The sequence below is a fragment of the Megalopta genalis genome, chromosome 6 (genome assembly GCF_051020955.1).
Source record: "Megalopta genalis isolate 19385.01 chromosome 6, iyMegGena1_principal, whole genome shotgun sequence".
In the NCBI taxonomy this organism is placed as follows: domain Eukaryota; kingdom Metazoa; phylum Arthropoda; class Insecta; order Hymenoptera; family Halictidae; genus Megalopta; species Megalopta genalis.
This window is the reverse complement of record NC_135018.1, coordinates 7322897-7467075: the sequence shown is the minus strand read 5'-3', so window position 1 is coordinate 7467075 and position 144179 is coordinate 7322897. Positions and strand designations below refer to the sequence as shown.

The 144179-nt window shown below is 40.6% G+C and overlaps 3 protein-coding genes across 3 annotated transcripts; 2 read left to right on the top strand and 1 right to left on the bottom strand.

Moving 5' to 3' along the window:
- Positions 1-34686: 34686 nt before the first annotated feature.
- On the bottom strand, positions 34687-108436 carry LOC143259608 (uncharacterized). The gene is made up of 3 exons (XM_076522673.1): positions 107579-108436; positions 90625-91239; positions 34687-35891 (listed from the first exon to the last, which is right to left on the bottom strand). The coding sequence occupies exons 2-3, from the start codon at positions 90808-90810 to the stop codon at positions 35883-35885; spliced, it is 195 nt and encodes a 64-aa protein (XP_076378788.1). The 5' UTR covers positions 90811-91239; positions 107579-108436; the 3' UTR covers positions 34687-35882.
- Positions 108437-109053: 617 nt separating this feature from the next.
- RpS17 (ribosomal protein S17) lies at positions 109054-110123 on the top strand. The gene is made up of 3 exons (XM_033487081.2): positions 109054-109207; positions 109507-109658; positions 109806-110123. Exons 1-3 carry the CDS (start codon positions 109205-109207, stop codon positions 110044-110046), a joined length of 396 nt encoding a protein of 131 aa, XP_033342972.1. The 5' UTR covers positions 109054-109204; the 3' UTR covers positions 110047-110123.
- A 1787-nt stretch (positions 110124-111910) lies between these two features.
- Positions 111911-121059, top strand: LOC117230074 (ubiquitin carboxyl-terminal hydrolase 3). The gene is made up of 6 exons (XM_033487202.2): positions 111911-112520; positions 116743-116890; positions 117218-118010; positions 118674-118916; positions 119000-119193; positions 119484-121059. The coding sequence occupies exons 1-6, from the start codon at positions 112430-112432 to the stop codon at positions 119644-119646; spliced, it is 1632 nt and encodes a 543-aa protein (XP_033343093.1). The 5' UTR covers positions 111911-112429; the 3' UTR covers positions 119647-121059.
- Positions 121060-144179: the final 23120 nt, after the last annotated feature.

Sequence of the window (144179 nt, the reverse complement as noted above, 5' to 3'; positions counted from 1 at the left end):
CCACACCATTTATAGTTAATTGCACGATACGTGGTCGATAATGACCTCGCGCAGTTAATGGGACCATGCTAGAGCGAATAGACTTCTAACAATAATAATACCATACAATTACAGCGTAACACCAATTATTATAAGAATAATATTGAAACCAAAGACAAGTAGAAAGTACGACAATTATTTCCACATAAATAATTCCAGCAGGATTTGAAAAGAATTCTGCCGCCGCCATATTCGTTCCAACCGAACAATTGATAAAAAATGTAACTATTCCTCGTATGAATCTCCATTTCACACATACACGCACACACGCGCACAAACGAAATCGCATAAAATGTAAGCATTCCAAGTCAGATGGGGGCGTGTGCTCTCCGAAGCTCAAGCATCCGAAAGTGCAAAGTGCTATCACGTTTAGAAAGAGCTCGTGAAACTGTCTGCGTGGGAAAACTCAGGAACGTTGATAAAAGAGCGGAGGAGTCTGATCGAAGAGTGAGATCGATGCTCGATAATCCGACAAGATGGCCGGTTTAAAGCGGCGACAATTTGGATGCCGAGTTGCAGGACGGGTTGTCGCGGACTCGCTGGCCGTAGTTACGTTCCGGGGTATTTTTGTCAAGCTGTTAGGGGTGTAGACTCGTAAATTCTTTCCACTCATTAGTTCGGGGCAAGTCTCGAAACAACGAGAACGTATCCGGTGAATAATTCGCGAGAAGTAGATGACGCACTCTCGCGGCGAAAGGAAGCGGTTTGCCCGCTTGGTCCACCCGTGGATCGTAAACTCCTTTTACGAGGGGTCGTTGGGGAGCGGGTGGCGGAGAGTAAAATGGAGAGGAAGAGAGAGAGAGAGAGAGAGAGAGAGAGAGAGAGAGAGCGAGCGTAGTTCTGGTGCTTCCGCATCCGAAAACGGAGAGTTTCTGGCTTGTGGACGCGTGGAAAATCAGAAACAGGTGGCAGCCGCTTAATTCATCCGACGACGACGGCGCCGGAGTTGGGCCACTCCGGCAGCGAGACAACGAGCGGTTCACCGTGTTAACAAATGTCGCACTCGCGGTCCACTTGCCGCCGCGAATCTCGAATTCGGGTCGCGTAATTATTTTGAGCGTTCTTCGAAAGCTGGAAAGCTTAGGTCACGCTCGATGAAACGAGGGAGATTCGAGGCAGGTGAAAGACGGGAACAGGAATTCCGGCGATGGTCGCACTTAGTTTTTCTCCGAAAAGAAGCCTCCTGTCAATGAGATAACGCGACAGCGTTTGTGCCAGAGGCGGGCGAAAAATAATCCGATCAACGATTACTACTCGTTGTTATATAACTAATTTATAATAATTTATAATAACTAATTTTAACATAATAATATAATAACTATTATGATAATTTATAACAACTAATTTCAATATAATAATTAACCCTTTGCACCCCGTTGTACCCTGAGAGGGGACATCGTAATTCTAGCATATCACTCGTATGTCCCCTCTGAGGAGACATTCAAGTTTATTGTGATTTTGAAGTTTAATGTTAATGTCTTCTTTTTTTCAAATATACGTTCCTCGACGTTTACAAATGCATATAAATCAAATATCTTACTTGGTTCCGAAGGTATACTATATGTATAATATGAAGGTCGTTGCGCGGAGTGCAAAGGGTTGATTAAAAATAAGAACTGTTGTGTAATGTGTAATAAAACTAATTTTAATATAATAATTAATTCAAAATAAGAACTCGTTATTATAACTATTAACATGATTCTAAAGTTTAGAATTTCTAAACGATCTAAACAATCACTCGCGGGGGTGCCGAGCGGACGGTTATAAAGTATGGCCGGCCAAGCATCGTCTTAATTAGACGTTTCGCAATACTGCGAGCGATCGGTAGGCTGGAATCGGTAGCAAATTACACAAGCGAATCGCTTTCACTTGGCACACGTCGCTGTACGGTGCTCAACAGTGTGACGTCGCGCTCACGTGTGCACCGAACGTTTATTTGCTGCGGCGCTATTTCGGTTTCTGTCCGCCCTTCTCTCTTATTCTCGGTCCCGTTCGCCGATTTTCCCGCGCGCTGACTCTATCGGGGCCAGGACACGTGCTACGTTCTAATTTAACGTTCTAATTCGACGTAACCGCGTTAGACCTCTCGGTCGGCTGTTGCGAGCGGCATGCCTTACGTCCGCGTACCTGCGAACTACGGCCCTTGAGGCAGCCTTGGATAAAGAACATCGCGGTGCATCGGTCAACGCGGGAAACGCGAACATTAAACGCTTCGCGTTCTGCGGAAAAAGATGCGTTTTGTTGAAAAAAAAGGAAATTTTAGCCTCGAACAAAAATTAATCTATAGTTTACTTAGTACTAAGGTACTAAGATATCGGTTTACATTTTCGTCGGTTCCGTCAGCGGGCAACGACGGTGATGTAAACTGTATATAATAGATACCGCGATACATCATCACCGGTACCATTAGATACACATCGTGCCCTGACTGTTTGGGGATCCCAGCGTCACGTGTACAATGTGAAACGCGACAAATAAACGTCTCTGATTGGTGGATAAGACGAACCCAAGAAGGGTATAAAAGAAGCGTTTTTTTCTTACCGGACTCTCAGTAGAGTTTGGTCGCTCGATCGTTTTCGCCCATATACCTTCTCTCAATAAAGGAATAAAATAAAGTCTTTTTAAGAAAAGAATTAGAATCATATTCATTTTTTTTCATTCCATAATCCCAACAAATTTCATTACATAATTCCATCATTATATCACGATCACAAGTAAATAGGAAAAAAGCCAAAAGTATAAAGTAATAAAAATTTTGCCAAAAGTACGAAGAGACAGTTAATTCTTAATTAGAAGCTTCGGAAAATACAAATTTCCTCTGTCGATTGTTCGAACAGAAGTGAAGCGCTATCCTCTTGCACTTTGACCACTGCGAGCGACGCTTGTTAGAATATGGTACAGTCGGTGAAACATTTCTTACCGTGTTCGCAATCGTTATTTTATTAACCAAGAGAACCCGTCCAGTTTCTAAGTTACGTCGCTAATAAAATTGCACATGCACGCGATGCGTCGATCGAAAACCCTAAAGATGCTTCATATCAGCCATTTTGTCTTCGAGTTGGAGACGTTTCATCTGTATTGCCGTTCTCTATACGCCAGTTCAAATGATAGCAAAACATTTCTTATTGTGCGTGCAATCGTTACTTTAATTGACCAAGAAACCTTATCGTGCTTCTTGGTTATGGTTTTAATAAATCGTAAGTACATGCATACGCGGTGTGTCACTTAAAAGTCTAAGGATGCTTAATATCCTCCATTTCATCCTATAGTTAGCGTCAATTCCAATTTACACCGTCTTTTTTTGTAGCGGCCAGTTTAAATTATTAACTATTTCAGATTTAACAAAAATAATCAACGATGAACTCAGCACAGTAGGTTAAAAAGTGCGTAAAGGAATAATCGATGATCAAAGTTTTCAATAAATCCAGCCTATCGTGACTATTTTAATTTTTACACTGAATTCCAATAAATTGTATGTTTTTAAATACGATCATATTTTATTTAAATAGTTCATAAAATATATGTATTGCCACGTGTGATTTCAAAGAAATATTATATTTTAAATTATTTATATTTGATAATTGTTTTTAGTTCGATAATATTATTATTAAGAATTATATTGTTTATAATTAGTATCGCAAAATCCGAGCATCGATGACAAAGAACAGAATTCCATTTCAATCAAGATTCGTATTTAACGTCGAATTTACCGAGATCTAAAAGTGATTGGTTCGCGGTGTCTCGTAAAGATTGTCAAATTGAACGAATTTAAATTCCACACGGTTTTTATAACAGCATATGCCTGCATAAAGAATAATTATTCATACGTGCATAAAGAAATATTCAACAATTTCCAATGGAAACAGCTTCGTAATTTCAATAATCGTAAAATACAAAATGTGAAACCAGACATTTAACGAACGATAATCCTCTTCACTGTTTATACGTGTTTCTGCATGCAAAATTAATCTTTTTGTTGATCGTATCCACCTTTCCCCAAAATAAAATTCCATCGATTTGCAAATAAAATTCACTTACACGTAATTGCTTGTAATAAGATCCGCATTAAAAAGTTTAAAAATAAGAAATTTTTAAATTAAATTATATAAAAAAACTTAATGACATTTTATAAACATCTATTGTCGTTTAAACTTACTAATGCGGAGTAATTATGAAAAATTTGATTCGATCCGACGTTCATGCGATTCATAATACGAATATAATATGCGGTACGAGTAATGTAATCTGAATGACATTCATATAATACGAATATAATAACACGGTCGCAATAATAATGTAAAACGTAGATATTTCTTGTATTATTACTATTTCATTACAGTCCGCGCTGCAAGGATTAACGGTGTTTAATTATGTGCAATGAAATCGGTATTATTTTACAAGTAAGCACGCAAATTCATATTAAAATGAAAAATGCAATCGGGCACCGACCAAGCGTGATCTGCCAAAAGGTTGATTTAATTGAAAAACAGGTGGATATTTGCGTTATTTTTCCTTGAGGTTAAATTTTCCTTGAAAAAGATGAATTACTACAAAAGAATTAATTGGATTTGGAAAAATTGAATACCTACAATAGAATTAATTAATGATTTGAAAAAGAAGCGATTGTTTACGAAAGGATGAATGTTCAATGCAGACCCTGCAAATTCTGCTAGAAATCTTCGGAACGAATCAAACGACAGAATTACAACGCAAGAAGGCGAAACGAATCCGCGATTAGAAGGGAACAGTCGGGTTCACTGGTCTCAAAAAATGACAATGCTCCGAGATACGCGCGACTCGACGACAACCCTAAACGGCGCAGAGTGCATTGCACCGGGCAGCATCCACAAAACGTTTCCCGCAACTCGGGATAGCGGCTCGCGGGTAAGATCGTCGGCTGGCGTAAATCACGGCTCGGAGATCGTCGAGCATGCGATCGAGCTTGGATCTTCGGATAAGGGACGCCGCGGCGTCGCTTCCGGAATTAATATAAACGAGCGCGATATCTTATCGTCCCAGGCACGTATTGTTTCCTATAAAACTGGCGATCGCGTTTTAACCGCCAGTCGTTCTCATTTACCTGGATCGTTAAGGAAACCGTAGCCGGAAGGCAGCAGACGTTTCCCGTTCCCGCCGCAGAGAGTAGCCAGCATCATCGACCGTCTCCTGATAATGACCAGGATCACAGGGTTCGCGCGATCGGTGCTCGCATGCCGGAATTGCAACAACCATAACCGAAATGGCGGAGTCTCTACGGTCTCGAGGCGAACCGACGAACGAAACAGAAATCGTCTCGTATATTCGTTCCGAACATTGCAAGCAAATCATAGCAAGTTCAGCTGTGCGGAGAACTTGATTAAACAATTCGCGAATGTAAATGCTCACTTTTCTTGCAACTGTAGCCTTTTCTTATATCGGTGCTGTGCCAAATAATGAATGAAATAGGTTCAGAAGAGAAGATAAGCGAGATTATAGTACATACAACATAGTGTAATATAGTGTGGTGATATGCAATTTTGTGTTCAGTTTTTTCTAACTGTGTTTTAATTGTATATATGTGTATGTGTATATATATATATATATAACATATAAAATATAATAATATATATATATATCTATGTAGATACATCGTTTCTATGGACAGCAATGTGCATAGAGTTAATAACCCTGTAAGAGAGGTTTCTAGCTTAAATGAAAAAGAGAAAACATAAAAAATAGTATGGCGCAGTGTTAAGTTTCAGTTGAGTAACATCTTCAACTTAATTTTCAGTCATTTTACGTTACTATTAAGAAAAATACTAATATTTATAGAAATAAAGATTTCGAATCAAATTTCAAATAAACAACTGATTTATTCAAGTTCCAGTTTCTAGGAAATTACCGATCGGAAGTGCAGATACTTTATCAAATTATTTATTTATTTACTAAATAATAAATATTATAATTGAACGGATACAATTATCATCATTTCGATAAAGCAATTTAGCATATACCTAATCTTTGTATCACAGGAACGTTAATTTTATAAATAAATGTTCAACAATGTTCTCTATACCTTGCTAGACGACAATTCTATCAGATACGCGAATTCGATGAAAACTGCGATCGTTCCGCGAATCAACAGCGACGCGACGAATCAATTCGAACGAACCAATTATTTTTGATTTTCCCTTTTGGCCCGGATCTCGACGACGAAATCCTAGTCGGCGACTTATCGCGCGCCGAAAGACTGTGTCGCGGAACGGAGATCGCCGCCGATTGAAATTTGAACAGGCAAAAGTTCTTGGCGCGACCGATCTCCCGTGTATGTAATCGGCTGCTAAGTTCCCGGACAAGCTCCAGCCCCCCTCTCTACCGCTACTTTTCGTATTCATCATGACTCGACTTATGAAAACTAATTGCTGTCATTCGCCGGAGGCACTGTGATGCATCGTCCCGGCGAACTCTTCGGAGCCGTGTACTAATTAACTGGCGACGATGGGGGGGGGGGGGGTGTCTCCGACAACTTTTCGATAATCCCGCCGCGCCTGGCCGATAAGCGAATCCACGTAATCTTTCCAGCCGAAACGAACTTTTTGGGTCACCACATTTTTCTTTTCGTCTTATCTCCTCGAAGTTCTCGCGAGCGCGATTATTCCGGAATTCGTCGCGCTGGTTCGCTCGCTAAATTGATTTCGCGTTGGCCTGTTTCAAGAAATACAGCATTCTTCGACATACCGTCTCATTGTTTAACTATCGGATTTTTGGTTTATTTTGTGTCTGTGATCATTTGAAATTTTATTTTGTATTCGTCTTTACTTGAAATTGTATTTTGTATTCGCGTTTATTTGAAATTCTATTTTGTATTCGTGTTTATTTGAAATTGTATTTTGTATTCGTGTTTATATTTCGTATTTTATTTTATATTCGTGTTTATTTCAAATTGCATTTTGTATTCATGTTTATTTCAAATTGTATTTTGTATTTATATTTATTTGAAATTGTATTTTGTATTCGTGTTTATATTTCGTATTTTATTTTATATTCGTGTTTATTTCAAATTGCATTTTGTATTCATGTTTATTTCAAATTGTATTTTGTATTTGTATTTATTTGAGATTGTACTTTGTATTCGTGCTTATTTGAAATTGTATTTCATATTCGTGTTTATTTGAAATTCTATTTTGTATTTCTATTCACATTTGAAATTCTATTTTGTATTTCTATTCACATTTGAAATTCTATTTTGTATTCGTGTTCATTCCAAATTGTATTTGGTATAAAATCGTAGTCTCTCGTAGGGTAGATACAACGATTTGGTATAGATGTACCACAAATACCGACTGTTAATTACCAGAAATTTCAGTTCTGCTTCGCGAAGTACGCTGCAAAAATCGGTCAAGTGTGGAAAGTAGTTTAACTGACTATTACAGAAACGAAACGATCCAAGGGAAGCGTAATTCCAAGCGTTGCTAAAAGAGTGGCTAACAAGCAAAAAAATGATCCAACATTTCCTGAACGAAACTGAAATTAACGTGTAAGCGAATTCTCGGTTTTTATACGCGTGCGAAATTTACGATGACGGCAGAACCACGTGTACCAATTGGAACTTATAATTAATTTTAAACGATACTCCGTAACTTATGAGTTAAGTACTTTCTAATAAAAATGCGCGGAGAAGAGGTACAGCATTGTTAGGTACGAGGTACGTTGTGTCAAAGTGGTCAAATGTATATGTATTTGGACTCATTATCAAAAATATTATTAAAGAGCAAGTTTAAATGGAGAACACACGTCAACATTTTAAATGTATATTTTAATTTTCAAGTACCTCTTCAAAGGATGAAAATAACCGAACAAACGGTTTACTACTACTACTACTATTACTACTATTATTACTACTACTACTACTATTACTACTATTATTACTACTACTACTACTATTATTACTACTACTACTACTATTACTACTATTATTACTACTACTACTACTATTATTACTACTACTACTACTACTATTACTACTACTATTACTACTATTATTACTACTACTACTACTATTACTACTATTATTACTACTACTACTACTACTACTACTATTACTATTATTATTACTACTACTACTACTACTACAATTACTACTATTATTACTACTACTACTACTACTACTACTATTATTACTACTACTACTACTACTACTATTACTACTACTACTACTACTATTACTACTATTATTACTACTACTACTACTACTACTACTATTACTACTATTATTATTATTACTACTACTACTACTACTACTATTACTACTATTATTACTACTACTATTACTACTATTACTACTACTACTACTACTACTATTACTACTATTATTACTACTACTACTACTACTATTACTACTATTATTACTACTACTGCTACTACTATTACTACTATTATTACTACTACTACTACTACTATTACTACTATTATTACTACTACTACTACTACTATTACTACTATTATTACTACTACTACTACTACTACAACTTCTACAACTACTACTTACGTGTATTAACACTTTAATGGTCGCTCACACAACATGTGTACGATGCTTTAATAATTATGTAGGTGATTGCATTAATAATTATCACAGAAAGGACAAATATTTTTGTTGTATTAAATGTGTTGCTATTGTTGTTTTTTTTTGTTTTATGTGTATGTTCGCACATGTTGAATTATTTCATGAATTTACATAAACATTACAGTGTTAACAAGAAATAAGAGCATACTGAAAAACAAAAGGATTCTGTACATTAACAAGGAAGTACATATGTGGCGACGTGCATATTTTGTGGTCTCCGACCGACGAATTATTTATTATTATAGCTTATGAATTCCAATCCATCATTTACACACCAAAATACCTAGCGATCGAGATCAACGAAATGACGAAATTGCGGTGAACAAGTATGAAGAAACGACGCGGCCATGACGCCGACCGTGTTGGATCGCGGATTCTGCGTGGTAGAAGAAAAGAGCCCCGGGATGAAAATAAAATTTCGCGCACGGTGACACGCGACAAAGCGTGGATCGATGATATACATTTTTCCGGCGGACGAGGGACGGCTTGATTGCGATGAGAAGTTAATAAAGTGCCGGGACCGGGCGTCGTTACGATACTCGGCCGACGCTTTCAGCAGAGGGAACATTAACGAGCGGGTGTAATGGAAGCCGGCACGTCTCAGAAAAATATGGTCGTCCGTTTATCGTGATAACGCCCCGGCGGCAGAGCACAGCTTTTCTCATCCTATTTCCTCGGGACTCGGCGAGTCGGCGAGGCGCTTAAAAACATTGGCCGACGCGACGCGCGCCGCGGTGCGCCGTTGGCCGCGTCCTACGTGTTCCCGGGCTCTCTAGAAATGCAATTTCGAAAATGATACGCGCGGCACCCTCCCTCCGTTTATCATTCGCCACGCTCGTAAATATTACTTAATCGAATGACGTGCCGCACAGCAAGTTCGAGGCTAGCGACGCGCCGCGCAGTGGGCCGAATCGGGATTCTAGCAAATCAAAAAACACACACGTCGGACACAGGCTTTTAATGTTAACTGTAATAGTATATTTTTGCGAAACGAACTATCAATTGCTATATATCTACGATATTTTTAAAGCAAACGAAATTGTTTTATCATTCTTTTTAACCCCTTAACGTGCACGCTCGAGTTAACTCGAGCGCGCTAAACTGGCCAAACTGTGCACACTCGAGATAATTCGAGCGGCGTTGTACTTTATGTTGCTATAATTTTTCACACTCGAATGCAATCGAGAATTGAAGACAACAATGTGAAAGCAAAAAAAAGAACAATCGTTTTATTGATATTTATCATTTACATGGGATTGTAAGCTATGTAACACTTACTTATTCAAGCATAAAATATATCCTTTTTCTACTTATCACTTACGACTTATCTCTTCCTTGTGAGCCGCTTTCCGACAGCGTATTCATATTCAGATTCTGATTCGCTCATTTTTCAATATATATTTTACTAAAATATAATGTAAAATAAAATATAAGTAATAATATATATAAATATAATAATAAATATTTTAAATACTAGTATTGTTATTATTTATGTTTTAAAAGTATAAATAAATATTTTTACTGATAATAATGTTTATTCTGAAAAAAATGGGAATTCGAGAAGAAAGATGAAAAAAGTCGATGTGCGTGTAAATATTACAATATTCGACTATTTTCTGCAATGTTATCAAAATCCAAAATTGCAATAAAAATTTCGATTATTTTTGTATTTTTGTAATTTTCTTGCCAAGACAACGTTCTAAATTGTGTTTTCTTACATAAAAAAAATTGATTTTTTTTGGCCGGCCTTTTTCAGAAAAACTGTGCATTAACCCCTTAATGCACAATTTAAAAAAGAAAACCGACCAAAAAAAATCAATTTTTTTTATCTAAGAAAATACATATTTGGACCTTAATTTCAATAAATATGTAAAAGAAATGCAAAAATTACTAAAAATTCAATAAAAATAATGGATAAATAATTATAGTGAATATTGAATCGCATTGCAGATCGAATTTTGTACCCATCGTACTGTTTTTCAATTACCAGTTACTATTTTGAAGGGGAAGGAGGAGACGAAAAAAAAAACTGAAAAATATTTAATTTTACCTAAATTTGTAATAATATAATAATAATATTTATTAGCTGAAAAATAAAAATAAACTAAAACTATTCAAAATTTTCTTTTGTATGGTAAATTTCAAAACAAGGTGCAGCACATAGCCCAACATTCCTTATTTCAACATTAGAAAACATACCTTTTATACACTAAAAATCCAATTTACTCTCTATAAAAATACACCATAAAACAAAAACGTTTTTATATGTTGACACTAATAATATTTGTAAAAAATAAAAAACAATTGTCTTTGAAGAAATTCACTTTGATAACGTCTACTTTATTTCCATCCTAAAAGTGCATATTTTATTCCTGAATAAGCAAAAAATAGAAAGAGATCGGAGATAACTGGAGAGTAATAAATAAATTAGTCATAACAAAACTCACAAAAGTGCCAACGCTAATTAGATACGCAATAATGGATATAGATAGATAGAAACAATTACCAGGTCAGAGATGCTTATAAGCGTCACCCTAAAAGGCCATATTTTATAATCCCAAATAAACAAACTTTACAGCTTACAATACAGAATTACACAATGAATATCAATAAATTGAATGTTTTCCTTGGTTTTTATTAAGTTATTTTTATGTTGTTCGAATCTGAACATTTTAGCGACATAAGTTGCGACGCCGACCGTATATATACGGGTCTGCACATTTTGGCCGGTTTTGCACGCCCGTGTTAATACGTTTCTGCGCGTTAAGGGGTTAAGGGGTTAATTCTTAATTTTGAAAAATTTTTGCGATTCAACCGACAGGTGTTTTATATTATATCTTGAATGCTTCGATGAAAATGAAATGTTTCTCGCTGGAACGAAAGAATACGTTCGGCATTTCGAAGAAGTTGGGAATGATTTGCGCTATTAGCATGACGATCCATACAAGTCGAAAGTGATCGCACCGGTGCTACGCCGAAAATCGGCCAAAAACTACGCTCGATAATTGCAGCAGTGTCCGTACGAAATTCCTGCCGATCCGTGCATGCATTATGGCCGGTTTCCTGGTGCAGCGGCGGTCGATAATTCAGCGAGCCGGTCGGTTTCTGGTCCGCCAGATGCGATCGCAAATTTTCAAAGTGATCCAAACGATACACAGTCGGATGAGCGAATAATTAGCCTTCGTCGACCGACACGGATGGCCGGTTTTCCGAATAAGGGTCAACGTGTGCGGAGTAAAAGGTCCGACGAAAAAAGTGGCCCAGATAATTCTGTGCTTGCAAGGAAGAACGTCACATGACACATATGTATACTCGCAAATCTCTATAAGGCGCGAAGGTTTTATCCATTCCCTTCCGCCGCGTTGTAAAAACCTCTATAAATCGGAATAAAACTTTCTTGAATTCGAATTATTTTCCAAATTATTTCATTTAAAATCCGCAGTCTATTTTCGAGATATTTCATTTTTATTTCATTCTTATCTTTTTATATACGGATGTTTAAATACGCGTACCCATTTTTACGAGAAAGAACACGAACTAATATTAACACAGACAGAGTCAACAGTTAGTTTTGTAATATTGTCTGCAAATATGTATAAATATATATAAATGTATAAATATGTATAAATATGTATAAATATATATAAATGTATAAATATGTATAAATACATATAAATGTATAAATATGTATAAATATATATAAATGTATAAATATATATAAATGTATAAATATATATAAATGTATAAATATGTATAAATATGTATAAATATATATAAATGTATAAATATGTATAAATCTCGATGAGTAGAATGAGGTTCTGAAGGACAGTGCCGGCCATATTGCCGCGTATCTGATCACTGTAATTGCTTTGCACTATTAGCGTTTTCTTGTTTCTTCATTGTTTTTCATCCTATCGAATTCGTGAATATTCCACGACTCTTTCCTGATATATGCATACTAATGCATGTAATATACAGGACGGGCCATTTGAAACAGAACACCTGAATAACTCGCTTGTTTTGGACAATAGAAAAAAAGGGTGTTGATTTCGAGGAGCACATTATACGATGTCGATAACTTTTTTATCGGTGGAGACGTAGAGGACATATGAAGGTCAATCTTGTTTTTTTAAATGGGATGACCTAATCTTCTATTCACATTCTGATAAAGGCTTTCAAGACGAATACAATGACCTATAAATAAAGGTTATTCAAGGTTACAACATATGAACTGCAATGCGAAACAAATTCTTCCAAGCCACTTTTCAAACATCTTGCATGTTCTGCTATTATTAAAATATGTTCCTCTCGGTATCACTATTATGAGTCATAAAACATAAACGTAAACACATTGAATCACACAAAAATGCGTTAAACAAATACAGATAAAGTAGATATGATTTTCGCTTATACAACAAATATCGTAGAGTTACAAGGGAAGCAATGCGTGTCTATGGTGCAAGATTTCCCGATCGTGTTGAGTCTTCATTGCCATTGTTGTCGCATATTGTTAAAGAGTTTCAAGAAACAGGAAGTATGGCAAACAAAACACCCGATCGAGTTAACACGTTGACTGCCACGCGTATTTACAATAAAATCTCCTACAGGCCACCCGTGCCGCTATAGGAAGCGTGCGCTGTTAATTCATATCTGTTTCTGTTCCTGCATGAACAGTTGGAATCTTTGCCGAGTACCGAATGGTATAACTTAAAATCTCTGCCCTTATTTTTGTTCAATAATGAAAAGAGATCGGATTGTCCGGAAGGAGAAGCATAAATAAAATTACATCGTCAGATTCTGATTTGGATACTGATAAATACAATCTTAGTGATAATGAATGTTATGAAGATACTATTGACGAGATTTTACGAGAATTGGTCATGGAAGAAGAAAGAAATGTTGATGATACTGAGGAAGCTACAGTTCAAGTAAAAGATACGAAATGGACCGATCAGAGGCACGAGCATATCTGAAAAAACAAACAACTTTTTGTCCAAGCTGTCCTGATCAACTTCAACTTTGCAGAGAATGTTTTAATGTTATACACTGCGAATAATTTTTTTAATAAACCATTTTTATAAGAATTCAATAGTTTCATTACCTCCTGTAGAATATTTGTGGAAATATTTTCGGAAATCCTTTGTAAGTAGTCAAATCAGCGTCACCCGAATTGGCCTGATGAGAACTTTTGCTGTCACCCGAATACGGGTGACGCGGCAGTCAACGTGTTAAAAGAGTGGCTAACGAGGCGAATGTGATAAATATTTTAGCCGCTGTAGAACAACATCCGCATGTTAGTACAAGGAAACTTGAACGCGAGGATTTGTTTTTCATTGCAGTTCATATGTTGTGACCTCGAATGATCTTCATCTATGGGTCATTGTAGTCGTCTTGAAAGGCTCTATCAGAATGTAAATAAAAAAATTAGGTCATCCCATTTAAAAAAACAAGTTTGACCTTCGTATGTCCTCTACACCTCCAGCTATAAAAAAATCATTGACATCGTATTACGTGCCCCTCGAAACCAAACAACTCTTGTCTGACACTTTTTTTTCTATTGTCAAAAACAATCGAGCTAATCAGGTGTCTCGTAATTTCGTAAACTGAAATTTGTGGAAATCGTTTCTCCTTACGACCGCACAATTAATTTAAAGAATTCGAAACGGCGTCGATCCCAAACGAGGCTGGCGTGAAAATCGAATAGCATAGACGTCGTTCGCATTAACGAGGTCGCAGATATCAAAAATGGATACGAACAAACCGTGTTTCACGACGTACATTAGCGCGGCGACTATGAAACACGCGAACGCGAGTCGGTTAAGTACTTTCGCGACTAGCGTCGCCACTACATTTCGCCGACTTTTACGAAGACAGCTCGCGACAGCGAGCATCAGTGAATACGAAAGTGCAACAACGCCGCGTGAAAGCGGCGTTGATGAATTAACGATCGCGATCGACTATTTATACGTGGAAGATTTAAATAATTATTGGACGATCGTGGATATGTTTCGCGTGACCGAATGTCTCGACAGAGTTATTCGCGAAATTAAAATGCAACAGTCGAAATGGAGCAACGGTGTCTGGTTACTTTCGGCGTTGAGGTCAACGTCACCGCGGCTGTAGACCGATCTGTCCAGAAATTATTGATATCAAAGGAGTATTTTCGAGATTTCTGATTGCCATCGTATGGCTAGTTTTAATGGCACCTCTGAGTCGTGACGTCAGACTCCCGCGTAAAATGGATTATAAATGCGGTGCCATATTTGTTTGAAACTCTTTAAACGGTGTTAACTATACTGCGGATTTTATGCATTTATGCCAAAATTGATCAGTTACAATTTAAAATACTGTAAAGATTAATAGCATCATAGAACATCAATGTATTATCTTTAGTTTATTAAGATGACTAAAGAAGAATTAATTTGTTATTTAATATCTATTCCTTGCAATGGATGCAGACAATTTTTATTTTACATAAAAATCCGCAGTCTAGTGATAACTCTAATTCCACTGTTTCATATTTCAGTGCACAGGGCAGCGGAGATAGTTACTATGGGGTAGTGGTCAGAGTTACCGTGCCTTTAATTTATTTTCAATTTTGTATTTATGGAATAAGATATATCACATTCTTTCACTTGAATTCAATCAATTATTTGTTTATCAGCATTAAACGTCTAGAAGACGGATGTTCTTAAAATACCGCAAAAATTATTTTAATTTTTTATATTAAACTCACGGTTAGTTTTTAGGTTATGTCACCGCGCATTTTCTGTTTGCTCTCCAATGCGGCTGAGATTTGTCTTGATTTGCTCAATTTGCGTCGAATAACATGTTCACCACTGATTGATTAATTTAATCATTTTCCAGGCATTTTACGTTATTATTAATAAATAATCAAATTTCAAATGGATAACTTATTCGTCCAAATTCCAATTTCTAGAAAATGACCAATTAACCAGAGGTGCTGGTTAAATGTATTACTATATCCTATGCTGAATAAAAGTATTATTATATCTCAACGGATACAATTATCGTTGTTCCGATAAGTCAGTTCAGAACACAACTTTTGTATCACGGAAATTTTAACTTTATAAATAAATGTTCAAGAAAGTTCTCTTTGAAAGATGAGAGATGAATCTATCATTATATTGGGTTGGCAACTAAGTAATTGCCGATTTCAGTTATAGATGTCTCTCACTCCCATTTTTATGATATCCGTAAATGTTATATTATAAAATTATTATTATTATTATTATGTTATTTTTTATTATCCGTGAATGTTAGCAACTGGACAAATTGAATGCAGCGGTCAAGGAAAAGCGACCAGAATTGGTCAATCGTAAAGGTGTCATTTTCCAACAGGACAATGCTAGGCCGCACACGTCTTTGTCCACTCGGCAAAAATTGATGGATATTGGTTGGGAATTGATGTTACACCCACCATATAGCCCTGATCTCGCGCCATCGGATTACCACTTATTTCGATCCCTGGACAACTCCCTTCGTGGTAAAACTTTTAACGACGATGACGCTGTAAAATCTCACTTAACTCAGTTTTTGGCCGAAAAGGATCAGACTTTCTACGAGCGTGGAATTTTCAAGTTGTCAGAGAGATGGCAAAAGGTCATCGAACAAAATGGAAAATACATTACAGATTCAACTTCGTTCCAAGTAAAAAAATTTTTTATTTCATTGAACAAATCGTCAATTACTTAGTTGCCAACCCAATACTTCGTCCACTGTACATAAATGCATAAAATCCGCGGTTTAGTTGAGTTGTATAATACTGTTGCGAATTACTGCATTTCTCTCGCGTCGCGGCATTTCATTTACAATAAAGTACATAAACTATAATACAACTCAATTCAATTATGTTAGAGATCTTTGAATTAGAAACGTTGATCGCTCGATGATCCGAACTCGACTACTCGATTGTCCGTTGATAACACACCTCCGTGGCAACCCCTCGCTTCTATTTTTCTTTAAGGAGTTGCTCACAACAGGGCAGTTTCACATTACAGCGACTTGATTTGGACAAGTCGCCGTAACAATACTGACCGAATAAGTATTGAAGTGTGGGATATAAATTGAGGGAGCGAGATTGTTCGAAGGTGGACTGTTTCCCTTGAGAGAGGCTAGAGACGACCAATCCGGATCAGCGACGCAATTTTCGAAGCGTAACGATGCTTTAGCTAAAACAATGGAGGCTTTTTGATCGGTCGGACCGTCTCTGAATAGGCTTGGAGAACTGCAACCCGGTAGCTCAGCACAATTATTCCGATTTCGCAGGCGAGTTTCCCGGCCTTCATCCACAACCATCGGCCTAAATACGTCACCGGAAATGATATTCTCTTCTCTGGAAACAACGACCCCTTCGTCGCGCCGGTGCAAAAGAAGGGATCGCGGAGCCCGAAGAATTGTAACCAGGATCACGAATGAGAATAGTAATTAACGACCGGCAACGTTCGTTAGAACGACGTCTCAAAGAAAGAAAGAGCAATAGAGGCTCCGCGAGCGGCGTTGATCATCTCTGTGCGCGATTCTGGTAATTCGATGATCATATTAGAAGTTCCAGCAGATTTCCCTAGCTGGCTGAGAAAACCGCGCCCAGTCCCTCTCAATTCGTTTACCCCCTGTCCTAGATCAAGTGTAATCACCGAACGAGGCAAAAAGAAAATTCGTAATTGGAGACTCCTGTCAGAGAACACTGCAAATGACGAAGTTCAGAAATTTCTCGATCGCCAAGCTGTTCAGCGCGATGCTGGTGATCAGGGCTTAAATTTAACTGTAATTTAACTGTTTGTATAAATAGGGTTTATATATTCTTATAAACTCATTTTAAAATACTTTTCTAAATAGAAGTGTAATATATTTCGTAAACTCATTTTAAAATACTTTTCTAAATAGAAGTAATATTTAGTGAATTCACCTTAAAACACTTCTACAAATAGAAGTAATATTTAGTAAACTCATTTTTAAACACTTTTATAAATAGAAGTGTAATATTTCGTAAACTCATTTTAAAATACTTTTTTATATATAGAAGTAATATTTAGTGAATTCATCTTAAAACACTTCTACAAATAGAAGTAATATTTAGTAAACTCATTTTAAAATACTTTTCTAAATAGAAGTGTAATATTTCGTAAACTCATTTTAAAATACTTTTCTAAATAGAAGTAATATTTAGTGAATTCATCTTAAAACACTTCTACAAATAGAAGTAATATTTAGTAAACTCATTTTTAAATACTTTTCTAAATAGAAGTGTAATATTTCGTAAACTCATTTTAAAAAATACTTTTATATATAGAAGTAATATTTAGTGAATTCACCTTAAAACACTTCTACAAATAGAAGTAATATTTAGTAAACTCATTTTTAAACACTTTTATAAATAGAAGTGTAATATTTCGTAAACTCATTTTAAAATACTTTTATATATAGAAGTAATATTTAGTGAATTCATCTTAAAACACTTCTACAAATAGAAGTAATATTTAGTAAACTCATTTTTAAACACTTTTATAAATAGAAGTGTAATATTTCGTAAACTCATTTTAAAATCCTTTTATATATAGAAGTATTATTTAGTAAACTCATTTTTAAACACTTCAATAAATACAAGTAATATTTAGTAAACTTTTAACTTCTGAATAATTTCTTTTTTCCTGTTCTAACCCTCCGCTGTTACACTGAGCCAAAACGGTCTACATTTTTCTTTTCGAAGAAGCAATCAATTAACAATCAATTAATACATTAAAGTTAAATTAAAGTTAAATTAAAGTTAAATTAATACATGGAAGTAAGATATCGAGTTCTAATAAAGGAAACGATGTTCTAGAATGTTCGGATTATAATCTCAAATTTTTGGGTCACAATACTATTGCTGGCTTTTGAGTGGCAGTTGTTTGAAAATTGTACAACACATGTGCTTCGTAGTATTGTAACCCGACAAGTGGTCGCTAATTGCTATTAAGCAGATAGCGACGTTAAATAAATGAATCGAAAAAAAAGAATTTTTTTAAAAATTCGTACAGTTAAAAGTTCGTAAACCATTTTCAAGTTAGTTTTCCGCGTGGAGTCTCCGATTGTTTTGTCACAGCGAGGGGAACACGACAACCGGGATTTCAGATTCGAATGAAAAACCACCAGCACGATATCCGCGTGTCAAACTTTATCCCATGCTGTCAAAGTGACAGCCAAGTCTTTGGTCGAAAACTCCGGCGCTCGAAAACACGTTTATAATTGATGTTAGATTAATTGCTGGCACGTTAATCAACCGACCAGCGGTACAATTTTTAACGCGAACGGAATTCGTTTTTTCGAGGAACGTATCTGTCAATCAATAATAGATTCGGCATGTTTAATGTTGTATCGTTCTGCTCCAATTGGAATTATGTACTCCGATAGAAGCCACTGATACTTCACGGAACGAATTATTCGTTATACGATACAAAAATACGACAGAGAAACGTTGCAACTAAACTCCGAACATTACGCATTTATGGCAAAAAAACGAGTAGCTGAAATATAAAATAGTGGGAAGATTAAAGAATTAAAACTGTCATTGTATTGTTTTCAATCCAATAGTATTGTCAGGAAAATAAAACAAAAATAACAAACCAACGAACTATGCTTCAATGAATCGACAAATTATGACAAAAGAACACAATTCATACTCCAGCAATCACTTTTATTGAATTCCTACACGTACAATAAATTCTGACTCGATTGAATTCTCATTCGAATAAAATCTCATTGAGATAAATTTGTATTCACATAAAATTGTGGTATTCGATTGGACATTTACTCGACAGCATCGAACAAAAATTCGTTAGTTCTTATCTCTTGTCTGAATAAAAAGTCGTCCAACTCTGGTTCCGTCCAGTCGGACGCGCGAAAAATTCGCAAACACAAAGGACGAATCATTTACGATCGCACTTTAGCCAATTGTGAAGCTCGCGCGGCCGCGATTCGGGCAAAGTGGACAGAAATTAAAGTCGTCCGAGCTGCTGGAAGCGCGCTCGACATCTGCTAAGACAGCGTCCTTAGGAAAGCCGGACGATCCTGAAACGGTTTTTCGCCGTGCCGGGGAAAAAGTGCGCGAAGCGCGAGCGTAGCGGTCGCTTAAATCGTTGCCAAGTTCCTCTAGCCCCGTGATTCGCAACGTGCTCGCTGAAAAATCCATTCGTTAGCGTTTTCTTTGGAGGTCTCGGCGAACACAACGGAACGAGAGCGGAGCCGTGGTTGCAGAGGCAGGCGGGGGTGGTTGGTTCGCCGGGAGAATTCGAAGCCCGAGCAACTTTCCATTCTGTTTTTTCGAGGAAACGGTTGCCCGCCGGGATTGCTCGAAAAATAATCTTAGCCGTTCGGCCGTGTTACGTTATTTTCGCCGGGATACGGTGGCCGAAGTTACGATAGGTCCGTCTCATTTTTCTGATATAACCACGTGTTTTACGTAACGCAGGGTGGATGCATCGGTTGTGATCATGTTAACCTCTTAGGCACGACGCGCCACTATAGTGGCTTTCGCGGATGTCATCTCTCTGAACGACGCGCCACTATAGTGGCTCACTCTAGTAGCTCACTAGCTCTCCGTTTGAATTAAATAATCATCTTCCTATGCACATTGTTTCACATTTCTTTTGTCTTCACATCGATTTATAACAGTGTCAATAATATACAGGGTGTCCCAAAAATGTCTCGCAATCCGAAAGTGGTGGATTCCTCGGGTCATTTGAAGCAACTTTTTCCTTTACAAAAATTTTCTCCGAGGCACCGTTAACGAGTTATTAACGAAAAACAGTGACTAATGAGAGGCGAGCTCGGCTGGCGCGAGGCGACCGAGCCAATCAGCGGAACTGGGATTCGACCGCTCGACCGTTGGCGCCGTTGGCTCGGCCGCCTCGCGCCAGCTGAGCTGGAATTCGACCGCTCGACCGCTGGCGCTGTTGACTCGGCCGCCTCGCGCCAGCTGAGCTGGGATTCGACCGCTGGCGCTGTTGGCTCGGCCGCCTAGCGCCAGCTGAGCTCGCCTCTCATTGGCCACTGTTTTTCGTTAATAACTCGTTAACGGTGCCTCGGAGAAAATTTTTGTAAAGGAAGAAGTTGCTTCAAATGATCCGAGGAACCCGCCATTTCCGGATTGCGAGACATTTTTGGGACACCCTGTATAGACGGAGTATACAGTATCAGACTCTGAGCAGTATATATCAGAATCTGCCGTCCAGGAAAATAGTCTCGCGCAGAATTCACTCGTACCTAAAAGGTGAAGGATGCATAGGAATTTCACCGGAAATATTTCTGAGGTCATGTATCACGTAAGAAACCTTTGCAATGGCGACTCTAAGGCATCATCAAAAATTGTTACATCACGATTCAGGATAATTTTAACATTATCGAATTTGTTTATAATTAAGAAATTGTTCAAAGAGTCGCAAAATTGAATTTCGTATATGTAAAATGGACCAGGTTATATAAAATGGAAATACTTATAGGTTAGAAAAATTATTTTGAATTTCGAGTTAAAATGGCTCCGACTGCAAAGGGTTAATACCGTTAGTTCTGTTATATACCTTGCAATAGACTAACAAAATGATCGAAGAATGATTACTAGACAGCGGATCTTTCGTGCAAAATAAATAAAAGCTGCTTTCATCAATTGTAGAAAATAAAGAATTAAGCAACGGTGTTGTATTTCTCCTTCTAATATTTTCAACACTTCAAAAATAGCGCGACAAGATTCTTACACATTCTTGTGCAATGTTCCCAGTGTTCCGTATTTCGCTCACCCATTTTTGCGATATAAATGCTTAAAACCCGCAGTCTACTTATTACAAGTACAACAAAAAATAGTAAAATATGCAATTTCCACCAGTTTCAGCCATGTTTAGTATAATTTCTGGCCACCTCATAAGTTTCCAACACGGATTCAAATGCAGCATAATTTTTCGTGCACTTCGCATTTCTATATTTCACTCTGCTGCATTGGAAAATCTTGCTGTGATACAACGTACAACAATGTAATATCTTAACGTAAAAGTAGTTCTATTTTACTTGATCCAACAAATTTTGTTTTCTTTTTATTTTTATTTCTACCAATAAATGGGCCGAGGCCCTTGGAGCGCATGCAATTGGAAACATAGAATTGTATTGCAGACTGACGATGATGCAACACAAAAAGAAAACAGAAAAGAAAAAGAGGCTGAAAGTAATTGGCTAGTGAACATTAAAAAAAACTCTGGATCGCAGGTGAAAAAGTTTATCCCAGCGGTACGAGAATCTGCTAAGGTAAGAATTCTGTTCATAGGGCCAACATTATTGAATCTCGAGACAGGGCATTTAGGTCGAAATTATCAATGGTGACCTCTTATCGACGGCCTATATAATATTGAAATAGACGCGTTCTAAGCTAGTAGGGTTTCACGTTCTCTTTTATTCCTCGTATTTTGCTTTTCTTCCAAATTCCTTCTTTTTGTTTCTAATTTGTTTTCCTCCATTTCTTCTGTTTTCTCCTTTGCAAGATAAACACAAAGTTGAAAATAAACAACTAAAGGCACAGTAATTCGGTACCACACCGAGTAACTATCGCGATTTCGGCGGCTGTATCTCACGGCTTCCAGAGGCGCGGCCTACTTCCGGAATCGGCGGGCCAAGTACGGGACCAGAACTTCCGGCTGGCGGAGCTAACCGCGATCGTTACCATCGGCGAACTTTTTCGGAAAAACTAGCCCCGAAACCGGCCGGTAAATATTAACAGATACGTGCCAAGTTTTCCTTGACCTACTGCAAATAACATCCGCTGGTAAACCACAATGGACAGAGGCGAAGCGAGTGTCTCCCTCTCTATCTCTCTCTCTCACGCCTTTATCTGCCTTCCTCTGTCTCCCTTTCTCTGGCATGTAGAGTCGTTTCACTCAGCCCCATCTCCTCGCGAAACGGTTTCCGGTTCTAGTGCACCGCCTTCTCCGGGAACCTTTGCTCGATTTCTCTCCGCCATTCCTATTCTCCGACTATCTCTGCCGGGGCCGACGAGGATCGAGTAATTACAGAGCCAAGATCGCGACGAAATCACGATCCAGCGCGGCGTGCATCGAGCCTGTTTGCAGACTGATGCGAATACTAATTAAATACCCGACTGCGAGACTTTGGCCTTTTATTTTAACACGCGTCTCCATAAATGCTACACCCGACCGATCAAAATTAAACATTATGTAACTTTGGCAGATGCTTGACACGCTCTTCCTTTCGTAATTCAACGATTTCGTTTCTGATTAGGTTAGGAAAGAGCGGGGAAAAGTCAGTTTTAAAAAATGTCCCCGTAATGCATAATTTATTCACTAGTAGTCGATTAAACGTGTGGCTTGTTTTTTACCATTTATTCATTTTGGACACGGCCACATGTCTTCAAAGTTACCTCCCATCTCCGAATCATCCTAATCTTATATATCGTCGTTTATAATTATTTTGTTCATTGGAAATAAATAATTTGTACGGAATTTAATGTACTTAGTATGTACTTAAATTATCTCTCTCACAACACTTTTTTATCTCTCACATTTGTTGAGTTATGTTCGATCGAATATGTTGAATTCTCATTTGATTTTTTAATTATGAGTTCGACGGAGTTCGGTGTTCGCTTTGAACAGTTAGATCGATTCGCGGTCTAGTGATTAGATATGCATAATGTAGTTACAGAGGTATAATTTTATTAAATTTTGAGATAACGTGTCCCACTCATGGTAGTTCTCCTCTACGTAATAAATAAATAAATGAATTAAACGTAAGAACATGGTTTTTCATACCTCAATTTCCACTTTCATTTGCCTCCTTACTTACAACATTGGATTGCCTCCTTGGGTCGGGTAAAAAGATACTCGACTAAAAAGTAATCGGAGACAATTTTCCGAAATCGAGTTTCAAGGTTCGAGGAATATTGGTTTCGTTCCAGACCGGTTCGAGCGATCTTTCTACCTAATTACTATGAAGATCGACGCGACGGTGGCCAATTATCGAGGCAATTAATACTTCTGCCGGAGGATTTCCGGCAGCGTGGAAAAATACGATTCTCCGTGGTCGTTTTCTCTTCGTCCCCGCGAAAGAACTTCGTCGCCGTATATACACGCATATGTATACGTTCATTATTCTCCTCCCTTCCATACGGCGGTCTATTTTCTTTTTCATTCGATATTTGGACGAAGCCAATCCTCGTCTCTAATCCGCGTCACAATTCCCATGGATCCGACGGTTTCGATGCCCGTGTCTCTTTCCCAATATTTGCCCGCGCGCGAGCTTCGAGCCGGTTATAAATTTCTCACCGGCCGGAAACCTCTCTGGAATCAGTGGAAAGAGATCGCGAGCGGAGATTCCGGCTCCAGGAAAAAATTCACCGGTTTCCATACGATCCCGAGATCTCGAAACTAGCTGACGCGATTTTTAGCCGTTGAACGCTTCGGCTCTTTTACCGGCCGTCTCTACGTTGCAGCATTCGGTAATTCGCGCAGTTTCGGCGCACAGTAGACTGGATACCTTACAATCGTCGCAATTCGCAGACTACAAGCGTTCGAGAACATTCAAATTAATATTCAGTGCTTCCGGACTCTGCTCGGTTCGAGAAATTAAAAAAAATGCCAGGATGTTAAGAAAGCTAAAATTGCGGATGAAAAATTCTACAACGACTGTAGAATAAAATCTGCTTTGCATGCAAAGCGAGCAATTCCTGTGTTATCTCGTTTTCTAATTACGGAAATCATTTTATATGTCTTTATGGGCTACGCGATGCAACGTGGACTGTACGTAGTTGCTTAAAAAAGGAAAGAGATTCTTATTCGAATAAAACCTTATTTGGATACACTTGTATCGAGATAAATTTTTATCTAGATAAATTATGCTTCTACTGAATATTACCGTTTGAGATTTAGAATTATAATCTCTGTCCACTGCACTTAAAATCAGAAGTCCCTTTAATCAAGATTTCTTAACACATTGATGTGACCGGTCACGAATTAACTCTCGTGCTCTCGTGCCAGACGTTGTAAAATCGCCGGTCAACAACGTGTTAACACATTAAAGGCGGGGGATCTTGACGAAAGTATGCTAGGTAACGCGGCGACCGCCCCGCCTCGTTTTTCGTCCTAGAGCGGGCGATATTTTGTGTAATCATAAAAAAATTTAGACTTAAAAAAGTTTATTTAAACTCTTGAAACTAAAAGAAATATTAAAAAAGAACTAAACACTAATTACAAAAAATGTTTTGAAGTACATATTTATGAGAAGTCGAGATAAATCGTAGTACTACGACTCCCGCCTTTAACACGTTGACTGGCACGCGTATTTACAACAAAATCTCTTACATGCCACCCGTGCCGCTATAGGAAGCGTGCGCTGTTAATTCATATCTGTTTCTGTTCCTTCATGAACAGTTGGAATCTTTGCCGAGTACCGAATGGTATAACTTAAAATCTCTGCCCTTATTTTTGTTCAATAATGAAAAGAGATCGGATTGCCCGGAAGGAGAAGCATAAATAAAATTACATCGTCAGATTCTGATTTGGATACTGATAAATACAATCTTAGTGATAATGAATGTTATGAAGATACTATTGACGAGATTTTACGAGAATTGGTCATGGAAGAAGAAAGAAATGTTGATGATACCGAGGAAGCTACAGTTCAAATAAAAGATACGAAATGGACCGATCAGAGGCACGAGCATATCTGAAAAAACAAACAACTTTTTGTCCAAGCTGTCCTGATCAACTTCAACTTTGCAGAGAATGTTTTAATGTTATACACTGCGAATAATTTTTTTAATAAATCATTTTTATAAGAATTCAATAGTTTCATTACCTCCTGTAGAATATTTGTGGAAATATTTTCGGAAATCCTTTGTAAGCAGTCAAATCAGCGTCACCCGAATTGGCCTGATGAGAACTTTTGCTGTCACCCGAATACGGGTGACGCGGCAGTCAACGTGTTAATTCGTGGCAGATCAAGTAGCATTCTTTGATGCGGATGAAGTCAGTGCACAATGGAGATTTTGGTAAATCATTTCAGCGAAATTGTAGTGGTCCACGTGGAATTACCGTGAGTAATGCGTTTCCGAAAAATATTCTTGAAAATTCAAGAACATAATCGCAAACTAATTAGTGTTCCACGTGTTTTGCCACAATTTTTGTGTTTTTGGAGTAATCAATTAAGCGTTTTACTAAATTTTATCACGAGAGATCGGCGACCATTTTTGTCAGCTTCTTTGAACAAAATTGTTAAGTAAATCGTCTGAGGAAGTTCAACGATGCTCCGAATTCTCCAAAATAAATTTGCATTTCTAAATCATAAAATATCTTGCAACAGAAATGTACAATACACGTTACATTTAATTTCTACGTTAAAATTAATATCATATTCGTTTTACGAATAACGTATTTTAGCGAGAGTCTGACAGACTCCGTGTCCATTTTTATAAGAATTCAATAGTCTCATTACCTTCTGTAGAATATTCGTCGAAATATTTTCGGAAATCCTTTGTAAGTAGTCAAATCAGCGTCACCCGAATTACGGGTGACGTGGCCTGATGAGAACTTTTGCTGTCACCCGAATACGGTTGACGCGGCAGTCAACGTGTTAATCAAGATTTCTTAACACATTGATGTGACCGGTCACGAATTAACTCGTGCTCTCGTGCCAGACGTTGTAAAATCGCCGGTCAACAACGTGTTAAGATCAGCGAAACGTGTGTCTCTCGAACGCCGATTACACGGCGCAGGATCGTTGAATCGGCGATCCGCTGATAGCGGAGGAAGATTAACCGATGTTGACTCTTCGAATAGTATTTACAAAACGTGTTATCGTCCTCGACACGCTGGAAAACGATTGCACGCCGAAGGCTGTGCGCAATCGATACACGGTTTCCTTGGTCTCGCAGCGCAAGAAAATGCATTATTGTGGACGCTGTTACGTGGGCCGACTACGGGAAAAAAACGAAGCTAATGAAAGACGGCATCGAGTAAATAGTGGATGCAAGAATCGGGACACGGACGCGCAAGAGAAAAAAAGGGACGGAACGTATCGAACGTATCAGTATCGATGTTTCCATCCGCGACTGGAATTTGTTCCCGTTGTTTACACTCGCGTGCAATCCCGCCGATATCCCGAAACCGTAAGCTTCGATGATTTGTCATGCTACGAAAGACTGCACATTTCGATTCTAAGAGACCAGTTACCGTCTCCTCCCGCCCCCTCACGCCGCCTCGCACCCCCGCGGCAACCGGTTTTCCACCAATTTTCATTCTTCCTTTTATTTTCCCGCGAGCATGTAACGCGCTCGCGTCCCACGGCTTCTGTTTGCATAATGGAAACGCAGCGACGCGTCGAATGGATCAGAAAGCACGCGGACTATAAAAATATTGCTGGAATATGCATGTATCGCCATTCATCGTCGGCAACACGATTCACGGAATGCGCGAAATCGTTTGTGAAATTAGAAATTTATTGAAATCCGCCCGAGAGTTTGCGAGATTTTCTGCAGCAACGTCAGGCGTGTTCGGAAAAATAATAATAATAATACGTAACGTGATAACGTTGGATCGTTTATGATTTAATTGCGTGGAAATTGAAACCTGCAGTTTTAGACAGATTAATGACGAAATATCTTATCGAAGAAGATGCTCCGTGGAATCTTCGAAAATCTCGTGTACAATTGAACGATTGTTAGACGATGCATCCTGCATCGTGAAACTAAACTGCGGATTTTATGCATTCATGATAAAAACGAATAGGCCAAATACAAGGCATGTGAAGATATTAGAAGAATTCGAGGATGTTGTTACGCTACCTTCAACTTGTTGCAATTATTAAAAGAGGAAAGACATTATCGTCCAACTAACATTTCTTAAAATTAACGTAGACAATTTTTATTTTGCATAAAGATCCGCCGTGGAGTGATCAGTTTCGTTGAAGTTGCTTCTCTAGAGAAACTCGTCCTTTAGCAATTTCTCTGATAAATCGTACAGAGGAGAACGTTCTACAAAACCTCGCATTTTACAATTTTACAATTGTAAAATTAAATAATTTTGCCTCCAAAAATGTGTTTCAACGTCGAAAAAACTGAGATTAGGGAATCCAATAAATCAGGAAAAGAACAATTAAATTCCATAAAATCCGGCGTCGACGGTTATATCAAGGTATATCACTATAACTGTCCGTGAATTCAGCGCGAAAACTTCCGGCATTTATAACTGCATAGCATTTTGCCAAATTAAATATTCTTGAATCCAGGCGAATAATCTCATCCGCGTCAAAATTACTTACGGTGCCTTATCAAGATTTCAACAGTTTCCAGCAGCCTCGCTTAATTTCCAGTGTCAAATAATTGACTGAATTCGCCACGTGGCGACCTGTGGATTTAATTCCAAGAGGTACATACAAGGTAGAGACGTTCGACTCTCTTTACAGGATCGATTCTTGGGTCGAGTATGAATCGAAATCATGAGAATCGATTCTCCCCCAAAAAATCGAAATCAACGAATCGATTTTAAATCGAATCATGAGAATCGGTTATTCCAGAAAATCGAAATCAACGAATTGATTCTGAATGGAATCATGAGAATCGATTCTCCCAAAAAATCGGAATCAACGAGTCGATTCTAAGTCGAATCATGAGAATCGATTATTCCAAAAAATCGAAATCAACGAATCGATTTTAAGTCGAATCATGAGAATCGGTTATTCCAAAAAATCGGAATCAACGAGTCGATTCTATGTCGAATCATGAGAATCGATTCTCCCAAAAAATCGGAATCAACGAGTCGATTCTAAGTCGAATCATGAGAATCGATTATTCCAAAAAATCGAAATCAACGAATCGATTTTAAATCGAATCATGAGAATCGGTTATTCCAGAAAATCGAAATCAACGAATTGATTCTGAATGGAATCATGAGAATCGATTCTCCCAAAAAATCGGAATCAACGAGTCGATTCTAAGTCGAATCATGAGAATCGATTATTCCAAAAAATCGAAATCAACGAATCGATTTTAAGTCGAATCATGAGAATCGGTTATTCCAAAAAATCGGAATCAACGAGTCGATTCTATGTCGAATCATGAGAATCGATTCTCCCAAAAAATCGGAATCAACGAGTCGATTCTAAGTCGAATCATGAGAATCGATTATTCCAAAAAATCGAAATCAACGAATCGATTTTAAATCGAATCATGAGAATCGGTTATTCCAGAAAATCGAAATCAACGAATTGATTCTGAATGGAATCATGAGAATCGATTCTCCCAAAAAATCGGAATCAACGAGTCGATTCTAAGTCGAATCATGAGAATCGATTATTCCAAAAAATCGAAATCAACGAATCGATTTTAAGTCGAATCATGAGAATCGATTATTCCAAAAAATCGAAATCAACGAATCGATTCTGAATCACATCATGAGAATCGATTCCCCGAAAAATCAAGATCAACAAATAGATTTTGCAAGAATCGATCGAAAAATATTGATTGAAAAATCGATTTCTTGACCGAAAAGATCGATTCTTCCGAGAATCGAATCGGGATCGAACATCTCTAATACAAAGGAAATAATACAAAGGAAGTAATACAAAGGAAACGGCGTTCGATCGATATTTTCAATAAAATTGAACAGTCGCGATACCCGCTTAACATTACGCTGCCGAGCTCTCATGGCATATCGGGACCGGTGACCGGGTTGAAGAAAGAGAATAAGCTCGCAAGATAAAACGTGAAATTTTACAAGGCGTACACGTGTAAAGCCAGAGAGTGAAAACGAGAGAGAGAGAGAGAGAGAGAGAGAGAGAGAGAGAGAAAGAGAAAGGGAGAGAGAGAGAGAAAGGGAGAGAGAGAGAGAGAAAGAGAAAGAGAGAGAGAGAACGTGCCGTTATCGCGCGGGATAACACGGTAAATGAATAAAACTTCAATCTTCAGTTTTCACTGGCAAAGTGGTGGCGGCAAAAAGATCAGCAGTGAGTGGACTAGGACGTCGAGAGCTGAAATGGAGAACGGAGAAAGAAAAGCATAGAGATAGAGAGAGGGGGGAGGAGAGAGAGAGAGAGATGGGGAGATGGAGAGCAAAGAAACGGATAAAGAAAAACGAACGTAAGAAAGGATCAAACGGGAAACAAAGGAAGTGAAAGAAGGTCCCGTCACGTGCCGATCGATACATTCGCCTTTATCGTGCGCCTGCCTGCCTGCCTGCTCGCTGCTCGAGCTCTATGTGCACAGCCACCGAATACATACATCGACAAAGTGCAGCCTGCACTTTCGGAAGCCGATCCCACGCCCGTCGATTCTAATCTCGGCCAACTTTCACCCCCTCTTTTGGCTATAATGTCTTCTTCAGCCGCCCGGCCACTAGTTCTTCACGGCGAGCACGCTGCACAGTGGGCCAAATCGCAATTCTAGCATATAAATATGCAATTTTTCATGATTTTCTATTGCTTTCAACATACAGTTCATACCTGGATAAAAATGTATACAATACACATATGTATCTGTATAATTTATAAATGACAGATATAATTCACATCTGTCAGTTCGATTGGAAAAAAATGTTCAAAATTAAAAACTAAAAATTAAAAAGATTGGAAAGCAATTTTGTTCGCGATTAAAAATATTGCAAACGTAACAATCGATGCGCCTCCTTTTCACGAAAATATCATAACAGTTAACATCAAAAGTTGCGTCTGCCGAATATGATTTTTTATGTGCTGGTATCGCGATTTGTCCCACGAATGAATTCTTGTTCGGATTTGTTTACCCAGACTTTGTTTTCCGCAACAAAAAATTGTTTACCACTAAAAGAAAATTAGCCGGTAAAATAATCTGCACGTAATCCGAAACGGCGTAAAAAGATGCTATGATAATGCATATTTAGTTTGTAAAAAAGAAATCATTGTCATATTTACGCATTAATAAATTGGGAAAATAACGCGGCAGGAAAACTTCAGCATCAAAATAAATTTGCCGTCAGAAAACGTTCGCCCAGGACTGATGATGCATCAACTCGGTGCACCCAAGTTCATGGCGTCTTTGCATTATATCTGTTATCTTTGTTGCATTAATTCGACATAGTTGAACAGCCTCATAAATAATGGATACTGCGAGCTTGTGTTAACACGCGGCTCAGAATTGTTTGGAAGAGTTTAAGCATTCCAAAGATAGCGTGTTGCAATTACAAGGCCTGTAAATCATGCTAGAATCCAGTTCGCTTGCTGCGGGAGATGATTTAATCATAAAATTTAAATAAATTTCAGTATCCGTCAACCTAATTTTATCGCACTCCGGACTATACACGTTTCCTTTTTTCCTTTTCTTTCCTTCTTTTCTCTGAATCTTATTTGTATGTAATTATTTGTATGTGTTTTGCGTGATAATAAACCCCGTCAGGGATTCAGTAACGTAATAAAAAGAAAGCGTAATTTTATTAACGCCTGTGCCAACGTCTGCCCATCTACAGAAATTCCCCAGCGCGTCATTTTCCTGTGTAGAAAGCAGAGTTTTCGCAACGCTATCCGACTCGTCCATTAAAATGTTAATTCGAACAAGACCTCGTAACCGATATTTGAGACACATGCCATTAAATCCGTCCTATAAAGAACGAGAGTGGTAATTAATCCGACAAAAAGTCATTCATGCTCGCTGTAACGTCTTTCGAGAACGTAGAAAAACATGAAATCTATGCTGCTCGAATAATAGTGAACTGTATTGTACGCATCTCAACCTGCGAATTCTCTGCTTGCACAGTGTTTTTGGTTTTCCAAAACTCGCTGCAGAAAAGCATTCTGAATACGTGTAACCAAATACGATAAGCAAGTAAAGGATTTCGATATCGTTCATTCTTTTACGTTCGTAAACATTTATATTTGCCCAAAGATTTACAATTAAATTTTAGTATCAACACTGGAGCTACCGAGAACTAAAAATAAGATATACAAAATGTACTATAAAAATTGCAAGCTCCCAAAGACCGATCCAGAAATTTATTCCGTGATTTTCCACGGAGATGATTTTACTTTATGATTATCGAAGGTACATTCGCGCTTCATTTTATGATTATTGAAAGTATAATTGAACATTATTTTACGGTGGCCTGAAGCACAATTGAACTTTATTTTACGATTATTAAAAGCGGAGATGAACTTTATCGTACGATTATTGAAGCTGTAATTGAAAATGACAGTTATTGAATGCATTGCACCTTCGGGATCTTGCATCTTATTTTATTTTATCTAGTTGATTTTCATTTTCTTGTTTTATTTTATCCGTTTGGTTTTCATTTCTTTCTTTAATTTTCTCGATTTGATTATTATTTTCTTGTCTAATTTTATCTATTTTATTTTCGTTTTCTTGTCTTATTTTATTTTCTCGTTTTATTTCACATCGATTTTATTTTACTGTATGGTACGGTATGTACGAGGACCATTTATAATTAGCAAGGAAATCAATAAAGTTCATTATTTAAATATAATATATTTATATTATTATTATTAAATATTAATATTATTATTAATAAATTAATTAAATTAATATTATTATAATTAATAAATATTATTATTAAATATAATATATTTATATTTTATTTATATATTCGGTGGAAATTTAAATAATGAAAATATATGTAATATATTTAAATAATATTAAATAAATTTAAATAATGAAAATATATGTAATATATTTAAATAATATTAAATAAATTTAAATAATGAAAATATATGTATTTAAATTTCCACCAAACTGCAGAGAATTGCGAATAAAAGAGAGTTCGATTCAGGATTTTCTGAAGCATTTGTAACGAAGAGTATTACCTGTTTCATCCGTGTATGGTTGACGCGGCAATCAAAGTGCGCCAGGAACTGCTAGTGTCTTATGCAATTCCCCGAAGAGAAGCAGGCAGGTTACTACAGCCGGGGAATATGGATGAAGCAGAAGCCTCGAGTTTTCAAACTTCTTACAAGTTTCCCGTTAACTTCTGCTTTTAATGAATACTTGATCGTGACGTATCGCCTAATACTTCGAAACTTAATGGAACAAGCCAGCCGCGCGACTTCGCGAAAATAAAGATTGAATTTAAGCGAGCCAAGAGAAAAGTGTGGTCGCCGGGATTCGTGTTAGCCCTCTCGAGACAACGTCCCCAACTTCGGGTTCCCTGACGCCGGAACATTGAGAAATAGTTGCCGATCAGCTGAAACGCGCGTTTGGCCCGTGATTCATGCGACTCGAGACGGGTCCGTCCTCGATGGAAAAACCGCGATGGAGAAATCGATCTCAATCGTTCATCTGTGATTCATGCGATTCGATGTGGTCGACAAAAATCGACCGTGGCTATTTAGACCCTGAACAACCGGGAACGGTAGAAATCCAAGGATTCATTAGCAACTGCCGTTTTGCATAAGCAAATAGGAGCTCCTCGATATGAACGGCTTCAGTTGCCTTTTGTTGCAATCTTCTGCCTGTAAATATCTATTTTCGAATGACCGAAGCCACGATATTGGGTCTTTATTTAGAACGCGGAATTATAATTATTAAATTGCAACCTATCTGTTGAATACAACAATCGATTTAGCAAATAGCTCTTTAATTACCATCTTTTGTCTTTATCTACTTTTGATCTCTGCTCTTAAATCGTCTTCTTTTAACTAGTTAGCTGTTTTCGACTAATATACTCGTCATGTTAAATAAATAACAGTAAGTACAAAATAATAATAAGTAAAAAATAATAAATATGTTCAGTCTAAATCCTCGACGAGAAAATACACGTAATAAACATATTTCGTTTTATTATTTTGATTATCACCTATGAGTATAATATAATACAATACAATACAATATGATATAGTGTAGTATAGTATAGTGTAGTATGGTATAGTATAGTGTAGTATAGTATAGTATAGTATAGTATAGTATAGTATAGTATAGTATAGTATAGTATAGTATAGTATAGTATAGTATAGTATAGTATAGTATAGTATAGTATAGTATAGTATAGTATAGTATAATATAATATAATATAATATAATATAATATAATATAATATAATATAATATAATATAATATAATATAATATAATATAATATAATATAATATAATTTAATATAATTTAATATAATTTAATATAATATAATATAATATAATATAATACAATATAATACAATATAATATAATTTAATTTCTCCAATCTTCTTATGTAAAACTGTATATGCCATCACATAGCGAACGTGAAATAGCCGCAGCGGTCAGAATTGACCCGGTCACCGCCAGCCGCGGCCCGTCGTTCGATAATTAAAAATGCCGGCTTGCGATCTATTATACTAGCCGATTCCAGCATCGATCACAGGGAGAAACGATCTGGTAATCGTAGCCGGTAAACCGTTCGCCGAAGTTCCGCCGATAATTTCCCGAGGCGGCGCGGCGGGTTCTTTGAGGAAACGACGCGACGCGAGGTCTTGGTCCAGACGTCGGAATCCCGTAAATCGATCGGACAGTTTGAAAGTTCCGCTTCCGGATGTCGGGGCCGGCTTACGAGATTCGACAGGAATTTCGGCGGAAGTGGGACATACGACTTCCCGGTTTTTCATACCTGTCCGATTCCCGACATTTACGAAAGCGTGTTTCGCGCGCGGAGTGGTTCGTGTCTCGCGGCGACGCGACGTACAGTACGACCCGTCGATGGACAAAATTAAAAAATGTCACTGCTTCATGTTTATTCCAAACTATGTGTGTGTGTACGATGTGTTAAAATATTAGGTCTACCGGAAAGTTCTGTCCGTTTGAGAAATAAAAGGAAATATTATATAATATAATATATATAATTATATTATATATATATATATATATATATATATATATATATATATATATTATAATATAATAATATATATACATATATATAATAATAATATAATAATAATAATATATATATATATAATAATATATAATATAATAATAATTTCATAAATTTAGTAATATTTATTGTACAATATAATTTCCGTCGTTACTTATGACCTCTTGCCAGCGTGATGGCAATTTGTGAGCAACATTTTTCAAAACTATATGTCTCAAACGAATATGTGCATATCTATTGAAATTTGCAATGACGTTATCGGACAGAACATTCCGGTAGACCTAATATCTAAATAATCATATTCAGCAACGGAATGTTCACAAAATTGGACGATTTTTCAAGCAAGTTTTCCGAGCGAATATTAGGAAGATCAAATAGTTCGCAACGCGCAGCTTGTTTACATTGTCTTATGAACACTTTACAAAGTAATCTTCATAGAAAATGATGGCCAGGCGTTATACGATTGTAATTAATCTATAGAAATTTGATAATACTTATATGCAATATAATAATTGACTCGAAACGAAATAATGTGAAGTCTGATTGATCTTTCTATAGTTTAGATAAGGTTTTAAAATCGTGTGATTCTTATTCCGACTTATTCATCGGACAGTACATTTTGATATCGTAAAAACTTTTTTCGAGAAAAATTGCCATCTTTCGAGTTATTTAATCAAATATGTAGCAATAACCGGTCTCAAGCCCGTATGTACTTATATGCGAAACGATCGCTACGAATTTTCAGGAACTGACGCAAAATTCATGAAGAAAAATCGATTTGGAGAAAAGTTACACGGTATTCAGCTAACAATAAATTGTTTTAATGAAAATCTGCATAAAAGCTTTTGTTCGATGAAAAATAAAGATGACAAAATTTTTGTTACGAAATCATATAATTTTTGTTATGCAAATCGATGCATCTTTGCATTTTCTTCGACAAATTATTAAGACACTTTGGTCGAAAATTGATTAGCTCCGAAGTTATGATTTTTATCCCGGGCGCTCGTATAAACGACGCACCATGCGACGATGGGAAATCCTCGAGGGCGAAGGGAACGGCAGCAGCTCGCGCGAAGGACCAGACCGTCGAGAATTTCAGAAGCGACCGCTCTCGCGTGCTCGACTAATTTACAAGTAGTATCACGGTCCTTCGCCCCGAGTTTTGAGCCCGGGAACGACGACATCGAGTTGTCGGCGAGTTTCATGCCGGCTTGGTGCGCTCGAGAAGGACCGCGTGTATGTTTTTAAGGGGCGCGCGAACGCGGAAGACGACTCGTCGAAGTCGAAACTTGCCCGGGAACCTTTCCAGGGGACTCTTCGCCAGCCTCGGATCCAGCCATCTCCGACCATATACAGAGTGTTACACGGTTCTATGTCAGCTACAACATGCGCGTAAATTATTTCATTTAATTTGCGATTACATATTCCCGGTTGTGAGGGTCAACATAGTTTTTTTTAAATGGATAAACATCGTCCTTCTTGCATATTTAACACGTTCCGTGCCGAGCTTTTTTTACGCGAATCTTCACACTTTGATATTTTACTAAAACTTGATGTATTACGTGCAATTATTAATTCTCGTACACATAACAACGTAACAAAAACTTATCAACGCCCATTCTTGCGGTGGAAATTGATTCTTCGGTTCTAAATTTCTTGTAAACAATTTGTTCAGTTCACTAAGTAAACATGCAAGCGTGTACCATCGATGGTACACGTGGCACGGAACGTGTTAATTAATAGATGTGATTTGCAGACAAAATCATATCTTGTCAAAAACTGGTATTATGCATTGTTTAGAAAATAATCGGGTGAATCATTCCCCATGGAGGATACAGGAAAACATCCTCAAGACGCTCGTTTGAAAGCTTGAAATCTAAATGTATCTCGAAAAGAACACATTTTCGGGAACAATGTGTTAAATGCAAGAGTTACTAAATTTCGAAAAAGTATTAACTTTCTTGTGTAACATTCTGTAATCAGATCTTATCTTACAAGTGTATTTAATAAAATGACAAATTTTGGATTTTGAATAAAGAATTATACGACTAAAGAATAATTCGAATGAATAAAATAATTGATGACAAGTAATGAATTATTCTCGAATGAACGGAATAATTTAGAACGAATAAAATATTCGACTGGAATGAATTCATTCGGATAATTATCTTAGATAATTATTTATTCGAAACAGTCTGTACAATGACCAACTCTGACCGAGAACAATTTTTATTTGAAAAACTATGACAAAAAGCTCTATTTTAATACCTTTTTTTCCCATAACGTAGCTTCTAGACCTCGATCTACTCATCTTTTAGTAATCTATCCATAATCCATCAATTGTTTAAAAGTCAACATTCTCTGAATACGTCGCTTTTTTCGCCGGGTTAGTAATCTAATAAATTCAAGCTCTGCCGCGTTCACTGAAGCTGCAGCTTCCATTTTATTTCAACAAACATCCGAGCAATATTCTCGCGGGCCATAAAATGCAAATATCTCTTTCGCAGCTGAGAATGTGAACCGAAAATTATCCCCGATACGTTTAGAAATTAACTACACAAATCCGGACTCTACAAAGCTTTGACAGTCTATCCGACGTGGGCCTCGTCTTACCATTCTATGCTTTGAAGATTTTCAAACTCAATCTCGAGGTGCAAGATTCTATTAAAATGTAGATATCATCGATTGTAACTTTGCGATGCAAAACATGATCGTGTCAAAGGTATCGTCGGCGCGGTCAATATCGTCCATTATAGTGGAATATGGGTCGAACCGCGGGAAATCGGATGCAAGGCAGCAAAACGAAATTCACAGAATCCAATTTCTACGGACGCCCGAAAATGGCATAGAATTCCTTTGAGCAAAAATTATTCCCCTTCTGACCCGCCGTTTTCATGGAATTATTCGCACTCCGGTACAGATATTTTCTGCAATATTCTGCGGACACCAAAGCGTTTACTGGTTCGGCTAAATTCAATAAACGAGTTCCATTCAGTTATTCCTCGTACAATCTCGAACAATAAGGTTCGCTAACCCCGTTTAATCAACATATTTGAATGTTTCATTATCCAAACAGTTGTCGAACGTTCCATAATTCGACACTGGCCACGATCGTTACTTTTCAGGATCTTTTCGTTATTGTGCCATTTTTATTATTGCTATTGTCTATATCATTGTGCCATTTTTATTATTGTCATTATTTTTATTATTACGATCATTTCTGTTATTGTTATTATTCATATTATTGTGCCACTTTTATTATTGTTATATTTTTATTATCGTGATCTCTATATAATATTTATCTATCTATCTATATATATATGTATAATATATCTATCTATCTATATAATATATATCTTATATGATATTTAAATGCAACGTTATTGAATTAAAGATATTAAATCCGTTTAAATAAACGTATTAAATTCGGAATCCAAGTTTTCAAATTTCTGATAATCGTTCGATTTGTTTCTGCCTTGATCTTGTTAAAAAAAACAAACTTAAGAAACACGTTCCAGAAGAAATTGAAAAAAAAATAGAAAAATGATACCTTCTAAATTAGAAAAAACAAATAAACAAATATAATCAACTTCTTAGATATATGTATATTGTTTTATTTCAAGTAACTCGGTAAGCGAAACAAATTGATTTCGTTGCTCGAAAAGTCGTTGCTATATCGTCTGAAAATTCTATTATCCGCACCGCGCGTATTATGCTGTTAATTCGGAAATTAATCCTGCTCCATAGATATTGTTCGCCTCGAAAATTCCGCGAATCTCAATTTGGACAAGCAACACTCGGCGAAACGCATCGATCCGTCATCCGGTAACTGCATTATTCTAGCCCAGGACGTTCCCATTAATTCAAAGACGAACGTTTCCCGCGTACAAAGAGCGTTTCCGTTGTACAAAGAGAGCGTTTCACGGTAGTGTGCCGAAGAAACGAAGTTAATGCCGGCGATGATTGGAGGCTATTCCAGGTCGGTAGATCTGCGAGTCCCAGGTGGCCCGCAAGGGACACGGTCCAACGAGATTATCGGCCCCATTGGAATTTGCAGACACGACATTTAACCCGTCGAATATGCGCGCCGTTAAATCTCCGGCGTGATGTAACTTGGACGGCCACGGCGCAGATATCGGGCACGCTCTCGCAGAAACCCGGCTTCGTAGTGTACACTGTATGTACACATTGGTACACAGTCGCGTAGGCGAGCGATCACGAAAGCCTTGATTACCGGAGACCACGACCGGAGACAGTTATGCCAGTTACCCGCGATCTCGCGCCTAAGCGCGAATGGGTACACAGGCCAAGTTTCTCCCCGATTGCACGTACAAACGGCCGACGGTATATGGGCACGACGTTGACGACGACGACGACGACGACGACGATGCTCGTCGATCGACTCCAGTCTCGAGATCTAAACTTGGATTGACACTCCGCCTCAGACCTTCGATGAAACGGTTCAATTTAACTTGGTAACCGGTGCAAATGGTAACTTCCCTGCGATCGTTAGGTATTCTTGCTCCGAGATCGAAGAGGAATGATCGAACGAGTAGGTGATGTGTCGGGAAAATGAAAACGAGCTCCATCCATTATCGATTGACCATCCGCTGTCACACTGGCTCAAAATGACTCACATTTCCCTTTGAGAAAATGTAAAATTTCATTAGTTTTCTAACTTTTTCGATCGCAATAATTTCTTCGAAGAAAAAAAGACACTTCGTATTTATTGTACGTTTACGTCTACTCGAATGTTTAAATATCGGCGGCAGAAGAATAGGAATTTGATACCGACTTAAAGGAAGGGAACAATATTCATGCCTATAACAGCTTATTACTAGAAATCTCCACCACGAGCCTGACTCGTTAAAGTACGGCAAGGGGTTAAACGAATAATTTTTTGTAGGATTTTATAAGATACATTGTTTAAACGAACAATTTTTGTAGGATTTTATGGAATATGTTGTTTAGATGTACAATTTTTATGGGATTTTATGAAATATGCTCTTCAAGCGAACAATTTTTATGGAATTTTATGAAGTATATTCTTTAAACGAACAACTTTAAAAACGTGATTTAAAAAGGAAGTTAAATTACTCTAACGAAACATAATAAGACACAAGCTTCTTGATTAACTAGATGAAGTAAGAGAACAAGATACTTTTGTTACAGCCTGATTAAAAACGAAACTTGATTAAAAAGAATAATAAATCTGCGTCCGACTTCAAGTATGCGTTGAGTTATGGAGCGTTAATTTCATTTCGTTTCATTTAGCCATATAATGTCGTATCTGGCTCGGTTGTCTCTTCTTCATAATCAAAGAACCCAATAAAAAGGTCGGTCTATAGTTCAGTATATAATCTTGCTTCTCTAACTTTTTGATTGTTATTCTTTCTCCGATGCAATGAGCACACAGATGAAACGAGGGGAAAGCAGCTTACAATCGCTATTGTTCCATCCACCGATGTTTGATGAATGAATTTGCTAATTATGTTTGTACAAATTACGCTCGGGGTAATTACGCTTCTCTCTACAGATTATTATCCTTTTCACGATGTAATGAACAGAAAGAGAAAGAAACGTATGAACTAATTCTGAATCAAAGTTCGCAGAAATTTGCATCGCAGTTTAATTGCGCGATAAGGACAAACGTGGACAGTAGAAAAGGGACAAGTACTTTTTATCCTACATATTAAACCTGCTATAAAAATAACATCCGATAAATTAGAAGAGTCTGCAAAAATGCGTGGAAGGCTTGATCTATCCTCTGGCTGTCACGTTTCCAATAGGAAGCAGATATGTCATACAATTGTCAAACGGATTGTCACTCAAAAACTAGCAATCATATTGTGTCCTAAAAATTGGAGAATGTAATTTGAACATCCTAGTATATACACCACTTCATTTATTAAAACTCTAAAACTTTATTTTAACCCATTGTGACAGTGGAAAGTTGAAAATGTGAAGCAACCCTCTTCGATGGCTGAATTTCTCCGGGAGGTGCTACGAAAGAATCGTAATGCTGTAAATTTTTCAACCAACGTAAGAGCTTTGTCGATAAACGTTAACGCGAGCGACGCTTTGGTAAGACAACGCGACTCGGCTTTAATAATTCGGTGCAATTGCAACGGTACATTTGCGCGATTTCAGCGCGGTTTTTATCGCAGTGCGCTCTGCGAATGAACGAATTTATTTAATAACTTCTGTCGAAAAAGCCTTTATGACGTTGATAATTGCAAAATGAACAATCTGGAAGGCGTGGTTCGAAGCCCCCGCAACTGGTTCTAACAGCAAAATGAACAGGGCGAAATCCTCGACGCGGAAAATAAAATTTCCCGTAATTATCGTTCTGTCGGAATAGTATTAAAAATACCGGAACCACGTAAAAATTTGGTGTCCAGGTTCTGTAAGTATCATGCGACAAACACTGTGCTTGCTTTTAACACAGCGAACGAGACTGATTTTGTTACAAAAATTGTCCGATTCGATTAAAATCTCATGCTGCACCATGAAAATCCTCAAACGAATTTAATTCGACGAATAAAGCTGTTTTATAAATCCAATAAAAAGTTAGAATTGAAATGGGAGCCACGAACACAGCGATTCCGCGTTCTGTGTAACACGACATAATCGTTTATAGAGAAATATACAGGGTGTTCCAAAATTATATTACTTCCGGGAAATGAAGGGTTCCTGAGGTCATTCGAAGCAACTTTTTCCTTTACGAAAATTTTCTCCGACTCGTCGTTACCGAGTTATTAAGGAAAAACGTTAACCAATGAGAGACGATCTCGGTTAGCGCGAGGCAGACGGTTGGCGGTTGACGCAGAGCCAATAAGCGGACGAAGCACAGTTCCGCTCATTAGCTCGGCCGTCTCGCACCAGCTAATCTTGCCTCTCATTGGTCACTGTTTTTCGTTAATAACTCGTAAACGAAGCTGCGGATCGCATTTTCGCTAAGGAAAAAGTTTCTTCAAATGTCCTCGAGAACCCCTCATTTCTCGGAAGTAACATAATTTGGGACATCCTGTGTATTTACACTGTGAAACGAATTCTAAGTATTTTTAGAATTTCTAATATCCAATGATCGACATTTCAAAATTCTTTTAATACTTTTATCACTTCAAATTGCAAGTACTCAATTTTGCCATAAATGCATAAAATCCGCGGTCTATTAATAATTTCTCGATTATTGTGCAAGACTGCATGAAAAAATCTGTCATTATTGCATGCATTAGACGGGTACGTATTAACTGGCAACGATGGTAGTTCGGCGGCAAAGCGTCGTGCACGCGTTGTCGACGGATATTTCCTCGACCTGAACGAATGTAAAATTGCTTCGACGCTTCTTCTAGATAATTTCTTCTTCAGAAATGTCTACAGAATCCGATGCGATGGCCAGTCTTCGCGTCAGGTAAAGAACTTTTCGTATATACGCAGATATATTGTGTAAAAAATGCCGTTCTTCGGCATTTTTTTAAACTTCGCGACCGTCGTTTAACAGTACTTAGAAGCATAAAATATTATAAATGTCGATGCCGACATATTCGGGCATCTCACCTCTATCTTTCGAGACCAATTAGATCTTCCGAACGTTTTTAGCTTTCATGTAATATCTTATTTTTATTAAAAAAATGTACGTCTTTAGAGAAACTCGAATGCTTCGAAAACTGAGTGATACAGTAATTTCGTTTCCGAATTCGTATTTTTTGGGAGTGTGGCGCTCTACAACGATCGCTCTCATTCGATATTAAAAAATCTTTTTAAAAAATTTCAAATTCGCTGCACAATGTAATTATCGTGTCGCGACATATTCGAGCGGACTAAATTTAATTTGGATTTGTAGCACGCGGGAGAATTACGGAAGCGATCATTTTTTAATCGATTTGAGCTTTCTAATTTCAATTTAATTGAACGAAATCGCTTTGAAGTTGGATTTTCGCACAAACAACGTGTTTGAATCGATCGACTGGAACTCATTTAAGAGCGCAAACGAAATTATAATTTCGGAAGTCCGGACGGACGGATCTCGAGGGCCACATTCTCGAATTACCAGTTGCCACAATTACGTCTCATTAGGCGTATAAATTTCGCATAATTCCCGTCCGATTAAACGGATCGATGCCACCGACACAAAGTTAACGCATTCCTATTTTCTTCAATTAACCGTATACCTTGCGCCGCGAATTCGAATTATTTGACCGGACCCCCGAATTGTTCAGCCGCTGGTATTCAAATTTCCCTTTGCAGCGAACTCAAATTTCCGATGCCGGTCAAAGAATCAAATAATCGAATGAACGTTCAGAAACGCTTTACATGTAAAGCGTATCTCGATCCCTGTCATCGGGAACAAAATGCCTGCTGGAATAATTCGCAATAATCGACGCCGGCCGATCGTTACATTCGACGGGAATCAGAATTAACCGAATGTTTAATCGCATTGCAACCATCCCCATTGTCAGAACGGCGCGTAGTCTTTATCGTATTCGCTTGATAAACAATGCTTCTTGTAATCTGTCGATTTAATATTGAAATCGTAACATGTCCGGTGAAGTTTCGTTTCGTAACGAAACGTTTGACACGATTCGCGAAGCTTCGCGATAATTGCGATTGTTCGATTCACGTAAGAAATGTAAAAGGAGATTCTTTCGATAACAGCTCGTATTACTATGTTCCTCGAGACACGACGTTGTGTTGTTGTAATTCAATTCCGTACTGTACACGTTGAACAACGCACGGCCACGCAGAAGACTGCTACCGCGATTAACCCACTGTTTATTCATTGATTGATTGATTGATTGATTTATTATTTTATTCAGTTATTTGTTTGTTTATTTCTCGGTGAAACGCGTTCCGTAATTACGTGTAACCAACTCGGCCGCGACACTAACTTCTGATCAACACACTCTCCATCCTTCTCGTTTTATCGATAGCTATTGGCCTTCGAAAACGAACTTCCGAAGGTAGATATCGAGGAACTGACTCTTTCCACGATCGATTAAAAGCAAACTTTCGCACGCATCTGATAATTAAGCGGAAAATTTCTAGAAAGGAGTCGCGTTCGCGCATGCTCCGTTAAAATGGAATTTCCATGCTGTTTGAAAATCGCGGTAATGAATGAGAATTTAATTCTTTGAAAATCATTTTTGCGTAGCGGAAAGAGGTGAGCGTGCATTCGATACAAGTTTCTACATGTTTGAATCGACATAATAACAGTGAATTAATCGAATCTCTGCTTGTTCAAATCGGTATAAAAATTGTGACGAAGCGAAATCAACAAACGTTCAAATCAGTATCAAAATTCCGACTAAAATTGTGAATGATATGTCTGCATGTTCAAAAAATTAGTATAAAATTGAGAGGAACTAGATCGCGAAAATGAAACCACCTTCCAGGAGACATGCAAATGTCTGGAGTTTAACACTAAATAGATGAAAATACAAAAATTCATGTTTTCCTAAACGATAATAGATCTCCGAAAAGAAGAAACAGTTTCGCTCCCTACACGGACAACCTCGGTAAATTACGAAACATACAAAGAAGAACGGTACTGTGTAAAATCGAGCCGTTCGTCCGTGAAGAATTCTCGATTCGGAAGCACAAGAAAATTCACAGTCTACTAGCGATTTTCGACTCACGTAACCAGCCGAAATTCAGGCGAAGCCACTTCCCTCTTCAACGTACCTGCAAAACAAAAGACGGCCGTTAGAACTCGTTGCGCAATCTTCGATCTACACAACAGCGATTATTGTTCGTTTTTTTTATATAATATAAGTATTAGTTACACATATATTATATATTATATATTATATATTATATATTATATATTATATATTATAAATTATAAATTATAAATTATAAATTATAAATTATAAATTATAAGTTATAAATTATAAATTATATATTATATATTATATATTATATATTATATATTATATATTATATATTATATATTATATATTATATATTATATATTATATATTATATATTATATTTGTGTACATGTTTTATACATGTATATAATATTTATGAATTAGATATATAATTATATATTGTTATATAAATATAATAATATAAGGTATTAACGTCTTACGTAAAAGACATCAACGTATAATTTAAACATTTTAAGAATTGTGTGTGATATACATAGGTAAAGAAAACTATTTAATATTAAACTATTAAACTTGTACATATATTATATTTAACTATGTTATATCAAATTATTTTATATTAAACTATATTATATTAAACTATGTTATATTAAAGTATATTTTATATCAAACTATATTATATGAAACCATTTAATTTAATATTACCCTATATGTTACAGGAAAAGTCGTGCAATGAATTGAGGGAAAGCGAAAAGATAGAACTAAAAAATTTTGTTTGCGGTTTAAAAAAAAGCGAACATTCGACCTCTTCGTTAGGTTCAGCGTTCAAATGATCCTGGCGTGAAATAAAGAATCGTGTGCAGCGTCACCTGTAGAGAATTCCACTGTTTCTCGGTCGCGCGGCGAATTTCTCGGGCACGATTCGCGTGATTTGAAACTGTTTTGCGCAACTCCGAACCCATGAGGCGGTCGTGGCCGGCAATTACAGGATCTATTACAACGAATCAACGTGGGCCCCGCTTGTTCCAGGCGAAACAAGAACGGCGGGACGGCGCGAGAGCGGGGCGAGGAGAGAGAACGGCGGCAGAGAAACCGGAGAACGGTGTCGCGGGTGCATTCGTCGGACAAAGAGAAGCGGCGTTTCCTCGTCGGCGACATCACGGGAATCCAGGACGTGTAATTTCGAGCACGTTGCAGCCGGTCAGGCTGCCAGTCGCGGGCCACACTCCAGAGAAGCCGTCGGCCGGCGAGCCGAGCCGAGCCGAGCAGGTCCTTTGACGAGAGTGACAAACGAAATGCACACGAGTTGCGTTGCGCAAAGAGAGCTAAGCAACCGGCAGAAACGGGAACGGGTCAGAGATGAACGGAGTCGGAAAAATGGGGAGTCAAGCTCCGTCCAAGAATGAAGATATGGACGCGGAATGCGTCAAAGCTCGGCTGCCTGCCACTGCGGCGCAAAGAACTGTTCGAAATGGAACAGTTTGATGAATTTCAAGGGACACCGGACAAAGGCAATTACGCAACTCGTGCGATATAGTCGAATCGCGAACAAGTAGCTTAGCGACGGGAATGCAACAGTCAATGTTTCAGGATGATGTTAGCATAGCGTTATGAATTTTAGTCGATACACATTTGTCGACGAAAATTAAGAAACGCGTCACACAGATGCATATTCTTGCTTGTAGTGAACCTTCTTAATTTGATTTACCTTTGATTTGTCTAGATTTGTATTGTGACAACGAAAATATATATTTTATACTTCATTTTTGTCTTTTATTTTTATTTCATGTTTTAGTTTTATATTATTTTTCATTTTTATATTTTCATTTTATTCTTTATTTTCATTATATTTTCATTTTATTTGTATTTTTCTGTTTGTTTGTGTTGTGTACACTAAAGTTTGTTTGCACTTTTGTTTGTACACTAAAGAAGCAATATCGCGATATGAACACAATCTGTTCTACGCTTCACTGCAATAAAAACTTTCAATTTAATAAAATGCATATTTGTTAAAATATCAAATTTTGCCATTTATGAAACAAATCTATAGAATTGTTTTTCGTAATTGCAACATGAACAATGTCACACGATAAATTCAATTCACCAAATTAATTGTGAATGAAGTGCTGAATTTACGCAACATTTGGTCTTGATATGTGAATATATAGATGCAAAATGTGTGTTTTGTTCTCTTGTTACCGGTTATGAAATAATGTATCGTTCACCGATGTATAGAAATTAATAGAAATTGAAATTCATATTTTAATTAATATTAATCATATTAATCATTAACTCCTATAGTATTTTGTAAGAAAACGAATGTACAACACATTAAATCGAAAATAAAGTAACATTGTACTGAATTTAAAAATAATTTCTCAATGATTTCAATGAACCTAGAGACGAGCAATACAAGAAATCATTACGTCACGAACAGCTTTTGTCACGCAAAAGTCACGCAGAAAGTGTAGAATGTAATCGAATATCTCAATAAAAATAAATCCACCAATAAATTTCGTCTACATGGCAAACGCGAATATTCATGGTGCACATCCCTCACAAATGTTTGATCCCATATCGGCTGTAAGAACAATTTATTTTTATTTATTGAGAGAATTTATTGTTTGTCGACAATAGCTGGACGGATAAATTTCGTGTATGGAAACCATAAATCCGAACTCGTCGTTCTTGTCAGACTGAACATAGTAATATTTCTTTCAAGATCAATAAATTCCACCATTTTCAACTGTATGATCTCGAAATTCAACCAACCCTTCGAAATGAGGATTGATGGACGCGCAATTTGGAAATATGAACTTATCGATTTGTTCGAAAACTGAATGTCAGTGTATTTCTCTCGTGATCGTGCTTTCCTCGTCGGAATCGCACTCTTAACGAAGTGCAAAAGGTGTCACTGCTCTTTGTAAGCGCACTGTCAAGTGCTACCTGTTTTGTCCGTACGTTCGGTTAGTCGCCTAACGTACATGCGCGACCGAACTATTGTACGCTCGATTCGCGCTTCCTACGGCAAATTAATGACGTGGAAGGGTCTCTAGTAGTCTTAAAGAACTTTATTTTTTGTGTTGTACTCTCTGCGAGCGCTGGTGGAAGAATGCTCTTCCAACGCTGGAAAGTCGTGGAAGAGCACCCGTGGATGGAGGTAGATTGTTTATTATTGGTCGAGGCACGAATCACCCCTTGGAGGGGGGTGTCTGCCTTGACCCTTGTTGGGGCCTGAGAGGGTTTCCCCAATGGTGGGACCTTTTTATGGCCCTTGTCTCTGGACGCAACACTACCAAAATATTAGAATTCAGGTCAACGTCAATGTTCGGTCGAAAACTTTGTAAAATAGGAAAATGTGATACAATATTTTTGTATAATAACTTGATACATTCACGTGTTTATGAAGAAAATGTGTGTGAGATCATATCCAAAACATTTAGAACATTTGAAGGATTTCAAAATGCCGATGTATTATTATCAATTTGATACAATTACTGAAAAAAAAACGTGAACAGAATTTATAAAATAAATTTTTATTCGAATAGAAAAATTAATTGTTACTTTCGAATAAGTTCGCCTGTTCACGGTTTCTTATTGAAAGATTATTCGACAAAATGGTGCGGTCCCGAAAACATCAGAGTCAGACGAGCAGACTTCGGAGTTTCATAAAACAGTAAAACGCGAAATATTCGTGTGCTGTGAATGATCTGCGCAGATTTTGCACAGCTTGAACGATCCGATTTCACAATCACCGATGAAAAAGGGGTACCGCCTCTGTGTTGGGATTGACAAACTGGAGTCACAAACGCGAGGACCTTTCAGCACTTTTATGAAACGAAATCCAAAGTGGCCGAGAATAAAAAGGTTGATAAAACAGCTTCGCCATTGCCGTCACTCAGCCGGTGGCTAAAGTTCATTAGCCTAGGAATATATTTTAAACGTTTCAAGCCGTTTCAAATCGCGGTTCGAGAAACATCTTGCTCTCTCGAACTATTCTCTGCCAACGATAGCGACCGGAAAACGAGATGGTCGTTGAAGAAAACCGTTCGCAGAAAAGCCTCACATCAGAGAAAGAAACGCAAATTGCCGGTTGTTAGCTTTTAGGCGGCCGCGATGAGAAGAGCTCGATTACTAACGGTATTTTCATATCAGAGCCACGTCAATTCATTTATTCACGGGAAAACTCTTTAGTACGAGAAGAAGAAGAATACGTACGGAAAAATCTAAATAAAAATGATACGAAAGAAAATATTATCGCTTATAAAGGTTAGTAAAATAATTATTCTACAATATATATATATATATACGCTGCAATAAGTGATAATTTCAGACTTATTAACACTAGGATTGCCAAGCCCTAAATATGACTAACGTATATTAATGTCGAAGTGGAATTGTTAAACAATCGAAAAAGTCACGTTTTCGAAGAATTTTCGATCGAAGTAGAAACGAAAAAATTGATTAACCATCTCGCTTCGAAAAATCCGGTTCCTAAAATTTAATTTAATTCAATTCAATTCATTTGTTGTATAATTGGGGCGGACCATTTGTTACAGAAAGTGTAATAACAGCGTATAATAGCTAGACCTTGGATCTTTATGCAAAATAACTATTGTTTAGATCAATTGCAAGACACAGAAGCCAAGTGCAATGTTTTTTCTTAAATAATTTGAAGGCCTTAAACAAGTTGAATAAGCTCTTAAATAAGAAGTTCCTTGAATAAGTTGAAGTTGACGCATCAATCTCTTCATCGTTTTATATTCCAGCGATCCGTGTTCGCCATTAATGTATAAAATCCTCAATCTAACGATAACAATGATGAGAATAACAACGATGAAATATTAAACGAACTCTCCAGTTTAATTTAGCTCGCGGTAAAGAGTCGAAGCGGAATCGTTGGAATTTTTGCCGCGAGAAGGAGCGTAATAGGAAACCGCATACTCGTGCATCTTGTTTTGGGAAACAGGAATCTCGGGACAGTCTATCGAAGGTCTGAAACCGACGGAACCAGAGAGACACATTGAAAGTCTCTCGATCGCGTGATAAATCGCGGTCCGTCGAAGCGATCGGATCGCGTCGAAAGAAGCCCGATAGAGGAAAAGAACAAATGGAAGGAGAAGGATAGCCGAGGAAACGGCTTCTTCGAGACCCTCTCCATCCCAGAAATTTATGCGAGCCTTGGCACCGTTTCCTAGCCGCGAGCAGAGCAGAGATTATGCCATTGACGTACGCCGGACTTTTATACCTAAGCCGTTGCCTCGCGACCCTGCTGTGCTTTAGGTGTTCCCGGAGACCGATCGACAAAAATCCTTCCTCGAAACAGCTCCGGTTCGAAGGGATAATCTCGAGCTAGCACTCAGCAACACTGTTCTGACGGTGGTTTGTCAATGCACCTCGAAACTCCATCGAAAAATTAAATTCAACGTAATACGTAGGAACATTTGGCTCCTGGGAATATTCTAATTGGATCTGAGAGCGATTACAATAATTTCTCCCTACTTCGCGCTCAGATTGCGCACAAAAATGGTCAATTTGGGAAATTAGCGTTGCGACTCGTTCTTATCGTTACCTATTGTCAACAACTGTAAAAACGAGACGCAATTTTCGAACAAAGTATCTCCTCTTCTCAAACTGTCCATTTTTGTGCGCAATCTGAGCGCGAATTAGGGAGAAATTACTGTATTGAGATTGTAAAGATACATTTATGAGTTATTTATCGAATCTCGATGACTCGAACCTATGACAGAGTGTAAATTATGCTACTATTAAATACCAATTAATTGGTCGATTATTATTATAGGAAATTCTCTTGTTTGATAATCAAAACAATACGATACAAAATACGTTGGACGATTCTGGTCCATTGTACCTCAGAAAGAATGTAATTTATAACACTATAAAGATCGATTAATTGGTGAATTATTATCGGAAATTTTTCTGTTCGACAATTAAAATAATACAATTCCTAGGAGCCAATACAATTGGCTCCTGGGAATATTCTAATTGGATCTGAGAGCGTTTCAACCGATCCGAGAACAATTTGAGGTAGTTGCGATGATAATGGAGACGATTAGAAGAGTGGAGAATTGTGAACGGTGTGAGTTTAACAGAAACGAGTATGACAAACTGTCTGGTTTGCGTCCTTTGAGCAGAGGAGGCGTGGCCTGCACTAAATGGGCGTGGCTTCAGTGCTCGCGATTTCCTAGAAGCTCGATCTATACCGCGAAGGGAAATCTACGTTCATATGGACGGCTCAGAAGCCGGTCGATCTAAGTGCATTATCTTTAAAATTGAAATAAATAAAGATTTTGCAAATTATCTGTAAAGAGAATAAAAATGTCACTAATAATACAAAGCACAATTTTTTGTTACAAGATGGTATACAAATGAACTTGACCAAAAGAAAAGATTCCTTTCATTAACGAAAATGCCAATCATTCTTATATCTTAATATACAAAATATAATACATAAAATTTCATAAATGATTGATGAAAATGCAAACTGATGTCTAATCACTGAGCACGCCCAATCGCTGGAACAATTACCCTAAGCCAGGGGTGTCAAACTCGCTGCCCGCGGGCCGCATGCGTGCTAAATAATAAATACTAAGTACATTGTAATAAACATATATAAAGATAAATTATTGTTTATATGATACTTGACATACTGATACTTGACATCAAAAAAGTTCATCTCGGGCCGCATGCGGCCCGCGGGCAGCGAGTTTGACACCCCTGCCCTAAGCGATCGATCCCCACCCCGTCGATTCGATACGTATCGCAGACGCCGCAGGAAGTCGAAATCCTTTCCTGTCTATCAAGAATCACTGCCGGCCGGCAACCGTACACCGTGCGTGACTTGTCTTCAAGAGTCGTGATCGAACGATCCACGAGCGGCCAGGAATAAATCATCTCGAGAGCCGCGTGTGTGTCTTACTCGAGCCGTCGTTATCGGCGATCGACACGCCGGTCGTATCATCGACCGTGCGATCTCGCCCCCGCGCAGGGGTAGTTCTCCGAGGGATGAGGAGACGGCTGGCACGCCTCGCGTGCTCGAACCGGAAAAGCCGGATAAACTGTGGAACGAGGATCTACTTGCCGAGCACGAAACTGATACCACTCGAACTTGATTAATCTTGTACAGGCTGGAACTTTTCATGAAGTTGTACCGGCCGATTCCCGTGTCGAGTGGACTCTCGTTCGGGGAAACCGTACCTCGACGGAGCTATACACACGTCCTACGTACCAGTCGACTCGCAGTAGCCTTCAAAGGATACGATCTTCCATGCTGAAGGATTCATTTGTAACATTTATTGTAAATCTGGCCACCACGAGAGTGGCGCAGATATGTTTCCTCGCCAGTGATGGCATACACAAGAAATTTAGTACCCACCCCCCGACGGAACACCTACGAGGGGTCCGAACGTGGGTAAACCGACGCCTTCTCTTATCGGTCATTAGGACGGGTACGGAAGACCCAGTCTTAACTCCGCGTCTGTGTAAGGAGTTTTGTGGTTTGCTTTGCCTCCAATATGCCACACGACAGCAATCGTGCAGCGTGTTAAGCTAGGGGGCATCATTTGTAACATGCTCGATATCGTCCTTCATTCTCGACTACTTCTGGCGTTTCCGATCTACGAAATCTTGACACTTTCACACCGTGCCAAAAACCGCCGAAAATTTCATAAAGTTACGGTATTTTATACTTTTTATTTAAATGAAATTAAAATTGCGAAGCAAACATGTATGGCATCGATTGCTTCTTCAACATCCGTACCACTCGCAAATCTTAATAAAATAAAGAGATTACAACGTTGATTAGCGTAAAGATTAACTTTTTTTAAAATAGAATAAACTGCAACAAAATGGCCAATGTCAAAGTGGTAGCTTAAGATAGAATAGAATAAAATAAAATAACGTCGACTAGAATAACGTGAGTACATAATAAGATAAAATGGTGTCAAGTAGAGTAGTACAATAGGCTCAAATAAATAGAACACAATAATTTTTTTAAAAAAACAAGCTTAAACCATAAGCTATCGGGATAAACGGCGAATTTGCGATTTGAAATGAGGATAGTTACTTGTTAAGGGCGAAGTAAACCAGCAGATGACATGCGCGATGTATAACAAAATATAGATATTATAAAATACATTATAGAAGTAAAATCATAAAATACACACACTTATATATATATATACAAATATATAGATTAATTATAACAAATGTAAAAATATACCTCGAATCGCTAAATCAGGTTAGTTACATTGCAAAAACTGTATTGCCATCTATTGGGGAAATAACGGAATGACTTACTGGCCAACCCAATAGGTAAAACTAGGTGGCATGCGGTAAATGAACTGGTTGCTCGATGTTTCATCGATCTCGATGGAAAAACGGTCAATAAACCATCGAGTCTTTAAAATGCAGATGGTCCGGCCCCGCGGCGTCGTATGTAATTTCGTAATAGTCCCGTTTAAAAATTGATTTAAAGCCGGTCGGATCGGTAGAACGCGGCCGGAGGGGTGAAATTGTCGACAGGATTTATTAACCGCGGGGAAAATGCGCGGGGACAGGAAACGCGTGGCCGTTATTAAGCCGAACAGAACAGCGTGTCGGCGATGCATGTCCGCGCGTGGCCCGGGAAGGGTTAAACAAGAAGCGCGTGCATCGATGCGCAAAAACCGCGATACATATTGCAGGAAAGCGGTAATTCCGAGGTATTTCATCGCAAAGAGTAGCTAGCGGCATGCATTTACACATTGTAAGCAGGGAGAGGGATGCGTGCGCGAGATCAAGAGGCGGCAACGAGGACGGGCGAACAGGGGGTGGGGTTGGAGAGCGAGGGGATGGTTTGCCGCTCGCATAAACGCGGAACGTTCGAAATAAAAGAGGAAATGGACGAGCCACGAATGGGGCCAGCCCGGTGTTATAAATCGTGCGCCGTTTGCGGTTTAAATTGTATACACCGCGTGATACGAAAATGATTAAAAACAAAAATAGAAAGAAAGAACGATGGCGCTAAGAGAATGGGGAAAATATCGTGTAGCGCGCGGAAAAAATAATGTCGTTATTATAGCCCCAGCGAAACGAAACGAAACGAACAAAAAAATGGCTGCGCGAGAGGCAGGGGAAACGAGAGAGAGAGAGAGAGAGAGAGAGAGAGAGAGAGAGAGAGAGAGATCACGATCGTCGAGACAACAAAGAAATATGCGGTCTACGATTTATAGGACGCGAGCAGCGGGAACAAAAGCGGGCGCTTTTACGCGCGCCCACGCATACCGAGTTGGTATTCTCGGCGATGCGTGGAATTTCGAAACGACGACGACGCGAAAGGAACGAGAGTAATCCAGCGGGAGTAATAAATCGATAACGGATCGATAACGAGCAACCACCGTCGCTCGTTCGTTTTCACCAGCCGTACGTAAAATCAATTGAATTCCACTACGCGTTAAGGAATTCGTTGCGCCGTTCGCTTTTGAAGCATGCGTCTCTTAATTCGCCTGCTTCCGAAATAGAATAAACAAAATAAAAAAAACTGGCCAATTCGCGCGAAATTATGCGGTCTGAAATATTAGTTTTATTCAAATTTTTATTCGATTGCGCGCGATGGAAAATCGCTCGAAATTGCAATGTCGTTATTTTTATGTTGAAATAAAAAGCAATTACCGCATAGTGGTTCTAATACTGACGAAGCAATATTTGAAACGAAATGATCGATCGTGGTGATTGCTGCTTCAGCCGTATGCATCGTGTTGATCGAAATGACCGTTTCACTAGGACATTGGATATCTATTTTCACAGAATCAGTGCGATAATAATGGATTCGCATTGCAATTTCCTAGTAGGGTCGCATCGATGACAACTTGAGGGTTGTAAAATCGACCGGTTCGGTAAGTAGAGGTAATCGTGTTCGGGAGTCGAAACTCTCTTTAACAAGAAACTGTAAACTGGATTGTTGCAAGGAATCTTGCAGAATTAACGCTGGCTTCACGGGAACCGTCAAGACGCGAAGAAGTGTTACTAATTTTGTGAATTCGCGATCACAATAATTTCTCCCTACTTCGCGCTCAGATTGCGCACAAAAATGGTCAATTTGGGAAATTAGCGTTGCGACTCGTTCTTATCGTTACCTATTGTCAACAACTGTAAAAACGAGACGCAATTTTCGAACAATGTATCTCCTCTTCTCAAACTGTCCATTTTTGTGCGCAATCTGAGCGCGAATTAGGGAGAAATTACTGTATTGAGATTGTAAAGATACATTTATGAGTTATTTATCGAATCTCGATGACTCGAACCTATGAAAGAGTGTAAATTATGCTACTATTAAATACCAATTAATTGGTCGATTATTATTATAGGAAATTCTCTTGTTTGATAATTAAAACAATACGATACAAAATACGTTGGACGATTCTGGTCCATTGTACCTCAGAAAGAATGTAAATTATAACACTATAAAGATCGATTAATTGGTGAATTATTATCGGAAATTTTTCTGTTCGACAATTAAAATAATACAATGCGAATCTAAAGAACATTTTCTCGTCTCAGCTTACGGCAAATATTACATTTGCATTCATCCAAAATCAGAACAAATGTCTTATCGTTACTTTTATAAGCTAATATAAAACATCTGCTTTTAGTGCTCCGTCAGTCTAGTGTTAAATGCAAATCAGTCCATTGACCCAGTTGCCGCAACAAGATTTTACGACCTCTAAATGTATCGTGTCAAAATTCGTATTTCATTGGACGAATTCCGGAAGGCCGAAATCGATAAAGACCCGGTAAAATCGCGACCGTAACCGAGCGACCGCCGAGTTATTCGTCAACTAACACCGCGAACGTGTGTTTTACCATGCGGCGTGCATCGGGAACAGATTCGGGCGTTTCTTTCGGTTCGAGAGTGGCATAAAGGGTCCCATCAAACCCGAAGATTTATGGGCGTCGTGGGACGCGTAATGAATGAAATTGTCGGCTGAAAAGCTGTACGGAGAATCTTCTTGGTCGCGTTGGAACGCGACGGCCCATAGAACACGCATCTGCCTTTTCGGGTTGCTCGGACGAACGTGATAGGAATCGAGATAACACTATTTAGTGCTGCGAGGTTACCGCGGCGGCGGATCGATCACGTGTCTCCTCTCTCGACGAATGTGGGACGATACGAAACACTTAACACCGCGAATCTCATTGACACATAAGCGACCAATCGTTCGCGAAACGGTTCAAACAAATTGGAAATAGGGGCTCGAAGGACACACCGAATACGGGCAACAACCGCGCTCGTTCGCTCGGCTGTTGCTTGCAGACCATGGAATTATTCGAAGGCAATGAGATCACACGCGGAACGCATGCAGGAAAAGAGGGAATCGCACTTTGTCCCGTTTCATCGATCATTCCTCCAATCAATTCCTCTAGGCATCCGGTATATACAACGGGACAAAGCAAGATCGATCGGCTTTCGTAGTTTATTCTTCGGCATTTGTCTTGCTTTATTGTTTCCGGTAGCTCGATCGGCAGTTCACAGCGAACGATCCAAGACGTTGATCGCTGAGTTAGAACGATTCGATAGAAGCGAAGGCTTTCTCACGGAGATGGGTCTGATTTTTAGATTCCGCGAAAGGCTACATTTTATTTGGACGACGGATAAAAAATAAAGTTTCTCTCGAATTTTTATATTTAATTTGTTTTCCTCTTTTCTGGTTTTAAATTTTTGCATTTTATCCGTCCTTGTGCAGCTTCTACTACAGCTTCTCTCTTTCTCTGTAACAAAGGGTTTATCCCATCGATAAAATTGTATTCGTCACTATCGAATACAAATGTATCTAGATAACAATTTATCCGAATAAAATTCTACTAGACACTGTCGAATAAATATTCAATCGAATAAAAATTCGTCTCGATAAAGATTCGTGTAGATAAAAATTTATGTGAACAACATTTTATTCGACTAAGAATACATTCTTTTTTTTCATAGTTTGCCGATTTATTTCTTCCAAATTACTTTTTATAATTAACTTTTGTGTCAATCGTTGCATCGGAAAGTTTGTTACTTTTAGATAGATTCATCATTGTTGCATAACTAAGTATGTAATCCCTCTACGAATGCAGAGGAAGCCATTGGCGTATAACATATATAGCAAAAGATACTCGTCGTATCAGTGAATATTCTTTGAAAATATGCAGATCACGACGTTCGTCTAAACAATATTTTGTTATGTCGAATTCTGCATTATCAGTAATCTACGATTACTGCTTTCAGATGTTGACGTTTCTAATTCATATTGCATACAAAATATTATTCTAAAATAATATATGAATTATGTAATAATAATACTAATAATCCATTTGACATATACGTAACTGTTTGCGAAAACCGTTTTAAACATTGGGTACAGTTGTGAATGGTATTTGATTTCGATGTAATGTAGACATTGTGATTTGAATTTTGGATGTGAAAACGCTGATAGTGCGGCTTGTTTTTGGACTCGATCGTAGTCATATTCGCAATGATCTCGCGATACATTAAGAAAATAATAATGCGGAAATTACTGATATCACGACAGACTTCACTGCTTATTATGTAACTACTGCGATTATGATTTGTCTGTTGATTTCATGCAATTATGTAATCAGAGACTACATTGAAGAAAATATTGATTTCTTAATCATTTTATCGAATTCTTGAAGTCCTCTGATATTTTCGGTATTTTCGATTAATTATTTATTCGTTAGAATTGAACATGTAAAAGATGAAAATTCTTAAAATACCACAAAATTTATTTGAATCTTTTGCTACTGAATTCGCGAGATTTTCTGTAAAGCTTATGCAAAATTTTAAGAAATTACTGAACGAATGAAGATCGATATCTAGTAAAATAAATCCTTCTAGATAAAATATTGCAAGATAGAAATTGCTTAGTTTACATGGGGACATATACATAGTGCTGAAAAACGTGAAGATCCTATTTGATATAATACTTTTTATGTGGAATTCGATGTTCTATACGAATTCAGAAAAAACTAGGAACCATTCCATCTAAAAAATTGAAAGTGACCTCCATATTTTGATAGAAAAAACAACAACAAAATAACAAACTGATTACAGAATTATGTACCTCCCTGCAAACCATGCGACTTCTATCCGAAACATTTTTTCGTACAACCAATATTTTATGAGTTGTTTGTTGTCGTCATGTTGCGAGACTCGCCCTGTGGATGTAATATTACCAAGAAGCATTCAATATCAATGAAGAAAGCGAACATAACACGGCCGTCGACGATCGATAAGAAAATCTTATCGTGAGCCTCGAAGCCGGACAAGGAGCTTCTTTTTTTCATCCGACGGATAAATACCGTGAAAGGTGGAAGGTGCGAGAAATAAAGGGAGACAGGGTTCTCCTAATTAAAGCGTCCTCGATGTCGTCGCGATCGTATCGACACTTTGAAATCGCGAGGGTGTTTCCTCCATCGGCCGCAAAAGCCGTGATCGAACGGCGGCCCGCGATAATTGCCGTTGGTGCGCGAGAGTCTAGTCAAGCGGCATAATTAAGCGATACATCGATCTCTCGTCCTTGCGCCGGTATTTCGATGCTGTTATCGCGGCAATCTCATCGGCATGCAAGCCGATCGCTTATTACTTCCAAAATTAGCATAGCAAATGCGACGTGTTTTCGAATTTCCCGGCCGTATATATTTAGCAGCGGCGGCCGAGCTCCTGCCGGATGGATTGATAAGCAATCATTATTACGGGGAAGTGGCGAGCTGGGCTTATGGTGGCGCGGATACCCGCCGTTCATAAACGAATAGACAGCCGAATAAATATATCGGGGCCGAAAACTGCACGCGCGCCCCTACGCGAAACAATAAGGGTAACCGAGTGTTGGCCCATGTGTCGATAACATAATCTGATTGATGTTGGCGCATTAGTCGTCGTCACCGCGCACGGCCACCGCCGTGTGATTTCATAGTCCACCCGTCACATTCCCTCGCTCTCTCTCTCTCTCTCTCTTCTCTCTCTCCCTTTCTCTCTCTATGGCACCCTTTCTCTCTCTCTCTCTCTCTCTCTCTATGGCTTCCTTTCTCTCTCTCTCTCTCTCTCTCTCCCCCCTCTCTCTCTCTCTCTCTCTCTCTATGGCTCCCTTTCTCTCTTTTTCTCTTTATGGCACCCTTTCTCTCTCTTTTTCTATGGCTCTCTTTTTCTCTCTATGAATCCCTCCCTCTCTCTCTCTCTCTCTCTCTCTCTCTCTCTCTCTCTTTCTTTCTATCGCTCTCCTACCCGTCCATTAATCAATTTATTATACTTTCATTAATGTTGTTTGCAACCTAACACCTTTTCATCTACCGAGCCTCGCATTTTTATTATACGACTCCAACGTAATTGACTTGGCTCGATGAATAGTTTGACACGTGCTAAACACTCTGTCCTAGCGACATTTTCGTCGAGTGTGATTTTTAATCGGGTGATAATGTTGTTCTTTTTTCATTTTCAGCCAATGATATTAAGTCAAGTATGACAATCTTCTTTTCAATTTGACGAGTACTAATATCGTAAAGAAACAGAATCATTTTCTTCATTTCTGATTAATAATTAGACTACGCATCTTTATACAGAATCCCAATTTAATACATTATTTTGTAAAAATCAAAATTATAGAAACATTCCAGCTGCCGACTAGAAGATTACTCATTGCAACAAGAAAGTAAAAATGCTATTAGTTCTCGTTACTTGATACATTTTCTTACATTTTAATAATCTGTATTTTTTATAGATACTCTATTTATTTTATTTTATTTTATTTTACTAAATTTTGCAAGGGAAATAACCCATTAGTTATCAAATAAAATAGATACATTGAATCAAAAATAGTATAACGGAAATTCCTTAAATTACTATGTTAAATCTATACGGACTATAATAACGTTGCTAAATTATTTTAGGTAACACGCCTTAAATCCTGTTTAGAAGAGTGCAGTGGATGATTAACAAAGTCGATAGGCAAGTACACACTATTTCCATTAAAGAACACACGATTCGGCGCAATGGCGATATCCAAAAGTGTTGTTCCCTATGTTTCTGAACATGGAGAAATGCCTCCAAAATCGTTGGAGAATCAAGGAATCCGTTAACGACTTCTAATATAGTCAAATATAATATAATAAATATAATATAATAAGTATAATATAATAAATATAATATAATAAATATAATATATTAAGTATAATATAATATAAGTATAATATAATATAATTAACACAATATACGGTCTGGGCTGTTTGTGCGAAAACTTTCCTACGTAGCCGGCATATTTTAATGTTGTCGCATCATTTCACAAAAATGGATCTAAGTTATAAATTATCAGACAGTTTAACGAAACTATAAGATATGTTGCTTCGTTCGAAATAGATTTTATTTAGATCCCATTACACAGATAAATTTTATGATTGGATTTTTTAAATTGCAATTCAGGTCAATCAAAGAAATGACTATTATACATCTATGTAATATTATATAATATAATTAATACGATTTTCTTCGTCTCTGCTCCAACGTGATTCAGCCTCATCTAGACTCTAGACAAACCAATCTCACTGTCCCCAATCGCTTTCAATTGAAATTTACCACCACGAACAGAACAGTTCAAGGACGACGGGGTGAGTTAGCTCAGTTAACTTATCGACAAATGAAACCCCAAAACATTTGTAGACACACGAACGGGCAGGCGCCTCGAATAAATTCGGCGGTTTCGAAGTCGATCGGACGTGTCGACGTACATACATATCGGAACCCCGCGATACTCGAATGAAATTAACACGCTTCCGAAAGTTTCCGCATGAATCGGCCGCGCCGTTAACGACCGTCGAACTTCCATCCCCGCCGTGTCCACCGATTACACGAATTTACGAGTGCCACTAGATAACCTAGCTACGGCGACGACGGAGGTGCAGGGAGGGAGGAAGGAAGGAAGGAAGAGGATCCTTTACCGAGAGGCCATGATATCAGGAAAACCGAGGCTCATCCGCGGAGTTTATAACTCCCGGCTGAAACAGCGATTTACCAAATTCCGTGCACACATTTGTTCGGCGTCACGGGATCGCGGGCTTCGTCGGAACTCGCTCTACAAATTGTAACGCATAACATTTCGGCGGCGAGGGGAGTGGTTGCGAGGAGAGGGTGGAACGAGAGGATCAGATGCATGCCGGCGATTTAGCATCGAGGTTTTAAGCACGAAGTAAATTTGACGCACCTGTCGTAATAACAACACTTGTCCCTACGATCGCGGAGATTTACGGCGCCGTTGCAGGTAAACTGCGAAGTCAAGGGCCTCGACGCCGATGCTTTATTGCGCGGACTTATTTAACGTCCGCCTCCGGCAACTCCGCGGGGGCCGGATAAAGCCCGCAATTATTCTAACGCCATGATCGAGCGCGGCTCCAATAAAAGAATCGACGACCAGCTCTGTACGCGCAACCGCGCTTTGTGCATCGCGCGGAAACCTTTCTGTACGATTTTCCGCGCCGAGCATGAAACGTTTCGGCTGTTGCTCGATCTGCTATTCTTCCGAGCGAAGTAGATTCGAACCCGGGGTTTGAGCGCGGCACTTTCATTGTTATCGACGCAGGGTGAATCGTTATAAATACGTTACTGGCATCGACCGATGTCCCGATGCTGGATGTATAGCACGATGCAGCACGCAACTTTTATTGGATTAATTCTGTTGAAGGTTGCAGAATAATGATCCGATCCGTTTTAATCGATTTCTTTTGTTGAACAGGACGCAATAATGCAATGCAGCTTTCTTAATCTTGCGTCGAAGATGACATAACAATGCAATTTATTTTATTTTCTTGCGACGAACGTGGCAGAATAGTAGAATGAATTTTTTGTTGAGTTTCCTCTGCTCTCACGGTATAATAATACAAATAATTTTTGTTAAATTTCTAGTGCTTCGCATAGTGTAATAATACAATTGATTGACCCTTTGCACTCGAGTGGCGACTCTGAGGCGCCACTAATAATTGGTATACTATTTTTCAAAATCATTCTGAGAGCATCAGACTCGTTTATATGCAAAAGAAGCTATTAAAATTGCAGTGCATTTGCCAATAGGCTCGACTTCATGCGCATAAATCGCAATAAATTATATAATATAGAAATACCGTAGATCAGAAATCATGTTTTGGATTTCGAATTCAAATAGCTTCGACTGCAAAGGGTTAATATCAATTCCTTGAGATGTTTTCCGATATAATAACGGAATTTATTTTTTTATATTTTGATGCTGAATACGTATGTATAACATAATAATACAATTCATATTTTCTACAGGTTCCTTACACCGAATAAGTCAGAATAATGCATTCATTTCTTTATTCTTGTTGTTAGGCATGGTCATTAGACGGTTACGTCCGTGCGGTTGGCTACCTTTCGTCTTTTAATCAAGGTAAAAGTGTTTCCCCATTTGGCTCGCGCCTGTCTCCAAACGCGGCCGACAGTTACGTTTCCATGAACTTTCACTGATAGCTAAAAAGGTCCGTGCACCCGGACACTGGTTATGATAATCTTGACATTAAAAAAAACTTTCGAAAGATTCTAATCGAGTTCTTTCGATCATCGAGGAACGCTTCTTCCCGGCGAAAATTCACGAGAGATCGAGAGACACGGCAACCTTTCCGATGCACGAATTAATTTAGCTCGCGCGGTTAAGGAACAAGGACTCGCGAAACGGCTGCGAATGCATTTCGCCGATTGCGGAAAATTGCGGCGCGCACCGTGCGGCGAGATTTACGCCGGGATAAAATCTGCGAAATGAATTTTCGGCGCGCGGCGTTCGTGTTTCGCGCGAGTTAACGATGTAACGCGAGACGATTAAATTTCGGATTCAATTATTGCTGATGGAAAAGGGGCGGGCCCCGTTCCATTCGTTGAGTTTCGCGAATACATTCGGTGATGAGGAATGATTTTTGTTCGGCGATTTGTGTCTCTCGAGGGGCTCGGACGTTGTCTCAGCGAAATTAGCCGAGGGATGTTGTCGGATGTCGATGCTTCTCGAGAGCTTTATTGCGGAAGCCGTTGCGACAACAAGAAACAAGCGGAATCGCTTAACGAGATTACGGTGTTTGTACGCGAACTCGGGTTAAACTCGGCGCAAGAAAATGATTACCACCACACGATATTCGTTATTATTACAATCTGGATAATTTTGAATGAATCAAGTTTCTCGCACGCGAAAAAAAAACAATGCTGCAAACATAGTTTGTCAAATTTGATCGATAACAGCCTTCAAGCAGTTCGCTGTTTTGGACAAGTACAGTCGTCATGAATAAATTGCAATGTATTATTTTCTGTTAAGAAAAGTACTCTCGTCGTACATAAAAATATGCTGTTTAAATTGCAATTTTAGCGAAGACTAAAATGTATCAGTAAACTCCAAGATGTTTTGAACATTTGAAGACTAAGACGAAATAAAATGAACGAATAAGAAATATAACTGGACTGCGAATTTTATACATTTGTGGCAAAAATGCGTAGGTGAAATTCAGAACACGATGAAGACATTCAAAGAACTTAAGCGCATAGTTAAATTTAATGGTACTATTGCATTATGTTCAACTCATTAAAATGGTTAAGAGAGGAAATAAATGTTTGACAAATTTCTGCGTCTTGCAATCAATGCGGACAACTTTTATTTTGCATGAAGATCCGCGATCTACCAATTATTATTATTATTATCGTCTATGAAAGAAACGCAGGAAATATCATAAATAGCAGAATAAGAAGAAAGACATGGAGAAAATAAAAATAACGGAGGAGAGCAGCGTCAGCAGCATAACAGCGTCAGCAGCATGGCAACATCAGCGAAAGAAACGGGAGATAAGAAAGATAATAATGACTGAGAATGGCGTCGAGCAAAATTCCGATTAATTAAATGAAATTAAAGCGTGACAGAGAGAGAGAGAGAGAGAGAGAGAGAGAGAGAGAGAGAGAGAGAGAGAGAGAGAGAAATTGTAACTAAATGAACGCGTTGACGATCCTTAATCAAGAATCGCCCTATTTTTACGTGCGCGAAAATTTTCATGAAATACGGCGACTTCGTATTCGATAACTATGCGCCGCGAAATACGGAAGTATTTTTTGCAGCAACCGTGGGCCGGTACACTTGAAATTCATCCACCATCCTGTCATGAATATGCATCTTAGCTGGCGCTGCTATTCCGAACGCAAGCGAGAAAACACTTCTTGTTTAATTATAAAGACCGATACGTGTGCCGCTTACATAGAGAACGCCGCACATTGATTCTTCGGATATAGTATACTGCAGCGCAACTAAATATATGTGCAATTTCGGACCTTATTAAGACGCGTTTCTATTCCGCATGTCGCACCCGTTAGCGAACTTTCCAAACAAAATTGTTTCAAAAACTTGCCGCTACCGGAATGCAGATTTCAGCCTCCTCGGACGTCGAGTAGAAGAAATCTAGAAGGAAGATTCTGTCTTTTTGATACATTGTGTCTTTATGCCGCGTATTTTTATGCAAAACGATAAATTGCGAAATGGTGAAATGGTGAATTGGTAAAATGCTAAAAACGTAAAATGGTAAAATGGTGGAATGATAAAATGATAAAATAATAAAATGGTAAAACGATAAAATGGTAAAATGGTTAATTTGTAAACTGATGAAATGGTGAAATAGTAAAATGGTAAAATGGTAAAAAGAACAGACCGTGCCCCTAGAATGAAAATTATCTTTTACAATTGTTATCATAATACCGGTAATTTTCATGCAAATTTCATTTTTGTAAAATGGTAAAACAGTAAAATAGTAAAAAATATTGGAACGATAAAGTAATAAAATCATGAAATGATAAAATGATAAAATGGTAAAATGGTAAAATAGTGAAATCCAAAAATTTTACATTTTCATACGCAAATACAGAATATAATAATCTGGCAGAAAAATTGATGGCTTGTCAAATGATGGAACTAAAAGTAGGACAAACTCGATTAATTTCCCGATTATTCCGGAAATCTGAGTGCAACAATGGAATTGAACCTGAATCGAAAACGTTTGGATCCGCGACACCGGTTCCGCAATCACGATCATTATTGCATAATCGCATTCCCGCGATTCAGATTGAATTACGCGTTCGCGAGAGATGGCTCGAGCGAAAGTTCAACTAAAAATAAGAGACGGACGCAGAAGCGTCGCGCGTCGTTGCGTCCGACGGCGCTCGGCCTCTTATCCGCGATCTCAATTTCTCGGATGGCCCGAGATCGGCCGATTACGCGCGGAACGTGCGAAATCCGACCAACGATCCACGCGACGATCGCGCGGCGTCGACGGGAAACGTTCAAGGATCCATTACGCGTCGTTTTAATTCGATGCGAGAACTGTCATTAACTGCGACCGTCGCGATTCCCGGTCTCATCTTCGTGATCGCGTATCGGTTTACCGATCGCGTTCCGCTGCGCTGCACTTTTCAGACGCGACAGATTAAATTTCTGGTCGTTAACGTCCCAAGCGACGAGCTGACGACCAATAAGACGACGTTGACCTTTTAAATTGACGCTTCAAGCGACACCATATTTCCAGCAAACTCGAAAATTAATTTTGACTGCAGCGCATCAAGTAAATCATGTTCGGTTAGGGTGTACGAGTTGTATCACCCCCGGAGAGAAGTATTCGAACACCTTTTAAAACGCAATCACTTTCCGAACCCGAGAACGACCATCTTCTATTTTCGAAATCTTGATAATTAAGATATAATTTAAATAGTATTTTGACAAATATGAAAAAAGGAAGATCTCGATGTTTTAGCATTTGTTTACACGTTTGCATACAAATTACGAATTATGTGGGGTCGCTCCTGGATTAAAACTGGACTTCGTGACTCGAATTTTTTGGAGATGTTAGAGGGACCAGTTGGCCGTGCAATGAACAAAATACTTTTTATTAATTTTGCTATAACTCGAAATATCGAAAAAGAATTCGCGCTTTCTCAACTGTTTTATCGGAGCCCATAACGAAAATTTAGGAAATGCGTTTTGTATTGAAGTAACTTTTGTTTCGATTTGGAAGGAATAAATAGTATTCATATTCAGTAGATCGTGCATGAAATCATCGTCACGAGTCTGGCAGAGAAATAAGTGCAATGCTTGTAGAAATTGTGATTCAATGAAAAATTTGGTTTATAGATCAGATATAAAATACAAGGTCTATGCAGTTTGTACATCGATGCAAATTATCTATATCTTCGAACAAGTTTGCGAAAGCAGCGGTTAGCAACTTATTTTCTCTATTTACGATTCTATCATGTTGAAACTGAAATAATAACTAAACTGTAAATGTTACGCATTTATGAGCAAACTTAGTAGATCGAATTGAAGACAATGAAAATATTGAAAAAATTTTAAGACACAGTTGCATTGTCTTCAAACTCATTAAAATGATTGCGAAAAGAAACAAATGCTTGTTAAGCTCTTGTATCTTGCAATCACTGAACACAACTTTAATAATTTTAATCTTAACAATTTCAATAATCTTAATTTTAACAATTCTAATAATTTTAACAATTTTAGTAATTAATGACATTGCTAAGGTTCTATTAATTTTACATTACGGTATAGTATAGTAAAAATATCGTGTCCCGTCTTATCCGTTAGTGGTCAGATGATCGAGAAAGTGAAAAAAAGAACGGTGGAACGAACTCCAGAAGTCATGAGGCGACAAACATCGACAGAAAAAACTGAACTGAACCTTTGGCAGAGTTAATGTTGTAAATAAAGCATGAACGCTTCGTCTTATCTTTATACCGAAAGGCCGAAGAGCCAAAGAATCGGAGCTGCACTTCAGATACGAGGATTTATGAAGATTTCGACAGAATGAAGAAATCAAGCAGAACAAGACTAGGTTGAATGAACTGGTACAAAGAAAAACGAAAAACGAGTTAAACAAAATATCTCTGGAATGAGCAAAATTCTTTCAAAATCTGCCAGATTCATCGCCAATGTTAACTACATTCTAAGTGTCAAAACACCTGCGAAGTTTATAACAATAAAATAATTTTCAAGAGAGATCCAATTTATTGTTTCGATAATGTCTATCAGTAGATCAATTTTTATGCGAGCACAAAATGCTACGAGCTAATTTCTTCCGACATTGATTATACATTTCGATATCATGACGGTTATACGAAATTTAATCAAGATTTTATTACAAATTAGCTACAAGTTGCTGTATAATGTTCCATGAAACTCCTTTCCCGATTCACAGCTCCTTCGCAAATTCCGTTTATATCTCTATCATTAAAACGCCCAATTTTCGAATCCTAATATAAATTTCGGATATCATAGAACTTTCAGATCAATTTCGTATCTTTATCAAAAATTGGCTGCAAGCTTTTCTGTGGATTTCCTAAGATTTCCAGTCTGTCTAGAGTATAACAGTGTCCCCATAAAACTTCTTCTATGAAAACTCCTTTACGAATTCCGTTTAGGAATGGTAAAATGGTAAAATGTTAAAATTATAAAATTATAAAATGATAAAATAATAAAATAATAAAGTGATAGGATAGTAAAATGAGACAATAGTAGAATAGTAAAATGGTAAATTGGTGAAATGGTGAAATTATAAAGTGATGAAATAATAAGGTGATAGGATAGTAACATGAGACAATAGTAGAATAATAAAATGGTAAATTGGTGAAATGGTGAAATTATAAAATGATGAAATAATAAGGTGATAGGATAGTAACATGAGACAATAGTAGAATAATAAAATGGTGAAATTATAAAATGATAAAATGATAAAATAGTAGAATGATAAATGGTAAAATGTTAAAAAATAAATATAAATGGTAAAATAAAATATAAATGGTATTGGAGCAAAAGGAGGTCTTCTGCGTGATGAATTTAGGGCGTCAGTGAATGAAATCGTGGTTAATTGAGAATTTCTAGCGGAACGCGCGCGACTTCGGTTACACGGCCGAGGAAAAAAAGCGATGGGACGTGAGAAGAACCGTAAGAAAACGCGTTCCGAGTTCCGAGGCTCGAAACGTTCCGCCGGTGGATGGATATCCCGGGCCCTCCTTTATTCCGAGTATTCGCGACTTGAATTATTTACCCAGCAGCCTCCTCGAGAGTACGCGCAAACAGCGACAAGACGTGTTCCCATGATCGACCCGTGATCCAACGTTTTCGGGGCAAACGAAACGGATGTCCGTGAGAGACACAGGATTTCGCTTTTTGGATTCCGACGACGCGACGGAACGGCTTTTATTAAGCCGATGCGATGCGATGCGATGCCGCCGAACTTTCGGTTTGCCTGCCGGAATTCTCGTTCTACCGTCCTACTCGATTCTCTCATACTTATTCATGCTGCCAAAATTCGAGAATGTTCGAGGCACCGGATAGTCATCCATTTTATGCAAACTATTTGCTGGATCTATTTCGATTGATTTTCGACTTGGCTGTTTTTCAACTCCGTTTAGGAATCGTAATTTTCAATCGAAAGCGATATTGCTAATGAAATTGGCGTTTGATGCGATTCATTATTCGGTCCGTCGCATTTACATCGGAATGAAATTACAGTTCAGTGTGAAAGCATAAGGTAAACATAAAGGTTTTAAAACTTTAAATTGATACCGTTAAAATAATAAACGTTCTTTGTTAAATTATTTGAACAGTAGGTGGTATTTAGTCAAATAATTTGACAATAAAAATAGGCAGCGAATGTGTTAAATGCGTAGTAAATACTGGAACGATTCGTTTGCAACATTGGGCGTGAAAACGTGAATCCGATAAGGCGACGTAAGTCTTCAAAGTATTCGCCTCTTCTCGTCTGCACGAGGACTCATTATTCTATCCGGAAATTTTACTCAATTCTACAACGTTCCACTTAAGATTAAACCCGTAAGAATCAATGAAATCTGGAGAACTATTAAATTCTAAAGAACCATCGAAACCCTCGAAAGAAACATTAAACCATTGAAGTTCGGATTCCGAATTTACTTATTTCATTTTCTCGTACAAAAGAATATTTCACGCAACGCTCGATAAATTTCCTTGCGATCAATCGTAACTTTCTCGGTCGCGCTATCAGGAAGCTATATAGGACGCGTTCGACGATTTTTGCGTCGAATCTCCGATTTCTAGACTTTTTGGAACGGGATACCGAGATTGCTGGTACGGCACGTATAAAATATCAGCCATGGTTCCGTCTTACAGATTAGTGAAACCTTCGCAGGCAGACGAGTAATTCGAAAGCAGATGGTGAAAAGAAAAACGATAAATTTAAGACGGTGGAAATCCTTCGGAAGAGTAACGGTCGAGGCGTGGGACGGCTTCAGTCTACCGAGGCGAGTGAAAGTAATTTTCATATGGCGCGGCGCGGCGGGTAAAACACGCGCGTGCTTTCGCGCTCTTGCACTCCCACACTCTGTTACTATTGCACTCTCTTACTTTGTTACTCTGTTACTCTACTACTCTCTTATACTCTTACTCCGTTACATCTCTACTGTGTCACTTTCTTACAGTGTCGCTCGTCTTACTGTGTTACTCTTCTACTCTTTTCCTCGTTTACTCTTTTTCTCTTTTTTTCTTTTTCTCTTTTTCTCTTTTTCTCTTTTTCTCTTTGTTTACTCGTTTACTCATTTACTCTTATACTCTTGTACTCTTGTACTCTCTTGTATTCTTTTACTCTTTTACTCTTTTACCCTTTTACCCAATTACTCATTTATTCATTTACTCTTTTACTCAATTACTCAATTACTCATTTACTCATTTACTCTTTTACTCTTTTACTCTTTTACTCTTTTCCTTGTTTACTCGTTTACTCATTTAGTACTCTTTTGTAGTAGTTACTCTTTAGTAGTACTCTTGTACTCTTTTACTCTTTTCCTTGTTTACTCGTTTACTCATTTACTACTTTACTTATACTCTTGTACTGTTGTACTGTTGTACTGTTGTACTCTTGTACTCTTTTACTCTTTTACTCTTTTACTCTTTTACTCTTTTACTCTTTTACTCTTTTACTCTTTTACTCTTTTACTCTTTTACTCTTTTACTCTTTTACTCTTTTACTCTTTGTCACTCTCTGACTCCGTCACCCTCGCGGAAGTACGGGACGCCGATAAAATCTGGAACGGACAGCGCGGAAAACACGCGGGGACCCCATTCGCCGATTGTTCAGCTGAACGCGGTGCTACAAAGTCGATAGTAATGACCCGGGAGTGGGAGCGCAGCGGCCAAGCAACGGTTGAATTATCGTCGCAAGTAATTTTCCCGGATAATTGATTTAAACTGGTGCTTTGGTCTCTCCGTGTTAACTACAAACAGTATTTAGTTAAATTGCGCGAAATAATTACAGCTTACCGAGCGTCACTAAAGCGTTTGACCATATTTTGATAACCGCGACTAATTGCGCCGATGAAATGTGTTCCGTCAACGATGATTCTAATCCCGGTGCCTGGGAGACGCTCCGAACTACTCTTGGAAATCGTTTAATCTTCTTGTGACCAATTCCGTTCGCGGTCATGCCATCGCGCATAACATGTATAGTCTCCCGATAGTATCTATCTGGTTCATAGATGTTATTTTTGTTCGATGGATACTTTCGATGCATTAACAATATCACATCAATTTATGAACCTTCTTTTTAAATAAACCGATTCGAATTTTGAGATCAGAAATATTCTCTAGATAATATTTCTGTTAAAATTGATAATTGTTAAGCAAGTGTCCACTATTTCTTACAAACGAAATTTATACGATTTTCGAATGAAGATCACAAGAAAGATAAATGCTCACGTCGCTTGTATCGATTCTATGTATTGAAGCAGGAGTTTTTTTTTGTGGTATAACTGAAAGGAAACGTGTATATCAAGAAATGTCGGACAACAATTTCAAGGCTCAATTGTATTCATTGTATGTGTGAAAGCGACCAACCACTGAAAGCGGCAGCATTCGTTGAAGAGCATCAGACGAAAAATTTGCATACTCGACTGTATCGGTTTTATAAATCGCCACAACATTTTTGCTGAAAGTATAAAAGAAACCAGATCAGATCAGATAAGAACTTGTGGAGTGTTGACTACATTAACTTTGTGCATTGAAGCAGCATTTTAACTCTAAGTAAATTGAATTGTACTTAATGAAAAACATTAAATAAAAATTGAGAACTTTCAAACAGTACTTACAAAGTATTGTATTTCTTAACGAACGGCAGACTAAAGTTTAAGCAAGAATAAGATTTTATTCGAATAAACATTCATTTGAAAAAGAAATTGTTGGTCATTCGAATAAGAATTTATTTTAACTGGAATTAATTCGGACACTAATTAATTACTTCCGCGTTAAATTTTACAATTAACTTTTTTCTTTCAAATATCGCATCGGAAAGTTTGATGCATAACTTTTTATAAAAACCTATTTTCGGGTGCGAAGTAAGTCATCGTACATTCCAGAATTCATATTTACGACACAAATATGCTCAAAACATTACATGAGAAAACGAATAATTTGACAATCTCCATTCGAATAATTTAGTCGAATAAAGAACTGGACAATTATGCGAATAAAAAATTAAGCATTATTCAAATAAAAAATAGAGAATACAATACGATACATGAAGAATCACTCGAACAAATGGAAAGAATAATTTGTCACGAATAATCGTTATTCGAATAAAATATTCGACTAAAAAGGACTCGTTCGAACAATTATTTCCGATAAATCGTAAAAGGGGCCCGGTGCTAAGAAAACATCGGGCAAGAATTCAAATGCTGAAAAGCGAAGAGAGAAAGAATTCGATGATAAAGAAGAGCGGAAGGGTAAACGAAGAACGAAAGGATCGCAAGAACGTGTTCATTGCACTCGGAAGTCACGTTTGCGCGTCGAACAGAGAGCAGCGCGACCATAAGGAGGATGAAGGGACACTGTACAAGCGAGTTAAGGCGAGTAGTCGTGTCGTATTCGGAAACATTTCCATCCCGATGGGTTAAACTCCCCGAGCACCCATCGCGTAGCTCCCCGACCGCGGCACTCGTTCAGCATCGTAATTCTTCAAGGGAACGAGGATTCCCTGGAACACGATCTACATAATACTTCTCGAAATTACCACGGTCAAAACCCGAGCATCCGGCGCGAACATCGAAGTTCTTGCATCGCCGGGACCGTAAGCGAATGTTTCCGCAGGGACAGCTACGGTCTCGTGTGACGTCGCTGGTTTGAAAACAAACAAAAAAATATTCCGACCGCCGCGACCACCGATTACCGGCAGAGATGACAGAGGTGAAGAGAAATGAGCGGAGACAGCCTCTGCCGGACGTGATCGAGAGCGAAAATATTCGGTCCTCCTAACACAATAGCTCCGAAACAAAAAATCATCGGCAGAACGAGAAGAAAGGACGGGGGTGGTGCGCTCGACCGTGCGATAGCCTCGAAATCGATTTAACCCCCTCCTACTGTCCGGCCGCCGCTGGCTCCATGGAATTTCTTAATAACAGCAATTTCACTGTGTTTGCGGCAATTGAAATTTCAGCGGCGCCTGTTTCAGCACATTTCACCTTTGTCGCGTTTTTTTAAACCGATTTTCACATCGAAGCTACCTCGTCGATTTTGATTTTCCAAACGAAATTATCACCACCTGGAAAATTTGTTAAACGATGCTGAGAACATTGATACGTGTGTTTGGCACGCTTCCATTGGCGAAGAATTTATTGAAACTTATTGGTAGTACAAATAATGATTTATTTATTAGCATTGTACCGATCATGATGTATTTATTGATAGTACAGTAGCAGACGCGAAGAGGATAAATCTAGTATCAGCAACTAATATCGTTTACGATGTTCGCTTAGCTTGTAATCGTCAGAGTTGGGCACATTACTCATACTTTCTGGAGTAAATAATATTTACCTGAAATAATTATTCGAATGAATTCTTTCTAACTGAATAACGCATTTGAATAACAATGATTCATTATTCTCGACAAATACAGTCATCGTACGAATAAATTATCCGAACACAGATTGTAAAATTATTCGAATAACAATGCGAATACATGTCGACTGTTTCCAGTATTACGTAATTTTGTAAGAAGAATATTAATCCGAATACGCGTGCATGCTTTCCGAATCGGTTCAATTCTACACAAGTATAAATTCCGTAAGTCTAAACAAACACGGAAGGAGGTCGCAACGAGAGCCGCAACGAAAACGCTAACAAACAACTAACTCGCAGAACAACAGAGGGCCCAAAAGAGACAACGCGCAACAAGAAACAAACGCAGGGAATCGAATGAAGCCCGCCGGAGGAGCCAGCTCATTACGAGCGCCAAGAAGATTCGAAGAAGAAGAGAAACTCGGTTCGCGACATGTCTGTACAGCGCAGAAGAAATATTGAAAACTGATTAGCCGACAAAGCGGGAGAGAACGTGTACCAGCGGTACCCGAGAGCAAAGGTCGTTGGAGAATGGAGCGGCAAGAATCGCGCGGACTGATCGCGCGAGCGGCCGCGTAACGAGCCGCCGCGCCGGGAACAAGGAAGAAGAGAATCCGACCGGCAATAAGATCGCATAACGCAAGAATAATGTTAAGAGGTAATTGCGGGTCTGCGTGAAAATTAGAGCGAGCGCGAAGAGCTGTTAATATGCAAGCGAAATTGGCCGGAGCAGTTCCAAAGAGAACGCGAGAACGTCGCGACGCAAAGAGGAGAAAATTGGGGTGCTCCTACCACCGGGGGTTAAAGAGAGGAGGCCGCCGGAACAAGGCTAACGAAGAACGTCGAGGAAAAAGGAAAAGTGAGAGGCGAAGCAGGAAGAGTGGTGGAGGAGGAAGAGAGCGCCGGACAGAAATCGAGAGTAGACGAGAGAAATAGTGGTCGGTAGGGGAGGGGCGATACGAAGAAGGATAGAACGGCAGAGGCTGCGACGTTGCGAGTCGAATCGAGTCTCCGGTGGATCCAGTTCTTCTTTTACCATCGACCAAGCAACGGAGTGGCGTTTAATCCCAACCGCGACCGCATCTGTCCCTCTGCAACGGTATATCGCCGGCAAACGGATTCCGTCGGACTCCCAAGTTACCGGTTTTCCAGCAGGCTCCTGGGGAGGGGGAGCCTCGCTCACGCAACCGAGCCGGTCACGTGACTCACTCAACCGGCCGACCGTCCGCCCCACCCGTCTTTCTCTTTACTGTCCATACTACCGCTCGGTTCGACAGCGGACATTTTTGTACGAGAACCGCCGTGACGTTGTTGGCTCGTTGCTCGTTCCCGGCTCGGTAACGGGACCCACGATTCCTACGCTCTAACGTGCTCCTTTTGCATCCCCCGGCCACCAAATTTTACCGGTCGCATCTCTATCGATTTCCTTGGACATGCAGGCAAAAAAGGGGGATTCTTCCAATTTCGCAAGATCTTTTACGATTTTTATGATTATTGTTTGACATCCTAGGGTGCTCGATCAATGTTCTTCAGGTGTTTCGAGATGGTTTGTTTCGTGATTGAGAATTCGGAAAAATAAAAGACGGTTTTACTTAGAAACAAGATCTTTTTGGACTGTTTCTATCAATTTTTCATTCGATAGTCAAATCCTGCTGCGAATTTGTCGATTCTTCTGCGAACGAATAATTTTTTGAAGGTTTAGTTTTCTCTATTCATTTTTCTTTTAATACTCGCAACGTGCTGGAAATTCGTTGATTTTTCAGCGAATGAATAATTTGTTGCATACGCGATCATTTTCTATTTATTTTTCATTGAATAATTGAATCCCACTGCAAACTTGTCCATTTCCAGGATTTCGCGCGAAACGTTCCAATGAATTAAAATTGCATGATAGATCCCGCGGAAACTGTGTCGAAAGCAAACGTTCCCTCGGACTGCTGGTTCAAAAAAATATTTTTCCTGACGCGACCCCGCTGGAAACGCTCGATAATTTTAGTATTGATACCGCGATTCGGTTCACAAGCTTGGCCGAGAATTTTTTTTCCGATAAAATCTTGGCATAATAATGCGATACCGTGATTTTGCACTGGAAAGCGTAACGACTTTATTTATAACTCCATCACGCGATTTCATGGTGTATTGTACCTGTGTACACGCGCAGAGGGACGTGCACACAGACGGGCACGCGGCACGCAGAGGACGAGTAGGACGCGGCTGCAGCCGGCGATTTATAAACTTGCAGATCGATGCGCATACCACCGAACTTTCTAACTTGTTCGGCACATCTAATTTTGCTGGATATTATTCGCAATCAAGAAGAAAAAACGCGCAACAATCTGCCAAGCATAACTTCGAAACTATAGGGTTCCCCGGAAAGAATCATCCGATTTCAAAAATTTATATTTTAAAAAATTACACACAGAAAATTATAATTCAAACACGAATATAACGGGAAAATGTGTGAGTTTTTGTTTACAAGTGTTCAATATGACTTCCTTTCGTTACACGTATGATATCATTGCGATATGAAAGTTCTTGCCAAACACGGTGTAATGTATCTCTGGTAATTGTTTGTACAGCATCGCAAATGCGTTTTTTCAGTTCATTTACACTTGTAGGTAAAAGTGGTACAAAGACAAGATCGGGTTAGGTCGGGTAATCTCGGAGGCCAACTGTGTAGAACCATATTATCGGATGAACTGCGACCAATCCAACGGTTTGGTACATGAGAAAAAAATAATAAAAAGTAAAACTCGCACATTTTCCCGTTATATTCGTGTTTGAATTATAAATTTCTGTGTGTAATTTTTTAAAATATAAATTTTTGAAATCGGATGATTCTTTCCGGGGAACCCTGTATATACTTGATAACAAGTATACAGGGTGTCCCAGGTTTTAATGTTCAAACTTTGTCAGTGTATTTTATGGCACAAAGTAAGAAAAAAATGTTATGTAAACATAGGTCATATAGAGCTTTATATTAAGAAGTTATAACAAAAATTCATAATAGGAATAGTAATCAACTTGCTGTTACTGCGAGCATTGGCTTGAATAGATCAGCACATGCCGTCTGTTTATGTAAGCTGTGTTTATTAACACATTTCGAAATGCCTACCGTTGTTGACAATACATGTTTGACATCGATCGAAGATTTTCTTTATTTTTTTATTTTTATTTTTTTAGTTGATTACTATTCCTATCCTGAATTTTTGTTACAACTTCTTAATGAAGCTCTATATGACATATGTTTACATAACATTCTTTTCTTACTTTGTGCCATAGAATATACTGTCAAAGTTTGAACATTAAAACCTGGGACACCCTGTATAACGAGGAATTTTAAGATTTCACAGAGGGATTCTTTCAAATATATCACGAAATTAAAACAAAATTAAACTTTTTTAAACAGGTATTCATCACGGGCAACGGTCCAATGAACCTGGATGACCTTGCGCTCCGAAATACGTATGTGTACATACATACATACTTCCCATTCGCGTGAACAGATTCGATTGAAAAAACAATTCCGCTTCAAACTAATTTCTACTATGCTTCGACGCGTTCGCTACTGCCGCTTTCTCGCTGTCTATCTTCGTTGTTAACGCTAGTTTCACTGTGCGAATTTTACGAGCGAATTCATGGAGAATGCAATTGAAAGAAACGTTCTCATCCTGTTAGGAGTTCGATCATGTTCCAAGGAGAATAAAAACTTTTTCTTATGATTCACTAAATATATTTTACGAGTTTCGAACAATTCAAGACGATAGACGCCCGTAACATCTGCAGTGATACGCTGATCGGCTACTCTTACCAAGTTTTACAACATATAGTACGCAGTATGTATTTCTCTGTATATAAAAACAAATCTACACGGTTACGGAGAAAATTCTGCTCCTTTATGGAAAACGATTCTTTCTTTTTTATCTCTGCAAATGTTCAGTGTCCGAGTTCTATTTTGCTTTTCGAATTCTTTGTGTGTGTGTGTGTTTCTTTTTTACATTTATTGGTTACATTCATTACATTCATATTAACGTTAAAATCTTGTTGTTTATAATCCTTCGTCATATGAGCTGTTTATTTTGAAAGTGGCATAAGTCACTTTGTTTTTAAGTCGATATATTTAAGGGTTTGCGTTTCAACACGTTTGAAAATATGGATGCTAACTTTCGAGAAGATTTACTTGTATTCGTTATCTCAGGATACTGATATTTTTCTCAGTATAAATAAATTCGTATAAACATTAAAAAATCACCACTTTTCATTGCGGTAAAGTAACTTATGCCACTTTCAAAATAAACGGCTCATATAATTGTGATTATCTTTAAAAAAAAAAAACAAATGAAAGCGACGGTATTCCGGACAACCTCAATAATTTGTGCCCATGTCCTATTTTCGAAGGCCGGTCGAGCGAATTCAAAAAAGCATTGCACCTCAAAAATCGTGATCCAACGTTAGCAAATATCGATCGCCTAGATCCCGAGCAGGCGTTGCCTACTTTCTCGGCGCCGCCGACGCGAACTAAAATAATTTCGTCAAGAATTACACGGGGATAGTTTATGATCGTCTCGGGGCCGGAGGTAAATGGGTGTAGCGCACGTTTCGCGCGTGAAGGGAACGAGACAACGGCGGGCGGCAGGGGTGTGCGCGGTGGGGAAAAAAGCGAAGAAGGGAGTAGACAACTTCTCCTGACTGGAAAATATAATAACCTTCCGTCGCTGAACCCGTCGGCTAGTACATAGCAGCGAAATATAAAGTATCGGCCTAGCGAGGAGAAATATGGAGAGACGGCCGTGCGCGCATGCAGTCGCCTCTGTGTGTGTTCTCGCCATCTCTGTGTGTGTTCTTTCTATCTCCGCGCGCGTCGCATACCTCGCGAACACCCACACCGACGCACAGAGCCCGCGTATATGGGAAATCGGGACAAAAATCGTACCCCTAAACTAATCGTTTTTCGACCCAACGCACAGCGCGTCGTTTATACGAGCGTCCAGGACAAAAATCGTAACTTTTAAGCTAATCAATTTTCGATCAAAATCTCTTAATAATTTGTCAAAGAAAGTACGAAGATGCATCGATATGCATAAAGAAGTTATATGATTTCATAAGAAAAATTTTTATCACCTTCGTTTTTTATCGAATCCGAACACAAAAATAACACAATTTATTGTTACCGGAAGAAAGAGTGACTTTTGACCGAAAGATTTTTTTCATCGATTTTCCGTTAATGCCTGAAAATTCGTAGCGATCGTTTCGCATATGTGGGCTTGAGACCGCGCGCGCGCGCGATTATGACTACGTATTAGTTTGTTAAATAACTCGGAAGAACTTTTTGCTAAAAATACATTTGTCCAATATCAAAATCCGACGAATACAGTCGGAATAAAAATTCCAGGATATTTCTTTTAAACCTTATCTAAAGTGTAGGAAAATAAATCGGACTATAGATTAATGTCTATAGATTAATTACAATCGTGAAACGCCTGGCCATCATTTTCTATGAAGATCACTGCGTAATGTGGCCTTTTGTCCATGTGACAAGATAAAGAAGCTGCGCGTTGTGAACTAACGTACTATTCGATCTTCCTAATATTCGCTCGGAAAACTCGCTTGAAATTAATCTCCTGCTGAATTTAGACATTTTTGAGTAGAACATTTAGACAGTTTTGAATAGATACGAAGCAGTGACTTATTTTTCATTTCGTCCATTGCACGAGTCAGTGTGCACCGGTGAGAAACACCCGCGGACCGTGCGCGAAATCCTTTCTCCGCGAATGGCCTCGCCTTAATATTGCATCGAGGCGGCAACATTTCTGCCGCGAACGCGACATAGACGAGAATCGCGACCGGCCTATATACCGTCGACGATCAAAACACGTTTAAATCAATTCGCCCTCTCTCTCGGACTCCGTTTCAATCTCTCTCTCTCTCTCTCTCTCTCTCTCTCTCTCTCTCTCTCTCTCTCTCTCTGTCGGTCTCACCGTTCGCCCGATCTGGTCGATTGTATCGAGTGCCGACTGGGATTGATCTAACGGAGAAACAAAGGAGGAAGGAGAACCGGTAACAGGCAAAGTTGCCCGCCGTTTCTGATCTAGCCTCTCCGGTTAACCGTGTTTCTGGGAACACCGGCAACTCGATTCTCTGTGTTCCCTCGCGACAACTTATTGCACGGTACAAATAGACCGAGGGCTGATAACGCTGTAATATTCCGCCTCTCTATGTATATCTACGTCCCACCCCGGCTCGATTATTTTCCCCTGCCGTGCCGCTCTTTTCCCGCTTTTCTCTCTTGGCTGAGAGATTCCGCGAACTCGACGTCTACGAGATTTCCCGGATTTTTATTGAGGACGAGCAGCTAGTTTTTCAGCCGGATGGGATCGTCAAGCACTACGGGATCATCCTTTCTTGAACCGTGTAACGATTTTTATTGTGCCAGAAGAAGTTTCTCTGTTAGGAGTTTAATTGTCCTCGCGGCTGGAAAACTGCGCGCCGCGCGACGCTCGTTTTATTTACCGAAGCGATTTTTCGTCGAAAGAGATTAGTCGCTGTCCCGTATGAAATATTATTCGATGCTGGCTCGATTGTAGAAAGGAATGAAGGATGTTTAGGAAACGTGGAAGCGCGATCCGAGAGACTGATGGGACGATTAAGAACGATTTCACGCTTTTTCTTTTTCGACGACGACTTCGAAATTTTATGACATTGGGGTGTTTTATTTGGTCGAAGTCACATTGAAAAGTTAAACTGCACGATGTCGGTTACTTTTCCAATATTCTTAGGTTTCGTGAATCCTAATTAAACGAATCGATTGATAAACACGTTCGCCAGCAGCGTCACTAGCGTGCATGGTTGTATTTATCGTATTATATTATGCTACATATTACAATTTTAAATAATTATATACGTAGTATTTGTTTGATGTTTTCTACGTGAAATACAAAATCGCGTGTCGTCACGCATGCGTGGCGCTGGTAACGAACGTGTTTAATGTCAATTAACTCAATATTAAGTTTATTTCTAGGACGAAATAATCCATTAACGGTAATGTTATTAGTGACCGCCCAATGAAATTAGGAAGATCGAGTATAGTGGTAGTAAGTGTTTAATTAAGAAGAGTATTCTATAAGTTTGTTTCTTGAAATGGTAGCACGAGTTGCAGATTGAATGTTTAAAATTAGAGAGAAGAAATTGTCAGATCATCTTTCTTAATAATGTACTAAGGAGGTTTGTTGAGCATGTGTGTGTGTGTGTGTGCCTGAACTATGAAGTCAGTGAACAGAGTGAAGGAAAATGAATTTCAACTGGGTCGAGAATATTAATTAATTAGTGGGATTGCGTCCGAACGTTTGTAGATAAATGCATCAATTTCACTTTTAAGTTTTGCAATAAGATGGAAATGTAAATTATAGTTAGAGAGATCTAGAACCATATATATAAACAATAATTTACTACACTTTTTGGAAAGATTTAAGATAATTTATATTAGCACCAATAATTTATTGTACTTTTTAGGAAGATCTAGATAAATTCATATTACAAACAATAATTCACAGTACTTTTTAGAAATTAATCTAGAACAATTTGTATTAGGAAGAATAATTTACTACAATTGTTAAGAAGATCTAGAACAATTTACATTAGGAACAATAATTTACTCTACCTTTTAGGAAGATCTAGAACAATTTATATCTGGAAGAATAATTGACTACTGATATATCGCCTATAATTGTCCACCTAAATCCAATGAGACAACAATAGAGAGTAGAAGTAGGTGTTAGGAACACTGGATGTTTCAATTACTAAATTAAATGGAGCACACTAACTTTTTAATAGAAGCACTCTTCTAATTAATTCTGCAGCCTCGATCATGGAATAGAAATAGTTGCGTGTTCGTCTACGGTTTAGTTCGAACTGGGCTTCGAAAATTCTCTTAAAGTAATTTTAATGACTAATTTGTATACTACTTATACGAGTACTGTAAATTCTCCCCAATTGTGTCCCCAAGCTTGTAAACAAAATTGTCAAAAATTTCGACAAATTAGTCGAGCCTCACGGCTCGTTTTTGTAGTTGTTAATCATAAGAACGAGTCGCAAGACTGAAATAATCGTATCTCCTCTTCTCAAGTTGTCCACTTTTGTTTGCAAGCTGAGGAACAATTGAGGAGAATTTACTGTACTTATTAGTTCCTATTACTAACTAGTTCCTATTGAATCTAAGTACGAATCCTATAACCAAATATTAAATTAAAATTATTTTCTTTCATCATTATAAACTTAGTTCGTAGATTAAAGTTCCTCTACGTTCAGAATTTAAGTTAAACATTTATATTAAAAAAATGCCTATTGTTGAATTGTTTTTATTACGTTATTTCTCGCCGCAATAAAAAAGAACCTTATTGACGAATCCTCTAGCTTATCCAGGACGAAACGCTCCCCTCCTCTTTCCTCTCCGCTCTTCCATTATTTACAGCGCCGAAACTGCCAAACTGTTAATAGTTAATTAAATTGTACCGAGCCGGTCAAAACAATCGGTTCCACATTTCTTGTTTCGAAACGACTGACGTTACGAAGACTCTCTCTTTTATAGAAAATGGTTGAATGAATTTGTTAATCCAAACGAACATTATAATAAAAAAATGGCAAAGGTATCGATAAACGCAGTTCTGATCTGAAGCAACAGATGTTCGTTATTTTCAGAGCTCGGTAGATTCAGCGTTAACGATAAATCGTCGAACGTGTCTGCATTTAGGTCCGTCCACAGTTCGCGTCGATCTTATCTATCCTTTTGGTTTTCACGCGAAAGAGAAATTGGTCGTTCGTTCTGCAAAAGAAGCTCGTCGCAGCCTCGAAACCGCGAGCCCCTATCGACGCTGGATCGCCGGCTACGCCCACACACGGCCGACTCCCCTTGATTCGCGTTACATCGTGCGGCGGCTATTGTTGCGACGTTGCATAACGAACGATCTCGCGGGTTTATTCTACGACGGCGCGGCGACTTGAAAGAAATCGGGACCGTCGACGCGTAAAAACGGCCACCGGCGATGCAAATGCGAATTCACCCGACACAGCACAGGTGATTGTACGCGCGCGCGCGAGCGCAAGCTTTTCAGACGCCGCGGCCGGAACGAGAGCTTGTTCGGTTTTTTTCCCCGGCTTCGTTCCTGCTCTTCTTTTTAATGGCCGCGTACCGGTGTTCTTTCTCCTCTCTATCTTCTCTCGTAAAACGATACTTTTGAATACAAAGAATCGCGAGAACTTTTCCTCGATGTGAGATCTGCATATCTCATTGTTCCCCTGCCGCCGACCGAGGTTTTCTGGTCTCTGAACACGCGGTAAACGCAGCGGAATATTCGATCGTTCCGACAACGAAAGGATAAATTCTATAACCGGGCTGAAACAAAAACAGCCGGTGCACTTTGATTATCGTTAGCCGGAACACCTGCCTTTGCCTTCCAGATTCGTCAACGACTGTGACAAGTGAAACCGTGGGCGCAACAGCAGAAGAAACCTGCATTTAACGCTTTCACGTTAATCTCCGGACCCGTTCTCTGTCTTTTAACAGGTACTGTCGTCCGCAAGGAGACCGTGACCGGTCGGGATCGGTCGCGAACCGAATCTTCAACGACCCGACGATAGATCGCGGAATTATAAATATTATATGATTACTTATAATATTATAAATATTATATATTATCCTAAAAGCTCTGAAAATTAACAAAATTACGAACTTCTTTTTTACAAGTCTATAGAAAATAAAAGTAATCTTTATCAATTTATAGAAAATTGAAGTAATCTTTGCAAATTCATAAAAATAAATAAAACTTTGTTTCGGCATTTTAGAAAAATATTGAAAATTTACTCCAAATATTTTATATCCAATTAAAAATAATTAAAAATAACTTAAAATTACTAAGTAAAAAAATATATGTATATATATTTTTTTCCCGTGAGTCGATGGCCACGATTTCTTCATGGACACTAACATCTCTCCTTAGTCTCTATAATTTTTTTCTCTGAATATTATGATCTTTTCCTTGCTTTTACTATTTTTTCTGCGTTCTGGAATTTTTTCTCTAGGCTACACAATTTTCTCTAAGCGATGCATTTTTTCTTTGACTTCATGACCTCTTCCTGGACTTTGCGGTTTGTTTGTCGATCCCTACATTTTTCCCATTATTCTACAATTTTTGTCTAGGTCGGTCGACCCTTCTCCCAGTTCTAGTTAATATAAGTTTTCTACGACGTGCGGGTTCTATAACGATGTCTTGGATTCGATAATTTTTGATCGGTCTTAATATCATATCCGAGATTCGGCAATTCTTTTCTAGTGAATGAGATACTCCTTCCTTAAGTTACATAAAATTTGTCTTCAGTCGCACAATTTTCTTGTAGCTCCTATAATAGTTTTTCTGCAGCACACGAATTTTCCCGAGTTCTGCGACATTCCCGCGGACTCTACAATTTCGTGGTCGTCTTTAGAATTGCTTCCAATATTCCACAATATTTTCCCGTCAATCTGATCTTGGTTCTAGGTGCTACAATGCTTATCCCGAGTCCTTCAATTTTTGTTTACGTTTCACAATTTTTGCTAAGATCATGAACCATTTTCTCGGGCTCGGAGTTTTCCATAGAGCACGGACATTGTATCTAAAGTGCCCGTCGAACGAGACGGCCCTGGTCGAAGTCACCGAACTCCGTTCCTTTTCGAAGATTAACCTCGACGGCTAATAATAAGAGCTGCGATAAAACAGCGCGAACAAAAGAGACAGGGGGTGGCGGCATGGTGGCGGTAGGAAAACGCGAGAGCGTGCCGCGGTCGTAGCCTAGCCGATGCACCCGGTGTGCATCCGAGAACGGCTGCGTTTGCCAGGGACCGGTAATAAACTTTTATCTCGTGACATGCCTACGGTTTCTCGGAGCACGCGTTTCCTCCGCCTCTACCGTCGGGGCGCGGTCCGCCGCGCCAGGCCGCGGAAAAGGATCGCGCAACGCCGATAAAACGCGTGCACGGTGCAAACAGAAGGGAAACCCGGCCGATTCTGCACCCCCTGTCGAGATAAAAACTTTAGCAGTCGGTGTTCGAAATACGCGGGAACGTTTGCTGGCCAAGAAAACGACGCCAAATTCGAAAGAATCGCCCGAGACTTCAAAATATTCTACAGCTAGATATCCTAGATATTCTAGAACGATATTTTTATAATATAATATACAGAGAGTGATTCACTGTGAAGCTGTTACAAAGCAGTATGTATCTCGTTGGGCAAAAAGTAGTCTGATTAATGATTGTAATTCGTTGGTCACTATACATTTTTTTATAAATTAGCTACGATAACTGACTAATTTATAATAACGAGTTATATTATAGTTATTATAATTATTATAACTAATTATTCACAGTAATTTATGATAAACAACGAGTTATTGTAGTTATTATAACTACTTTATAATAACTAACGAGTTAGTCCAGTTAGTATAATTAATTATTTATAATATATAATAAATGACGAGTTATAATCATTAATGATTGTTTAAACACAATGTGCCCAATTTTTCTCGTCAAGAAAAAATCAAACTTAACTTTCCTATCGAGTATCAAACACACGTACGAAGAGACCTGTACACATTTAACGATTTTTCCACCAGAAAAGTAAAAAGCTTTGTATCAATAAGTCCTCTGTACACTTTCGTCTACGTTTTTATGAACAATGGAAATCCTTGTTACCCTTTGTTACGAGCCATTGTAACATTCGCTAATAAGCAAACGCGGACAGGGATCCCCGTAAAAGAGTGCAGTCAAGGTAAAACCGAAAGTTCAAGCCCATGGGGAATGAACGGGGAATTCCAACGCGGGACCGATATCCATGAAGAAACGCGGAAAGTCCTGCGGAAATGTCGCAGCCACGGCTAAGAAACAAAGAGAACAAAGTTAGGGGAAGTTACGCGGACGGTGAACCGCGCCCTTTGAGCCGGTGGACTTACTTCTGACGCGGAACTTCACCGTTGCACCGTCGCACCGTTGCACTCGGCGCAACGCGAGAGTTCGCAGCGATTCTTGCATTGCTCTTGAAATATAAAAACGATTGAACAGCTGGATGCCAGAGCTACACGCTGCGTGGCCCCCCGGGAATTGCTCTTTTAAGCCCCTGTTCTTCCGCAAAAGCTTCCTTCTTTCAAAACGGTCTGCTCGATTCTCGCTGTTCCAAAGTTACACCGTTTCATGAAAATCTAATGCACTGTATCATTCATCAAACATGCGGCAGCGTTTGTAGATTATCAACATTGTAGGAGCTTTTATCAAATGATCGGTATTCCATGTTAAATTTAACGAGAACGTAAATATATTTAGAGTCAAATGTAGCAAGAATATGCATTTTATGAAAGCCTTTAAAAATTGAATGCACTCTGTCATTCATCAAAGATTCGATAGCATTCAGAATTTATCAACCTCGTAGAAGCTTCTATAAAATGTTCAGTATTTTACCTTGAATTTACGAAGTGCACAGACGTATTTTAATGAATCAAATTGACTATACCATGCATCGAGAATTCGATGGCATTTGCATTTCATCAGCCTTGTAAAAAGTTCTATGAAATTATTTATATTTTACGTCGATTTTACCAAAAGACTAAATACATTAAAAATTCAAAATAGATTGTATCACCAGAAATTCGACAGCACTCGCAATTTATTAAGCATACGGAAACCGTATTTTACCAAATTTGGAATATTTTATCTTGAATTCACCAAGAGCATACATCTAGGATTTACCCACAAGAACGTCAATATCAGCATAAAGCATCGCAATCCGGTAACCATCCGTTCGAGAGAAGTTAGATTTGTTGCGTAGCACAAGACGCAAGAACGATAAAAACAGCAGCCAAGACGACGGCCGATAGCAACAGTCTGTAAAAACGACCCAGTTCATCAAGACGAGGACTAATGAATGTTCCAAGAATCCAAGAACCCCGTCTTTAGGTGCTAATTAAAAGATGCAACTTGCTGACCGAACTAACAAAATTATTTCTCCCGACGTAATAATTCGTGGAACTTCCCGTTAAGTTTCACAGTTCACGAAACAAACGAGATTACGACGTTAAAAGCTGTTTTAACTTTGTTGACGCTCCTAGCTATTTTTATTCGAAAAATCTGCATTCTACGGTGAGAGAGAGAGAGAGAGAGAGAGAGAGAGAGAGAGAGAAAGAGAGAGAGATTCGCGAAGTCTACTTCAGAAAACTAAATAGTTGCCGAATGCCTAGACATTCGTCTTCTTTCATTTGTTTATACAATATATTAACTTTTTACATATTTTACATTTCTTATACTTTTTATATTCATGTATCTCGCATTTCTTATATGTATTTTTGTATATTTCCATATTTTCTGTATATGTAGTTCACTATAATTTATGTAGTTTATATAGTTTATAAAAATGTAGTTTAGGTACCTAGTTATATAAAAATGTATATATATAACTATAATTATAACTATATATATATAGTATAATATATTATATTATAGTTATTATTTAATATATATATATATATATATATATATATATATATATAGTTATAATTATAGTTATATTATTATTATATTATATTATATATATATTATTATATTATATAGTTATTATTATATAATTATAGTTATAATATAACTATCCGTATTATAGTTATATTATAACTATAATTATATATATATATATATATATATATATATATATATATATATATATATATAGTATAATATATTATATTATAGTTATTATTTAATATATATTATCTTTGACTCCAACGCTCATGTATGAAAATCCGAATGGATTTCTTAAGCATTTCTACTAAACCAATACAAGAATGTTTAATTGGCGGAAAAACTTGTATTCAACAAAAACTCCTAGTCATAGCTTTTTCCGCATCATATTGGGAGTATCGAAAAATGATCAGTTTAGAAGTTATGATTTTTGTCCCGAATTCCCACGTGGAATGTGCGACGGAAGAAATCGCGGGTTTCGGGTGTCGGAGACGATTCGCCGCCGGCAAGCTTGATTGCAACGATTTTTATTCCCGCGGGCGGCATAACAAGGCTCGCAAATTAGCGAGAGGAACGAGATAGCTCCCTCGACGGCTGACGCGATGAAATTTTCGCGCACGCCAACCGCAAACGAATAAACAACCGACGGGGCCGCGGCTTGCCGGCCGCGGCCGTGGTTCGGTGGCTCGCGGGAAAGCCCTCCGGCCGGCCTGGCCTCGTGAAAGCCATCGTTACGAACGTGATTTATAGCCGCTCGATCATGAGACTTTTAGGTGGCGATAACCGTTCGGTCAGAGCCGAGTGTCGTCGTTCGAACAGCTGTAAAATTTTTCCGCGCAACGTCATTGCGATCCGGAAACATGGACTCGTGTAAAACCCCCGGACGAGATCCACTGTACGTGACCGTGTCCCGTAAAGATGTAAAAATGTTACTGCTTCGCGCGGGCCGGCGTAATGCGTGCAAATAAAATCTAGCATGCCACGGGAAAAATTCAGGATCACGGGATTATTTTCCCCGACGGAGATAAAGCATCGTTTCGCGCCTGGATCCGCTTGGCGCGATCAAATTATCCGTATTGAACTTTCCAAAGATCATAGAAAATGGATCAGAAATTTTTTGAAGGATTTTTCGGAACGTCGCGTTTTGCAGAATTGGGATTTATCGGGATGAAATTTTAATCGGACAACATTTCGAATCAACTTAACTTCTCAAATAACATTTTATCCGAATAACATTCCGAATAAAATTTTATTCGAACAACCGTTTCGAATAAATTCTTCGAATAAAATTGTATCCGAATGACGACTCCAATAAATTGCTCGAATAAAATTTTATTCGAATAATATATCGAATAAATTCTTCGAATAAAATTTTGTCCGTATAACGTTTCGAATAAATTTCATGAATAAAATTTTATCGGAATTAACGTTTCGAATAAATCCCCCGAATAAAACATCAATAACATTTTCAAACTGTATAATTACAACACGTAGGAACTGCATAAACGTTTATTATATTTTGATAATTTTAGTGTAAATGTTTTTGCTATTTTGTATTTGATCGATTCGTTTTTGTCATAAAATCCGCGGTCTACTCGTTACACATACCCCTTTTAAGTAGGACAATGAGCAGACGAGAATAATTTACTTCGCGTAAACCGCAGAGATCGTTTGTCATTACGATAATGTCGCAAGTAAAATTAGCCTTTATAGAAGCGTCGATCTTTTATTGCCTTGACGGTACGGAGGATCGTTCTTTCCATAAAAAGGAACCCGTAAAAGACTGACTGAGTTGAGAATTAATTTCATCGTTCGGATTTTTCATCAATTGTTCGCGAACATTCGAGTGAAACGGAATACTTTTAACGGTGCACAGGAGACGTGCCGCACGGGAAAGATTTCTAGAACCGGGAACGACGTTGTAATGATCATAAGTGCGGCGGAAAAGCTCGAGCGTGGACGTAAACATAATTAACGAGGATGCGGTTCCGGTGATTTCGATGCGTGGCGATGCGTGTGCCTCTCGAGCATCCCGAAACGGTGCGCAGTGGCGTCGGAGACACGCGAAACCTGGCAGAAACTCGAAATATGAACATTCAAGAATTCATGATTATCCGTCGGTGGGTTATGGTTAAGAATATGCTCTCCTAGGATCAGTAGAAAATAATGATGCTGGCGGAATAAGTTCGGTCTCATTTGAGTTCAAACTTTGTCATTGCTAGATCGCGGATTTTATGCATTTATGGCAAAATTGGATACTTACAATTTAAAATAGTGTAAAAATTAAAGGCATTTTAAAACGTCATATTATTGTTGATCTATTATTGGTGACTTGACGTCAAATCGACTCCGTATCAATATAATGGGCGACAATAAAACAACAATCGGCGACTATAAAAACGAGCCGCGGCGCTCGAATAATCTTATCTTTTCTTCCCAAATTGTCCATTTCTGTTTAGAAGCTGAGGGACAATTTGAGAGAATTTACTATAGCTGACCGTGTAATGTTCGCGGGCACGTATCGCCAACCAGCGAGCATTAAACTCGAATCACGCGAAAGTAAAACCGCGGCAAGACGCATTAGCGGTACTCCGGCGATTCGACGTACGGACGATCGTCGTAAAAGTTTTACAATGAATTCCCGATGGCCACGATAAGGCGTCGAGCCTCGATAAATTTAACGCGAGCAAATATAGCGATCCGAATGGTACGGTTAATTGAATTTCTTCGAGATACAATTGTCTCGCACGACGGTGTACGCGAACTACGTAAAGCACCGGCGAGCCGTTTCCGATGATTTTGTCGACACGGTGTGTTCAACTCCGGCGAGGAATCGCGATTTCGCGTACCACAGGAAAATTCGAAGCTGTATATATGAAATTGCGCTGACTCGGAGGTAATCGAGACGCCATCGAATTCACCGTATTCGTTCGTTTAATGCCATTTCCGCTGGAAATTATTCAGTAGTTTCTACGAATCTGTGATACAAGGCTGAAAATGTTTTAATACATTTTTCAATAGCAACAGTAATTGTATTGTTGGAAATAATTATAATGGTAGAAATAATTATGACATTAGAAATAATTGCCTATAACGTTAGAAATAATGATAACGTTACAAATAATCACGGCGTCAGAATGAACTATGGCGTTGGAAATACGTAATTACGACGTTAGAAATAATTATGATCTTGAAAATAATTATGACGTTAGAAATGATCGTTCTAAATAGAATCTTTTATAAGATTATATTGGCTCGAATTGTTAATCGTCATTAATCCGAGTTGGTAATTGTTAAAACGACTTGTTATTGATTTTCTCTACAAAATTATCGAAACTACAAAAATGCTGTCGCAATAATGTTTGTGCAAACTTCATTATCGAAGCACGTATTAAAATCTCAGATAATCTGTTCTCGTTATGATCACGAAGCAATACATACGTGCGTATCAACGATGAGCATTGCAAAAACACAGCAAAAGTCACGGCTGAACGATGGAAACGTTGACCAGTTTTTGAAAGCAAACAAGCGCGTGTGATCAGATACTCCGCTGTGTCTTTTTTTTCAGTAGAATTTGGTAGAATTGATTCTTTCGTTTATGGAGAACTTGCCGGCGACGAAGTTTCAAGAACCGTTTCGAATATTATTCGTAAACTTTTAGGTGCCACGTGCCAAAGCCAGAAGAAAGATCACGGAAGCCTTTCAAATAGGCTTAACAAATTTGAATGACCTTGGAAGTTCGTAGAGTCCCCCGAAACTCTTCGACGCGACTCTTCCCCTAAACTTTAGGGCCTAAAGTCTCCGTAAGTACTCGAAGTTTTTAAGAGCCTTCGGAATAAGTTATTAATTGTTACGCGAGAGCACTTCCGGAATTTCAACCTCTTCTTCGAGAACGTTTCTTCGACTGCGACGAATTCTATCTTTCGTCTGCAGCGGAGAAGTTTAATAAGATTAAAACGGTTCTGATGCTTTCACGTTTCTACCCGTCGCGATATTGTTCTTGTCTGGTTACATCAAGTTAGCGCCTGCGTTCGCGTAAGAACGTTTACTATAATTACTTGAACTTTTTACGATCTTCTGAGAATATAATATCGATCGAACTGTTCATTCTTAGGACACGGTTGCGTCAATTTGTAGTTTCAAGATAGAGATTCATGCAACGAATTCTAAATACCAACATTTTCAAATTATTTATTTAGCTGTCTAACAAAATTTTGTTCGAACATATCAAATGAATCTTACGAATAACATTTTAATTCGAATAAATAAATAATAATAAATAATATATAATATTTATATATAATATATAAATAATATATAATATTTATATATAATATATAAATAATATATAATATATAAATAAATAATAATAAATAAATAAATTATTACTGAAATAATCTTTGAAATAAAATTTTAATTCGAATAATCTTTCGAATAAATTCTTCGAATAATTCGAATAATATGTACATCGAATAAATTCCTCGAATAATTCGGATAATATATCTACATTTCGAATAAATTCGTCGAATAAATCTCACGAATAAAATTTTATTCGAATAATATATCGAATAAGTTACGTATCGGACCTGGGTAAATTTGATTTGAAACGAAGGATTCTTATTTTTGAAAATAAGAAATGGCTATTTAAAATAATTAATTCCTCACTGTTACTTTCAACGGTGTTATTTGAAAATGGAAATAAAATCGATTCACTGGAAATTATAGCAAATCTCGAATAATGAATTGGTTACGTTATTCTCTCATTTATTTTTTACCTTTACATCAATTTGTTTTTCTTATTTGATTCTAAAAGAATTGTGCTTTTCATTATCAGTGACATCGTTACTTTTTCACGGCTGATTCGCAAGATCCTTGTCTATCTCAATTTTTCCGGTGAATTTACAGTTCCGAGTTTTCAGGAAACCGCGAAGCAGAGAATCCAATAGGAATCGCGTTGTACGGTTGATTTCGTAGGCCGGCACGCGTCGATGCAATAATTGCGCGCAGGAAACGAAGATCCACTCACCTGTCCGTGATTATCAAATCCGTATTTGGCGGCGATATCGGCTGCAGCTTCCGGTCCGTCCGGCACGTGTACCGCAAATTGATTGCTGTAGATTGGCAGGGGTCGCGGGCGTGGCGCGGGCTCCGATTTCACGAGGACACCGATCAGCAACAGAACGCACAGCGACCTCGCTTTCACGATCATCATCTCGTCGACCGGAAGTGACGAGAGGACGACGAGGATCGGAACGAACTGAAGCAGGACGAGGGACGACGGGTGGAGGGGGAGGAGGAGGAGGCGAATGGGCCGAGGGACTCGACGAACGATCCTTTCACGAGCCGGAGGCTCGAGGACCGGCCGACGACACGCACGAAACTAGATCACCCGTGAAATCCGACGCGAGCCGCGATTTAATTCGCATTTAATTCGTTCCAACTGGTTTGCCGTTCGCTCGATATTCATTCGATTCGGGCCGACTTAGGCAACTCGGGCCAAGTCCATCCCCGCGGACGCCCGCACTGTCGACAGGGCCAGAAACGAATCTTAGATACCGGGGAAGTTCCGAACCGAGAACCGATCACTGTCGAGATTTCGATCACACTGCTTCCTGCTACTTCTCTGTCTCCTCGGCTTCGTCTGAAACGAAAACAATAACGGGTTAGATCTTAGATGGTTGGATTCGATTTTACGTACACTGCATATTCCCGAACGGTTTAGATTTTGCACGTTTTATTCGGATAAGGAACAACGAATCAAATAATATTCGAAGAATTTTTTTTATTCGGAACGTTATTCGAAGAAAATTTGATTCGAAGAGTGTTTTCTAAATGTTTCGCGAATAAAATATTATTCGAAGAATTTATTTGAAATATTTCGCGAATAAAATTTTATTCCAAAAATTCATTCAAAATATTATACGAATCAAATTTTGTTCGAGATATTTCTCGAATTCTTCGTTCGAAGAATTGATTCGAAAGATAATCCGGATCAAATTTTATTCGAAAAGATTCGAAAAATTTATTGGAAATATTGTTCGAATTAGGGTAGTGGTGCTGGTTACTGTGCCGATGGCCAATTCCTGTGACTCTGCTTTATATTCGGGTATAATGAACTTTACATTTATTTTGTTTATCTTTGAAAGGAAGTATTTATAAATATAAATTCTTCATTCTTTTACTTCGTTTATTTTTGACTAAAAAGATTTAATATGTCTTCTTCTCTTAAGATAATTATTATGCCCGAAAAGAAACCAAAGGCACAGCAATTCGTCTGCCCACAGTAACCGGCTCCACTACCCTATCTCGGCGAGGATTTTCACGCCGCGCGGATAACGCTCGTAATATGTTCTAATCTCGGAGTCTGCTTCGCCTTTTTTCTGCGGTCGCCTCAGCTCGATAAGACGGGTGTTGATCGTTTGACCTGGTCGCGCGTTTGCCACTGCGAAAATCTTCGAAACATTATGCGAGACTCGAGGGTACTTTTTATTTGAATTGCTCGAGGGAGTTGCGACCGCGCGAAGCGTGTCAAATGCTTCGTTTTTGCTCATTAACCCTTTGACATACCGTCTTCGTCGCAGTTACTGTAATTAGACATTTTTCGATTGCAATAATTTCTTAGAAGGGAAAGAAAATTGATGCTTATTGTGTGCCTAAATTTACTCGAATGCTTGAATATTGATGACAAGAGATTATATAGAATTTTATTCCAATTTCAAAGGACAGAATAACATCTATACTCAAGTTATTGTCAGAAATTTTCATGACGCGTCGGACACGTCAAAATACGTCAAGGGGTTAATTGCCGCCATATAAGATCCATTCTCAGAGAGTGTAAGATTATCATCGATTTTATTACAACTAAAAAGTGTTATTATACTTATACATCATACATTTGACAGATCGATGTTTCTGGATAACGTAATAAGCTTCGAAATATTTATTCAATGTGTGTACACATAATAATGCGAATAAAATATTAAAGGTGTAAAATATTAAACAAGTGCGCGTGCACCTGTTATGGAACACCATTTTCGAATCATATTACCCGGGTTTCATATTCAATGTCTCTAATTATGGAACGGCTTCCAGCCAGTTTACAAATAAATAATAAAAAAATAGTAATAAATTTTGAATATTTGTCAAGGTTATTTTATCGGTACAACGTGTTGACCTTTCTTCGTCCACTAATGTTTAATGCATCGTAATAAAAATGAATTTTTCACGTATTTGAAAGAAGATCCGTATCGTGCTCTGTCGATTCAAATAGCCAAGCAATCCTTCCAAAGTACGTAAAAAGAAAACGATGGCTTTTTCTCTACCAAACAATGAACGATCTCCATTCGAATTCAACACCGTACCGTTCCATTAGTTTTCAAGCAACTCGAACAATTTCCAGCGTCTCGAGGCAAGCTCGGTTCCCCAGTTACACCGTAACAGAAACGTCGGCATTCGCGGCTACGCGGTAAACTTCAAGGATTAATCTTTCGGCCGAGAGATTTTTCGTCGGGCGGTACATATATCGGTTGCCACATTTCTTAGCAAGTTCCGTGATCTACATCGCGTCGCTCGCAACCATAAATCGCATTAACACGATAACGACTTTATTGTTAACTTGGTTATAAACTGCGATGGGCAGAGGGGAAATTAATAAATTCCGCGTTTCGAAAATACTGTTCCGATCCAGGATTTGTCGGAGCTTACCATTAAATTACCAACACAACTGGCTGGACGTTCGCCAGGTGAACCGGCGAAAAAGAGTGCGAGGGATCAAACGAGAAACAAAACAGGAAAAACAGAGAGAGAGAGAAAATTTGGTAGGGGAGAACTACCATGAATAGGACATTACCATTATCTCAACAATTATGAATCTTTTTATAATTAAATTACACTTGTTTTCTAACTGCTGCAATCAGGGACAAATATACAGGGTGTTCCACAATTATTTTCTCAGCCGAAAATGAGGGGTAGCTGAGGTCATTTGAAGTAACTTTTTCCTTTGCGAAAATGCAATCTGCGGCTTTGTTTACGAGTTATTAACGGAAAACACTGACCAATGAGAGGTGATGGCGCGAAGTTCGAGAGCCCGCAGCACGTGGCTTTGACAGATGGTCGGGTCGGACTCGAGCCGCGTACGAAGTATTGAACAAATCACGAAGCGAGAACTTTCCGGATTTTTTTTTACTACGTAACAGTGACATTTTTAAGAAAAACGCTGTTCACCTTTACTGTAGAACGTTCAGAATAACCTTGAATACAACCTTGACATATCGAGGTTATGTCAAGGTTATGCCAAAGTTATATCAAGGTTAACCTTGATATGTCAAGGTTGTATTGAAGGTTATGTCAAGGTTATGTCAAGGTTATTGATAATATTCTTCATATTTCTCTAACAAACATATCCCTTACGTCCTTTAACACGATTATTATTCATTAAATTAGCTTTGCGAATCATTCGTTGAACTGTGTTCGGACACGGAATTATTTAAATTGAAATATCATTTACGTACTTTGTTAATCTTCACTGTACACCTTGCTTAAAAATTTCATATGTTACGGACAAGGTGTCATGCACACTAGAAAATTAAAACGGCCGTCACGGTTAAATTACTTACTATTTCGGGTCCGAAAAATTAGTAAATTTTCTTCGGACGCTCTTAAATAAAGGTGAACAGCGTTTTTCTTAACAATATCACTGTTACGTAGTAAAAAAAATCCGGAAAGTTCTCACTTCGTGATTTGTTCAATACTTCGTATGCGGCTCGAGTCCGTCCCTACCATCTGTCAAAGCCTCGTGCTGCGGGCTCTCGAACTTCGCGCCGTCACCTCTCATTGGTCAATGTTTTCCGTTAATAACTCGTACACAAAGCCGCAGATTGCATTTTCGCAAAGGAAAAAGTTACTTCAAATGACCTCAGCTACCCCTCATTTTCGGCTGTGAAAATAATTGTGGAACACCCTGTATATGGGCACTCTTTAAAACGGTATAACTTTTCTTCAAACTGTACTAAATGACTTGAATTGATTTTTGATGATAGAGAGACTAGTCTACTAGACAATGACTGAAATGCTTTTCTTAATTTAAAACCCAAATATATGAACTCCTTTTAAATAAAAAACTCATGTTTCTTAACTCTTTTTATCTGAACCAATAACGAAAATATAAAAAAACGCGTTTCGTAGATCTTGATGACTTGTATGCATGCTGAAAATTTCATCGAAATCGCAGGGTCGAAATAGCGTAGCCTAAGTCTGCAATTTTCGAAAAAGCGTAGCGATAGAAGGACGGTGTCAAAGTCGACGATCAAGTTTCCGGATGTCTATAGATCTCCGAACTTCCGAGATCGAAGGAGCCGCGATCGTGACTCGACGGAAAGCGAAGAATCGTCTCGTTGCGCGGAGCGTATTAATCATCCGCGAAATGACTATCATTTTCCGTAAACATGGAGGAATGCCCCTCCAGCGAAACGCTCTGATAACTTCGCGAAAAAACACTGCTCGCGGGGGAAAGACCACTCACGACTGTCTCATGAGACGTATCGCGTATATTTAGGCTTTTGTTTCCATTTATGGATGTACATCGATTTTTTAGAGAGAGGGAGGGAGAGAGAGAGAGAGAGAGAGAGGATGCACATAGGAAAAAATCAGATCGCGCATGTTCTGCATGCATAATGCACTTGCACCGCAAGAAATAATGCATCGACCGCGTGACCAAGTCCTTCATTTTTATTCGACGCTTCGATTATCCCATTGTGGTAACCCTTTGATACGATCGCGCTTAATAGAATGCGATAAAAAAACGTAGCAGTCGAGGACAGATTGTAGCCGGCTGATTGCAACCGCCGCAATTAAAATACACTGTTCCTGCTAACTGATGTAGCCCGGCTCTTGATGTGTTGCTTGACTCTTTCGCTTTCTCCTTGTTTTTTATCGGTGTATGTACATACATACTTCGTGTGTTCCGTGTTTCTTAACTGATGTTTCTACAGCGCGTATAACGTGAATGCGCGAATAAAATTATTAAATTGTTTAATCTCGTTCGAATAATTATCCATCTAAAAAGTTATTCGAACAATGCCAACTTCTTTGGCTGAGAATGGCCGTCAACGTCGACAACTGCATTGTTCTGAAAATGGTACGCCGCGTCCGCGAATTAATTACCATTTAAATTCTAAACGCAAAATCCTAAAATCATACATAGTGTCGGCGGCTAATTACCAAAGTAAGCAACCGCTAAATATGGCAACGCCCGTAAGGAGGGCTTTATCGCGTCCCGAGACACTTATTCGAATTTTCGGTCGGGTCATTAGCTGGAAATTATTCAACCGGGCCGGCGATAAAGTTATCCCGGCACGTGATCTGCTAATTGTTTCAACGGGGTCAGTTACGCGGTCAGTTTCTGATGGCCGATTCGGCGCACAAGCGGGGATAGGGTGTTCAGGCACCCGTTTAGGCGCGCCAAAATCTAATAAAATTTTTATTTTATCCTGCACACACTGAAATATCTTCCTTATTTTTGCTCGTTTAAAAAATGTGTCGCAACAACTTTGTTTACTTCGAAGCTAGGAATATTATGATTCATGTTCATTATCTGTATATCACCATGATATAATGATAGAAATATGTAATCTCATTTGAAAGAATATACAGGGTGTCCCAGGTTTTAATGTTCAAACTTCGTCAGTGTATTCTATAGCACAAAGTAAGAAAAAAATGTTATGTAAACATAGGTCATATAGAGCTTTATTAAGAAGTTATAACAAAAATTCAGAATAGGAATAGCAATCAACTTGCTGTTACTGCGAGCATTGGCTTGAATAGATCAGCACATGCCGTGTGTTTATTAATACATTTCGAAATGTATTAATAACCGTTGTTGGCAATACATGATTAACATCAATCGAAGATTTTTTTTTTTATTTTTTTCTTAGTTGATTACTATTCCTATTCTGAATTTTTGTTATAACTTCTTAATGAAGCTCTATATGACCTATGTTTACATAACATTCTTTTCTTACTTTGTGCCATAGAATATACTGACAAAGTTTGAACATTAAAACCTGGGACTCCCTGTATATATTCAAATTATTTCGATATTTTTCTTTTCTTTTCTTCGTTCTCTTTGTTTGTACTCATACGATTGCTATGTAAAATATCACTCTTTTTTATTACTTCTTCAGTAACAAGGGATTTTTCTGCCCGTATACACGAATAAATTACTATCATTATTATCATTACTACTTATTATTATTATTAAATCGATAGTAGTTGAAGGTTCGCCACCAGTTAAAGATTCGCCGATATCTTGAAACATCGAGTGAAAACATCGATTTTGCGAGATATTCTCTAATTGTAAGATATTATCGATCGGTCATCGCTACCAAATACTTGTACGGCGTGCGGTCGCCTAACAAAATTTCCTGTCGCGAGCGGATCAACGCCGGAAGAACGGTCATTAGTCGGTATATCGACGAACAGGAAAGGAGGAAATCGGTCAGGATTGCTTCTCGGGACCGGGAGCCCGACATAGGGGACACTCCTGGCTTTGCTCGCCGTGTTCGATACCGGGAACAGGGAAAACCGACGCAGTTTCGGAGGACGTACGATGATCTAATTTCGATCGCGAACTATTGGCGCGGGTATGGGCTCGCAGAAGTTCGGCAAGTGGTCTTCCGGTAAAGGGAGAAGTCGATATAGACCGGTCGTATTGTCGATAGTTACCGCGGAACGAGCGAAAGCTCGTTCCAGTTCGACGCGGGGCTTCGAGTTAACTGGATCCGCCGGCGAAATTACTATTGCGCGCAACAGTTTAACAGAGAAATTGGAGTGACGCGCGCGAAAGATGCGGCTTCTTTTTATTAAGCTGCCGGCAACATTCCAGACGGATTTATTGCGAGAATCTTCGAACCGCTCGACTTTTCCGAACGCGGTCTCGATCGACACAGCTGTCGCTAGATCGCGAATGCTTGTACGACAGTTCTTTTAATCAATGTTCGTTGGATTTATAATGCACGGTGGTGGAGCAGAATTACCTCTGAATTACATTCGAAGAATTATAATTACATTGTAATTCGATCACAAAGTAATTAAATCACAAAGTAATTCGATCGCAACAATAATTCGATCACAAAGTAATTAAATCACAAAGTAATTCGATCACAAAGTAATTCGATCACAAGGTTATTCGATCAGGAAGTAATTGGATCACAAAGCAATTCAATCGCAAGGTGATTCGATCACAAAGTAATGCAATCACATTATAACTAGGAGAAACGTAAATAAGATTTAGTATCGAAAATAAGCCCGAGCCTTTCCACTCCGGTTGCAAATTCATCAATTCGTCCAATTCCAGACGATAGAACAGCGCAACAGGGTGAGCTCATTCGAATAACTACAAACGATGCCACAGGTTAAACCGAGAGCATCCGTAAACGCATACTGCGGAATCGGCTTTCATATAAAAACAAAGCGCTACGTTATAAACAACAGGAAGTCGGGCAACAATTCGGCCGGCAAACAGCCGAGCACTGTTGATAATATTCATTCGCGAGTTCCGGCGAACACACGGTTGAATTGCATCCGATCAATATGCAATAACTTCGTAAATTTCTATTTAACCGAATAGTAAAAGAACTGCTGGGCCAAGCATATTACATTTAATTCTCATTCATGGAACCGGCGGAACCGTTCCCCGAGCGAACGGGAATCACCACCGGCGACCAATATGTAACTTCATGAACGTCTATTTAATTGAATATTACACAAACATTCTGTGCGCGCCGGATCGATGGTCCCGGCGCTTCGAGCGATCGACATTAATCGAAGTTAATCGATACGGCCCGAGATGCACTGCGTTATCTAACGCACGCGATCGAACCGCTAACAAACCGTGGGAGTTTCGCGCCCGACATCGGTGTCATCGATTCGCGGTATTTTTAACCTCGGGCGCGGCGTGTGCCGATCGGGGAGCCACAAAGCGACCGGCAATTACCGCGAAAATTCTCGCGGACGCCTCTTTCGTTAACTAAAGGTACCCCCGAATACCAGGGCCACGGCAGATTGGAGGCCGAAGAGCCGCAACGAACGAAAGCGGGAAAAATGAAAGGAAAAGGTATCAGAGGCACAACGCGGTGACCAAATGAAGGCGGCGCGGAGTCAATTGTAATTACGCGACTCGCCGGAGCCGTGCAAGTTTGTCGCGTGAAACGAGCCACCGACCGGGAACAGCTGCTGCACGATATTTCTGTTCTAATTACAGAGCAACCGCGAGCAATTTAACGAACGTCAATCAGAAAAAACAACTCGGCCCCGATAAGACGTATCTCGTGCCTAAAACACCTTCCGACCGACCGCGAACCTGATACCGAAATTGCCAGACGCTGCTTCTGCATTTTAACAAATTCGATGTACTAGAACCTGGTAATCTGCATAGTTGGCTCGATTAACATTAAGCCTAACATCGCTGTAACAGGTCTCACATTTTTTAGTTTCGAATTGTTGATATTATGAAGATTTTTTTTTTCAAGAAACGATTGAATCAATTTCTTTAATCAAGCATGGATTGTTATAAAAATGGCGGAAGATTTAAATAAACGCAGTCTTTCCGTCGTTATAATGCAACATGCGTTCGTTGCTTTTAAGGCTCGGTAGGTTTAGTGTGAAAAAGGGTGACAGAACCACCTGTGAACATCAGCTGCAAGTAATTTTGTGGATAACATTTTGAAAATATGTATGTGTTTTCAGAGCATCTTTTTTACAACAGATTCAAATACGTAGAAATTAATCTTGTAAATATATTTCTCACGTAAGAAACAAAAAATCGGAATTGTAGTTTTAGTGCGTTAACCCTCTGTGTGGGCCGAATTTTTTTCTTAAATATAAAAAAATTTATATTTAATTTACAACGGAAAATCTATTATTATAAACCTATATATGCTCATTAACACGTTCCGTGCCGAGCTTTTTTTACTCGAATCTTCACACTTTGATATTTTACTAAAACTTGATGTATTACGTGCAATTATTAATTCTCGTACACATAACAACGTAACAAAAACTTATCAACGCCCATTCTTGCGGTGGAAATCGATTCTTCGGTTCTAAATTTCTTGTAAACAATTTGTTCAGTTCACTAAGTAAACATGCAAGCGTGTACCATCGATGGTACACGTGGCACGGAACGTGTTAAAAAAAATATTTAACAGTTCAAATAACTTTATTATAATTAATTCAATTTGTAACTTTGAAGTAACAACGGCTTACAATTTTGGCGTTAAACATTGATGTACGTTGCATTTGGAACCGGTTGCCAAATATGCAGTTTTCTGTGGTCCTGAATTTTCCTCATCCGATGATAATTCGGTACTAAATTCATCGTCACTGTCAATAATATGTATGCGTCGTCTGGATGATCTTCATCGGACTCAGAATCTAATAAAGAATCTTCGGATCTATTACCGCTGATGCGTCTAATTCTAATTCCTCTTTTATTTTTATATGATTTTGTATCCATATTTTGGGCATTCGATATATAAATTTGAAAATAGAAGAAAGCACAACCGTTATCCTAAATACACTCGAATCTAGCACAATATCCCAATGTAACCTGAAAGTTACAAAACTGTATCATATACAAATAGTAACAAAATGATTATTGAAATGCAAATAAATAAATTATTATCAATATACGAACCCAGAGCTATTATATACGATTTTTTTTATTTAGTAAACATCGACAAAAGCACAAATAATCTCAATTGCGCAAGATGGTTCGTTGGTTTCTATCTGCAGACAACTTGCAAGGCATTTATTTTGACATTTCAGGCTGATGGTGCTGCCAACCGTCATCAATATTGTTATCGGTTATTTCAGAGGCATTATATAATTAAGACGTGTACATTATCTTGTGAAAAAAAACTGAAACTATTTGGTAAAATGTGGATATATTAGCTTGTCACTTGAAAGTTACATGGGCCCATAGAGGGTTAAATGAAAATTGGCTTTAAAGGCGCGGAAATTGGGGCGTCTAGCCCGACGAAGATTCGGTCGCGTAGAGGAGTTTTACTATGTGCGGCGTGCACAGGTTGGCATAGCGTGTTTCAATGTCGCCTGCATCCACGAACAGGCGTCTTCCGTGCTGAATTCAATTACGAATGACACGAGGTACTCGCCGAGAAGACGCTGATGACGACAGCATCGAACAAACACGCGTCTGGACGGTGCGGTGACAACTACACTAATGAATACGCGCGGCCGACGAATAACGATCCGCGCCTCGTTTCCATAGGCGAATAATGAGAGAGCAAATAGTACGTCGGCGTCTCGCGGATTTTAAACACGTCCGAAGGTCGGGAAACGTTCCCTTCTTTTTTTTTCCTCTCCGCCGGTTTTATCTGCAGCTAACAAAATACTCTTGAATGCTCTATTAGCACGCTAACGAACGAACGTTTTCCGATGATCCAATTTGCTTGCTGAAACCCAGTAAACGCTGCCCAGAACTGCCTCCAAAGTGGATCGAATTCAATTCCGGGCAACGTAACCCTTCTATTTCACATTAATTAATTAAATATCATATTGCGAAGTAGAGCCAACTGTAATCGTAACCGACCGTAATTGTGATCTGTAGAGGATCCCGGATTTCTGAAATTAACCTAATTAGAGCCGTGGGTGTCGGTTACCTAAACTTGATCAATTATTGTGACTTTCGGTTTGTTTTCGGGCAGAATTCTGCTACTTTGAGCTGCTTTAATTTTGCTGCTTTGATTCTGCTACTTAACAACGCGAGTCGCGATTTCAACGAATTTATGTTAACGCATTAATTGTACTGTGGGATTAATTGAACGTATTGGTTTTGCGTTTATCGGAAAAACATTGTGAAAACAAATTCTATAGACTAAAATAAACTTAAGCAAAATGAAGCACTACTAATGCAAAATGATCAGAAATTCAAACGACAATAAATCTTCGAAGTGACAATATGTGATTTGCGGCATTCTTCCTTGCAGCCATGGAATTAACATTACATCTATCGAATAAGACATATTAAATTCCGTTATTCTTTCGTTTTATTTATCTTCTAATCAAACATTTAATGTCTACAAAAATAAATAAAATATAAAAGAATACAAAAATTTAATATCTACAAAAATAAATTAAATAAAAGAACGCGAAAATTTAATGTCTACAGAAGTAAACGAAATAAAGGAATACAAGAATTTAACGTCTACAAAATTAAAAGAATAAAAAAATACGTTTTATTCGATAAATATACAGTTAATTACACTCAAAAACAAACCAAAGGCACAGCAATATATTGGTCACCCCACAGTAGCCAGCTCCCGCTGCAATATTGCTTACGAACTTCGAAATGTTTGTGCTCGATTTTAATCGACCTAGACACTAAGAACTTAGAGATTTAATTAACACGTTCCGTGCCACGTGTACCATCGATGGTACACGCTTGCATGTTTACTTAGTGAACTGAACAAATTGTTTACAAGAAATTTAGAACCGAAGAATCAATTTCCACCGCAAGAATGGGCGTTGATAAGTTTTTGTTACGTTGTTATGTGTACGAGAATTAATAATTGCACGTAATACATCAAGTTTTAGTAAAATATCAAAGTGTGAAGATTCGAGTAAAAAAAGCTCGGCACGGAACGTGTTAATCGTGCTGAACCTTTAGGCATTTTTGGACTGCACTTGAAAACGGCCGCTATGCGAATCGGAAACTGACCGAACCACTTGAGCTCGTCGCGTAATTGTGGCGGCGACGACTATCATATTTGGCTTCCAATGTGACCGGTATAAAAACCCCATTGTTCCGGCGTAACATTTAAATTTATTCTAATTTCCACCCGCATCCGAACGAACCAGTAACCGTCACGTGGTCAACGACTTGCACGCACTTCCAGTTATCGCTATCAACAAGCCGTCGATCTCTTTGTGAATTTATTGTGAAAATGTGAGCTTATGGTTAGAGCGGTCTAACTTCAAACACTTCTGCTAGACAGTTGTTTCGTGCAAGACTAGATTTATAGTCGCGAATTTTTTCAAATCTGTCCGATCAGTTTCCAAATTGTGGTATATTGGTAACATATAGACATAACGCAACATAACACATAAAGACATTACGCAACGATTACGAAACAATTATTATGTATTAATGCTGCGGAATATCGAATCGATCGTGTTTCGTGCAGGACTAGATTTATAGTCGCGAATTTTTTCAAATCTGTCCGATCAGTTTCGAAATTGTGGTATATTGGTAACATTAATTTTTGGCAACAATAATCGTTCTTATTGCCTCAACGATTATTGTTGCGAAAAAATAATGTTACCAATATACCACAATTCGGAAACTGATCGGACAGATTTGAAAAAATTCGCGACTATAAATCTAGTCTTGCACAAAACACACGATCGACTCGATATTCCGCAGCATTAATACATAATAATTGTTTCGTAATCGTTGCGTGACGTCTTTGTGTTTAAAATAAATTCAATTCAGTATTCGGATGATATTTGCCAAGCAAATGCTCTCGCACAACATTATTTTACGCAATTGCTGCAGGTAATTTGCGATGAAATTATTTTCAACAGCCCGAGTCGCACCAGCGATAATCTCTCGACCGATAAATGTCCCACGATTAATCGATCAAGGCCGAGCAGAAGCGTAAGCAAAACATTCGAGATCACCCGGCATACTTACACGGACGAACACGATTGCAGTCTACGCGACAAACATAACGACGACGAATAAAAAAAGAGAAGAAGAAAGGAAAACAATTATACAGGAACCGGCAGCAACCTCTTTTTTCTGCTCTGCGCATCGCGTGTAACATTCCCTGAAAAGACAACGCTACACGCGAACCAGGCCACCGAGCAGAACGAGAGAGGGGGTAAAAAAAAAGGAAAAAGATGGAGGAAATCATCATGAAGACTGTAGCAACGTCGCAGCGTGGCTCGCGAACGTAACGCGAAACCGTAATTAGTTTCGGCCCGTGGAGGAGCGTTAATCGCGGATAAGAGCTTTCGCAAGCTCGCCTGATTAACACGTTGAACGCCACGGGGGTCACCTGTGACCGGCACTTAACTTGTCGGTGACGTCATGGGGGCCACCGGTGACCGGCGCGCCCAAATTGATAGATATATATATAATTTAACCCTTTGCAGTCGAAGGCATTTGAACTCGAAATCCAAAACAGTTCTTCTGACCTATAGTATTTCCATGTTATGTAACTTGGTGCATTTTATACCCATGAAATTGAATTCTGCGACTCGTACAATAGTTACACTTTTAACAGTTTTTTAAATATAAACTAAATTCGATAATGTTACAATTATTTCGAAACATGCTATCAAAATTTTTAATGGCGACTTAGAGTCGCTACTCGACTCCAAAGGGTTAATACAAATGTCAATATCTAAAATTTTGTATCATTACCATCGTCGATTCAGACAGTGGCCCCTGTCGCAATTAACATGTCAAAAACATGGTTATACTCTGTAACTTATCTATTGCAGATAATATTTCAACATTATATGTATCACATAACTACGATTACATTTTTTTATCCAGCCGCTTAACTTTGCAATAGTCGCAACAGAAGTTTGTCTATTTAATGGTCTTTGCATCATCGTGTGACTTTGTCGTTTTATTGTGTTATAAATGTTAATAAACTCACGAATCATAAATTAGTAACAAGTTAAAGATTCGCTTATGATTGGTTGAATGTTTTGATTGGTCGGACACTCGACGTTTGTCATGTGACCGTTCCCTATTTATGTTAATATCAGTAATATTGTCTCGAAAATTTTGTGGCAAAACAATAACAAACTTGTGTTTTGTGATTGGTTTTTACAGATATTCGGTGCTCAGCCGAAGAAAGTGACTCACTAGTGCATCAGAACGTTTGCTTCTCCACTGTAATGTGTTTTTTCGCCTGAACGAAAAATCTTGGGATTTTTTGTCCAGATTAATTTGAGAAAATTTCATCCGAAGCAATGTCGTCGCCTAGGAAAAATATTTGCCGACGAAAGTCATGGTGATCTCGTGTGCGGGTATTGAGTGTACTATGTAAGCGCGTGGACCTACAATTTCTGTAAAACCGGCGTGGCATTCAACGTGTTAAAGCGCGTCGGCTGGGACACGAGATTTCTTCGAGTCTGTTCGGCGAATACGATTCACGCTTATCGATGATTTTTCGCGGCGCGGCGATCGGATCGTGCGCGTGAAATGCGATTCGTTGCTTTCACAGGCTTTTTCACCGCGTTGAGCAACGTGTTCGCGTACGATTCGCCCGCGAGATCGCGGTCAGCGCGATGTGTTTTCGATGAAAGTGAAAGAACACGCCGATCAACGACCCCGCACGCACCTCCGGCTAACCGAGAAATTCGCCAACAACGACACGCTACGCTACCAGATTCTAGCGGATCAAGGACAATACGCACGGAAACCATCCTCTCCACCGTTCCGAGTGGCTTCGAAAAGCGAAACTGCGGAAAGTTAAGTTGCGGAAAATCATACGTTGCGTTGAATGCGATGGGAACAGTTGATAATTTTAATCGCTAGACGATCACGGCTAAGTTCGCTCAAACCCTGATAAATGTTCACGTATTTTTGGATCTACTTCTACGTGTAAGATCATGATGGGGCGACTCGAACTGTAAACTGGAACATTAGAACGTTCGTAGCTACGGGACGAAATCGGATGGATTCGGACACCGTCGTTCCGGTGTTAAATTGCTCTTACATAGACAGAAGTCGAGAGGTAGATAGATTTACAAGAACAGAGTTGAGATTGTTAAAATGCAGACGTGAAAATGCGATCGTGTACTGAACACTGTTATTTTTCGAATGACTAAACTATTGTAATTTTTACAGTATTGCATTATGAGAACAAAATATGGACTTGAACGTCATATCTTACTTGACAATAATAACCTGTCGAGTTTTAAAAATGACCATCGTGTACTGCTTTTTAAGAATTATTGTAGTGTGTGTTTGAATTGGACAGTTTATTCAATCGTTTTCTATATGGGAGAGTCTACATAATTTTAACCCTTATCGGACATAATGTCACGTGGGGCGTGACATACGTCCGATAAGGGTTAATAATTTTTAAATAAAAAAGGGGAAATCGGTCATTTTGACCGACAGGGTAGTTTTAGTGTTAAGGAGAAAAATGTTTTTCTGGATATTGTGAAATATTTTATTTCTTCCAGTTTGTATTGTACTATTTGTATGTTTAAACTGGTGTTATTTATATGTAGAGGATTTAAGGTGCAGATCTCAAGATGGGAAGGAATGCGCTGATACTTTAAAATATTATCGCTATAGACCGCGAATTTGATGTTTTTCTGACCAAAATGAGTAGATCAAAAGCAAAACTGTCATAGTATTTAAAGCACTCGAAAACATTGTTGTATTGTTTTGAACTTGTTAAAATGACTCGAGAAAGAAATTAACAGACGTTAATTATAGTATAGTATAGTATATATACTATACTATAGTACGTATAGTATCTGAAAATTGATGTAGACAATTTTTAGTGCGCATAAAAATCCACAGTATATCACATACAACTAGTACATTAAATGCTACAAATTAAATTAATTATTAATTAATGCCGTTTATTACTTATACAACTAGATATACAACACCTACAGACACAAACGTACAAAGGCACTAATGATTTAAAATCTAGGAACGGGGAAAACAACTAAAATCGGATAGCTCTGACACGTGGACGCAAAAAGTAAGAGGAAGAAATGGTGTCGATAACAGCAACTTAATTTAAAAATTGATGAGCAAATCGTATTTGTCAAGAGTGACAAGGTGGGAAACAAAGCAAAACTTCACTGGTGAAATATATATATTCTTGTAATTTTTACAAGAATCAAGAGAAAGATAAGTTATCGCTAGATTTACAGAGCACTAAAATCCGCTGTTTTATATTAATCTATAAAAGTAACAATAACAGATTTATTCTGATTTTTAACGAGTGCTATTGTAATATTTGCCGCAATTAACACATATATTGGTCTTTGCGGATTCCGTGAATCTAGAGCGTCAAAGGTAAAACTTTATCTTAGTAATTTTCGATACCATAGATCGAGGATCTTATAGTAATAGAAATTTAGCAAGCTAAAATCGTAAAAAAAAATGTATTCGTTTTATTAGCGATCCTAACAAATGGAAAATAATACAACGATATCTTTAAATGTATGTAACGTCTTCAGAGTACACTTCTCGGTACTTCCAGTGCCAATCGTTTCATAACAAATATCGAAACATCGACACCGGAACTATGCGCCTGAAGTTGTGAACGCTAAGTTTCTCTGCACAACAAAACGATCTTTGCCTATATTTGATCATCGATACACGATCTACATAATTTTGCCCAAAGGAAACCTTCGAAATGTTTTGGAGGATCCGCGTCCGCGAAAGGTCAAGGAACCTCGTGGGTCCGTTACCCGACGCCCAGCCACGCTGCACACCAAAATTTCTTTATCGAAACGCAAAGAGACGAAGACGAACAACAGAGAGGCACAGAGCAAATAAGGTGGCGTACCTCGAAAAGATGAGTATACATACGCAACTGGCAACCCTAACCGTTCCCCGTCGAAACACGCGTTCAACGGCCCCGACGAAACCGGGCCTCGGGACGTAAGAAACTCTCCGCCACGACACGAGATCCAAGCCGCGAGAGAGAAGTTTCACGAGGAGAAAGTCACTAGAAGGCACACGAGGACGCGATGTCAGCTGACAGAAACAAAGGCCGCGCGGAATAGCGAGAGCGATCGGTCTCGAGCTCTCCGACATCGAAACGACAACAAATCGTCGCGGACCGTTCGAATGGAAAACTGATAGATTTGTCCGGCGATTAGGAGAGACGATCTCTACGGAGTAATGGTTTCTTTTTTCGCGTTCGAATTGAAACTCTGGAGGGGAAAGTATCGGACGTGTTCTCATTTACCTGCTCGATGTATCACGATGTCGCTGGGCTGTCGGTGAAATTCCAGCTATTTTCCGGCGCGCGACACGAATGTCAACGACTTTGGCACGCGAGACACGGAACGAACTATGTTTTGGCAGTGGTTCGCGGCATTTTCTTCCGTCACGAGGGTCCCCAGGCGGAGCGGACCGTACCGGACGATGACACGCGACCGATAGAAACAAGACACCCGCGCACTGAGCAAGTATCCCCGTGGTAAATTGTCAGAAGAGAACCGAAACCGACGGACCGAACTATCACCGATCGTCCAAACCACTACGGGCCAAGTGTAGCACCGCACTGACTGCTCTCGCCGTTCACCAAGGCGATAAACAAACTCGTCGCCTCTCCCTCGCGAGTCTGCCCTCCTTCTCGCTGTAGTCCCTTCCTCTTCCAGCCAACGCGTGTTCTCTCTCGCGCGCGGACGAGCACCGAGTACGCTTGAACGAATTGTCCGTCTTCGTCCAATCAGTGGACTCGTGGCGCCGCGTCATCTCACTCTGCTCGCCCCACCTGGTCGCACGCGCGTCCTTCTCGCACAGGCTAGCGCTTCTCCTTTCACCGATTCATCCGACGGTGCTGCCACCATCGAACGACCAACCCCCACTATCGCTCAGCGGACTGCTCTCTACCCTGTCACCTGGCGTTCTCGATTTTCTGCGGTTCCAGGGGCTTCACGTTCGAGCTGAACGACGACACAGCTTCGGAACTATTCTCGTCCACGTGCACACCGAATGTCACTTGCGGATGATGGGAATAACACGCGATTCGACTGCTTCCGTCAAGAGACAACGCAGCGTGCGACATGTTTTGACACACTGACGTTTCGTACTGCTTGCGGATCCCTTTCGGGTCAGTGCTGACACCTTGCGGCCACTGGCCAATCTTATTGTTAACGCCGTTTCGAAACATTGACACGCTCATGATCTTGAGGTCCTTATGATCTTCAGATCTTTATAGTCTCGTATGCCATTTAGTCTGTGATTAATTGTATTAGAGATAAAGTGTGGTAGGTAAATATGTTAATTATTACGTTGGATTTTGTGTCGCTTGGACCGAAGTACCGACTTTCGTGAAAATCAGTTGGTTTCTTGCGCCCTCTACGTTGCGGAACGAACATGGAATTACAATTCGTCTAAACACAAACGAAGTATAGCTGACAATGAGAACAATTTTGAAGAAGTGATGGCCAAGAATTAAGTGGATGATCGTTAAAATGTAACAAATTAAAAGAAATTTGTCAAATCAGCTAAAGAGATATATTCGATGATTGATTTATTCCTACACCTTGTTTGCGTTTGTGCAAATATTTAGTATTTGTCTGCATTATCAGCACTAGATTTTGAATAATTTTTAATGGCAGCGTTTTATTAAATAAATGTTAATTTAAAATGATGTTGCGGTCCTGAGCTGCTGCATTATGATTATAATCTTATTTTTCATGTAAAATTTGTAAGGAATTAAACTTCTGATGGTAATTGACGAACAGATATAGATGGCTTTAGCAGAGCAGAGTGTAATTCTCTGCTTTGCCGCGAGTGTTGATAGTCGTGCAGCGGTAGTATCTCTCTTCCATTTTGGTTTGTCTTTTCCGATACAATAGCCAACATGGTACGTACGTTTTGATATTTTCTAATTTTAATCAGTAAAAATCATAGCAATCTTTCTTTAAATGTGTAAACGAATCACTTTGCAACGTATTAATATGCACATTGAATAACATAATCGAAATATTGTTCGCTTAAATCTGTTTTAACATATTTGTTGAACGTAGTTTTTAAAGTTTAGGTTATGTGCAAGTGTTGCCAGTATTTCTTCGTTTCTTTTTTTGTGTATATCGACATCGAGCGAAAGATAAGTTGAATTTGGAAGCATGATTTGTAAATATAAAATGAGATTTATGTTTGTAGAGTCGCGTCAGGACTAAGACGGTCAAAAAGGCCGCCAAACTCATCATCGAGAAATATTACACTCGATTGACTATGGACTTCCACACCAACAAGAGGATATGTGAAGAAATTGCTATTATTCCTAGCAAATCTCTCCGTAACAAAATCGCTGGGTAAATATATTTTTACATTTTAGTTTATGATGTTACTTCTTGAGCTGATTTACGATTTCACTATACCTGACAGTATAACAAAATAATGAGAAACAATTTGTCGTGAGTGTAAAAATCTAAGACTTTGTACTATTTTTTGTTAAACAGATTTGTTACGCATTTAATGAAACGTTTGAGACACAGTCAAGTGCGTGGTATTTCCATCAAACTGCAAGAAGAAGAGAGGGAACGCAGAGATAACTACGTTCCTGAGGTCTCTGCCCTGGAACACGACATCATCGAGGTCGATCCAGAGACTAAGGAAATGTTACAGATGCTAGGATTCAACAATATTCCAGGACTCCAACTTACGCAATCTCAATTACCACCATATAGCAGACGTTCTTAATTTTTTCTTTATAATAAATAAGTTTGTTAGTGTTGCACTTTTTAATAAAAATGCAAGCTGACATTCTAAAATAGTAATCTTCTTTTTTTTAGTTCTTTATAATTATATAAGTCCGCAGTATGTAACGTTAGCTTTATAAGTATCAACTAAATTCGTTAGAAACTGTTTTAAATTGAAATTGGATTTCTGAATAACACGAACCATAGTTCGTAATGTTTTAAATTATTCGAGAGTGTCATGAAAAATTAATGACAAGTTTATGTCAACGTACGCATGCGTGAAAGTCGGCCATTTTAATTGAACAGAAAAATTGACTTTCTTTCCATCGTACACAATGCAATTTAAAAAACTTTGCTTACGTACAAAATTTCATGATGAATATTAATAGATTTATTAATGATTCATTTTTAGTAAAAATGACGCGTACTACAAAACAATCCAATTCATTTTTCAGAGAATATTCAAGCAACGCGATAACTCCCTGCGCTATCAAATTTACCCACGCTTCCCTAGCGTATCGAATATCGAAAATATCTTGTGGAATAGGTTTTGCAATAGAAGCAACGTTTCATTCCTCCGTGTGTGCATTATCGGTGAAAACGCGTCGCCCTCCTTCGGCACCCACACGAATGGGCCGGACCTGGCTAACTCGTTCAGAGGCTGCGCGACCTAGCATGATCCAAGGCTAGAGAGCCTAGCCCAACCTGAACAGTAGGTGGCGAGGTTCGATGAAGGGAGAAAGAGAGAGAATACAGAGTTCTCATTGCGACGTCGCGAAATTTTGGTGACACAACGCGATGACGGAGAGGGCGGAAGAAAGTTTCTCTCCGCTCTGATAGGCCGACAACTCGGTGTTGCGACAGTGCTGCCCTCATAGACAAACACGTCCCGCAAGTGGGAGAGTACGTACAGACGCTCGCAAAATTTTCGTAACATATAAGTCGCACACAGCCTTCTGTTCAAAACAGTATTGCAGATAATTATCCGAAAGGAATTCTCCGAATTGTGCCAGAAAAATGAGAAAATTAACGATATGTTCGTCGTTTGCCGTACACACTTAGTGAGAGAGACTCGCATTTCATTATTTATCATTTTTATATACAGTTATATACCAACGTTATTTCATGTCTAAAATTATCTATAGACAGTTTCTTATTTTCCATCCGATTTAAACATCCCGAAATCTTCTAAAGGCTGATCTGACCCGATTACGTTTTAATGCTCTTATGATTCTTAAACCTCCTCAAACTGGAGCTTAGAACCTATTTCACTGACAAACAGTACATTGCGAACGTATTTTCAGTTAAGTTTCACTGCATCTTATTTGTTACACAACAATATTTTCTAATATCGTAGGTTGGCGTTGAACGATACCAGTTGGAACACGCTTCATTTCATAATAGGCGGCCACTACACTCCTATTATGCAAGCCTGGAACAATAGAAGTGCAGTGGACAGCTAGTACAACGACGAGTGTATTTTACACTTTGCATTTACAACGTTGAATTACTCTTTATACTTATTGTCGTTATATCGAGACATCATTGTTCCAAACCCTTCGATGTAGCACGCATATATTTCATGGGTTTGATTTCGCAAATAACTGGAAGTTTTCGCAGCGAGTGTACTACGCGCTTCGCATGAGCGCTCGTTTGCATTGGTGGTTCCGTCTCACCCCCCAGCATTTCCCTCTCTCCGGAGAGGCCTGCGCATTGGAGGCTGCGCAACGAGAATAGCGGGGTTGAAGAACGCGACGGCGTAGAGGTCTTGAAACGCGACGTCGCGGAGGGAATAGCCTAGCCACGGTCGCACGCCTGCGAATGATCGGAACTCTCTGGGCGCAGGGAGGAGAGACTGTACGACCGGCGAGTCAGTCGACTATTCGTGGTCTGTGACTCTGGAGGTAGCCCGACCACCGCAGAACCGAGCCCGACGCAGCTCGGTTGCGTTCGGTCGGTAGTCGGGGCCAGTCGGGCGCTCCGCTGCTCGTTTTCGGTCTGCTCAGTTTTCCTCAGTCCATCGTGGTTGCGCATCGTGAACAGTTGGGTCCTTTCTTCTTTTTTTTTGTTCTGTTAAAGGGACTGGTACGCGCTGGTGCCCTTATTCCACGCGCTATGTGACGGACATCGCGGGGCGCCGAAGCGTACCCCGGACACGTTTTCTCTATCATTCCCACCCTGTCCTCCGCCAGCTACTGCTCTCCTTTGGCTCTCGTCGGGCCGCGAGAGAACGTGAGAATCGCGGGAGGGTGGGAGGGAAAGGATAGACAAGAGAGAGAGAGAGAGAAAGAAAGAACACGTTGTAAACGCAGGCACGTACATATACGCAGGCACTCGCCGACGAAGGGGCCACGAGGGCCCCGTGGATTCGTGCCTAGGGAAACATGGAGTGTCCACATCTTGCTCAAAGCGTCCAATTCGGCAGTAACGACGTAGAAGCAAGCTGCACGAAGGATCTACCGTTCGTCTGTGCAGGTATGGCCCGACATAAAAGCACCCAGACCCCTCTATCCTTCCTCCTACGAAGAGAGCGAGAGAGAGAGAGAAAGAGAGGCGTGTGTTGTCGTACCCGTGGGCCGAGGCACTCTCCGCGTTTCTTTCTCTTCCGTTCCGAAACGACAGATCCAGCGACATACGCATCATTTTTTTCTCCGAGGGTACAGCGTACCCGTACGATCTCACGATCCTCCCTTTCGCCAACCTATTGTCTCTCTCCGGGTTTCTTTTACCGTACTTTCTTTTCTCTCCTGCGTTCTTTTATTCCTCTACTCTCCCTCCCCCCTCCCCCTTCTCTCTCTCTCTCTCATTTTTCTCCGTCTCGCTTGGTTCCCTTCCTCTTTCTCCCTTGCCTCTCGTGACCGAGGCCCCGGCCGTTCCTCTCGCGGCCTTGAGGCGTCGTACCCGACAAGACGGAGCAGAAAACCATTCCTATTTCCCGTCGCGGAAAGAATCGTGCTCCGAAACGACCGTAATCGGTAGCCTATGTTCTCCTCTCTGCATGCTCTACCATTTTTCCCCCTTTCCCGTCGACGCTGCTCGATAGACACCACGCTCCGTCGACGGTACCTCGGACTCGGACGCGCAACCCATACGTACCCGTTTGCATGTATCGCGGATCGAACTCGTCGTGCCACGATATATACGTGTCCCACGGCGGTATATAAGTACGCTGTGTGTGATACCACCGGAGAAAGAGAGAGATGAAACGAGAGAGAGAGAGAGAGAAAGATAGGAGCGTCGCGCGCGCGTGGTCACAGCCGCGGCCCTGTGTGTGTGCGCGCGTGCGTGCGTGTGTGTGGATGTGAAAAGTACACTCCTTGACGCATTCGTATATCTCCCTGGCGCGATATAAGTCGGTGTTTGTGTGCACGCTCCGTTCATGGGTGTTCTCTCTTTCTCTCTCGCGCTCAACGGACCGAACAAGAGCGTCGCGCGGACGGTGCGCGTGTGCATCGTCCTGCTGGGAGTTCTCAGTATGCGGCGCGGCCGTCATTGGAAAATCAATACCAGACAGCACTAATCAGCTGGCCCCGAGATCTGTCATTAGAACTCGCCAGATAAACGTGCTCTCCGCGGCTCTGCCCGGTCGTGTTATTCCGTCCTTTTCCTCCGCCCCACCGCCCGGCCGCTTTTCTCGATTTTATTGCGCCGCTTCCGGCTCCGCGAGCGAGACACCGCCTCGAGATTTCTCGAGAAGCATCGGGGGCCGCCAGACGCGTTTGAAAAATCAATGAGAGAATGCCACACCGCAGCCTCGTGTAGGCAGTTTTTCCCTTATTCCCGACGCTACTGCTGCTGCTGTTGATTTCTCCTCCTCTTCCACGGAAAGAGAAAGAGAGAGAAAGAGAGAGAGAGAGAGAGAGCGAAAGACCGTTCGTCTCTTTGTCCTTTCTCTTTGCACGGCCTCTAGTACTATATTTACCCGAAATATGCGCAATACTTTTATTGCTCCCTTTGAAAGAGGCCCCCCTCCCCCCGACCCTGGATACCCGCCGGACTCTCGCACGCGTTTTCCAATCGTTCTCCGCTCCGGCTTCGTGACCACCGGCTCGTCTCTTTTCTCTGTCCCTCGTTGCGGAGGCCAGCGTAGCCGGCAGGAAGAGAAGCGTTTTACAATCGACGCGGCTCTCTCGAACGGGTTTCGCGACAGACTGCTGCGGACTCTCTCGCGGAGCCGTCGTTTAATCGTAACAAGTTCCCAGAAGAGGCCGCGGTGCGTTACGTAAATAAGAAACCGCCGGCCGCCGGAGTGCCTTTCGTCGTCCCGTCGAGAACGTACGAGCGCGTCGGCCCTAAACGCGTTTCGCGAAACGTGTCCGTCCCGTCTATCTTTCTCTCCCTCTCTCTCTCTCTCTCCCGGCCTCCCTCTAATCCGACGTATTCCGGCGAGGGGAGAAAAGAGAAAAGGGTTTCGGGTGGGGAAGCAGACGGATAGTCGCGGAGAGAGTCCGCATTTCCGAAGCGTGGACGATGAGTCAGACGGAAGATTTTTCTCCTGTCGTCGGTCACCGGACGACCGACGCATCGTCGGTCACGCTCGAATTTCGGCCATCGGACCCGCCTCCCTCGCGAGATTCACGCCCGGCGACTCGCGCGACGCGGCTCCAGGCTGCGAGATCAATTTAAATATCCCCTATGGTCTCGCGAGCCACGCTCCGCTCCGCACCGCACCGGGCAAGAATTACCGCAGGCGGTCGCACGAACCGCGCGCAGGAGAAAAATCGTCCCTTGTGGGCTATGAAAGAACCCCATGCTCCACACCTTCCCTTCCCTTCCCTTCCCTTCCTCCCTCCCTTCCCTTCCTCCCTCCCTCCCTACCTCCCTCCCTCCCTCCCCACTTCTTCTGCCTCTTTTCCTGCGCTGCAAGCTGGTTCGGGTACGACGTAGCAAAATCGATAACAGCGTCGTTGCTAATCGGATGCCCCGATATATACGGGTGCCACCGCTGCCTTAACGAATTTTTCTTCCATCCTGTTTCACATCGGCTCTGGAAACACCGCTGCTTCATGTGCCGGCCCGTGACATGACGCGGCGCGACGCGACGCGACGCGGGTCGTGTCGGGTCGGCTCGGGTCGGCATCCCTGCTGCATCCAGCTCGATGCGCGGAGCTACGTACGAAAATTTCTTCCGCGCGAAAGCGCACAGTAGGTGTGGCGACGCGAATCGTTTTATCGGCCACTGCGAGACGGACGCGAACGGTCCGCCTCGATCTCGTTTCGGTAGCTTCGATCGCCGATATCCATCTTCCGGCGAACGTGAAATTCGAGACCCCGTGTTCGTACCTGCATCGCGCTGTGCCGCTGTACAGCCACGATCTTCCAAGAATACATCGGCCGCGGAAAAATATTTCGCACGACCGCGGACCGTTTTAGAGCGATCGAGGATCGATCGCTGCCGAATTTCTCGCCTCCGCGAATATCCCACCGGGGTGTCGAATTCGAAACCGCGCCGTTTCACAGCGGCGCGATTGCGAAATAAACGCGTGTACCCTCCTCGGGAACGAGCTCCGCTCGACAGATCGGATTACGCTGGATTCGAACCGCGACGTCGTTTCAATTTTTATGCAGCCACGCTATTTTCCCTTCGGCGAATCTCGCGATTCCCTTGCAGCGCGGCCAGCTCCTGCGTATTGCCGGAACGGTAAACCGTGCCGGGAAATTCGCTTCTGAACGATGCCCGCTTAATTGTTCAATTAGCCGGGGACACGATCAATTGTGTCGTGCCATGATCCACAAATTCTTGGTTTCGGAATACGAGATCGCCTCTCCCTGCGACCCCGGCCGAAATAAAGGAACGAGCATGCAAAATCTCGAACCCGATAGAATTGCGAGACATTTCGCGATCGATCGACTGCGAAGGGGGTGTGTCGAACAGCCTTCCATCCATTCACCCTGGTTTTACGCGCTCTCCCGAGAATTACGTAAGCGGGCACGACTCAAAAAGATGGTGCACACCGTCGTGGTACTCGTGATATTTAGCGATCGCCGAGCATCGAGGTGAATACAGCATCCGAATATAGAGACGAAGCAGTTGCTTCCTATTGATAAAGGAATCTTTACGGCGTATTTTATTCTTTCAAGCTGCCGATTCTAGAGATACGTGAATTTGTTAAGGCCCGAATGTCTCGAATGACTCAAATGACCAGCACGAGTGCCCCTAGAGACGAGGGTGACGTTTAAGTCGATTTCTACTTTTGTCCTACGTGAAGAATCGTTTTTTCAGCACCGATGCTTTTACTATTGCAACTTTATGAAATTGCTTCGCGAAAAATTTAGGGCTGAACTTCCGAGGTTGCTGTTAGCCACCGTTTAAACCCAAACATTATGGCAGAAAATCGTCAAATACGCGCGTTTAGGTGTACCATTCACGAGGCAAAATATGAACTCGATTTGATATTTGGCTGTGTAAGTAGTTCGATCCTTTATTTGCAACTTTTAAGGGCTAGGTACACGAATCTAACGTCGCTGACAATATGGCGTCGAACAGTCTCGAAGCGATTCCCTCGGATTCTTCGCCTCGATTCAATTTCATCATGATCCTGTTTCGTTAATTGAGCCGCCCGAATACTTGTTTAGTTCGAACCACCATAATGTTCTTCCAATGTTTAACATTCTCGTTGGCGTCGTCAGAAATTTCCCGGCCCCGTGTTATTATTCACCTTTGCGGTATCGCTAATCATTTCATTGTTGTTGACAGTATGTGGAACCGAGAAGAGTACTTGGCTGTGTCTCTACTGCGGCGCGGTGCATTGCGGACGCTACGTGTCGGGCCACGCGTTGCAGCATCATGAACAAGATACTCAGCATTGCGTTTGCATAGACTGTGAGAACCTGGCAGTATTCTGGTAAGTTTCCAATCGTGCCTCAATCGATGCTCTTGAAGTGCTATCTTTTCCTTTAACACCGAACCTACCGAGCACCAGAAGTGCCCGATCTCTGTATTTCTCCGTAACGATGTCGAGCTTGGATCAACAACTTGGATTAACAAATTTATTCGATCATTTTCACTGAAAGAGTCATCGCAATTTCAGCAATTTCAAATTTAAGGATACGAAACCGGCCATTTTGACCACGGCACGGTAGGTTCAGTGTTAAAGATCATAGTAGATCGGTAGATAATTTGATCGGTCGCCGACAATTTTCTCGAAATCCTAAGCATTTGCTTTTTACAGTTACATGTGCGACGAGTACGTCGTGAACGACACGACGAACGGCCAGATCGAGAAGATCCGTCGCATCACGTTCCGCAAGGACGAGCACAAGGAGAACGACGAGAACTGGAACACGTCGCCGTCGACGACACCGTCGTCGAGACGGGAGAACAGCGACAACGACAACGACGCGGACGCTCTGTGGAAAGCGGAAGTGGTCGTGAGGAACCTGCGGCCGAGAACGGCGAGGAAGAGGCTACACTCCCTGGATGGGACAAGCGGGGATAATCGGCCGGCGACCAAGCGTAGAAGCTCCAAAATTACCAAAGAGAAGAAGGTCGTCGGCCTGAGGAATCTCGGCAATACCTGTTTCATGAACGTCGTGCTCCAGTCGTTCAACAACATCAGCCACTTCTGCGAGTATCTGACGCAGATGCCGTGTCTCGAGGGCATACCGTTCGACGAGTCGCCGACGCACAGGGGGCGAATCGTTACTCCTGGAAGAGCGAAAGAGCTGAGCATGAGCGACGCCCTCCTGGCCGAGGAGCTCAGGAAAGTTCTGCTCGGCTTGAACTTGGGCGGTTCGAACGGCCAAGCAATATCCCCGGAATGTCTTTTCCTGGTGATCTGGAAGGTCGTGCCGAGATTTCGCGGCTACCAGCAGCAGGACGCGCACGAATTTCTCACCTACATGCTCGACAGACTGCACACGGAGCTCCTGCAGCTGCTGCCCAGACTGGGACACGAGCCTCTGGGTCTCAGGGGCAAGCAGAGCATTGTCACAGCAGTCTTTGGGGGCACACTCCTTAGCGTGGTAAGTCGCCGTCAATTTCCGGGACACTTGGCGGTGCGGGTGACGATGTTCCTACGAGCCACTCCACGTTGAATCGCATAGAACATGGTCACCGAGCTGTTTCAAAGCCGCAGAACTTGGCCCGTGTCTTGGAAACTTCGGTTCTGCTGAATTTTATTAGATCGTGTAATATATCCGCTTGCGGATCTGCGATACTTCGGAAAAGTCAAGGAAAATCACGCGAATTCGAAGCGATAGTTCAAAGCTAGAAGTGTCTATTTTAAGACAAAGTAGATTAGACTGAAATTGTATAATAAGTCTGTTCGACGGCACGGTACTATATTTTCTTGCAAGAAAACGCAAACAGACTTATTACACAAGCTAACAGTTGACCAGCTTAGCAAGAAACTTGCTAGATAATTCCCGGTCTGTTTACGCGCGAGATATCGACGTGCCGAAATGTTGCAAATCGAACTTCCCAAGATATACAACTAGTCCTGCGAATATTAGGATAATCGATGACCACTTGGATTGGCTCGTACCGGCGGTTGCGTTTCGTCGCTCTGACGCGGAACGATAGGAGAAGTGTCTTGTTCCAAATGTTCGTACTGTTGGAAAGTCATTTTATTCATTTTCTTCTTGGGAGAAGCGCGGACGAATTATGGATCGCGTTTCCTCGCGCAGGTCCATTGCATGAACTGCCGAACAGATTCCAAGACGCACGAGCCGTTCCAGGATCTGTCGCTGGACATACCGGACAGACTGCAACGGCGGACGAAAGAACAGGAAGAGGTCTGCAGTCTAACGTACAGTCTGACGAGATTCTTCAAAGTCGAGGAGCTGGCGGACAGCGAGCTCTACTTCTGCGACAATTGCATGGGGAAGCAAAGGTCCACCAAGAGGTTCTGGATACACAGGCTGCCTAATGTTAGCATCGTCGATGTTCGATAAGGACTCCACAAAGAATCGATTACGCGAATTTCTTGGCTGACGGCGACACTTGGTTTCAGGTGTTGTGCCTTCACATTAAAAGATTTAGGTGGTGCAATTCTTATCGGTCGAAGGTGGATACGCAAGTGGACTTCCCCATGAAGTCGCTCGACATGTCGGCGTTCACGGTACGAGGCGTCACTGGAACGAAGTTAGGCGGCTCGAATAGCCACCTGTACGACCTGGCTGCCGTTATCGTGCATCACGGTTCGGGGTACGTCTTTCTACACTTAGGCCGAGTTCTAATTGGACAAAGCACTATTGTCTGCTTCGTTCCTATATGGAATAAAGTAAACCGTTATCTTCGCCTAGGTTGATAGTAAAAATGTGCGACATTTGATTAGAACGCGGACCAACCCTTTTCCGATAAAGAATCCGTGTGATTCGTATGAATGTTTGTATCAATAACTATTTACTGGTTACTGAGACAAGGATTGATAGATTTCACCCGGCTACTAGCTTTAAAGAAGTTCGAGTTTCAATATTTGTTGCATTCTTTTTCAGCGCTGGAACTGGACACTACACTGCCTTTGCTGTTCACGACGGACAATGGTTTCACTTTAACGACAGCTCGGTGCGACCAGCGACCACGGACGCAGTCGCTAAGTGCAAACCGTACATTTTGTTCTACGTGCGGAAAGAGTTCTCCATTCCACCCCCTTTGTGACGCCGTATCCCCAGTCAGTCCCGTCCTGACGACACGAGCTTCGACGATGACGACGACGACGACGATGAGCGATCGAACAAAAACTAACCGAATTTGACTATAAATCTGAATGGTGCATAATGTAAACGGCCAAAACGGAAGGGTGGCAAAGCCCTTCGCACTGCGTTCGGGTTTCTAAAAGAGGAACGGAGAGGTCTCCTGGCCGCGTTTCTGCCTCTATTAAGTAACTAACATGCTCGACATCGTAGAACAGCTTGCCACACGGTACGATGCGCGAGCCTGACACTCGATATCTTATCTGTATCGTCGTTCGAAGCGAAATAGCTGATTATAGTCCTCGGCGACCTGAAATTCGGAATATCGCTTGGCCTGCTAGCTCGTTTTCTCGGCGAATTCGAGAGGTGAAGTCTCTCAGAGAACGGCCGTCAGCGGAATGGCCCTTCCCATGATCATGTAGGGGCATGAGACGAGGGCCTCTCACGGCTCCCTTTCCTTTTTTAGAAACCGAGGGAAAGAAGATTGACTAGAGGCGGATCGCGGAAACGCGTTGCCTTTAGCGTTGGATTTTCTTTGTGCTCCTTTTCGCCGGTGGCCGTTGTCCACCTCCTTTCATCGAATCGATTAAAACCTCCTCGCCGCCGGGCCGCGTACCGGAATCACGCGTAACCTCGTCTAGTTTTAACGCGAAAACGACTGGTCTTCTCGGTAGATAGATTTTTTCTAGGCTTAGTGCGCATCGTTGTTTCGAAGGAAGAAAGAGAGAGAGAGAGAGAGAAAGAGAGAGATTGATTGATTCTATCGCAAAACGAGAAGGAAAAACAAGCGAAGAAAGGAAGAAACAGAAAAACTGAAACACACGCGTTATCCTTCATTATCCTCGGATACTTAAGAGGAAAGTAAGAGATGGAACACCACGAAAAAAAGTGTACGCGGATCATTTTACGTGTGTATGTCGCGTCGAAGTACCACGTTGTACATGCATGTATGTGTACACAGGAGAAAAAAAAAACCACGTTCTCTCATTTTCCGCCCCGTTCCCCTATCCCACGATATTTCCCCTTACCCACCCCCGTTCCCATACGGTTCTCGAATGCTCGACGACTCTTATGTGATTATTTAAAGACTTATTTTTTCTATAATGGTAAACGATAATAACGATGATAAGTTAAAAAAAAGCGTAGCGGAGAAACGTTTTATTAAGGCGATAAACACACTCGATAAACGCGCATTCTTCGGCAAAAGACTCGCACGATGCTCGTATGACGAATAAAAGTGGAAGGTGAGAAAGAGAGCGAGAGAGAGAGAAAGATAGAGTACAGAGAGAAACATGATGGAAGTAAGCGTGCAACACTATTACTGAGAATAAATGAGATATGTACGAACGACGTATAAATAAAGAACATGAACGATGAAGCGATCTTTATTCGTAGCGAACATGTATGTGCGCCCGACGATCTGTGATCTATCATAGTAACCCGGTCCCTTAACAGAATGCTCTGAACAACTTTTATAATTCTACAAATGTACAGCAAAAACTCTGTGCTCGATACTGTTAATTATGTACAGAAAATTCAATAAAATCATCATCCCTTCCTTTTCCCCGGCGAAAATCTAGGCCTCTGCTTGGCCGACGGCGACCGAGAGGACTTCCACCTCCACGATCGATACCTAGGAATGATCATCCGGTAAAATCGCAAACACAGACAGCCAGTGTCAGCCTCCCGCTCCCGATTCCCGAAGATTCTTCTGTTAATCGGCTCCTTGACGACACTCTCGTCAGATTTTTTAGGCATCACAGCCAAAGCGCTGCCTCGGAACTTCACCTTGTTCTTCTTCCCCGAAGAGAGTCCGCCTTTCGACTCTTCTTCCGGAAGAACCCCCCTGGCAGACGTGTCTGGCGTCTGCTGACTGCTTTTCACGAAGAACACGGAATAAGGATCCTTCTTCGACCTGTCGTCGCTCTTCTTCGGCGTTTCCGTGATCTTGATCTCGTCTCTGTGATTAGTTTCGGGTCTCTTGATCTCCTGAACCCACAGATTGCCGCGATCATGCCGTCTGCTCGATGTGGCACCGGCTAACGTGTCTCTGGAGCTTTCGTTCCTGACGAGAGTCTTCTCCTCGGCGACAACCGAGGATTGCTCGTCGGGAGATTCTTTGGTCGCGATCAGGTTGCTGCGAGGACTGCACATCTTCAGATCCTTCAGCAAAGAAGATTCCGAACAGCTATCAACCGCAGAGTCTCCTTGGTACTCTCGATTCTCGTAGAGAACGTCCGTTGTCTTAGCATCGAACGATTCGTCCGGTTTCATCGATCTCTTCCACCTCGCCGAGAACTTCTTCATGAGTCTCCTCATTCCTGATCGAGGCTGTCGTTCTTCATTGAACGAAACATAATCAATGATCTGCGCGGGCGTGTCCTCGAAACCCTCGCCGGCTAACCTCATAATACTCGGATGTAATTCCAGCTTGTAGGTCTTTTCCATCGATTTCAACTCATCGTTCACGCTCTCGAGTCGTCCGGGATGCTTCTGGGACGCGACGCTCGATTTCTCCGACATTGTGAAGGGAAATCGATCCTGACTCTTCCTCCGGAACCTCGAGGAGTCGTGAGAGCAGGCCAGCTTCGACGTCGACGCGGATTGTACAAACGAAGAAGAATCGTAGAACTTCTCGGTGAAATACGACGCGGTGTCGGACTGGATCGCCCTGGCTTGCTCTCCGAAGATGGTTTTCCGGAACTGCTCGGCCGCCATCTGCTCCAGAGAGACGCGCGCCCTGTTCTCGATCACCTTGTCCTCTTGGTCTTCGTCTTCCGAGGAATCCGGAGACTCGAATTTAATAGGATCTTCGACATCCTGACCGTCTCCCACCTGATTGAGTTTGGTCCTCTCGGCAAGCTGCTCGTAGACTTCACCCTCGTAGGGGGAGTGCAAATAGTTCTCCCGGTAGCTCACGGCCAACGTGGCATCGATGACCTCCATCTTTGTCGAAAAAGTGTCCGAGTCTTCGGGTTCTCTCGACGGAGATTCAGCAGTCTCGTAGCAGTCCGGAGTTACGTACCTGTTCACTCGTTTGTCTTCGCTGCGAGGTGTCTCTGAATCCTCACTGTCCTCGCCAAGGTCTTCGCCGACAGCGAGAGGTTTCGATTTTAGTGGTTCATCCATGCGAACTTGGAAAAAGGAACTGAACCTCTTCGGCGAACCCGAGGCTTCATAGTTTCTCGCTTCACCATTATCTCCTGAATAATTTTTAACCACTGTCGAGCCAACGTCCTTTTCCAAGCCTATTCCTTTTAGTGATCTGCTGCTTGTTTTATTGGCTGCATTCTCAAAATTGATCACAGAAGACATTTGGTCGGAATAAAGAGGTCGATTGCTCTCGAGACTCTCAGAATCCGATGTCGCAAAGCTCTGCACGTACGATTGCCTGTCCGACTCGATCGAAGCATGGTTCAAACCAACTTGTACCGCCAACTTAGGCGGATTCGACATCGCACTGTCGGACCTAGACGACGTACACCTTTCAGAGTTCTCATCGAACTTCGCCGATGTTCCTCCGTCGACTCCTGCTTCGATTTTTCTAGAGCTCGCACCGCAAGGCAACCTGTAAGTGTTTTCCTTCTGTAACAAAGACACGGTCGACAGGGCATCGATCAAATCGTTCGCGTTTAAGTGTTTCCCCGGAGTCTTGCTCTGCGAAGACGCGGAGGAAGTCATCTCCTGCGAGTTCAGAGCGAGAGAAGGAACGTTGACATACTCCTGCTGAGAGTCCTGACTCTTGACGGACACTCTGGTCGGAGCAATTTCTCTCCTCCTCAATTCGTCGTTGAAAAATTCTTGCAAGGACGACGTCGCGCTGCGACCTTCGCTGGAACAAGCTCTGAACCGAGGAGAGAACATCTTCTCCGTTCTGTCGTGGAGCCTAGAGGTTGAGAGAGGAATCCTGGTAGGTTTGATTTCGCTCGGATCCAGGAAACACTTGGACGGTGCCTTCTTCATTTGATGTTCTAGGGATTGTGCGCTGTCTTCGTCGGAAGGAAGACCTTCAGAAGGGGATTTCTGGTCTGCGTTGACGACGAGATTCGGGGGCGATAGTTTACCAAGACGTTCCTTCGATGATGAAACCATCTGACGACTTTGTACCGATTCTTCCACGTAACGATCCCGTCCGTCGTAGCTGGGGGCTTCTCCAGGAGCGTTTTCTGCAAAAGTATCACAAGAGACACCAAACAGAGGCTCCACGATCTGCATTTGATAACGAGTGTTCTCTCTAGCGGACAGAAACAGTTGTTGATCACTGATCCCAACAACGCTACTTTGCATGGCGCAACAATCGCTTTTTGCCGTCCCCCTGGCTCTATAAAAGGGACCGTGATCCTCATATTTCGCGGAAGGACTCAACTGATCCAAACTCATCCTCGAAATAGGAGTGACGATCCCAAGTTCGTCTAAATTACTCAGTACTTTCTGAGAAGCCGAGACCGCTCTGCTATCAGAAGCGGATCCCGACTCGATTCTCGCCGGGAAACCGATCCTATCGGTCAGGTTCTCGTAGTCGGAGCCTTGTTCGCTGCTTGAGCTGAGATTGTACAGTATTACACCCGCGTTGGGTCTGTACCCGCCGAATTTCGACGGCGGACTGCTGCACAGTGAACCTGTCTTCGAGAAAACTCGAAGCAACGAGGGACTTGTCTGCGACCTCGACGAGTCGTTGATAGCGTGGAGCTGATTGGCGTGGGGACTGAGCGTAGAAGGCGTTCTGGACAGCGGAATGGGTTGCTGGGACTCTGTCGCGGGAGCTTCAGTAGCAGGAGGTGCTTCGTTGTCGATTATTTCGGTGTGCATAGCCTCGGCACGGAATTTCGCTCTTCTCCGAGTCCTGGCGGCGCTGTTCCTCGACTCCACGCTTCTTCTCGCCTGCAGGAACTCCTGCTCCTCTCTCTCGTCGTTCTCCTCGATCCGATTCGTCGCGTTGTAGAAATAGAGGTCTCGTTTCCGGGAAAGTCGTCTGCTGGTGTTGATCGCCCGACTCGCCAGGGAAACCGGCGCGTTCCGGGACGGCAGATCCTGAAGACGCCTCTTCAAGTCCGACGCTGAACTGCCTCCGGAGCTGCTGCTGCTGCTGCTTTTCTCGGGCTTTTCTTCTTCCTCCTGGTTGAGCCAGCGATCTGCACCATCAGGGTTACGTCCACTGTTTATTCGTTAATTGTTTAAAGTTGCACGTTAGATCCTAAGATTCGCTTAGTGCTCTCGATCGTTCGCCGTTTGTGATTGCCGGCGGTGTTCGGGGAAAGATAAAGAACAAATGGAAATGAGAGCGATCGAGAAGGGAGATCGGATACTTAGGTTCATACCAGAGAGACAGGGTAGCGTGCTCGAGGCTTCTGGTTCTGTGTTATCCAGGCTTCTGATGTTGGTGTTTAACATATCGGGCCCATGGGAAATTGCCTACCGATTTTTCATTCAATGGTGCTGATTGGGAGGTTAGCTGAACGATCGGATTGCTTTGTGTTCACGTTGAAAGGAAACATATGAAGAGCAACGAGGATGCGGTGGTTTCAAGATAAACGTAGAAACTTTTATAAAATGCGAGATAATATTCAAATGTGAGTTTATTATATTTTCAAAAATTTATCAAACGGGATATATAGAAAAAATTGGATAATGAATAATGGTCCTGGAGGTGGGAACAAAAATGATAATTTAATAATCAGAACAGACATCTTCTGGAGACTGTCGGAAACTTGAAATAAATTCATAGAAGCTTGGTTTCGTCTTCTGTGTTGAAGTGATTTGCTCTTCATTATGGATAAAGATAAATAATATGATTATAAATGCATGCCGAATGATTCTCACCTCTCTGGCGATAAAAAGCAACGCAAAATCCGGCAAGGATCATCTGCTGCTTAAAACATGAAAATAGCGCCACAAGACATAGTGGCAAAATGCTCAAACTCAGAGATAAATCTATCAGCACGTAGTAAATAATTTAGAAAAAGTTACTGCTATCCGTGACAAAAAATGTCTATTTTTTCATTCCCTAATTTTACCATAATCGAGGGGCTAGACTCCCTAGCGAGGAGATAAAGGTAGAGGACATGGTTTACGGAATGACACTTAACTACCTTAAATCAGCGTTTTTTTTGCTATTAATGGTGTCATTCGGTAGAGGTTCATTGCAGTGCACAAATGTCAGACTTCATGAGAACTATGCAGATATTTGGTAACATAAGTCTTGGAAAGTAAGGTAAAAATTGATGATGCCGAAGTCATGGAATCCAAGCAGTTTTATGCCATTGTTGGATTTTCGGCCGAGTCAGGTAGCAGGACGAGGCGATCTTTGGAAATATCTAACATAAACACCGATTGTCGCCTCTCACTCGTCATTCGTCCTGCCGCGCTAAACGCCGTGGCGACCGAGAGTCGCCTCTCGTCCGCTAAGGGTTAAATGTCAAATTCATGATATCGATAATACAGAGCAAACAATTTGACAAGTTTAGTTATGCTGGTGCTAATAAGATGGCACCTAAGTAGAAGGACTGTCAACGTGGAATCGGAAGTAGATGCAAGCTTGCGTTATAATACGGATTCCTAACAGATTGTGAACTCCAAAAACTAAATCATACTAGCTTAGATTTTGTTACTATGTCGTACAGAGAAATTTATAAGAGCGTCTAGTCGTAAAATACATGAATTAATAATGTAATGTGATATAATACGAAAGCATATGTAAGAATGGCAGGTCTGTCAACCATGTACGGATAACAGAGTGAAAGGGAAAAATGATTTCCCTATCACTTTAATAAACCTAACCTAAACCTAGATGCAGGCTTGGATTGTGGTTATGTCGGATACCTATTCGCTCATCGGCAGTATGCGTCTGTATATGTCTGTATATGTAATTTTACTATACATGCAAATATGCACTCCTTTAGTTTGGTTTTTCAGACGCATGGGAGAGATTAGCAGATCAGCTCTATACATCATTTGAAATTACGCTCAAAGTATACGTACTAATTATAGATATTTCATACATTATTACGTTATACAAAAAATAAATATAATATTACATCTGGAAAAGTTGCAACTAAATGTAATTATAGTAAATGTCATTCTCTCACTACATTTTCAAACTAAATTTTCGCACTAACTTCTCTTCTTCCAATCTTTCCTTATTATATCGTCTTATTAGCTTACAAGCTCTCGTTTGAAATGATAGAATTAATAAATTCAGTTTTAGAATGTAATATAAAATTGAAAAGTCATATTACCACTCCTTCCTCTACAATTATCGCTACTTTTTGTTTTCAAAAATAGGGCAGGCACGTGCGGGAACCCAAAGATCGGGAAGGGTCAAAAAGAGTCGGGAGGGATCGAGCGGGATCCCGATACATTTCAGATCCATGTGAAACTGACTCACCATAGTAACCAATATCAATGAAACATAGTTCAAAAATTGCACTTTAATTGTCCATAATCGCACACCAATTAGTTTTAATCGCTCACTTATCCTTTCCGAGAAATATCCAAACAAGTTTCTTGAGACGACTAGTGACTTTTGTGCGAGGCTGGGGACTTTTGAAAATACGAAAAATCTGAAATAATGAATCAAATGTGCTGTGTGATTTATCAAAGAATATAACCAACTTCTCACCCTTCCATGGACGACAATTTTATCAATAAACAATGAATTTTCAATAAACAAATATATAAGGAACTAGGAGTACATGCTATTTATGGTTCCCACATATCAATTGGAATAAATACTCAAAACATTGGTCTAACTCAATGTGCGATAACTTAAACCAGGGCTCGGAACAATATCGGTGTCACGGGCGATGATAATCCCATGCCGGATGATACTATCTGTAATGAACCTGAAACCATTGAATTAAAGTTAGTCTAAATTCAAGTCGAAATAGAAAACCTAAGACCAGCACACGAGTGCCACGCTACCAGCAAACGAGTGCCACGCAAACCAGCACACGAGTGCCAAGCTAATCAGCACACGAGTGCTTGTTTTGAGAGAATGGAGAAAATGAAATTTAACAAACTTAAATTAAGAAAACTGACAACCTATAAGCGCCTCGGGCATCTCGGGGACGCTACCCCCCGTACTCACTTGCGGGCCCAACCCGCAAGCGAGCCCCTGAGGGACCACACTTTTACAATACACACCATTTTACAGTATAAAGTTTGCAGCTATTTGCTCGGTATAATCCCCGATTGAAAAATCATTGCCATTGGCAACATTTTCTAGGTCGATAATGATACCGATTGCCCGGGTCTCACCGCGAGGAGGTTGCTGCTTTAGAGACCCGAAAGGGAGTCAGAGCGAAGTTGGAGTTCGCTATGGCTCCCTTTCTTACAACGACGACTTATAAACTAACACACACGCTCGCCTGCTAGCTAGCACACGCCCACACTCACTCACACGTTCGCATATGTCAAGTACTATTGCGGACCAAGTGGATCAAAGAAGAAGTCTCCGATCCACGGAGACCAAAATGAATCAGTGCAGATGGCAGTGATTCTTTCAAAGTGAGAAACAAGTGCGAGTCAGGACAGATGGCACTGACTCGAGGGTGTCGCGACGCGTACAATGCTCGCACAAGTCTGGAGCCTCGCACATCACGATGACCGGCGCGATCACATGAGGAATGATGATCCAAAGTTGGATCCTCCCACAATGGGTCGGATTTCTCGCCCTGCGCCCCGCCCCCAAGAGAGAGCTAAGGACGGCTTATGTAGCGAATGTGCCAAGCGAGAGCCTCCCCAGAAGGAGGGTCCGCGTTCGAATCACCACGCCGCATGGTCACTCGTCGAACATCGAGATGTGTTCGGACTTACCCAAGAGTATGCGCAAGCAAGGCCACCACAGCCATCTGCAGTGGCGGAGTCAAAAACGAGATGCGAAAAAGTAAAGCTAAGGCAATACTACTGGACATATGCGAAATTAGCGTCTCGGGTACCTCGGGAACGCTACCCCCCGTACTCGCTTGCAGACCCCTCCTGCAAGCGAGCCCCTGAGGGAACACACTTTTACAATACACACCATTTTACAGTATAAAGTTTGCAGCTATTTGCTCGGTATAATCCCCGATTGAAAAATCATTGCCATTGGCAACATTTTCTAGGTCGATAATGATACCGATTGCCCGGGTCTCACCGCGAGGAGGTTGCTGCTTTAGAGACCCGAAAGGGAGTCAGAGCGAAGTTGGAATTCGCTATGGCTCCCTTTCTTACAACGACGACTTATAAACTAACACACACGCTCGCCTGCTAGCTAGCACACGCCCACACTCACTCACACGTTCGCATATGTCAAGTACTATTGCGGACCAAGTGGATCAAAGAAGAAGTCTCCGATCCACGGAGACCAAAATGAATCAGTGCAGATGGCAGTGATTCTTTCAAAGTGAGAAACAAGTGCGAGTCAGGACAGAAGGCACTGACTCGAGGGTGACGCGACGCGTACAATGCTCGCACAAGTCTGGAGCCTCGCACATCACGATGACCAGCGCGATCACATGAGGAATGATGATCCAAAGTTGGATCCTCCCACAATGGGTCGGATTTCTCGCCCTGCGCCCCGCCCCCAAGAGAGAGCTAAGGACGGCTTATGTAGCGAATGTGCCAAGCGAGAGCCTCCCCAGAAGGAGGGTCCGCGTTCGAATCACCACGCCGCATGGTCACTCGTCGAACATCGAGATGTGTCCGGACTTACCCAAGAGTATGCGCAAGCAAGGCCACCACAGCTAACTGCAGTGGCGGAGTCAAAAACGAGATGCGAAAAAGTAAAGCTAAGGCAATACTACTGGACATATGCGAAATTAGCGTCTCGGGTACCTCGGGGACGCTACCCCCCGTACTCGCTTGCAGACCCCTCCTGCAATTGAGCCCCTGAGGGAACACACTTTTACAATACACACCATTTTACAGTATAAAGTTTGCAGCTATTTGCTCGGTATAATCCCCGATTGAAAAATCATTGCCATTGGCAACATTTTCTAGGTCGATAATGATACCGATTGCCCGGGTCTCACCGCGAGGAGGTTGCTGCTTTAGAGACCCGAAAGGGAGTCAGAGCGAAGTTGGAATTCGCTATGGCTCCCTTTCTTACAACGACGACTTATAAACTAACACACACGCTCGCCTGCTAGCTAGCACACGCCCACACTCACTCACACGTTCGCATATGTCAAGTACTATTGCGGACCAAGTGGATCAAAGAAGAAGTCTCCGATCCACGGAGACCAAAATGAATCAGTGCAGATGGCAGTGATTCTTTCAAAGTGAGAAACAAGTGCGAGTCAGGACAGAAGGCACTGACTCGAGGGTGACGCGACGCGTACAATGCTCGCACAAGTCTGGAGCCTCGCACATCACGATGACCAGCGCGATCACATGAGGAATGATGATCCAAAGTTGGATCCTCCCACAATGGGTCGGATTTCTCGCCCTGCGCCCCGCCCCCAAGAGAGAGCTAAGGACGGCTTATGTAGCGAATGTGCCAAGCGAGAGCCTCCCCAGAAGGAGGGTCCGCGTTCGAATCACCACGCCGCATGGTCACTCGTCGAACATCGAGATGTGTTCGGACTTACCCAAGAGTATGCGCAAGCAAGGCCACCACAGCCATCTGCAGTGGCGGAGTCAAAAACGAGATGCGAAAAAGTAAAGCTAAGGCAATACTACTGGACATATGCGAAATTAGCGTCTCGGGTACCTCGGGAACGCTACCCCCCGTACTCGCTTGCAGACCCCTCCTGCAAGCGAGCCCCTGAGGGAACACACTTTTACAATACACACCATTTTACAGTATAAAGTTTGCAGCTATTTGCTCGGTATAATCCCCGATTGAAAAATCATTGCCATTGGCAACATTTTCTAGGTCGATAATGATACCGATTGCCCGGGTCTCACCGCGAGGAGGTTGCTGCTTTAGAGACCCGAAAGGGAGTCAGAGCGAAGTTGGAATTCGCTATGGCTCCCTTTCTTACAACGACGACTTATAAACTAACACACACGCTCGCCTGCTAGCTAGCACACGCCCACACTCACTCACACGTTCGCATATGTCAAGTACTATTGCGGACCAAGTGGATCAAAGAAGAAGTCTCCGATCCACGGAGACCAAAATGAATCAGTGCAGATGGCAGTGATTCTTTCAAAGTGAGAAACAAGTGCGAGTCAGGACAGAAGGCACTGACTCGAGGGTGACGCGACGCGTACAATGCTCGCACAAGTCTGGAGCCTCGCACATCACGATGACCAGCGCGATCACATGAGGAATGATGATCCAAAGTTGGATCCTCCCACAATGGGTCGGATTTCTCGCCCTGCGCCCCGCCCCCAAGAGAGAGCTAAGGACGGCTTATGTAGCGAATGTGCCAAGCGAGAGCCTCCCCAGAAGGAGGGTCCGCGTTCGAATCACCACGCCGCATGGTCACTCGTCGAACATCGAGATGTGTCCGGACTTACCCAAGAGTATGCGCAAGCAAGGCCACCACAGCTAACTGCAGTGGCGGAGTCAAAAACGAGATGCGAAAAAGTAAAGCTAAGGCAATACTACTGGACATATGCGAAATTAGCGTCTCGGGTACCTCGGGGACGCTACCCCCCGTACTCGCTTGCAGACCCCTCCTGCAATTGAGCCCCTGAGGGAACACACTTTTACAATACACACCATTTTACAGTATAAAGTTTGCAGCTATTTGCTCGGTATAATCCCCGATTGAAAAATCATTGCCATTGGCAACATTTTCTAGGTCGATAATGATACCGATTGCCCGGGTCTCACCGCGAGGAGGTTGCTGCTTTAGAGACCCGAAAGGGAGTCAGAGCGAAGTTGGAATTCGCTATGGCTCCCTTTCTTACAACGACGACTTATAAACTAACACACACGCTCGCCTGCTAGCTAGCACACGCCCACACTCACTCACACGTTCGCATATGTCAAGTACTATTGCGGACCAAGTGGATCAAAGAAGAAGTCTCCGATCCACGGAGACCAAAATGAATCAGTGCAGATGGCAGTGATTCTTTCAAAGTGAGAAACAAGTGCGAGTCAGGACAGAAGGCACTGACTCGAGGGTGACGCGACGCGTACAATGCTCGCACAAGTCTGGAGCCTCGCACATCACGATGACCAGCGCGATCACATGAGGAATGATGATCCAAAGTTGGATCCTCCCACAATGGGTCGGATTTCTCGCCCTGCGCCCCGCCCCCAAGAGAGAGCTAAGGACGGCTTATGTAGCGAATGTGCCAAGCGAGAGCCTCCCCAGAAGGAGGGTCCGCGTTCGAATCACCACGCCGCATGGTCACTCGTCGAACATCGAGATGTGTCCGGACTTACCCAAGAGTATGCGCAAGCAAGGCCACCACAGCTATTTGCAGTGGCGGAGTCAAAAACGAGATGCGAAAAAGTAAAGCTAAGGCAATACTACTGGACATATGCGAAATTAGCGTCTCGGGTACCTCGGGGACGCTACCCCCCGTACTCGCTTGCAGACCCCTCCTGCAATTGAGCCCCTGAGGGACCACACTTTTACAATACACACCATTTTACAGTATAAAGTTTGCAGCTATTTGCTCGGTATAATCCCCGATTGAAAAATCATTGCCATTGGCAACATTTTCTAGGTCGATAATGATACCGATTGCCCGGGTCTCACCGCGAGGAGGTTGCTGCTTTAGAGACCCGAAAGGGAGTCAGAGCGAAGTTGGAGTTCGCTATGGCTCCCTTTCTTACAACGACGACTTATAAACTAACACACACGCTCGCCTGCTAGCTAGCACACGCCCACACTCACTCACACGTTCGCATATGTCAAGTACTATTGCGGACCAAGTGGATCAAAGAAGAAGTCTCCGATCCACGGAGACCAAAATGAATCAGTGCAGATGGCAGTGATTCTTTCAAAGTGAGAAACAAGTGCGAGTCAGGACAGATGGCACTGACTCGAGGGTGTCGCGACGCGTACAATGCTCGCACAAGTCTGGAGCCTCGCACATCACGATGACCGGCGCGATCACATGAGGAATGATGATCCAAAGTTGGATCCTCCCACAATGGGTCGGATTTCTCGCCCTGCGCCCCGCCCCCAAGAGAGAGCTAAGGACGGCTTATGTAGCGAATGTGCCAAGCGAGAGCCTCCCCAGAAGGAGGGTCCGCGTTCGAATCACCACGCCGCATGGTCACTCGTCGAACATCGAGATGTGTCCGGACTTACCCAAGAGTATGCGCAAGCAAGGCCACCACAGCCATCTGCAGTGGCGGAGTCAAAAACGAGATGCGAAAAAGTAAAGCTAAGGCAATACTACTGGACATATGCGAAATTAGCGTCTCGGGTACCTCGGGGACGCTACCCCCCGTACTCGCTTGCAGACCCCTCCTGCAATTGAGCCCCTGAGGGAACACACTTTTACAATACACACCATTTTACAGTATAAAGTTTGCAGCTATTTGCTCGGTATAATCCCCGATTGAAAAATCATTGCCATTGGCAACATTTTCTAGGTCGATAATGATACCGATTGCCCGGGTCTCACCGCGAGGAGGTTGCTGCTTTAGAGACCCGAAAGGGAGTCAGAGCGAAGTTGGAATTCGCTATGGCTCCCTTTCTTACAACGACGACTTATAAACTAACACACACGCTCGCCTGCTAGCTAGCACACGCCCACACTCACTCACACGTTCGCATATGTCAAGTACTATTGCGGACCAAGTGGATCAAAGAAGAAGTCTCCGATCCACGGAGACCAAAATGAATCAGTGCAGATGGCAGTGATTCTTTCAAAGTGAGAAACAAGTGCGAGTCAGGACAGATGGCACTGACTCGAGGGTGTCGCGACGCGTACAATGCTCGCACAAGTCTGGAGCCTCGCACATCACGATGACCGGCGCGATCACATGAGGAATGATGATCCAAAGTTGGATCCTCCCACAATGGGTCGGATTTCTCGCCCTGCGCCCCGCCCCCAAGAGAGAGCTAAGGACGGCTTATGTAGCGAATGTGCCAAGCGAGAACCTCCCCAGAAGAAGGGTCCGCGTTCGAATCACCACGCCGCATGGTCACTCGTCGAACATCGAGATGTGTCCGGACTTACCCAAGAGTATGCGCAAGCAAGGCCACCACAGCCATCTGCAGTGGCGGAGTCAAAAACGAGATGCGAAAAAGTAAAGCTAAGGCAATACTACTGGACATATGCGAAATTAGCGTCTCGGGTACCTCGGGGACGCTACCCCCCGTACTCGCTTGCAGACCCCTCCTGCAATTGAGCCCCTGAGGGACCACACTTTTACAATACACACCATTTTACAGTATAAAGTTTGCAGCTATTTGCTCGGTATAATCCCCGATTGAAAAATCATTGCCATTGGCAACATTTTCTAGGTCGATAATGATACCGATTGCCCGGGTCTCACCGCGAGGAGGTTGCTGCTTTAGAGACCCGAAAGGGAGTCAGAGCGAAGTTGGAGTTCGCTATGGCTCCCTTTCTTACAACGACGACTTATAAACTAACACACACGCTCGCCTGCTAGCTAGCACACGCCCACACTCACTCACACGTTCGCATATGTCAAGTACTATTGCGGACCAAGTGGATCAAAGAAGAAGTCTCCGATCCACGGAGACCAAAATGAATCAGTGCAGATGGCAGTGATTCTTTCAAAGTGAGAAACAAGTGCGAGTCAGGACAGATGGCACTGACTCGAGGGTGACGCGACGCGTACAATGCTCGCACAAGTCTGGAGCCTCGCACATCACGATGACCGGCGCGATCACATGAGGAATGATGATCCAAAGTTGGATCCTCCCACAATGGGTCGGATTTCTCGCCCTGCGCCCCGCCCCCAAGAGAGAGCTAAGGACGGCTTATGTAGCGAATGTGCCAAGCGAGAGCCTCCCCAGAAGGAGGGTCCGCGTTCGAATCACCACGCCGCATGGTCACTCGTCGAACATCGAGATGTGTCCGGACTTACCCAAGAGTATGCGCAAGCAAGGCCACCACAGCTAACTGCAGTGGCGGAGTCAAAAACGAGATGCGAAAAAGTAAAGCTAAGGCAATACTACTGGACATATGCGAAATTAGCGTCTCGGGTACCTCGGGAACGCTACCCCCCGTACTCGCTTGCAGACCCCTCCTGCTAGCGAGCCCCTGAGGGAACACACTTTTACAATACACACCATTTTACAGTATAAAGTTTGCAGCTATTTGCTCGGTATAATCCCCGATTGAACAATCATTGCCATTGGCAACATTTTCTAGGTCGATACTGATACCGATTGCCCGGGTCTCACCGCGAGGAGGTTGCTGCTTTAGAGACCCGAGAGGGAGTCAGAGCGAAGTTGGAATTCGCTATGGCTCCCTTTCTTACAACGACGACTTATAAACTAACACACACGCTCGCCTGCTAGCTAGCACACGCCCACACTCACTCACACGTTCGCATATGTCAAGTACTATTGCGGACCAAGTGGATCAAAGAAGAAGTCTCCGATCCATGGAGACCAAAATGAATCAGTGCAGATGGCAGTGATTCTTTGAATGTGAGAAACAAGTGCGAGTAAGGACAGAAGGCACTGACTCGAGGGTGACGCGACGCGTACAATGCTCGCACAAGTCTGGAGCCTCGCACATCACGATCACCGGCGCGATCACATGAGGTATGATGATCCAAAGTTGGATCCTCCCACAATGGGTCGGATATCTCGCCCTGCGCCCCGCCCCCAAGAGAGAGCTAAGGACGGCTTACGTAGCGAATGTGCCAAGCGAGAGCCTCCCCAGAAGGAGGGTCCGCGTTCGAATCACCACGCCGCATGGTCACTCGTCGAACATCGAGATGTGTCCGGACTTACCCAAGAGTATGCGCAAGCAAGGCCACCACAGCTATCTGCAGTGGCGGAGTCAATAACGAGATGCGAAAAAGTAAAGCTAAGTCAATACTACTGGACATATGCGAAATTAGCGTCTCGGGTACCTCGGGAACGCTACCCCCCGTACTCGCTTGCAGACCCCTCCTGCAAGCGAGCCCCTGAGGGAACACACTTTTACAATACACACCATTTTACAGTATAAAGTTTGCAGCTATTTGCTCGGTATAATCCCGGATTGAAAAATCATTGCCATTGGCAACATTTTCTAGGTCGATAATGATACCGATTGCCCGGGTCTCACCGCGAGGAGGTTGCTGCTTTAGAGACCCGAAAGGGAGTCAGAACGAAGTTGGAATTCGCTATGGCTTCCTTTCTTACAACAACGACTTATAAACTAACGCTACCCTCCGTACTCGCCCACGGGCCTCACCCATGAGCGAGCCCCTGAGGGACCTCCGATCGGAGGAATACCAATTTCATCAATTTTTGAACGAAATCTTGTTTCGAGAGCCGACTTAAAATATAAATCGGCAACAGCACAAAAGTGCTATTTTTCAGAAAATGGAAGAATCGTAATCTAACAAACTTAAGTTAAGAACGCTAACGTACCCCCCACGTGAGGAGTCTGACTCCGAATATGAGAATTACAATTTGATTTTGTATGCCAGAGAGAAAATCAAAGTGAAAGTGACAAAGGAATGATGCAGCGATCCTTGGAACGGCTACTCGCAGTGCGGCATTTATTTCGCGACTCTAACATAACGCGTTGGCAATTTTCGCAACTGTAACACAAAGAATTGGCAATTTCTTGCGACGCTAACACAACGCGTTGTTAATTTCGTCTCGCAACTCTAAGGAAAATCGCGAATGCCTGCACTGCGGAGGGTTGCAGCTGCAGCATGGGCTCTGAAAGACGAACGAAGCTATTGCAACGCGATTATGTCGTCGCGACGTTAATTCAATGAACAGAGATGCAAAAGCGAATGGACTTTAATGATCTTCGAAATCTTCTAACTTAAAACGCGATCGTATTTATTCGCAACGCTATCTTTAACGCTTCTTGCATATCGAACCTAATGAAATCGCGATTATTTCATTCGCGACGATATACTTTGAATAATCAATTTCAATGCTAATGATAATCGCAATGGTTTTATTCGCTACGCTAATTTTGATCTCTGTTGAAAATAAAGCGAAACAATGCGAGATTCTTTCGCAATGCTATTGCAAGTCGCGGATGTGCCCATCTGCGCTGATCGTTGGGGCGGAAAAGCCAGCCCAAATACTACTACTACTACTACTATTACTACTGCAGCAAGTACAGTGATCAGTTAACAATACATATATATAATAATATACATGATAATATACACAATAATTTTTGTCTTACAATAGTATTAACCTGAAAATAAAGAATCTGAAAATAAAGGACCTGACAATCGTAGCTAAAATGGGGTTATTAGTTTCAAATTATTCTTCAAAATCAATTTGTTTCGACGAATGCGTGCGAATTTAATTACTCGATAATTAAATTCAAACGGGTAACGCAAATCATCGAAAAGAAAACATCCTAACTACATATGCGATAGAATTCGCAATAAGTATGTGGTCACTGTACTCGAAAAATTGAGGAAACTACTGGTAAAATAAGAGCATGCGACTTACATTTCGATGCGATGTTGGGTCTGGAATTTGTAGTAGGAAGAAGTAAATGGAAGTAGGAGCGGAGTAGCAATAGCAGCAGCAAAGACAGCAGTAGGAGAGAGGAACACACATCTCAGATTTTAATCCAAAATATTAATTTCCATTTGGACAGGATTTGGAAATTATTGGAAACCACCTGGAAATTCGCGTTGATATTAGAGATACGATTTTGCCAAACAACTGTTAATAATAATTTTACCGAATGTTAAATAAATTTAGATTCGAATTAAATAGAAAATTAATTAACTTCGATTATAGAAGGAAGCAGAGCGAATTTCTATTAACACTAAACTTTCCGAACAATAAAATTGATTGTGCACTGCCTGACACGAGTGAAAAAATCCAATTTACTTAGATTTTGTACATTTTCTGTTATATTCTGTTATAGTAGTTGTTCCAACAATTAATTAAGTAATTTAACGCAATAATTTTCCTTGAAAATTATATTATATCTTAATTCTTAACAATTTAATTTATAATATCACTTTTGCAGGAGCTTTCCTGATATGCAACTGATTTTTCCACTAAACGAGTAACGACTAATCGAGCAATGACTTTGAGTCGAGCGAGCAAACAAAGGACAAACGGATTTAACAAAACGCAAAGAAATTTAACCTCGCCTTTGACGATCAACGCCAGCCGATCGTCCTAGTCTGCGCCCCATGCCAGCGCATGACGTCAGCCGACCGTTCAGCAGCCGCCGGCAACAGCCGATCATCCTAGCCAGCGGCCGACGACAGCCGATCGTCCTAGTAGCGTCACAATTCGCAATGTTTATATCGCGACACTCACGTACGCACGCACACGTACATCGCGTGGGGTAAACGCCCGGGTGCTGCGAAACCGATCGACTACGTAATTTCGAAGGTCGCTCCGAAGGCGATTCTAACACAACGCGTTGGCAATTTCTCGCCACGCTAACACAACGCGTTGTTAATTTCGTCTCGCAAGTCTAAGGAAAATCGCGAATGCCTGAGCACTAAGTTTCCTTTAAACTTATATTATATCTTACTTCTTAACAATTTAATATATTATAACTTCACGCGCTAATTTTCCTTTAAAATTATATTATATCTTAATTCTTAACAAAGGATTCTTATTGCAAATGGTATTATTAAATAATCTCGTGGCTATTTCGTTGTAACATTTAGTAGTGGAGGTAATTAATAACGTCGAACATACGAAGTAATTTTTAAAGCACGAATTTATCGAAGAATCGTTACATCAAAAATATTCTATCGATGCATTTATTATTTCTAGCTGTTTTAATAATAATTTAGAGATAGTAGGTTTTGGAAACTATTCTATTTTTTAAGGCGTGTTCATTATATTATAATCCCTTATCGTTATTCGTATCTTAAACCGTAATCGTGATTGTATAATCGTAAATTGCCTTACGACGTTCGTCGCGTTCTGTTGTGTTCTGACGCGTTCCCTACGAGTGCGTCCTTTCGACTTTGTGGGTTTCGTTCAACTAGTGCCCGACATCCGCCGATCGTCCTAGCAACCCCCGACGCCAGCCGATCGTCCTACCTGCGCACGATACCAGCCAATGGTCCTAGCCAGCGCATGACGTCAGCCGACCGTTCAGCAGCCGCCGGCAACAGCCGATCGTCCTAGCCAGCGGCCGACGTCAGCCGATTGTCTTAGCATCGTCGCAATTCGCAATGTTAGATCGCGACACTCACGTACGCACGCACACGTACATCGTGTGGGGTAAACGCCCGGGTGCTGCGAAACCGATCGACTACGTAATTTCGTAGATCGTTCCGAAAGTGTTAACCTTCGGCTACAATAATTATAAGAATTTCTTTTCCTAATATGAAACCTTCTAGTTCTCTCTTTTCTGTTTTTCTATCTAATGTTTAAACAAAATTAATGATCACAACTCGAGATAAAGTCGCCTTGCGCCAGCCGAAATCGTCTCTCATTGGTCACTGTTTTTCGTTAATAACTCGAATGCCGAAAATGCCGTGGATTGCAAGAATCACCCCTTTCCGGGCGTTAACATAATAATGGGACACCTAGTTTATTAACCCTTTGCTCTCGAGTGGTGGCTCTGAAGCACCACTAAAATTCTTGTATCATGTTCCAAGTTAATTTTTATATTAACAAAGTAGAATACATTTCGTCATACATCTTAATAATTTAATTTATTACAATTACACGCATTAAATTTCCTTTAAAATTATATCATATCTTAATTCGTAACAATTTAATATATTATAACTTCACGCACTAATTTTCCTTTAAAATTACATAATATATCTTAATTCTTAAGAATTTAATTTATTATAATTACAATTTTGGAAGAGCTTACTTGAAATGCGACTGGTTCCCTCAATAGCCAAGCTCCGACTAATTGAGCAGCGACTTCGCGCTTCGCGCGTCACGACGTTCGTCGCGTTTTGTCGTGTTCTGTCGCGTTCCCTGCGAGTGCGTCCTTTCGGATTTCTTCGTTTCGTTCAACCAGTGCCCGACGCCAGCCGATCGTCCTGGCCAGCGGCCGACACCAGTCGATCGTCCTAGTAGCGTCACAATTCGCAATGCTTATATCGCGACACTCACGTACGCACGCACACGCACACGTACATCGTGTGGTGTAAACGCCCGGGAGCTGCGAAACCGATCGGCTACGTAATTTCGAAGGTCTCAATTTCATATGCACAGAATACACTTTGTCATACAAAATGGAAATACTATAAGTCAGAAAAATTAGTTTAGATTTACAGTTAAAATGGCTTCGAGAGCAAAGAATTAATCACCACAAATATAATGCAAATAACCACAATACAATAAGTACGATCAACAGCTTTTCAACTTCTTCCGATTTTTATTCCAACATCTATCGGTGCCATTTTCTTAGGCATAGAGTTGCACAGTTCATTAATATTACATTTACGGAGCAGAAAAACCAGCTGTTTTCTATTAGTTTATAAAAGTAACAATAGGACATTTATTCTGATTTTTAACAAGTATTATTGTAACATTTGTCGTAAATTATTTATATATTACAATATATATAAATTGAATAAATAACTCACTACTATAACTAACTCACGCACTAAGTTTCCTTTAAAATTATATTACGTCTGAATTCTTAACAATCTAATTTTTATTATAATTACACTTTTAGAAGAGCTTCCCTGAAACGCGATTAATTTCACACACCAAGCTTCCTTCAAAATTACATTACATCTTAATTCTTAATAATTTAATCTATTATAATTACACGCATTAAAATTCCTTTAAAATTATATTACATCTTAATTCTGAACAATTTAATTTATTATAATTATAATTTTGGAAGAGCTTACTTGAAATGCGACTGGTTCCCTCATTAGCCAAGTTCCGACTAATTGAGCAGCGACTTCGCGCCGAGCGAGCACAAAGGATACCCCCACCACTGACTTTGACGATCGACGCGATCGACGGCGATCGATAATTTCGACAATTTCTATTATTTCCATTTATTTAATATTCGCGATAATTTATTTTGCAATAATGCTATCCGGTGCCCGAGAAGTTATTTCATCGCTTAATTTGTTCATGAAAAGTACCAACGAGGTTCAATTAACAAGAGTCTTGCATAAATCGATCGAATTGTTTAAGTTATTATATCGAATTGCTTTTGTTACTTAATTTATTATTTCTCGCTTCCTAATATTTGCAACAATTCTGTTTGATAGAAGCATGGTTAAGCACGTCACTGGCTATTCAGCCATTTAATTTGTTGGTGAAATTAATTGATAGAGTCAGACATGTGGAATAATGTTTTGTGCACGAATGTTTTGAGCAAATTGTTGCAGTTGACGAGTTTCGTTAATAAATTGATTGCTTTTCGATGTTTAATATTTACGAGAACTCTTCTTGCCAATGATATTGTTAAATATTCCCGTGGCTATTTTGTCATATCATTTCGTAACGGAAGTAATTAATAACGTCAAACATACAAAGTGATTTTTAAAGCACGAATTTATCTACGAATCGTTGCATCGAAAATATTCTATTGATACATTTATTATTTCTAGTTGTTTAATAATAATAATTATAAGAATTTCATCTTCTAACGATACTTTCGACTACTCTCTTATTTGTTTTACTATGTAATGTTTAAATAAAGTTAACTAACATAATTCGAGATAAAGAAAAACTTTCGAAACATAAATATTTATTAATCCAGTTTCACGCGGATGGTAGTCATATACCAAGTACGTGCAAACATCCGCGAAAATCATGTTCTTTCATACTTTAATAAAATTTCAACAATTAAATCAGAAACTCTTTTCAAGTGTTATTTATATTTATTACCAAAAGTTAAGAATGTTTAGTTTATAAATATTTTTAATGAAAATTTCATTGCAATACTTTCAATGATTCAAAAGTTATTAAAAAATGTCACTGAATTTCTCGATCCGGAGAGTTTTTCTACTTGAATCGAGTTTTTTTTTCATTCGTAATAGAAAATGCCGGTGGCTCCATCTCGTATTTATCAAGCAGCTACACATCTCTAGATGATTCCATTTATGCAACGAAATCTGTACAACAGGTACAACACCGACCTGCGGTATCCGTAAAGTCTTCTGAAGCTCCTGTAGGCAGCTCTGCGCTATTATCTTCTGCATACTGTTTTACGTACCAATAACGTTTGTATACCAGTTGAAGCGTTTTGCCACGGATGACTTTACTGTCATTCAAGATTGCTTAAAATAATTCTTTAAATTGTTTTTATGCATAATAACGGATCAATAACGAGGAAGTTAATAGAAAATATTTGCATCAGAATAATACTAATTATTATTGTTTATAAAATGACGATTTTAGTAAGAAATTGGACTGGGCAAGAGAGAAAAATAGGGAAGAATCTGGGGGAAAGCAGAAATAAAAGAGAAGACTAAGAGGAAAGATTAAGTAAAAAAAAAAAGCTTAGATAAAAGTCTAGGAAAGGGACTCGAAAAGAGAAGAGTCTAGGAAGTAGAGAGTCTAGACAAGAAAGTAAGGGACAGTTCAGATGAAAGGGAATAAATATGAGTGTAGGACCATGATTTAGAGGAGGGTGCAGGGAAGATAGCAAGTTATAGCAGCGACTGGGGAGGTTTCGCGGATATTGTAGGCGTACAAGAGTTGTAGAAGTAGAAGTATAAGGTATTGTAGAAGTATAATGAGGCGATATTTGTAGTCTCGAACATCTCAACAAAAATAAACTAAAGTAACTAGGGAAGGCTCCAGAAAACTAAGTCATGACCTAGGGGAAAAAAGATTAGAAAAGGGTCTAAGGAAGAGAAGAGGTTGAAAGTTGGAGAAGGGAGACTAGGGGAGTGTTTAGAAGTGAAAAGGGGCTTAAATAAAGATGTTGTACATAACTTTCAGAACCATCAATGAAAAAAGATTTCCGAGAATGGGTCTAGAAACGGAAATGAGGAAATGATCAAGAATAATTTCAGGGAATAACCGGGAGAAGGAGAAAACCAGAGTGCGAAGGTATTATAGGATCATTTCCTAATTTACCCTCTGCCGCAAAACCCTAATTTATCCTTCGTCTAATCGCACGAAATCCGATGCACAATGAAATCGTATCTCTACGGTCCACTAATCATTTAAATATTCTCCCCGACATTTCCAATTACTTTCTCTCGAATAGATCTCACAATAATTACCTACGCGTTTGCTGGCCGAATGAATGCTCGACAAGAGATGGCGGGGCATGCGCCACCGGCGGATCCGCAGCGTTTCCGTTGGAAGCGGAAGCGCGACAGAAAAGGAGGGTGTTCAAGCTTAAATAAAGGTGAACGGTATAAAGATACAGATGCGCGCGATACAGATTCCTTTTCCACGGCGAACAACGCTGGGAATTCGTTTCGCGAGCGTTAATTAATTTGCGGCTAGAAAGTATCGCGTAAGAAGATCAGTCGACGGGACCGCGCGCATCAAAGCCGCTCGCGATTTCCATAATGCACCGGCCGCGAAAGCAACTGCGGACGCGCTTAACACGTCTATCTGATACCTATGTTAATGGACGCATCGGTTAAAGGAACTAGCTAATGGCCAGCCAGTCACCATTATCTTGATGAGTCGGCCCCGGCCCCGGCCGCGCGCTCCGTTCACGGGGCTATTTCTTTGTACACAACGGCCCCGTTCGCGACCCCTTATTATTGCAAAAAAACGGTTTCGCGTCTCTGCAATCAAAGCGATAATAACGAGCGGGATTGAAAATAGATTTCACGCCGCCGACCGTTTTTCCCCGTTGCGTGAACGTTCCGTCGGAGGCCGGCGATTTTCATTCCTTCGCCGACACCACCCGTATCATTAAGCTATCCTCCGAGCGAGAACGCTGTGCCCAGCGATTCCGGTCTCCCCGAGATTTTTCATACGAGGAAGATCATCGACGCCGGGGCTTCTTCGATCGTCGCTTCTCATCCCGAAAATAAAGTATCGTTTCGGACGAAAAAAGGCAACCACCGGCCGCTAAAAGGTTAACACCGCTCGTCCTGCAGCAACTATTTCTGATCGCTATCTGGCGATCGCCGAAGAGCGGCGGGGCGAGATGGAATTCGTGACGCCGTTGATCAATATACACAAGCAAGGGGCCGGCGAACCCGATGAAATTTTCTTCCTTTTTTCCCAGAGGCATCCCGGTATCGCTTATCATTACGAAGTTGCACGTATTTCGACGGACGTATAACGGTGGATCGGTTATATAGAATCCTAACTGAATCTCTTCTCTCCGAGGATCTCTTCTCGTTGGCTCCCTTCCTCCTCGGGCCTGCCCCGCGCCCCTCCGCGCAGCACCGCACGGCTATACGCTCCGCTTCGCGCCGCATCGTCTCCTCCTTCGTCCCTTTCACCGCGTCTTTGTCACTTTCCCGTTCTCGTTCTCCCTTTTCCCCCTCCCCCCGCCACGACTACCTTTCTCCCTCGGCGTTTCCGCCGGCCCCACCCGTCCCTT

What these genes read in the sequence shown, in the direction of transcription:
- RpS17 (XM_033487081.2), top strand. An exon ending in CTCCGTAACAAAATCGCTGG is followed by an intron (nt 109,659 to 109,805) that starts GTAAATATATTT and finishes TTTGTTAAACAG; the next exon opens with ATTTGTTACGCATTTAATGA.
- LOC117230074 (XM_033487202.2), top strand. Translation starts at nt 112,430, where the DNA reads ATGGAGTGTCCACATCTTGCTCAAAGCGTCCAATTCGGCAGTAACGAC. An exon ending in GAGAACCTGGCAGTATTCTG is followed by an intron (nt 116,891 to 117,217) that starts GTAAGTTTCCAA and finishes TGCTTTTTACAG; the next exon opens with TTACATGTGCGACGAGTACG. An exon ending in ATCGTGCATCACGGTTCGGG is followed by an intron (nt 119,194 to 119,483) that starts GTACGTCTTTCT and finishes ATTCTTTTTCAG; the next exon opens with CGCTGGAACTGGACACTACA.
- LOC143259608 (XM_076522673.1), bottom strand. Translation starts at nt 90,810, where the DNA reads ATGATGATCGTGAAAGCGAGGTCGCTGTGCGTTCTGTTGCTGATCGGT.